Source organism: Gobius niger (genome assembly GCF_951799975.1).
Source record: "Gobius niger genome assembly, chromosome: 8".
Taxonomy (NCBI): domain Eukaryota; kingdom Metazoa; phylum Chordata; class Actinopteri; order Gobiiformes; family Gobiidae; genus Gobius; species Gobius niger.
The window spans coordinates 11,425,795-11,569,973 of NC_136859.1; the positions used below are offsets into that span (position 1 = coordinate 11,425,795).

Here is a 144,179-nt window from a genome sequence, read left to right on the forward strand (position 1 = left end):
AGGTCTGCAGAGGCGCATATATCTTTTCACAGAGTAGTCATCTGGTCTTCATTGTTTCAAATGAATTTAAATATTGTATTTTTATGTATTTATCTCACAATTTTCTTTCTTTGTTAAACCCCTTTCTCGGTCTTTCTTACATGTCTGTAACTAAAGACATTTTTGCTCAGTGATCAAGAAAAGCAGCGTTTAACAATTAGGACTTTCTTTTGCTAATCTACTGCAAGACGAGCCATTTCATTCAGTTTTATTTATGCTAAACTTCAAACCCTGAAGGTCCATCAAATGTCAATAATAAGCAAGAAAAACAACTTTAAAACAACAGAAATATGTAAAGTATACACAAACGGTCTGCTACAAAAGGACATTTCAAAGCCGGTTAATTCAATAAAAGTTGTACAAATGTGTGTTTACAGTAATTCTCTTTATAGTCCTCCCATAGACACCGTGACCCTTTTCTCCTTTTAGTAGTGTTTCTTTTCCCCCTTTAGAAGTGTTTCTGTTCCTCCTTTGGTAAAATGAATCTACATATTATATTCTGACCTCTCCATGGCCGTTTCCCAATCTTTCCTTTCAGTGGGACAGTTGTGTTTCTTGATACGTCAGCGTGTGTCTTTGAGGCCAGAGGAGGCGCTGTTCTTCTTTGTCAACAACTCCCTGCCTCCCTCCAGCTCTCCCCTGTCTGCAGTATATGAGGTAACACACCCGTCCTCCTCAAAAAGCTTACATGAGAATCAAATAGATAATGGGTACATTTGCGAAAGCAGCAATTATGTGATAAGTGTTAATAATGATGGAAGTAAATCTTAGTTTGAAACATAAATTGTAAACCAAATTTGTATCTACATTAGGTATTAAAAAATGATTCCCGCTTTAATCTTTAATCATCACATCATATTATTTTGACCTCACTCTTGTATCTTGTAGTGAAGGCCAAAAAACTTGCCACTCCGGAGCTTGTATCGCTCTTCCTGAAGCAGATTGCTTCGAAACACTGCGTCGGAGCCTCTTTCAGTAACACCTGGTCATGTAACTGTCTCGAAAACTGCTTCATTCTGTAAGTTGCGTATCGTGTCTCAAAGCGGGTCATCTGCTCCGAGCGTCTCACTGTGCTGCCTTTAGCGGCGAGGCGCTAAACAGCGGAGGTTTCCTCGTCCATATAGTGATGTAAGTCATTAGTCATAGATAAATAAATGTCCTGTATTTCCCCCATTTCCCATTTTACTGCGTTCATGTGGCGAAAGTGGCCATGGGCCGGCCAGAATACATTTAGTGTTTTCTTATTCTTTACAAAGTCCTGCTTTTGAACAGTTACAAAAGCAGGCGTGGGGCTGATCCGGCGAGGGAAACGTAAGGAGCGTCATCTACTGAAAATAGTGCCAAAATTAGCTCTGACTGAATGAAGTAAAAAGATCGCGCATTGATGTCCTGCCTTTGAGCTCCGTGAAGCACAGACCCACGTTACAAAGAAAATGACTCTTTTTTATCAGCCTATGACTGATTTGATCATTCAAACATCGATATCAGGCTGCAAATAATAAAACTGCCACATGTCTGTTTGAAACTTCTCTTCCACATGATTGTGTTGGTGCCTCAGTCGTGTTTATGAGAAGTCACGATAATGAAGTTTGCTTACTCTGCTCAGAGTTGTTCCTTGTGTGTTGTAGGAGCACCATGAAGACGACTTATTCCTCTACATGACCTACAGCAACGAGAGCGTCTACGGCTGAAGGTTCAGACTAAGAACGAGGCTTGGCATAGACCTATCTGCTCCCTGGCCGCTTTTGCTAATAGGATTCAAAATCACACAACACTACAATCAACGATATTTTACCCACACAATTGATGTTAAAATTACGTCTTCTGTGTATGATAAGCTATAACTTTATATATAATTCCTTTTTGTTAATTTAGTTTTTTTTAGTTTGATTCCCTTAAGGTCCTTTCTGAGTTAGCATGTTCACCCTTGGTACTCTGGGACCCAAAAACATGCACAATAGGCTCATGCTTCAACAAGGATATTACTGCATGCTAAGCTTTTACTAAATTATTCATTATTTTGCTTTTTTTAATACATTGGCAGGACGTTTACAACCACAGCACTTAAAATCAGCTTACTTAAAAGCTAAGAGCTTTCTGAAAGTTAAATGTAACTGCATCTGGCCAGTATGTGGATAGTGTTGATGCCAAGTCTGAAGAGGAAGAGAAGACGAGAGACAGAAGGAGCGATGTGACTGTGTGGAGCTCTTTGCAACGCTAAACACCTTTATTATTTTCTATATTAATCCCTATACGTTACTTCATTAAAGATGGCTAAATGGTTGGGTTTACATGTGTCAGTATTTCTGGGGTGGAGCATGATTTGTGTTAGTACTATTTTTGTTGTTGTTGATTTCTTATTAACAGAGGTGGGTCGAGGAGCCAACATATTTACTGAAGTACCAGTAAAAAAGTACAATGAGTGTAAAAATGCGATTCATGTTTCAGTAGTTTTTTCAGTAGTGACATAAATGGATGAAAAACAAAACTAAAATCAAGTAAGAGTACAGATACTTTATTTTAATATTACTCAAGTAGAAGTAAAGAGTACTGGATGAAAAAACAACTTACAGTACAGTTAGTTGAAAAAGCTACTTGAGTATATGTACTTGAGTAAATATATCAGAGTACTACCCACCTCTGCTTATTAATAATAAAAATGGACGCACATAATGCAAGACAAGCACAGTAAAAGTTATCAAAAATGTTATGGATAAAAAACAGCTCTCGTCTTTCTCAGTCGTCTGTATTTAATGCACAAAGTATTTTTTTGTAAATTATTGTAAACATTTGTTGAAAATAAACATGAAAATGTCAAATACAGTGTTTTTCATTTTGCAGATAACATTACAACAACAATCTTACTTTTCACTGATATGGGGAAATCTAAACTAGTAGACAGATTTATTAGAAATTCAAACACAGCAAAAAGTAATCTAGAAATATGTAGAATTTTCTTTTGCTAATCTACTGCAAGACGAGCCATTTCATTCAGTTTTATTTATGCTAAACATCAAACCCTGAAGGTCCATCAAATGTCAATAACAAGCAAGAAAAACAACTTCAAAACAACAGAAATATGTAAAGTATACATAAACGGTCTGCTACAAAAGGACATTTCAAAGCCGGTTAATTCAATAAAAGTTGTACAAATGTGTGTTTGCAGTAATTCTCTTTATAGTCCTCCCATAGACACCGTGACCCTTTTCTCCTTTTAGTAGTGTTTCTGTTCCCCCTTTAGTAGTGTTTCTGTTCCTCCTTTGGTAAAATGAATCTACATATTATATTCTGACCTCTCCATGGCCGTTTCCCAATCTTTCCTTTCAGTGGGACAGTTGTGTTTCTTGATACGTCAGCGTGTGTCTTTGAGGCCAGAGGAGGCGCTGCTCTTCTTTGTCAACAACTCCCTGCCTCCCTCCAGCTCTCCCCTGTCTGCAGTATATGAGGTAACACACCCGTCCTCCTCAAAAAGCTTACATGAGAATCAAATAGATAATGGGTTAGTTGTTAGTTAGTTGAAAACGTTACTTGAGTATATGTACTTGAGTAAATATATCAGAGTACTACCCACCTCTGCTTATTAATAATAAAAATGGACGCACATAATGCAAGACAAGCACAGTAAAAGTTATCAAAAATGTTATGGATAAAAAACAGCTCTCGTCTTTCTCAGTCATCTGTATTTAATGCACAAAGTATTTTTTTGTAAATTATTGTAAACATTTGTTGAAAATAAACATGAAAATGTCAAATACAGCGTTTTTCATTTTGCAGATAACATTACAACAACAATCTTACTTTTGACTGATATGGGGAAATCTAAACTAGTAGACAGATTTATTAGAAATTCAAACACAGCAAAAAGTAATCTAGAAATATGTAGAATTTTCTTGAAATAAGACAAATTGTCCTTTAGATGACATGATAACAATCTTACTTTTGATAGATATGGGACAAGACCAAATAGTTGGTTGAATAAAGCAGGATAAGAGACGTTAGGTGAAGATACAGGAGCAAAAACAACTTGGACAACTTAAAGCGCTGCTTCATCGTCACTGATGTTGTTCCTCATAGGAAGGTTCACGCTCTCCAGTTCCAGTTCTGTTGGAGGGCAGAAAATAATATCATGAATAGAATAAACACTGCGTAATATAAAATGATTCAACTGTTTTAGGTGCATCAAACCTTGGGAGGTCACAAGGGTCACAAGGGTGATTTGGAGTCAAACATGCATGTATTTTGTGGCATAGGCACACACTGAGCTGCATATGACAAGGGTTCCATAGGTTTTTCTTTCATTAATTGTGAACCATAGTTTTACACCAGTGAAATGGCAGTTTTTAATCAAGAAAAGTTCAAATATTCACGTTCAACACCAGTGGCTCTCAACAGGTACAGCACAATCACCCTGGGCTGGCAAGCTGCTTAAAATATAATGTAAAATATTGTCTTTTCCGGAAAAAAAATGTTGAAATAAGCCAAAGAAGCTGATGATAAAAACAAACTAACAAATTACTAACTAACTGTTACCATGCAATCACACTGTAGGCCTACTAATGGGCCATGATTCATGTCTCATTAGGTGTGTTCGAGATGAGCCAGACGGACGCAGTTTTGACATCCGACTGCAGACGCACGGTGCATGCCGGTTAGATTTCTGTCCGACTTGCTCCAGACGGGCTCTGCTGTCACGGGCATGTGGGGCACGGAAAGATCGTGAGACCCCAACGAGAGCAGCCGACTTGATCAGCCGCTGCATCTCTCCAGAGGCAACTGCAGCGGCTCCACGGCCCCGTGCATGACGGGAAAACGCCCACCTGTCCGCGGCTCACGCTCAGGTGATTGGATACGAGTCTGCTGTGATCACAAACGTGCTCCTCGCCCCCTCCCCTCTCCTCTTTAGATCTGAACAAATAAACTATGACTGAAACTATTAAAGTTATGCATCGCCCCCTAAAATAGAGCTCATGTTTGATGCTCTTACAGAACAACTAATGATTTAAAAGGACGTGTTTTATCTCACAAACTTGAACAAACAAACAAATGGGAAAGTTTTCTCTGATGAAGAATGATGTCTCTGGAGTAAAGGAAACAGAGCAGGAGGTGAATGACTTTTATTTAAGATAAACTTTAAATGAACGCGATATCTGAACGAGACGCTGCGTGATCTGAGGCCACTCTCGTTGTTCTCTGCATGTGGAGCGGTCGGATGGGCTTCAGACTTTTTTCTCCGCCCCCGTTGCGCCGGCTACTCTCGCCGATCATCCAGGCGAGCCGCAACGGCATCTTAAACACACCTATCATCAGTACAGTACAGTACGTATCACCTGGCCTGGAGGCGTCGCTACTGGGTCAAGGGTGTGACCTCTGCCTATTGACACCGCGCTCAGACCTAGAGCCGCGAGCTTCCATTCACTCCCTGTGCTGCCTGGCGACCGGAAAGAAGCCTCCGGAAATCCACAGGAGAGCAGCGACATACGGGCGGCTGGAGCGGAGCCTAGCGTTAAAAAAATTTCAACGCTATCAAATATAGAGCCATTTCCGGCGGCGGCCACCAACCACAGAACAAGATCTGACAAACACCTGTGAGTAATTGGCTCTTGCGCAAAAGCTGCGTCTCAAACCCACCTCCACGCGCTCCTGCACAAGGGGGGCTGGTGAAGGAAGTAGACTAGAGCAGGCTTCCGCTTGGTGTGAGCCCGGTGTCAAGAAGGTAATCAGGGCGGGATGTGCCGCACCAGTGAGGAGAAACAGCTACATAAAGACTTAAAGGAATAGGCCACCGTTTTTACATACTGAGATATGTTGTTACCTTAGCTTTGACGAGTTCTTTAGGACCTGTCTGGTCTTCACCTGTGCCTTCAATCACGTAAACACAGCGCACGGCGTTAGCAATTAGCCTCTCCCTCTCTCCACTATAGTTCCAAAACACGTTTTCCCTATTTAAATATGGTTACGTGAAGTGTTCCACTACAAACTATAATTACACAAAATTTAACAATGTGGATTTTCTAAGCGGATAAAAGGGGGAACTATATTGTAAGGCGTAATAATACCAGGAGTAGTTCGAAATCTGCGCAGTAATCTTCACTTTACTGTGCGGATGCCAAACTACTCCTGGTATTCCTACGCCTTACGTTATAGTTGTATGTAAAAAGTATGTAAAAACGGTGGCCTATTCCTTTAAAGGATCTGTATCATGCTATTTTAGCCATTCCAAAGTTAAGTATAGGCATTTATAATAATACATAATAATAATAAATTTTATTTGTAATGCACTTTTCATTCAGAGAATCTCAGAGTGCAACAAGATAACACACACATTAAAAACATCAACAATTATAAGCTCTCTTAAAAAGGAAAGTTTTCAATTTAGCTTTAAAAAAAGTCCAGGTTTTTTGTTTCTCTCAGCTCCACGGGGAGGCTGTTCCAAAGCCTTGGGGCAGCAGAACAAAAGGCTCTGTCCCCCATGGTTCGGCGTTTGGTTGGAGGAACATGGAGGTGGAGGCTACTGGATGACCTGACGGTGCGGTTGGAGGGTTCCCGTGATATGAGTTCTTGCAGGTATTGTGGAGCGTGACCAGTGATGCATTATGCATTATGCATATGCATCCTCTACTGCTATTGAGCACTCATTTTTGTGATAAATATAAGTGTTTTCTGGAGGTATTTTTCAAACCCGGAAGACACAACTCTTCGATTCAGTTAACTCCGCCCCCTCTCTCCGCACATACAACTTTACCGCAATATAAATAGCAATAAGTGAAGTTACTTCGCGATGCAGTTTATAAGGAGTTGTTTATGTGATGGGATTCGTGTTGGTTACAAAAGTTAATCCACGTTGATTCTGGCGAAGGTTCACCAAACATCCATCAGAGACAGTCACAGAAAAACACTATTTTGGTGATAGTCGCTGACAAGTGGCCTCTTCTTTAGGAAGGTTGAATAACTCACGTCCTCGTTGCCAAACGCGCTTCTTTTTCTCCGTGACATTATCGTTAGGTAAGAAAAAAGAACAGGTGTGTCCAGAGTAGGTTATAACAAGCTCCATCTTCACAGCTGCAGCGCAAACATGACATCTGAACATCTGTTCAGACGCTCAGGGGATGTGTTTGTTTACAGTCTATGGTTTTGGCCCCAGCTGACCTGGAAGCACCTCGGGCACATCCTTTTTTTCTTTTTTTTTCCTCTTTGTTTCTTTCTTACGACAGAAATAATTAAAACGCTGTTTTACAAATTCAAATCAGGCTGTAAGGCACTACATTACAGACGTCGAGCACTTCCGTTCCGCTGTGACGACACAACTGAGCAACTCAGTCGTTCACCAGGAGAGGGCTGCGCAGCTGCTCAGAGAGCAGGATTCAGGAGGATTGCTGAGAACTGCGTGAATGAAGCCAAAAACTATTCTGGGGGTGTTTTTGATAAGGAAATAGCATAACAACATGGCTAAAAGCTGCTCGATTTTGCATGAAATAGGACCTTTAATGTCTTTATGTAGCTGTTAGCTTGACCTACAACATGTGTGCCACATTCATTATTTTTTATGAAACCAAATATCACCGTAGAACATTTACGCGGTATTACATTGCACTTTCTATAGGCTATAGTTATATATCAAAATTATTCTCCCAACTATCTTTATTTTAGTCATCAAATTACACCAGTATAGTAATATTTTATGTAAAGAAAATAACTCACGTTTGGGTCCGAAGCTGGAAAGAGCGGCAGAGGGCTGCGCAGAAGCGCTAAGAAGTGCAACTCGACAAAATAGTTTAGCCCCAACCGAGGTGATGCGTGCGATTATACACAAAATGAGGAGCTCGGTAGGGTTGAACACGACAAAGTTGAGCTGTGCGATGAAGAGGACGGCCACTACCTCGTACACCGCAGTGCCGTTCTTGTTGGTGCCGAGGGGGAGGATCATGCGGCTCACGGCCTTGTTGATGTGGAGGCCACTCTCACACAGCTGCATAGTGACGGGAAGTGTGGCCGAGCAGGAGGAGATGAACAGAGCAGTAAACAGAGCAGGAGAGAGCAAAGAGAGCAGATTTTGCTTAGTTTTAAACCAGAATATCAGCAACAGCAGAGAGGTCTGGAGAATGAGCCCAAGGATGACAGTCAGAACGAAAGGCCCTAGCTTGGCAAAGCTCCCCGAGTCTGTGATATCGAGAACGCTCGAGGCAATCAGGGACACCACCCCGATAAGCAGGTACCACAAAATGAGGTCCACCAGGTCCTGAGTTTGGCATTTAAATATTTGAACAGGTTGATTATCGCATCTCCAGCGGGGCCGACCTCCCTCAGAGCGACGCCACAAAATGAAGGCCCACACAATGAGGCCCAGGGCGTTGGGGCCGTTCACTTCGGTGCATTCTCCTTCACTGTTTCATGTCCATGTTCATCAATGTAAACACGGACTGTTTGAAACATGTAAAAGAAGTCGGCTACTAGGACTTAAGGAAACAGGGAAGCAACAAAGTCGAAAAGAAAGTCAAAAACATCTACAGAAGTGGATGCAGTTTCCTCAGAGACTCGTGCAAAAGCTGCTCCCGGCTGAATGAGGAGAGACAGGAACAAACCAATAATGATGGAGGTAACGGTGGTCAAAAAGAAAAACACCACGGCACGACGAGTCTTCGTCATGGACAACTTCAGGGGTTGACCAGCCACACTGATTATGATGCTGCTGATGATAAGGGGCACACCAACACACTGCAGCATATTCATGAGTAGTTGTCCCGGATCTCCAGGAGCATTTTGTCTCGCTCCCGAAGCGTCGCAGTGTTGAGGATCACCCCAACACTCACACCGATCAACACACTGCAGCATATTCATGAGTAGTTGTCCTGGATCTCCAGGAGCATTTTGTCTAGCTCCCGAAGCGTTGCAGTGTTGATCAGGGTTGCCAGGTCTGGGCAGCCAAACCCGCCCAAAAATATCTAAAAACCGTGGAAAACCCGCAGACATACGGCACGGCTGAAATTTTCAATATTGTTTACTATTTAACAGAGCCCATGTGCTCCTGCGATGATGAGAAACCGCCCCTACCTCCCTTATTGAAAAAGCAGCTTATAGAGCCTTGGATTTGCCTTCGAAATAGTGATTTTGATCAAAAATAAGATGGAAGTAGACAATTTGACATTGATTACAGTGTAATGGCCGGTGGGGCAGTTTTACTTATTGGTTCAATCAAGTCACTTCCGAACAACGCCACCCTGGAGTAGACTAGTGCCAGGGACACTAATATAAATAAGGCTCGCGCAGATAAGAGAGAGAGTGGACCAGTAGACCAACATATAGAAAATATACAGTTTATTTTGTAAATGTTAAAACAGGAGACAAACAAAATAATGCAAACAGGTAAAATTCAGTAGACTACTTTTTCGTTTTCAATTAAAATTACCAGGTGAACACATTACCAAGTGAACACGAGTTATTGCACAGATTCCCTCAACCGAGCAGCCCCAAAGTGTTCTTATGCCCGGAGGCCCTACCCGTGATGCGCGTGGGTCCACGGGCGCAGTTTCAGCACAGCCTTTTGCGGCCGCGGTCCAGCCGACGGCGGCGTCAGTGGACAGCGACAGTTTTTGTTGTTGTTGTTGTTGTGCGTAACGAACTAAAACACTGCAGGAAAGTCTCAAATGGGCAACGGAGGAAACGATGGGGGAGGAGGAGGGAGGAGCGGAGAGAAGAGACCCGCGAGTATCCCAATCCTAGAGATAAAATTTGGGGAATTAATATCCTGTAAGAATGTCCATAACCATACGTAGCACGAGAGGCCAAACACCAAAAAAATACCTGCCAAGCGTACGCAGCGCGCCGCGCGCAGCCTATAGATGGCAATCCAAGACGTGGCCGTATCCAATATGCCACGCTACAAAAAAATACAAAAATGAGCTAATGTAATCTACAAATTTCGTTTCGTTTTGAGGGTTAGGATGCTTACCAGAAGTTTCTTTCGAACGAGGCACCGCACAAGAGGGGAATTACCCTGCTTCGACTTGTGCGTAAAAGCCGCTTGACGCCACCACTAAAGACAGCGGGAGGTTAGAAGATGTTGACCTTAAATCAATGTTTATTTGGAAACGAGGTGGCTTACCGAAGCTTTCGACTATGCCGAGCATGTAGCACGGGCCGTGAGTGTAAAGGTGGAGCGGAGCCTTGTGCGCGTGCGATGCGCCCCGGCAACGCAGATTTAGTCGGCACGCACTCCGGATCCCAGTGTCCAAGAAGGAGTTTAGTTGTTATACGTTTTAATGTTAAGAGGATCAATCTCGTAGGACAAGGCTCCACTCCTCGTGCTCCGTGCTCAGCTCCCAAACGGCGGGTGACGTCAGAGGCGACCAAGGGGGCCGGCAGGTGAGGATACCTCCTCTTAAAGGTTCAGGTGGCACGTAATAGGCTGCCGGTGGATGTGAGGGCCCACTGCCACAACAGCAAGGCAAAAAACCGTGATGGTGGACAAAAATATAATGAAAAATCTAACAAGAACGTATTAAATTTGATCCTGTCATGCTAATATACAAATGTTTTACTTGGAGAATGGCTTATGTTGTTCCAAAGTTAACGGTATTATGCAAGCTTTTTTCTGACCAAAGACATACTAAATAAATGAAGGCCCATAGATCATGTGGCCGGCAGCTGTTTACGGCACTGTGGCTAACGCTAGCATCCCAAGAAGCTAGACTGTGAAGACTCTACACACTGATAATAACAGAACAAGCACTCATGTTACCTTCATTTAGTCTTTAGAGTGGAAGCAAGTATGTCAGGAGGAGAGGACATATTGCGCGGGGTAGCTGAACTTTGATTATTTTGATATGCGTTTGTTTCGGTTGCATGTTTTGTTTTTTCTTATTGGGACTGGAAGTGTAGTTAACCCATAAGGACGCCTTCCCTTGCACAGGATTGAGGCATCCCTCACTTGTCTCAAACAAGCGTGTTGGTACTCCACCCTTGACCTCGCCAGCGGCTATTGGCAGGTAGAAATGGACCCAAAGGATAGGTAGAAAACCGCTTTCACCAAAACACTAGGCTTATATGAATTTGACAGAATGCCATTTGGCATAGTCCAAGCATAGTCCACGGATTGTTCATCTGTGGCAACGTCCTGTGATTCGGACTCTAGTAAGAAGCTCAAGCTCATTGTTTATAGGGTCAACACATATGCCTTGAATTTTAATAACTAACTAATTAACTAATCTAACTAAACTAGATTACATTACTACAGTCTTGGGTGGACCAAGCATAGTCCACGGATTGTTCATCTGTGGCAACATCCTATAATTCGGACTTTGGAGGGTCGACCGTTGCCATATCTGGTGCTTCAGACTCTGAAATGAAATGCATACAAACTGAGAAACAATTTCAATACTTTTTTTCACCTTTATGTGATATAGAAAATACGTTTTCATCAACTTATTATACAGTCTTGGGTGGACCAAGCATAGTCCACGGATTGTTCATCTGTGTAAACGTCCTGTGATTCGGACTCTGGATCCCAACCTGGGCCTCGCCACAGGGGCGCCTGTGATTGCCCAACTGCGCAGGGAAACTGTACTCATTAGGGTAGCTATAAATGACTTCTTACCTCTACTTGAGTAATATTACAAGATTCTTGTGTTATCTTATTTTATTTGACCTTTATTTAACCAGGAAAGTCCCCCTGAGATTAAAAATCTCTTTTACTGAGGAGTCCTAGCCCTAGAGGAGAACCTATTGTACATATTTTTAGTGGTGGGGAAAGCGGAGTTCCCTGGGAGAACATGCAAACTCCACACAGAAAGGAAAAGAGTCTGAGCGTTAGAGGCACACGGTGATTGCGAGACCAGAGTGAGCGTGTGGCAGGGGCGAGAGCGAGAGTGAAGCTATGGTGAGACCGAGGCCGGGGCGAGGGCAAGCTGGGGCGCTCGCTATAGGGAGGGAGTTGGGCGCCGGGGCGAGGGCCTGTATTGCCTTTTGTGGCTTTAATTTTCTTTATTATTTGCTTACATGTTAATGTTTGCTTTGCATTCTCATTGTTTATTTTTTTTCCTTTTTTTTTAATTACCTCTATTTACTATTAACTGTTTGCAATCCCTGAGTGTTTTTCTTGAGAGTTGAATGTAAACAAGTGAATTTCTCCATTGTGAGATCAATAAGGGATTATCTTATCTTTGATTTGCAGTTCTCTTTTTGTTTTGCATTATTTGCTGTGCTGTGTCTAATCCCTATCGCGAGCGCCCCAGCTTGCCCTCGCCCCGGCCTCGGTCTCACCATAGCTTCGCTCTCGCCCCTGCCACACGCTCACTCTGGTGTCATAATATTGAAATAGCAAATGCAAATTACCACTCGTTGTACGGGAATAATATTTTAATGTCAATAAATGTCTTATCTATTCCTTTTATAGGCCTATTATGTTTTAAGACAATTGTGATAATAAAAATAAAGTTAACTGTTGTACTTTTTGTTAATCTTGAATCACGTCTTACTTTATGTCCAGACTTAAAGGTCACAGTTGATTTGGTCCTGGGGCCATCTCTCCAGGCGGTGCTGCCCCATCACTGCTGTCCAAAGTCAACTTTGGTTCTTTAAGTCTATACAGTTGACCAGTTGCCGGTGTTGTCTATAAGCAACAATACTACGTTCCAAGGAAAGCTGGACTGGTCTGCCCTCACTAAGGAAGACCGTATGTCCTATTTCATTCAAACTGATATACTATTGAGCAGAATTAATTTACCTTACGATGCAATCAGATGTACTGATCCAAACTGTGTTGACGTGAATCACAGGAGGGACATTTGTGCATTCTATAATGGAATAGTAAGTGCTCTTGTTGAAAGTGGTAAACCCTACTGTAAACGGATGAAAAACAATAATGTTAAACGGCCTGGGTGGAATAGGTACGTAGCTGGGTACCATGAACTGGCCCGTGAAGCTACAAGGGAGTGGGCACAGGCTGGAAAACCTCGACAAGGTCCTGTGTTTGAAAACAAAAAGTTCACTAATGCTAGATACAAGTACGCCATTAGGTTCATCACAAAGAATGAGCAAAGCATAAGATCAGATTCATTGGCTGGGAAGCTCTTGACAAACAATGTTATGGAGTTCTGGAAAGAAATACGCTCCCTTAACTGCAACAAGACAACTTTGCCCTGTACTGTGGATGGCATTTCTGGTCCAGACAACATAGTAGAGCATTGGAAACAGCATTACGATGCTCTCTTCAACTGTATACACACTGAACAATTTAATGTAGAGGCTATCGATATGGTCGAATGTATGAGTGTCACGGCTCATGATGTGTATCAAGCCATAAAAAAGCTGACAGACAATAAAACCTGTGGTGCTGATGCTATTTTTGCTGAACATCTGAAAAATGCCAGCAATAGACTATCTCCCCTTCTGGCAATTTGCTTCACCAGCTGTATGACCCATGGGATTCTGCCTGATGCACTCCTCTCTATCACCCTGGTCCCAGTCATAAAGGACAAAGCGGGTAGAATGGGAAGCTCGGACAACTATAGGCCCATTGCCCTTGCCAGCATTGTATCAAAGGTCCTTGAGAAAGTACTGTTGTGTAGATTACAAGATGTGATATACTCTGCAGATAACCAATTTGGTTTCAAGGCAAAGCATGGCACAGACTTATGCATATTTGCTTTAAAGGAAATTATCAGAAAGTATAAGAGTAAAAACTCCTCTATGCTCATATGCTTCATTGATGCATCCAAGGCATTTGACCGTGTGAACCATGTAAAGTTATTTATCAAGCTGCGTCAGCGAGGAGTACCTAAGTATATATTGAGAATCTTGGCCTACTGGTACGCCCACCAGGTGATGCAGGTGAGATGGGGCAGTAGTGTGTCGGCTCCATTTGGTGTTACCAATGGAGTGAGACAAGGTGGAATCCTCTCTCCTGTACTGTTTAGTTTGTATATGGATGAATTGTCACAACTGTTAAATGTGTGCAGGACCGGCTGTATGATTGGGTCTACTCTTGTAAATCATCTCATGTACGCCGATGATGTTGTTGTTTTTAGTCCAAGCAGTGCTGGGATGCAGGAACTTTTAAACGTGTGTTCCAAATATGGTGTGGACTATGACATCAAATATAATGCAAACAAGAGTGTCATAATGATTTGCAGAACAAGAGACGATAAGGTTTTGAACTTTCCGTCATTTAATTTGTGCGGGAATAATCTGACCTTGTGCAGCAAATACAAATATTTGGGACATTTTATCTCTGATGATTTGGCAGACGATGATGACGTGCTCCGACAGTGCCGCATGATGTATGTGCAGGCTAATATTCTTGTGCGCAGGTTTGGTGCGTGTACAAATGTAGTGAAAAGGACACTGTTTAATGCCTATTGTACCCCACTTTATACAGCACACCTGTGGTCAAACTATAAACGTTCGAGCATACGGAAACTTAACGTGGCATATAACGACTGTCTAAGAATTTTGCTGAAAAGACCTCGATGGGAGAGTGCCAGCCACTTATTTGTTTCTGCTGGCATCCGAACTTTTCATGCTGTTTTGAGAAATTTAATGTACAGATTTATATGTCGGCTCAACAACTGTGCCAATATGATTATTATGAGCTTGACAAACATCAAAGTCAGTGCCACGCGCTACCAGTCTGAACTGTGGCAGCATTGGTACAGTTGTCTGCTCTAAATGTTGTTGTGTGTTTGTTTTTTCGTTTTTAACTGGACCTCGAGTCTGCAATAAAGGTTGATGAATATACACTCATGCCACATCATCTCAATATTCAATTAACAAAGACACTTACAGTAAACACAGAACGTTTAGGGGAAGGACACTTTTTAAAGGGGAAGTGTCTTCACCATTTGGTCACAATCTAAGTTTTGGTGTTACACCCCTGCTTCTTCTTTTTTACACCTAAATTGTGCTTCGTGACAGATGCAATGTTGCATAACACTCAGGGTCAGCTGGTCAGGCTACTTGAAAAGACAAAACTGAAAGCTTCTGTCCAAAAGGAGAAGGAGTCATGGAGATGGAGGAGATCACCAAAGCAGCTGAGACGAACGTGGCCAAGGATGAAGGAGCAAGTGCGGCTAAGAGTGAAGGTACAAGAAAGCATTATTAACTACAGGAAAAGAGCATTTGTTAAAAGTATTTTGTTTGCTTTCTGGACTTTCTTAGCAGTGTAAAGGTCGTGTTGTTTCAAAATTGGGTCATTTTGGAAACAGGATTATTCGTGCTGTGGATCAGCGCTACTTGACACATTGTTTAGTTCTAGAGATCCAGTGTCGTCCTTAATTGACATGATTTTAATTCGATAAATTTGTGAGTGTATAGAGAATACTATTTTCTGTCAGTTTCACACACCTACTTTTGCTTTTGGTTCAGAGGAAACAGACCTTTACTCCAAACTTGATAGCCCCACAGAAGACCTATACGAGGAGACAAAGTTTGTCACAGGACCTTCAAAGGCAAAAGCTGGTATTTACCCTGTGTTATATATGTTTTTGGTCATTACCTCATTTCAAAGGTGCATTGTTCTAACACTGCTTATACTCTGTAGGATACTTTCAGGACATCAGGCTGTGGAGGTGTGTGAGTGCCTGCGTTGGAGTGATCTGTCTAATCCTGATCCTTGTCATTGCAATACTTGCCATCAAGCGTGAGTTTTATCCTGAAAAACTTATTTTCCCCCAAAACCCAGTAAATACTGTACCTGAAATTGTGGCGTGTGAAGTGTAGGTCTCTACTTGAAAACATAAAATAATAAGGACTTTTTGTCCCCACAAACTCCTTGGTAGTCATTGTATACAAGATGCCACTATTTACTATTTAAGTAATAATTTTCACATTTCCTGTCTATTGCCCACAGAGCTGAATGTAATGAGTACATTTCTCCATTGTGAGATCAATAAATGCTTATCTTATCTTATCTTATCTTACAAGGGGGTGAAGGGAAATTCAGGAAATTGTCTGAGCTGTAGCAGTAAAACTCATGTCCTGCTGCACAGACAAAAATAAATATTTTGAGGTCAAATGTTCTGCATGAAATAAGGAAATCTAAACTAGTAGAAAGATTTATTAAGAGAAGTTCACATGCAGCAATAAGTAATCTAGAAATATGTAGGATTTTCTTGAAATTAGACAAATTGTCTTTTTGATTTTGGGTAACTAATTTTAAGAAATCTGTCAAACTTAAGATTATTAAAATTATTATATTTTTAATGAAAGTAAGTATTTTTGTTTGCTCACATTCAAAGCATCACTGCATATAAGATCCAAATCATTGCAACCAAAAAAGGGTTGGGCAGAAGCAAAGGCCCCCCCCATGCATACTATGTCAAGAAACCAGTGTTCATTTTGACAACATATTTTATTTTAGTTTTAGTGTTAGTGACGAAAATGGATGGTTTAGTCAAAAAAATATCTTCAATATTAGTCTAGTTTTTCTCGACTAAAATTGCAAGTAAATTTAGTCGACTAAATTAAAGACAAATTTAGTCGACTTTGCACTTATAATATTTATTATAATTATATTTAATCAAGGTCCTGCTTCATGGAGCTGCTCCCACATGAACAAAGCTCAGAGCATGATATGATGTGAGGCTCTTTCAGACTGACAATAGAATAGTTATTTAATAGTTTGGATGATTTTAGTCTCTTCTTTTCATTTTTATTTAGTCTTATTTTAGTCGACAAAAATATCTGGACATTTTAGTCATAGTTTTAGTCTCATGAAAAAAGTTTTAATTTAGTTTTAGTCCAATTTTAGTCGTCAAAAATGTCACTTTGACTAAAATTAAGACAAAATAACGCTGAACTCAACAACCTGAAAACAAACTTTTTACATCAAATTCACATTCTATAACAATATCACTGTTATGCGATGCTCAATTTAACAAGTTCAGTACATGTTTTTCCTAAAATAGCTACATTCCGACAACTGGAACACATCTTTGTTTGGCACTAGTTCTTATTATTCTAACCAAAGCAAACCTCTTAAATTATAATGTCCTCTTCTTAAATCTTCTTAAACTGAAAGAGGATTGAATGCTTGTGCTTGTTTTAATATACTTTTGAGTCTGATGAGATCTTTATTTGTTGTTTGTTGTTGTATTGTGCTTATCGAATGGTACTGGATGTTTAGATTTAACATCATTATTTGAAACATTACCGCACAGTATGTGGTAACTGAATGTTACCTCTGCCTTCTCCTGTGGAATATTGTGAAACAGCTGCTCAAAGAAAGAAGATGAATTATTTCATGAATTAACCTCTTACCCCCCTCCTTAACCGGGCGCATTTTCTCCAGTTCAGCTTTATCCAAATCTAAAAGCCTATAGACCAGTGTAACACCTCATGTGAAAGCTAAGACCTACAAAACTAACGTAACTTTGTTGTGTTTTTGTCATATTTTTGTTTTGTTTCTGTTGCTTTTCAGGTACATTTTTGTTGCTTTTTTGTGGCATCACTTTTTCATCATGTTTTTGTTGCTTTTTTTTGTCACTCTTTTTGTTGCGTTTTCTTCTCATTTTCGTTGCCATTTTGACAATCAAGAAACTTTTAGATTTGGGGAAAGTGTGCTCGGTTCAGGTGGGGGTTAAGAGGTTAAAGACAAAGAAAAAGGAAGCCTCTAAATGAAAATAAAAACCCATGTATAGTGCCTTGACATTTTGCAGCACATGTTTGTTTTTCAGTCCAAAATGCCTCCTCGGGTGCCGTCTACGGAGATCAACTACAGCATCGCTTCCTGGAACCAGCGTCTGCAGTTTTGTGCAAACGTAAGCAGCACCCACAGCATCAACGATAAAACATCCACTTCTCAGAAACGAATCCAGTCAGAAAAATATAAAAATAGAAATATGTCACATTATCTACACCTATGATTATCTAAATCAGTTGAATATACTCAAAACAATAATGTGTTCTGAATTTGCACTATATTTTAATATCCGTGTTTCAATGTATTTGGTGTCTGTTAGGTCGCCAGTCGCCTCAGTGCGCCCCTGGCTGGTTGCAGTTTGGCGAGTCATGCTTTTTCTTGGCGTCTTTGAGAAAGACTTGGGATGAGGCTCAGGCAAACTGCACAAGCATGAGAGGAGCCCTGGCTGTCATCAGCAGCTACAGTGTGCAGGTCTGTGTCTTCATGACTGTGCATATTACCCAGAGTTTTTCACACCGCGGTCAAAAGCAACAAGTATTTGTGACACACGATCTAAAGTGAGATTTGCCTTTTGTCCACTTCCACAAACAAAGAAGAAGAAACTTTTTTTTATACAGCACATTTCACAGATAAAATCACCAAGTGCTTCACAGGGGCACAAAAAATAACAACGATTACAGAAAAATGTACATTGAAACAATCACAGCCTTCTCAACTAAAAGCTCATCCAAACAGCCATGTCTTCAGCTGTTTTTTAAAGAAATCGACAGAGGAAGGTCATTCCACAATTTGGGAGCAAAAGCTTTAAAGGACAGATCACCTCTGGTTTTAAAGTGGGTCCTTTGGACAGTGAGGAGGTTCTGGCCCGAGGACCTAAGGGTGCGAACGGAGGAGTAGGGGCACAGCAGGTCAGACATATATTTGGGAGCCTGACCATGCAACGCTCTAAAATTCAATTTGAAGTTTGATGGGGAGCCAGTGCAGAGAGGATAAAATGGGAGTAATGTGTGACCGACCGTCTTCTAGAGCCTGTTAAAAGCCGTGCTGCAGCGTTTGCAGATTTGTTAAAACAAGTAAAAAGGGAGTTATAATAATCTACACGAGACGAGGCAAAAGCAGGAATCATCAATTCTAGATCAGAGTTGGATACAATTGGCCTCAACTTGGCAATGTTTCTCAATTGGAAAAAACAGTTTGGCTGTCAAAAAACAGAGACAGGTCAAACCAAATGCCAAGATTTCTGACGCTCGACTGAACCGAGGAGCAATTATCAAAGTCACGACTTTACAATTGAAAGACAATCCATTAACTCCGACAGTCTGTGCATCTCTGACTCCTTAAACGAAAAGTACAGTTGAATATCATCAGCATAGATCTGGTAAGAGACATTTTTAAAACAGCTGATGATTTTTCTAAGAGGGCTGATGTGCAACAAAAACAAAACCGGCCCCAAGGTGGATCCCTGAGGGACCCCATGCAACAAAGGAGTAGCTTCAGACATAATGTTATTTATACACACAGAGAATGTTCTGTTGGTCAAGTAGGACGATAACCAGGACTATTCCAGAAATAACAAAGTCAGTATTAAGTCTCTGTAGCAGTAATTTATGATTTATGATCAAAAGCACAACTGGCTGAATGTGTAGAATATATATAATAAAATAATAATAATATAATAAAACTACTTGTTTCTTTCATTAGAAATTTCTGACTGAGAGTGGACGCCTGACGTACTGGATTGGTCTGCGAGGCAACACTTGGGTCAATGGCGATAAACTGAATCCGAGTCTAAGGTGCCGTGCTTATATTCTTTGAATATTTCACTTTTATGGTACTTTCAATCATCTATCTATCTATCTATCTATCTATCTATCTATCTATCTATCTATCTATCTATCTATCTATCTATCTATCTATCTATCTATCTATCTATCTATCTATCTATCTATCTATCTATCTATCTATCTATCTATCTATCTATCTATCTATCTATCTATCTATCTATCTATCTATCTAATCGAGTTAACAGATTTTGCAAAAACATTACCAGCTTTCATTAGTTTGACCATTTTTGTGATTGAGCCCTGACTGGAAGTGACAGAGGCAAATATAGAGGCAATTTTAAACCGTTGCCATGCCAACCATGTTGTAGAAATAGGAAATGAGTCAAACTGCTTTTGAATTTACCTTTATCTATGTCACTTCCTGTTAATAACTTACAAATTCAGATAAAAATAAATTTTCCTCCCAACATTTCTTCATTAAATTGCTGCTTCACTGGAAAAAAAAATTGTATTACTTACAACAGATGTTACTTAAATAAGTCCTATTTTCAAAAGCATTAAAACCTGTCATATGCACCTCCTCTTCCCTCTCGATTCATCATTAATATTTTCTAACTCAAATATTTCAAATTTATTATTGTTTTTACATCATAAAATTTCCCTCTATGGATGATATCTACCATGTGCATGATTCCATAAACTACACGAAAACATGTCAAACAATAAGAAAAATATAAACAAAAAACCAAGGCACTCCTCCCACATCATAATTCTCTATTTACATTTTAAAAGCCTTTTTTATGCTGGGCTGATGAAACTTTTTTTGTAACTTTCTTTTTATTGTTTTTAAGTTTCGAACAATACAAACATGGGACACTTGGGATATTAAAAGTAAAACTTTACCGTGAAAATGGTTTTAACAATGTGACGCTGGAGTGAAAATTGTCCATTTCTCCCATTTTTCTTGACACTGCTCTTCTTCAGTCCTCAGTCTATGGGTCAAAATGTCCATCTCCAAAATTCCTTACACAATTTGTAGCCAGTCTTTAGTTGTTGGTGGTTCCATTCTGTACCATTTGTTGGTAATAGTCTTTTTACAAGCTGCTAACAGTATTTTCAGTAAATATTTATCATTTTTTTCCCAAATTACCCCCCATGAAATAACCAAAATATAACAGCAAACATGTTTTAGGAATTATACAGCCCAATATCTTCACAATTGTTGAATATACAAGGGCTGATGAATCTTAAAAACTTTTTAAAACATAATGCTGGTTTTCTTCGAGTTAGTTCTCTCCTGTAATATAAGAAAAATATTCAAACCATTTCAACAAGCTGTAGAACCTTCTTTTGCCTTTGTAATAATCATGAACACTGTTTATTTTCAGCTACTGGTCTGACACTTCACCCAAAGGGTACTGTGTGATGCTGCAGGGTAACATGGACATCGACAAAAGCTGGTACAAAAGCTCCTGCACGCGCCCGATTTACTACATCTGTGAACGTCCAGTTTCCAAAAACTGACTTTAGAGCTGAAGTAGATGCAAATTAGAAACGCTTAGATAACTGTCTATTTACAGAAGAAGGAGAAGTTTGGTAATTTCATTTTTACACCATAATATTTTTGTTGTCATAGTTCCACATTTAATGAGATAAAAAGGGTGCGTACTCTACAAAGCGGAAGTTATAAGTTAAACTAGAACCAGTGTTAATTTTGTCGACTAAAATATTTAGTCTTAATTTTACTCAGAGACATTTTTGACGACTGAAATTGGACTAAAACTAAACTAAAGTTATTCATTAGACTAAAACTATGACTAAATGTCCAGATATTTTAGTCAACTAAAATAAGACTAAATAAAAATGAAAAGAAGAGACTCAAATCAAACACTATTCTATTGACAGTCTGAAAGAGCCTCATATCATGTAAATTCACTGCCAAAGGATCAGCTCTGAGCTTTGTTCATGTGGAGCAGCTCCATGAAGCAGAGGAACAAGATTAAATATGATTATAATGAATATTATAAATGCAAAGTCGACTAAATTTGTCTTAAATTTAGTTGACTAAATTTACTTGCAATTTTAGTCGACTAAAACTAGACTAAAATTGAAGATTATTTTTTACTAAATCTCGACTAAAACTGAATTACATTTTCGTCAAAAGAGTAAGACTAAAACTAAATTAAAATATGTTCTCAAAATTAACACTGACTACAACAAAGTAAAGTCTAAACTAGAACTACAGAACTAGGTCGAGTGCTTAGTCCAGGTTTAGTCCTCGCAAAATCCTGGTTTTCTTCCTGCTTAGAAATTACAATTTGACAATTCATCTCATTTATTGTGGTACTTGTGGATCTTTTTACTTTGTGTACTCATAAAACATTTCCTGAACATTTATGTAGTTTGAAGTAGTAGTTTGCTTGGGATCGCAATGGATGAGATTTAAACTCATAATTACGCATCATAGTTCATTTAAACATATAACCATGCTAGCTTGCAGCTGAAATGATCAACACATTTATATCATTCTTTTATTCTTAAATAAAAATGTCCATGACACCAACCCGCATGTTCTGTTTCTGTACATATATTATGTCCTTTAAAGCATATATAATATAGCTACATATGTTTCTACAAAAATAGCACATTCTTCTCTATAACATAATACTGCTGTAGTAATGGCACCCTTGAAGGAGCCAGAAAGGGGAGAACCTTTAAATATCTCAATTCTTTAGACAAACTTAATGTCCTCGTCTTCCAGCTCGTACTGGTCCATGTCCAGCCCTAAGGCACTGTTCCGGATGATCTGCCACCCCGACACCGGCCGCCCCCGTCTGCCCTCTCTGTGTTTGGGCCGGAGTCGGGGAGTGTCATCCTTCGTCGGGTCGCTCTTCTCCTGTCCCTCCTTCTCCTCCTGGAAAGCCTTGATGTAGCGACGCATCTTCTGCAGCATGGGGTCGTTTCGGTCTTCAACCCTGTGCAGAATGAGGGTTTAATATGCTTTATTTTAGCTCAGGGTTCCATACATTGTTCACCACCATCTTGTATTGATGATGGGAGAGTGAGATCACAGCGTAAAGCCTTCTCCAGCACATCCCAAAGATCATCGCTGGGGTTGAGATCTAGACTTAACACTCTGCTCAAAAGGAGTGGGCCGAAGCAAGAGTTTATAAGCACCCACCCCCAAAATCCATACAATAAAATAATACAAAGGAACATAGTACAAAAGGGACAGAGTGCCAAATGGAAAAAACAACTGCAAAAAAAAAAAAAAAAAGGATTATACATACAGTACAGGCCAAAAAGCTTTTTTTTATGTATTCATTTTTCCTTTAATTTCAAAACTGATGAGTGAACACATCTGGAATTGTGTTTTAAACAAAAAAATGCTTTACACTTTTAACATTTGCTCAGTGAGCTTCACGATGTCGGCACAGAAATGGTTTGGACTCAAACATGTTTAAAACTATCTCCGAAGACGACCTTATGAAGCTCATGGAGAAAATGCCAAGAATTAAGGGCGGAAATTTTATTATTTCCTTCATAATCTCATGTGTTCATTCATAGTTTAACGCCCTCAATGAGAATCGTAGTGTGTTAATAATGTTGAAAATAAGAAAAGCCAAGACATAAAAAGTGTGTCCAAACTTTTGGCCTTTACATAAGTCATTACATGAGAATGTATACTGCTGAGTAACACTGATAACGAAACAATAATGCTACATATGAAACCGCATCAGTTACACGCACGACCCCTGCAGCATGCACACATACACACAACATGCATGTTTATGAATTAACCTTATCCTATTGTACTTACATTATCAATCATACAATTAGCAGCATCATATTTTGATTTGATTTGCCTCATTAGCAAAAGAGACAGAGAAATTAGACATCGATATTTTTACATTTTCAAAGTAATTTGGAGAAAATTTTAGATTTAAAGGGACTATACGGAGTTTAAAAATGTTAAAATGATGTATTTTCCTCCACCTACATGTTCCACCCATGTCCTAATGTGTAGAATGTGCCCAGACCTGTTCACCACAACTGCCTCTAAAATCCTGCACTGTCACTCAAAAAGGTGTCAATTCGGGTCCAAATTGCTGTCATGCACGAGCTAATTATAGAAGGTGCAGTTACACGTATGGCTTGAGGTGGCAGTAGTGAGTATAAAATGGCAAACTTGCATCCAGCCCCTTTAAAGGAGCTATACCTGATTTTTTTTATTTTCTGTATGGAATAAAATGTGTTTTGTCCTTTAGTATATGGTAAAAGCAGACATTTATCCAAAAAACACTGGTTTTAAAGCCTTTTAACCAGTCATAAAATGTCAGGCTAGTAGGCATATTTTACAGTGACGTGACAGTTTTCCTCCCTGAAAGTTGTGAAACCTCGTTTAAACTCAGTCTCTGTGACAAATGTTGATGTTGTAAATGCATTAGGAAAGTTTGAGATGAGTTTGGACCAGAAAATAGCAACTTGAAATTTGAGTGACCCTGTTTCTTTCCAAGGTATAGCTCCTTTAATTCATACCTTTTTTTTTTAGAAAAGGTCTAATAATAAAATACAGAAAAAAATGTCAAAGAAAGTGCACTAATAACAAACAGAGAGAGTAATGCTCGTGGCCGCCGCCCATAGACACTTAAATCAGAGTGAGGTCACTGACTCTGAGCAACAAGTGGAATTTTAAAAACAGTAACAAAGGATTTCACTGATGTCACTGTCACAAATATATCACAGGTTTTCACACAGAGTATTATCTCACCGTAGATACCAGCGCTCCATCAGCCCGAAGCTCTGCCCGCACACTCCGAGCCGAGGCCAGAGGCAGCGCGGCAGCCTCCTCTCCAACATCAGAGTCGTAGCCACCACCTGTGCAAGAACACAAAACATCAACCCCCATTCACTCTTCAAGCCTAATGACGTATAATCTCCAAAACAAATACCAAAATCCTGCGCAGACCTTCGAGTCTATGCTGTACCTGAGTTCTCCACAGCTCGTCCCTCTCCTGGGCCACCCTCCAGTGTGTGTCGCTCATCATGGCGATCAGCAGGTTCAGCAGCAGGATGTAGGAGACCACGGAGAAGGTGCAGTGAAGAACGTGGACAATGGGGGGAGTGAAGAAGGTGTGGTCCACAGGTAAATCGATGAGCCCCACGCTGAGCTCAAACTGAGAGAACAGAGTGATGGGGAACGAGCGGTAGGCAGGGATGGCATCCGGCTCCTGCGTCATGTACACCACCCACAGAGCTGGAGGAGAGAGCCAGAGTTAGGCACAGGGTGAAAGAAAAGTTATATATATTTATCTGCTGTTGTGTTTCACGCTTTTACTTGATTATTCTGGGGTGGCACTAGGAACCGCCCATGTCTTTAAGAAGGCATTATTAAAGCTGGGGTACCTGATTTTTCCTATTCAAACCCTGGCTTGTTTCTTACTCTCACAATCCCTAAAGCATGTCCGAAGTGTTTACGCATATTCATTTTATGCACGTTTCAGTTTTAAATTTACACAACAACAAAACGTCAAGCACCCCAGATTTAAGAGTTATCTTCTTCCAGCTCCCTTTCAGGTAGAAATAGATCGTCATGTTTACATACTGTATATTCCTTTTTTGCACAAATAACTTAACTATATTTTGTCTACCTTGTACTTTCTGTGCGGTGAAACGTTTACACAAAAATGTCATGATATTATGTCACATGCAAGACTAAGGAAAATAAATTGAATGAGCAGATTGCTAGATATTAAATAATAATAATAAGTGCAACAGTAACACTAACAGTTGAGGCTCAGTCCTGGTGCCGGATGTAGAAAATCCTACTCAAAATAGACTTCTTGAAAAATATCAACTGATATCAAGGGTTTAATAGAATAACAGGTAAGTGGTAACTCATGGGCATTTGAATTGAATATTTGTCCAAAGTTAATAAAAGCATTTTGCAGCATTTTCAAGAACTCTATTCAACTTATTCAGGAAGTCACTATAGGTCGGCGCTGCCATCTTGTGTTCACTCTTCACTGTTCATGGCCAATCTGCAGGTCCGTCTTGAGCTGGCACTGGCTTTGATTTGTTTCTGAAGTAACATTTGCAACATACATTTGGTTTTCTGCTTATTCTTATTTTATTTTCGTCACTCTCCGTCACGGGAAATCCCCCTGTGAGTGGGGATTCCAGGAGTGGCTCGTGATCGCCCTTGCCACCCTCAGACACGTCACTGTTTCTCATTTCTCAAAGTGGCCTTCCATTACATTATTCGCTTTCACGCCCGGTGGTCAGGTAAAGCCACAGCTGCCCTGGGGCTGACTGCTACTCACAAGTGGAGAATCCAAGGAGCACGATGAGGCTCAGCCACATGAACTTGGTCAGGTCTCCGAATATAATCTACAGGAAAAGACAAAATAATCAACCTCCAATCAACGAATAGTAGTGAAAGTGCAGGAGACGGCGATGAGTCCTACTTTTTGGATCATGATGACATAAGGGCCGAGCATTTCGAATCCTCTGGCGAAAAACATGACATTGCACCATCCCAGAACCAAGCACACGGCCATCAGCTCTGCCTCGCCGTTCAGCTGGCAAACCCGAAACACGCACAGCAGCACCACGAGGCAGGCGTAGCTGATCCTACACACAAGGACGAGAGGAACAACGTAAGAAAATGATGGATCTATTGGGGTGCAATATTTGACGCCACATTTAAAGTGATAGTCTGTAAGTTTGCAAAGTGAAGACAGAAAGAGAGTGAAATTTGAAAGTAAATAATCAAACTCCTTCCCTCTTTAACCAGAAAGTCATTTTTGGTTAGTTTTTTTTCTAAAGTAAACAGTCAAGCTCCCTCCCCTTCCCCTCCTGATTGGACCTGACAGGAAAAGCTTGTCTCATTGGTCGACGCGGGAGGATACTAGACTCTGATTAGTTGCTGAGATCCGGGAAGGAAGGACTTTACAAAAAAAAATATATAGATATACTGTAGGCCTATATGTTATTAATTACTTTACATCATAATGCAATACCTGGTGGTTGATTTTGCACACTTTATAAAATGTGTAAATCATTTATACTTCCAGACTATCACTTTAAAGCACATTGAATGAAAGTGAGCATCTCATCTTTACCTTTAACTCTCATACACCCTCAGTTTGTTCTATATCACATATTTAGTATTGAAAAAATGTTTGGTAAAGAGGGAAGTGGTACATACAGGATAACATGGAAAGGCCCTCCGAGTGCGGTCTGACCAAAGTAACGCTTCGCACCGACCCTTATGATGTCCGGAATCTGTGAAACAACACAGAAGCTTAATGGTACATAGATTCCTCCTCCAGGGCCGTTGACAGGGTAGCCAGATAAGGCCCTGATCCAACACACGTCACAACATCAATTACTGTACCTCTAATAACAGAATGACCAAAGCACCTAGCACACTGAAGACCTCCCCCACCAGACGCAGATTGTCTTTGTATGTCACGTAGCTCTCCTATGGCACAAAATCCACAGATTCATGATTTTACATTGTCAAAGAACCAATCAAATAAACAAGGCCGACTTAAGAAGGATTTGTTTTCAGAGACTGATCAACCGAATCCTTATATAAAGTAGCTTAAAGTAGTCTTAGATCTTTAAGGAGTCATACTTTTAATGTCTTTTGTACACGTATGGTTTTGTCCATGTCTGACTGGCTGTAGTTCTCCGGAGCGTCCTTCAGGGGGCGATATGAGCAACACAATGTGAAGGTGCCAATGTAAAGCAAGTACAGCAGCAGTAGCAGTCTGGAAATAAAGCAGCAGAGAGCGCGTGGTGAGTTCATGATCAGGAAATAAGTGCACGTGCTTTACTCAGAAATGTGTTCAAATCTACCTGAAGTAATGTTTTCCATAAAGGTTCCACTTGAGACTGACCAGCTGCCTGACAGGGGTCACCTCCAGGATCCTTCTGGCCTGACAACATATGTTATTTCTTTGGTTTAATCCTCACATTATGTAAAAAATACTTGTGCAAACCTGCGTACAGCCATGTTTTACTTTGTATTTTCTATGAGGATACTTAAAAAAAAATATATATCATAATTGTGTTACTGTACTTCTCTCTGGTGGCTTCCGACAATGAGCTCCATCACGGACATGTCGTCTGCCCAGGAGTCGATCTCAGTCAGGTCATACAGGTTAGACGTCAGAGGGCCCAGGCTCCACTGGACGATCCTCCTTTTGTTCACCAGGTGCTGAAAGGCCTGAAGCAAGCGGTGGTTAGATAGATTAGATTATTGGGATTTCTCATATAGGTTACAATCACCTCATATTGTGCCATCATAAAGAAACCATTTCTTAACATATTAACCCTCACCTTAACTGAGTATATTTTCTCCAGTTTGGCATTACCCAAATCTAAAAGATTCTGAACTGGAGAGCTTACAGCCTACAGGCCAGTGTAACGCCTCATTTGAAAGCTAAGACCTTCAAAACTGATCTAAACGTTTTTCTTGCCGTGTTTATGTCACGTTTTTGTTGTTTTTTTTGCTTTTATATTGCTTTTAGTTACTTGTAGTCACTTTTTTGTAGATTTTTTTTTTTTTTACATTTTTGTTTACAGCCTGTAGGCTAATTTGAAAGCTAAGACCATGTAGTTTCTGAAAATATGTGTAAGATTTGTGTGAGTAATACACAACTTACAGGTGGTGGATGGCAGGTAACTGGTTGAAATGTATGTGGAACTTGCTGTTAACCTGTTACTTGCCCACCCTCCTGGTCAGGATTACGGTTATGACTAGGAACGGTAAATGTCATGCAAGTTGTGTTTCACTCACACAGATCTAGGACCGTTAATTTGTTTTTGATACCGGTACTTTAACGAAACTTGGTTTTCGATACAGATACCTGAACGATGCATTTTTCGATACCTATACTACATTTTTTGTCATATAGAACAACAAAACAGTAATTAATCATATTAATTTATTCCTTTTCCTTCCATTTAATTTCTTGCATTTGTATCATTTGTTTGAGGTGAAACAACTAAGATTTTAATGTAATACAAAATGAACTATTTGTAACCAATTATTCAAGTTCTTTCCCCAGATTGTCCATAGTTTTTCCAAATGTTTTCCCCAATTCCCCCAAAATGTGTTTGCCCAACCCTACACAGATCACAGATACACAACATGTATTATTTCTAGAAACTAGAAATGCTTGGCTTTCAAATGAGGTATCACACTGGCATATAGACTGTAAGCTCTCCTGTCAATACACTTTGAGATTTGGATATGCATAACTGGAGAAAACAACTCTAACCCTAACACTAACCCTAAAATGTAAGATTATCGTACGCTCACCACTAAGTTGCCTTCTTTAGCTGCCAGCTTGAAGGGCGTGAGTCCGCGGTAGTTGGGCACCATGTCAAGGGGCACAGGCTGGTCCAGCTCAGCGTCGCGTGCCAGAATCAGGTCAATGGCCTGGCACGCGATCGTCTTACCCGGCTGCAGGACCAGTATATGAAGCACAGTGTTGCCTGAAGGAAACAAATGGGGGGAACAAATGTTGACAGATGCATCACAAATTTCGATATGGCACGAAAATTCACACAACCACTTTACCAAAAAAAACACAAACAACAACAGTTCGACTCCTTGAACATAATTATGGTAATGTAGAAAAATGCATGATTCATATTTTCGCTTTCTAACTCGTCTTAGAGCTTTGCTGAGGGCTGTTTTAGTCACACGTGTTGGACTTTCTTGTACCTCGATAATCCTGGACCCGGGTGCTGGCCCCGGCATCTATCACCATGGAGATGATGTCCTCGTTCCCCGCGCAGGCAGCGAATGACAGGATGTGCTCACCTGAACAAAACAAAACTTATTTATCATTAAGTAGGAATTAGGTGGTATCAGTGAGTGCTCCACTATATAACTTATGACAGTAACTCAGGGGTGTCCAAAGTGGGGCCCGCCGGCCAAATTTGGCCCGCCGACACAATTCTGTTGGCCCGCCAGAGAGTGACCTACTGCGTGTGGTTAATACTAACTCTCTTCCATTCATTCTCAATGGTAAATATGGATGCAGTACACTTTTTGACCATGTGAGTCAAATTGGGGGCACTATTTCACTTCTTTCGCAAAGTTAAGGAATTACTGTTGTGGTGTCTTGGTATTTATCAACTACAGAGCGTTGTAGTATCAACTTTCACAGTTTTCCAACTTTTATTGCAAAGGTTGTTGACATCAACATCAGTATATGTTAAAAATTGGCTTATAAAAGAATTGATGCTGAACTGACATATCAAAATAATCTAATGTCGCATTTTCTTTGAGTGAACGAATGAGGTAAAGTTACTGTAGGTGCTGTAGATACAGGTGTTGTTTTTTTTGCACTAAATTGCTACAATTGTTGATTTTATTCTACTAAAATTAGGCTTTTGCCATAGTTACCATTCGTTTTGATATAGCATGTTATTTGTATATAGAAACAAATGCAAATTTAGGCTATCGAAAACATAAAATTTAAGTAAAATAAAGTAACTTTATAATTTGCAGTTATATGTGTTTTTCGTGCTTGACATCGCCGTGTTTGTCCCGCGACTCACAGGCACTTTTTCATTTTGGCCCTCGGAGACAAAAAGTTTGAGCAGCCCTGCAGTAACTGCATTTACATATTGTATCTTACATTACATGAGACAAGCTCCCCTTCCACTCATACATTTTATATTGCAAGCCTCGTTGCAGCTTATCTCACCATAGTAAATAAGTCCTCCGATCCGTTTTCTGAAGTAGAGGCCGGTGACCTTGGGCGTGGCCACGTCTCCTCCTCGGCTGATCAGATGATGCACGAGGTTTATGTTCTGGTTTACGACAGCGATGTGCAGCGGAGTCACCCCTGAGTCAAAGCAACAACACAATCAGATCATTTTGCACGTCCTCATTTTCCCCTCCATAATCCGCTCTTGCATGCTGTCTTATTGTGCCATGACAGAAGCATAATTTGATCAGCTTTTGATTGTCATCCCCTGAGCAAATCCCATCTTAATCTTGTGTGGGACTTTTGCTTCATCTGTATCTGTGTGGACTATGGAAAATGAAGGTTATGTAAAGTAGGTTGATTTCGAAGGTAGGTGGAAAATATCATCAATTGATAATCTCCAACCCTTTTCCCTAAGAAACAAAAATAGTAAAAAAAAAATGTTTTGATTGTGGAATAATCATAGAGGAAATAGCTGGTGCAGAGAGTGCCTATGAATTTGTCTGGATACAAATACAAAACAGCTGAAGGCGCGTTGAGTTGCCTTGTGTACGAAATGCGCGGTATAAATAAAGTTGCCTTGCCTTGCCTTGAAGTAGAATTAATCAAGGCTTAGAAAGGGCAGGAGACCACCTGGTAGCCCAGCCTTTGAGCTACAGGTTAGTGGCTCTTGACCAAGTTAGTACCTTAATATAGATTTTTTTTTGTAATCCCACTGAGTGCTGGGTGCGTGTGTGTTTGAACCTTGGAAGAGTTCAGAGGTCATGGGTTCGTTGATGAGCTCAGGAGCTCCGTCCATCAGAGCCACAGCAGAGTCCAGATTATCGTTCATCACAGCCACATGAAGAGCTGTCTCTCCCAACGCCCCTGAGAATAACACAATATTTACTCTGTTTTATTCAGTAGAGGTGTATGTACTGTCTGCTGGTGCAGATGTGTGCAGCTGCACGTCTGCCTGTCCATCACAAGGACAACTAGTGCTACATATGTAGCTAACTACCGCTGTCTACAGTATGTTTATGTCTATCATCTGTGATAATGCATAAGCAATAGTTGGAGCTTGGATTGATCTTCCAACCTTCAGATTGATGGACTGAGAGGCAACATAAACAAACTCACCTCTCTCAAAGATGTTGGTCGAGGAGGAGCTCAGCAGCTTCTTAATGCAGCCCACACTGTTGGTCTTTGCCGCATAGAAAAGAGGGATATCGTTTATGCTGAAAGACAGAGCGAGAAATTTAGAACAATGAAAGTAATTTAGTTTTCACTTTTCACATACAAACCATTTATTTATTCATTGTGTACATGCAAACTAATTTTATTTACAATTGAATTTTAGTTTATTTTGGCTTTGCTCCAACACCTGTTTTTTTTTCTACAAAAAACTTAAATAAGTAAATACAAAAATGTATCTTAGCATTTTACAACATCTTTCCCTCGAGCTTTTTACATGACAACCACCACATACAATCGGTAATTTAATTAGACATTTAGGCTACATTATGGCCTACAGTTTTCTATTAAAGACACATTGACTAATAAGGCTTTGGTCTCTTAACTTTAATTTTAAATACTTTCTAAAACATACTTCTTACTCTGTAAAGGACTCTGAATTACTTTTGTCTACGAAGTGTGTTCTTTGCCTTGCATAGATATCTATTTATATACTATTTTTACAACTATAGTCTCCTCACAGGGCTTTACGTTGTGGTGGCGTTTTGGAAGAGGCCAGATCTGACACCAGTGCTCGTTATTAATAGCCCGTCGGTACCTACAACCACAATGCTCTTTTCGTAATGTTTAAACTGGGACTATAATTTAGGTGAACATCCCCACTTATATATAGTAGCTATATCTTATGTAATGGCCCTTTCTTTGTCTATTGTATGTCGCCTCAAACAAAAATGGAGGTGGACTGTGACAGAAATACATCAACCACAAGAAGCTTTCCAAAACCTGTCAACCAGAGATGAGACTGCACTAGTGTCATGACCACAGAAGTGATAAAAATACTATTCATTCACTACTATAGGCCTGTTACTGTACCACCACTACTACTTCTACTACTACAAACACACTTTTATAGATTTAAAAAATAAACATACTTTTTGGTGTGAAAGAGGAAAGTCTCATCCAACATCTCATTCCATCCTTTTTTGTTTTGAAGGCGAAACCGGAGCTGACTCCACCAGTGGTTCAGCTCGCTCGGAGCCGATCGGGCCAAGGACGGAGACATGGACACTTTGTACACGACTGGGAAGGGAGCATACGTGTGAGAATGATGAACAGACCAAAAAGAAACTGTGTATTCTTTCATGTAATCTAGTGTCGCCGGCCATACACTCCAAAAATAACTCCACCCGACGTTTTTTATGTGAGTTGTAAATGATAAAAAGATCAAGTAGATTCTATAAAAGCTTTGAAGTGACATAAAACAATTAAGTGCAATAAGTTGGCATTACCTTTTTTTGAGTGTTGCTGCTTGTCTATCAAAAACTTACCGTTTGATCAAGAAATGGCAATTCTCAACCTCTGCTCATTTTGGCTCCTTTACAGCTTGGTAGAGTCTAAAACAGCATTTAAACAGGGATGTCCTTGAGGAGAAGTAGAGTCTGTCATTCTCGAGGATTTTATATGGAGGAGCCTGGAGGGAGGAGACCTGTGGAGGCGGAGAGTGCACGGAGTGGACAGGTAAGACAGAGAAAGTGGCCGGGTCACACTTTCACCACTAAGTCAGCAAAAGAAGATGTGTCTCAGGTTAAAGTAATTTCCCTTATTTTTTCTGGTGATGCATTTGTATCGTTTCATATAAAAGTACCATGTTAGTATAATATGACTCATCACTGTCAGAAATAAGACATAAATAAAATGATTGCACTCCCACCATTTGCACTAGATCACACTGCCTGACAATAAATACATAAATAACTGTTTTTCGCGAGTAGATGTTTTTGCCACCTCAATTTAACAAACTGTTCTGATCTGGGGTCGCTGCAGTTGGTCCAGTTTGGGTTCAGCAACACTACCTGAACATCCTGAATGACCAGGTTATTCCATCAATGGATTTCTTCTTCCCTGATGGCACGGGCATATTCCAAGATAACAATGCCAGGATTCATTGGGCTCACATTGTGAAAGAATGGCTCATGGAGCATGAGACATCATTGTCACACATGGATTGGCCGCCACAGAGTCCAGATCATTGAGAATCTTTGGAATGTGCTGGAGAAGGCTTTCAGCAGTGGTCACACTCTCCCATCATCTACACAAGATCTTGGTGAAAAATTAATGCACTGAAAACTTTAAACACCTGATCTTTTGACATGGCAGAAGCTCACTGAATGTATGTGTGCTGTAATCAAAGCTAAAGGCGGTCCAATGAAATATTAGAGTGCTTTTTTGGTTTGCCAGTATATTTTGGTAGTTGATTCCACCCATACATGTCCCTTTATGCAGCCATATTCACTTAAAAGCATTTTATTTCATTTTTGGAAATTCTGAATAATAGAATCTACTTTAGAAACAACATATGATTCGAACAAGAAACTGCCTTATCGCGCTCATCTCAAATAATGCACTGCACATCGTCACCTCGTGTCTATCTGTGCACAGATCACTAGCCCCGTCTGCATTCCTCAAACCTGCATGGCCACTATCCAGATTCAGCTGCATCATGACATTGTTTCTGTGTAAAAAGCCTGAAGAAACCAGCTTAGAAATGTCAAGCGTCTCCATCCGAGCACCTGCTCTGTAAAAGCAAAGTGTTTGAAGGTTTACAGTAGGCCGACATGATTTAAGTTAGATTTTCTATGGGAGCAATACTGCCATGTCATCCGTACTGTGAGCCTTGTGAAACATATGGAATTGTGAGGGACCCTGTTATTATTACACAAAGCGCATCTTACTGGAAAAACATGCTTGAACTCTATGAAACTTGGCTTATGTTTTGTTCTTTTAATAGGCACCTGCCAAAACAACGCTCCGTGTGATGTAAACGCTTGAGTGTAAAAATGAGTGTTCGATTTTGGATATGTTTCGGCTTGTGCTAAAGTCATTCACAGTGTTTTCACTCTGTTGAGCTTTCGGCCGTGTGTCAGCAGGATCACTGTAATCACCGCATTACAAAGACCGTCATTTAGAGACTGCAGCGTCACGTCCGATGAGCCTGTGTCACTTTCCCTCGGCACCTAAAAACAAAAGTCCAAAATATAATTATCAATCGAGACAGGTGCATACAATTTACATTTGAATAGTCTGTCATTTGCATTTGAGACAAAAATATTCTCAAAATCATTATTCAGTCAAGCCAATAATGTAAAACAGGAATATATGTTAACTTGAATTCAAATTTAGCTGAAGATTTGAGTAGATTTGATTAGTTAGATACAGTATTTGGTAATAAATGCATCGATTTTTTAGTTTAACTTAATTCAAGCACAATTATCATCAACATAGTTACACTAGTGCCACAGGGATTTATTTCTTTGTGAAGTGTCTATGTAGGTTTCATCTGGGTGCTGCTTCCCCTACCACCAAAAACATATACAATAGGGTTCCCCTGGCTAAGACTCCCCTCAGTCGGGCTATACTGTTACACAAAGGTCAAACAAACACATCATGGGTTAAAATGTTTTTACAGAAGATGATTGGACAAAGAAAAGCATTTATAGAAACATTGAATTAGCAAAAACGTATTGACCTTATTAAACTTGTTATTGAGATTAGAAAAAGAGAATAATTCAAGTGATTTGTTCTATGGAGCTAGCTCATCCATCTTTGCTGGTAAAGCGCATATTTAGTATTTGTCTGTGCCAATTATAGATCATGACTACAGGCCAATGACCACAGGATAAACAGGATTTGACCAGTCACTATCAGAGGCCCTGCTCATTCGGCACAGCGGAGATAATAGCTGTTTACCGGTTAACCAGTCCCGCCTTTAAGCGGCGTCATAAAGCCCAGTGGCTTTTTATCTGTCCGTGTCTTTATGAGGAAACAATAACAGCACAAAAACATGATTTTGTGGTCAGCGCGCCCCACTGTTTTAGACAGGTGTCCGCCGTGTCTTTCACAACATTGTGTCACTGTTCGTTGGCGGGACAACTGAAAACAAGCATTAACACACACCTGCGGTCTAGCCAGGAAAGTGGACAGCTATTCTTATTCAGTGACTTTACATTTACCGCTGTGGTCAGAAGTGTGGGAGAGATCGATAGACATTAGTATCTTGAAATGTATTTATTATCCTGATACTAGTGATAATCAAATACTGAGGTCCTGACAGGTTAACCCAGTGGCTTTTAGGTATGGGTCAAATGTGAATGACCTCACTAACAAACAGTGTGGAGGGTAACAATATATACAACGTTTTCAGTGGCTGCGGAATATAAAATACAGTAATATATTAGTCATTGCAATTTAAGTGCATTTAAATGGTTTGTGTTGATGTACAAATGAAAAAATGCCAAACTCGCCCCAAATAAAATGCAACATACCAAATCAAGGTGCATGTACAGTAGCTAACGCCAGAACAAACCACGAAATGGGGATAGAGAAGAACATTTTAGTGCACTTTTGCTTGGTGGTATTGTTACTGTTTTCAAAAGTAACTCAAAAGTAGTGTAGCTCAGTTACATTTTTGAAACACTAATATGTAATACAAACATTTTACATTTTTAAAGCTGTAACTAATATAGAATATATTACAATTTTAAAGTAACTTGCCAAACACTACTCACTAATCACATTTTCACAGGCAAGTTGAGTAAAGTGTCTTGGCCGAGGTCAATGATGTTATTCACAGGTTAGAACAGGATTTGAACTGCCTGACGTCTGGTTATAAGATGACCATCATGGGACCAGTCTGGGTTTCTTTGTATCTCAAAGACAGGCTGCAAAACAAAAGCACTGCATGATTATTTCATACCATGTGGAATCGTTTTTTCTGTGGATCACGTGACAACGCCACCCTGCGCCATATTGGATTATTTTGATGCAAATAATGTTAAACTAAACCTGAAGTTACAAAGCTTCTCGTGTGTGCTGTTTTTCTCACTGTTTTACTGCCACAGAGAGCTACCAAAAGGAATGATCACTATGGTACAGCACAAACTCTAGTGTCATCTGAAAACGTAAAAAAATAGCAACAGTATATTACCAAGTACTTAGCCTAAAATGCTAATGATTAGCATCTGTGATTAGCTTATAGGTCTAACAATACAAAAAGTCTTCTGGCTTCTGAAAGATGCCGTGTAAATGTTTGAAACTTATGGAAGTGCTGCTAGCCAAAAAGCATATCAAACGTTTAGAGATCGATATTAGATATTGACTTTAAGTTCATGAAGATGTTCTCCACCAATCTGTGTTACCATCTGCACTTCTTAACAACTTTTAACGTAACTTTTTGGTTGATTTCTAAATTCCTTACATACTTCATATTCTAACTTATTAACTGTATTACAAATTCTGCTTGGATGTACTTGAAAAAACTTTTTTTCAATTAAGGCCCCTATGTCTGAATGTCTCTCTTTAGGACGTGTAAGCACTCGCGTTATCGGGACAGATCTGACAGATATCTGCAGCAATGACTTGTGGGAAACAGTCTTTTGCTGATCACAGCAGATGTCACGCTGTGATTTCTCCCTAAAGTGCTGACCAGATAAAATCATGACCTTAACGTTGACTTTTTTAACAAGGTGACACAAGTACAACGTGATCATTTTTTACAATGAATTAGACGGTGAGCAACAATAGTTTTGATACAACAAACGTCTCTGACTCTCTTATCTGACTTGCCTCCTAGTAAAAAACAAAAAACTTCACCTTCACCTGTGCCTCTCAGTATTACTCCTCTGGAGCAGGGAGAGACATTCAGCAAATTATCGGGGACCCATATGGACAGAACAGTTTCTGCCATTTTATCTGCAGCCACTAGGCCAGGGGTAGGTAACATCAGGCCCGGGGGCCAAATCCGGCCCTCCAGCACAGCACCTCTGGCCCTGGAGATGATTTTGAGAAACATTATTAGACACATCAAAGAGTACTTTTAACATTATTAGAGCTAAATAGGAGAAAAAAAAGGTAGACATACTGTCAATACACCCAATTGGGTCATATATTGCGTACAACACTGGCATCTGAAAGAAGTGCACTGGAAAAAGAATAATCGTTTTAAGGAAGATATGACATAAATCTACTTGAATTAACAGATTAAATCAAAGGTTTGAGTAGATTTGGTCTGGTCTTAGATGAGATAAAACCTTTAGTAATAGTTTTTCTCTTAATTCAGATAATTTTGTGTCATTTCAAGTGAAAAACAATTATTTGTCTGATTTCAAGTGGGTTTTATTCTTGTTCCATCGGCGCTAGCATTTGTATCTTGGATTAGTTCAAACCAACTCAAATTCAACTTAGAAGAACTTTAATTCAAGCAATTTTAAGTCATTTATCTCATTTAAGATGGTCATTTTCCCAGTGTTGTGTTTTACTTTGGGCTAACAATCATTGGCTTCGGCCATCGGTCTATTTACAATAAAGAAAATCGTCCCTCCGCCAACAAAACTTGCCTAACCCTGCACTAGGTCATCAGCCACACACTCTCTGGACAGGATTTATTTCAGTTATCAGAGGGAGTATCTGTAGTCTTGGATCTATTCCAATTGGGAAAAGTTTTTTTGTCACTGAAATGCAACAGTACATAAATGTTCTAAAATTAGACGGTTAGAAGAAAGTTGCAAAAATAAAATCAAACAAAACATTTCTTAAATAAATTCTTATTTATTTTACAAATTTGCACAGTTATGGAACACTGGTGAACATGTAAACACATCTAACATTGTGTGTAGCCCGACACACTTCAGTCATCACAGCATCATTACATCTGAACATCAGACACTCAAACATACAAAGTATTTAGCCTTTTCCTTTAAGTGTAATAGATCTATTTTTTGTCACCCTCCAAACACACATTCACAATGCTTCAATGACAGTGACTTAACTTCAGACAGAACATCATGTGAAATGTACAGCGGTGCTGCAGTCTTCAGGGACACTGCAGCTGAAGTCCTGCTGGTGCTCAGTCCTGACACAGCTGCTCTCTGTGCCAGAATTAACAAAGAAAACAAATACTTTTGTTCTGCACCTTCCAATACAGTGTGGCAGTAAGTAGTACGTCAGGAATTTGGCATTTTTTAGGTAAAAAAAAAAAAAGTCTTTAGAAATATATCGGCATTGATTGTCTGTACGCAGTTCTCAGTGTGGACACATCTCCATTACATTTAGTACACAAACATGTGGGCGCGGGTGGCACAGCTGCAGCAGTGAGACGTGAATGAGGAGTAGGACTGCAGAAGAGTGAGGATGGACCAAGGCAAACAAAGTGAAGTTTAGTGACAAACATGGAAGAACTGCAGTCCTCTCTCATCTTTAAAAAGCTCTGGTCCTCTGCTCCACAGAGCATCTCCTTCACAGAAAAACAGACGGGACCAGTCCATTTTCACCTCTTCTGTTAAAGTGCCCAGTTTATCAGAGACAGCACTGTCCAGTGGCATGAACATGCTCCATGTGATGTTTATAAACCTATAAAACATGTAGAAGGCGTCCTCACACCTCCACTTGTCCCTGAGCCAAGTAGGTCCTGAGCTGCTGCGCTGCGCTCACGATCTTCCTCTGGTGTCCGATCAGGTTCACGCCGAGGCCCTGCACTTCACTGAGGACACATCAACACAGAGGCTGGGTTTAATTCAGGTCAGGTCATAAACAGGGCTCTAGAGAAACATTATGATCTCATTTCTCGCTGTAGCCAAATTAAAGAAGTGGGCACTTACTCCATGGTGATGCGGCTGACTCGATCTAATGAGTCCATGTGTGCGCGGTCAAAAGCGTCCTGGTACCTCTCCAGCCTCAGCGCCTTTAACCAGTCACTGACTGTTGCCACGGACGACAAGTCTGTGGGGGTGGGGCTGAGCAGCGGCTGCGAACAGCTTCTGTAACAGCAAATTAATGTATGAACACCCAACATAAATACAACACAGTGTCCTCAGTCCAAGGCAGGAGCATGAACGGACCTCGTTGGCTCTGCTTTGAGGGAGGCCGGGTGCCTGATGAGACGGTCCAAGGAGGAGAGCAGCACGTCGAACCCAGGCCGGTCACCACGGTCAGACTGCCAGCACTGCAGCATCAGAGAGTGCAGCGCCGCGGGGCAGGAGTGCGGCGCGGGAAGGCGGAACTGGTCAGCCACCGCCTTCATCACCTGAACACACAGGTTTACATGAGAGACCACAACGAGACCATAGTTTAAAAGATACTCGGTTCATGATTAATATCTCTGTCATTGCTGGGTTAATCCACATGAAACAAAAACTGTCATAAAGTTTACAATGTTAAAAAAATTCATAAAGTGACAAATGTATGAAAAGGAGTAGGGAGAGAAGAGCAATCAGTGCATTGTTTTGTATAAGGCCGTTAGATACAAATAAACAAATTGAAACCGTTGTATTATACATTTAGTCCCATATTAACTGCATTTATGACTGTGAATCAGATGTATTATATCTCCACTTACAAGAACCACCAGCCTAATTTTCACTTGCATGCTTGTCGTTAATATTTTAGAATTAGACGTTAATAAAGCACAAGGTGTGAAGAGCATGTCTCACAGCACAGCGCGTAAAGGTCACCTACACTTCAGCCGTGAGAGTGTGTGAGAAACCGCATTATGCAAATTCCTGCTAAATGATTACTTATATTAAACACGGCGGCGAAACGACGGACTCCACTGACCTCCTGGTTGCTCATGTCCCAGTACGGACGCTCCCCGTAAGACATCACCTCCCACATCAAAACGCCGAAGCTCCAGACGTCACTGGCCGAGCTGAACTTCCGGTGCTGAAAGGCCTCGGGCGCAGTCCACCTCACGGGGATCTTACTTCCCTGTTCAACAACCAGGTGATGCCCATGAGTGAAGCGATTAACACCTAAAACCCACTCAAAATCCCATTCATTTTTCCCATAGACTTAAACAAATGTATATTAAGAGTTTAAGGCGAGACAGTGCAGGTGAATAGGGGAAAAAAGTATACTGACAGATATCAATTTGAAACATTTGCTATGTTTTCATATAAAAACAAGCCATTTTATGCATAATGAATATAATAATTTTGGATATCTAGATGTTAGGGGAGAAAACTATAGCTTAAAATCTCAACATTGACAAAATCGATGCTTCCACCTTTCGTGTCTCGCCTTAAAATATGAATGGAGGCTAACCAGTGAGGCTGTGTATGTCGGAATATTGTGGTCCAGGCCCCTCATGAGCCGCGACAGGCCGAAGTCGGACACTTTACAGACCAAGTTGGAGTTCACCAGGACGTTTCGAGCGGCCAAGTCACGATGGACGAAGTTTCTTTCGGCCAGGTAACGCATCCCTGCCCCGACGCCTCGGAGCATCCCAACCAGCTGCAGGACGCTGAACTGCCCCTCGTTCTCCTGTGCGGAAAACAACAGTGTGTGATCATTATAAGTCGATGGACAGTGTCTGTGTGTTGTATTCATGGGATAACAATCTAAAGATGGAGAACAAGGGAATTCTTGGGTAAAATCTAATAACTGTGGCTATGAAAACACAATCCCAAAAGTTCTCCTGACCCTGAGGAAGGCGTCTAGCGGTCCGTTCTCCATGAACTCTGTGACGATCCTCTCTGGAGTGGTGCGAGTGACCACCCCCTCCAGCTTCAGCACGTTCGGGTGGTCGAACTGTCCCATGACGCCTGCTTCACTGAGGAACATGCCCCGCTCCCGGTCAGACGCCCCCCAACGCAGTGTCTTCACGGCCACCAGCACCTCCCTGCGGCCCATGGGACGGTATCGGCCCCGGGACACCTCCCCGAACTGAGCTGAGAAGAGAAACATAGACATCGCGTTGACCTTCTTGAAAGCAGTTTTTCCTAATTATCACAGAGCAATAACACAAAAGAATTGAAACACTTACCTGCACCAATGACCTCCTCGATTTTCAGGTGAGTTGGGTCGATCTCTCGGGCGAATTCTTTGACAGCCTCACTCGGGTCCTCATATGTTGAAGGATCCACGTAATATTTGACTCCACCTAAAACAAAAGATATTTTCACACAGAAGTTGGCGTTTCCTACTTTGAAACATTGAGCAGATTCAGGTTCATCACCGACCTTTGTTGCCCATGTATCTCTGCAGTCTGTCGCTGTAGGGACTTTCTCTTCTCTTTCTGCAGATTTGTATAAAATAAAAATACATTATTTTTATTGGATAACATGGTAATGGGAAATCTCAGTTGTATGAGCTCTTATGATACAACTCATGTGCAACTATGTGACTTTCATAAGCGACTAGGGCTATCTGCTTCTTCTGATTTCACACTTTTGCTTGAAATAACTACATTTGTCCTTAATTTGAATGACTCATTTCAAGAAATCTGTCCATGGGGAATGTTTTATATACTTAACCTCTTACCCCCTTAAGCCTTAACCGAGCACATTTTCTCCAGTTCGGCTTTATCTGAATCTTAAAGGGGGGGGTATTATGCAAAATTGACTTTTTCAAGCTTTACATCATGTTATTATGTCATTCCCTAATTAAAAACATGCCTGAAGTGTTGCCTTGGCACATTCACGTATTTTTGAGTAATCTGTAAAAACTCTGATGGCAGCCATCTTAGGGATAGGTTTGCCTGAGTCCTCCTAGGAACGCCCCCACCTCCTGGAGACGCCTCCGAGCTTTCGTCACCAGCCAAGTAACCAACCACTGCTCCTCAGCAGGACCCCCTCCCCACTGATGCCACAGACAGCGTGTGGAGGGGGCGTGTCGGAAAGGGTCAGAGGTTCTTAAAGAAACAGAGGCCTATTTCAAGACATTCACTACAGCCTTTTTGAGAGAGCAATTTTATACAAGGCAGTTATTCTAATTTACTGCTACTATCTACTACTAGAGGAGCATCAGACTGAGCTTAGTCCAGGGTTGGTCAATGCAGTGATGACGCCTCATTTGAAAGTTAAGGCCTACAAAGGTGATCGTAACTTTTTTGTCGTGTTGTTGCCCCTTTGTTGTCACATTTTTTAAGCGTTTTTGTTGTGAGTTCATAGTTTTTTTGTTGTGTTATTTTCACTGTTCTGACGCTTTTCAGGCACGTTTTTGTTGCTCTGTTGTTTCTTCTTTGTTGCACTTATTGTCGCTTTTTCATCACTTTTTAGTCACTTTTTAGTTTGAGTTTTCATCCTTGTTTTCGTCACTATTTTGACAATTTTTTTAAAGAATATTTTTGAGTTGGGTAAAGCCAAACTGGATAAAATGTGCTCGGTTCAAGTGGGGGTTAAGAGATAAAATTCAGAAAAAACTATCTTGTTTCAGGTAAAAAAGTGTTCTAATTTCAGTATAAAAGCACACATTTTGAAGGCAGTTACTCAAATCAAGGACAAATTAACTTATGTCAGAGAATGAAGAGAAGAAAATGTTTTTAGATGACTTTTTGCTGAATGGGGGAATGGAAAAGTAAGAACTAAAAAAAGATTTAAAAAGTGCATTATGGAACTTTTTACATCAATTCTCAACTAGGACTAAAATATGGGCAAAACCAAGTCTAAAGCAGGACTAGCCCCACAAACACTGTTTTTGACGCACCTGCGAAACACCAGCACCACAATGATGGCGATGATCACGAGCAGGAAGGCGGCTCCTCCCATCACTGAGCCCACCAGCAGGGGGAGCCGGTGCTGGATCTGCTGGGAATGCTCCTCTGCAACAAAGTGTAAGAAACGCAGCTCACCTCACTGCATAAAACATCACCCGCGACTCAAAAATAAACCCTTACGCATTCGAAACTTTAATGAGTTCTGCTTATTAACGAGTCTTAAAAAGCTTCCCATGCATTATGTACCACAGTGGCATTACCCAGGGGCAGGGTGGTGAAGTAGATGGTGTTGCTGTAGGGCCCGAAGCCTCGCTCGTTCCTGGCGCGGATCTGGAAGGCGTAGATGGAGCCGGGCAGCAGGGCGCTGACGCTGACGGTGTTGGTCTCACTGAACACGCTGTGAGCACTGTCCACGTCTGAACCCTGAGAGGCAGAGGGAAAAGGTCACTCTGACTAGTTTAGCCTTTTCATGCAACATTTTGAATCATTTGTCAATTCGAATTATTTGTATTTTAACTGTAATCTTCGGTACTTTCTTCTGTAAAGCCAACTGAATTGCTTTGTGTGTGAATAAAATGTCCAGGCCTCGTCTTGCCTACTTTTTGAAACCTTTTGCTACAATGGAAAACTCCTGGACGACTCAGGTCTTACACAAAACATGTCATTGGTGAGGCTTTTGACGTCTGTGTAGAGCGGGCTGATATCTGCAGCAATGGAAATCTCCTTTCGTCAACTACCGCTCTGTCTGTAATCTGATGAAGAGAATGAAAGGTTCAAAGCTGACATTAGGCCTCATCTCCATATAACACGCAGGCAGTGCAGTTTCGTGGAAAGGTCGTGTTTAATAGGTGTATTTGCATAGCTACACATACTTGTATGTCTCACTTTTTCTTCACACAGACATACAGGCTTTCATTCTTCTTAATTTGTTGAGCCAGAATTGGTGATAATTTAACAAGATTTAGTCATTGGAAAAGAGAATAATCCCATACTTTCATAATAACTGTCCACATTTTAAACATTTATTTGTCCGGCAGACATGGCTGAACTACGGTGACCTACAGACTGTGGTCAGAGCTAAAAGAGGGGAATGCGGTGTGACGTGGGGCAGCTCTGTTTACAAACATTCTCTGAGCGCCTTCAGACAGTGCACGTGCCCCGGCTCACATCCGCACCCAGCAGTAACAAAGTGCACATACTCTTACAATAATGGAACTCATTCTTTAGCAAGAAATACAGTGTTGCTTGTGTAGTATCTCTGACTGGAATGTTTTTTTCATTTTTCATCATTACATTTTTTTTGGGATCAGTCAAGTTATGAGAAAGTCTATCAACTGAAACCAGCTGCATTACTGTGTAGTTTGGTCTCACTCTGAAAGAAAAGAAGAACAAAGTTGTTCACTCAGCCAACAGGACCGTTGGCTGCTCCTGGAGGCTACATATAAAGCTACACTCTTCAATCGAGCTTTACAAATTGTTAATGATGCCTCAGGCCACCCTGCTAGGGCCATTTTGAGATGCTTCCTTTAAGGTATCGCTCTCTGAAATGTTCTACTGATCGCCATTCAAACACTTTAAACAGAGCACTTTAATGTTATGTACGGACTTTTTATTGTTCAGTATTTTACCCTTAAGTTTCTTATGTTCTTCTATACATTGACAGTGCACTTTGAGCTCATTGCAGACTTTTTTTTATACTGCAAATGGCTAATAAACTGAACTGAACTGAACGTAAAGAAACCCTTACTTGAGGAATGACCTGACCAAAAATAAGTTCCTGCAAAAAAGTTCACACACTCTAATATTTCGTTGGACTGCCTTTAGCTTTGAGTACAGCACGTATTCACTGTGGCATTGTTTCATTTACAGACAGTGTCGCATGCTTTATGGACAGGCCAACATGCAGATCCGCAGGTTTGGAATGTGCTCAACACCTGTTAAAATCAGACTCTTTAAGGCGTATTGCACGGCCATGTGTACAGCCCACCTCTGGAGGCGCTACAAAAAGAGTAGTATGCAAAAGCTAACTGCGGCTGTAATGATGCCATGCGGATGCTACTGAGGGTCCCATGATGGAACAGTGCAAGCCAAATGTTTGTAAATGCGTGTGTGCCAAACTGCATGTGCATGTGCAGGCTTTCGAACTCAGTGAACATTATCATCACTGCATTGACTAACCCTGGACTAAGCTCAGTGCGATATTCTTCTTGTATATGGACTCATTGGCTGCTGTGCCTGTACAGGAGATAAATGTATTGATTTTATGTGTGTCTTTTCTTTTAATATGGACCATCATTCTAGTGTGTGGAATAATCAATAATAATTAAGCTTCTGTGATGCCAAAAGCCTTAATTTTTCACTAAGATCTTGTATTGACGATTGCAGAGAGTGACCACTATGTCTCTTACTCCCTGAACTAATGTGAGACTGCTGAATCCTGGCATTGTCATCTTGGAATATGCCCGTGCCATCAGGGAAGAAGAATAACCTGGTCATTCAGGATGTTCAGCTGATCTCTTTGGGCTCATAGTGTTACTGAACCTAAACATGACCAACTGCAGAAACCCCAGATCGTGACAGTTAGTTAAATCCAGGTAACGGCTTATTTTTTGGTGTGAGTGTAATATTTTAAAGTCTACATCTTTGCCTGCCTCCCTCCTCTGTCTCACCTTGTCAAAGTACCGGAGCTGGTACTCCAGGATGTCTCCGTTGGGCCGGTCAGGTTGAGGCCAGGACAGAGTGATAGAGTCTGGGGCGCGGCTCAGCTGGTGCATCATGGGAACTATACTGGGCACTGTGAGAGAAACAGGAAGATGATGCAGAGCTTTGACACAAGCAGAAACCAGATGTTGTATACAGAATGCTGAAAACTGCATGTAATGTGTCAAAACTGTGAAACACTCTTGTTCTTCTTGTTGCTAACAGCAGTAAAGAGGAACAGCTTTGAAGAGAACTTGCAGTGTCTAAGTGTCCACATGGGGGCAGTGTTACAGAGCTCCAGGGAATAATAATTAGAGCATAAATAACATTGGAGTTTGACAAAGCTCTTTACAGAAATCATTTAGACACTGTCTGGCTGCAAATGAGCAAAGTACAATAACATTAATGTAATGAATGAACGGGTGCTTTACTGAGACACATTTAGTTAAGAAAAAAAGACATGAAGAAGAATGAAATACATTTTAGTATGAATATTTAAAGGATACTTAAATAATCTTTGTGAGTGAAACTACAAACTGCATAAAAACATTAGTTTCCCGATGACATGTAACTCAATACACATTTTTATTTCAAATCCTTGCTTTTCACAGCCCTCTCTGTTGTCCCAGTCTCTCATTTGTCCCATTTTTTTCCCCAGACAGTCATGGAAGCTGACAGGACAGAGTGGCCTGCAGTGACCCCATGTCCAGGAAGCAAAGACAATAAAGACGAAGCAGAGAAACGGAAAGACAGATTCATAGTTAAAATCAAATCTTTGTTGTCTGCAGTTTCAAATAATCTACATGTATTTTCCCTGAAGTTGGAGATTGATTTGTTTAGTGTTATTATTTTCTTATTTCAAGTGAATTTATCTTAAGGTGTGGACTCTGGAGTGACCAATCAATGTGTCCAGAATCCAGACAGCTGACCTTTTCACTGTGTATTAAGAGCTGCCATTTCTCCACTGTGAGATCAATGACACCAAATGATCTGAATTCTCGTGTTTTCAGCTCATGTATTAAATCCTCTTTTTCGCCTTGTACATTGTTCTGCACCTCCCACGTCTCTGATCTCTCCCTCTGTCTGTCCCAGTGCACTCACCTGACTGACTGGTGGTGAAATTGATGCTGTTGTATCGTGCCGGGAAGGGGCTCAGCGCCGACACCTCATTCATGGCCTGCACCTGTCCATAAACAAACACACAGGCTTTGATTTTTATTTACTTTAATATCAGCCGCAGTGTTTGAAGAGCAGGCACATGTAAGGCATTTTCTCTGTCAATACAACCAAACGGGGGGAAAAAAAATCAGGCCTTTATAAATAATATATTGGGTGTGATATTGCATGTTATGGTCCGGGGCCACAGGGGATTGAAAGACGCCTTGTGACCCATTGCTACCACAACAAGTAATTCAATAAAGTATCACAAAATGCAAGGATTCAAAAATACCTCAAAACAACACCAAAGTATGCGAGTCAGAAGGAATTGTTGTTGAGACTTTATTTTGAAAGTGAAACGAGGCAGCTGTGGCTTACTGTGTGAACAACGATGCTGAGAGCTTTGAATAAATACAACATTTTGGACATTTGTTCAGTGGAACGGTAGGTAGGACTTCCACTGTCTGTTTGTGACAACAGGGCCGTGGGACGTGAGCACGGCTGCAAGGAGACAGTTTCTTAAAGCACGGCTCCACGGCGCCAGGGGAGAGAGAAAAGCGCGGCGTCTGAGAGTGACAAAGTAGTCAGTCACGCCCCATCACACACATTTCTGATGGATTGCAAAGACCACCAACATTTAGATACTTGTGAGACCAGATTACCTTGCACAAACAGAATAGAAAACTCTGGCAAGAAGTATATCCAGTATATCCAGAATATTGTCCCAAAGTAAGTACTTGTTGAAGGTTATTGTCAAGTCAGATAACATTGATCGTCTTTAGAAACCTGATGCTTCAAAACTCCGGGTGTGCCTGTTAAAATGTGGATGTTTAGAACAACTGAGCTATCTCCCCATTGCATCCTCCTGTGAATATGGAGGTCAAAGTGCTTCATGTGGCATAATAACATCTGTGTTTGAGAACTCAGTGAATACCGTACCCAAGCTCAAAGGTCGAAGGTTAAAGCCCAGTTAATGGTGCGTAGTAATTGTTTTAATTCAGTATTTAACTCAAATACAAACAGCTCTTAGATCACTAAAGAAAGAGACAATCCAAGGCACTCTGACTTAGTAAGAAAAATATTTTACAGATGGGCATCACAGACTGCTGACACGTTTCCAGTGAATCTTGTCATGAGAGTGTGGTCACATCACCACCCACAAAAAATATACAGAGGAAAGGGCTTTATTTGTCACATGGTCACGAAATTCTTTATGGGACAATTTACATTCCACACATGGTGATGGACATGTACGCACGTAGCCACAGCTGCCCTTTGGGACAGACTGACAGAAGTCCGGCTGCACACGTTTGTGCCAATGGGTCATCTAATCACCACCATTCATTCACTCACACATCATTCATCCAGGCCTATTGGACATGTTCTTAGCCGGAGATTGAGCCCGGGACCTTCTTGCTGTGAAGCCCGAGTGCTAACCGCTGTGCCACCACGCCGCCCAAATCACTGCATATCATCATGCACAGGGTAATAACGGCAAATGACCACACTCGCATGACATGATTCACGATTAAGGCCAGCTGTTGGCACTTTTGAATTTGAATGTGTGCCACGTTCGAGGTCAAAGATGCTCTCATCGTTCTTTATCTTTGTGCTTTATCTTTCTCTAAGGATAAGGGTGAAGAGCAGGGAGAGGGACCTTCAGCAAATAATCAGAGCCAGAACACAAACCCACAACGCTGAGAATGGAATAACTTCTGCAAATGTGTGCAGCCTTAACCACTCACTGCACTTTCTCTTTAAACTAATTTGGGAGTTATTACGTGTTATTACCTGTGATTTCCTTTATTCATCAATAAAAACATTACTTTGCCTGTTTGCTGTATTTTCCTGGTTGGCATTAGCCTGGCTAACACCAGACTAAAATCACAAGTGATATTTAGTCTGGGGACCACCAATTCATTTTCTCGTAGGAGAGGTGTGGTTTACGATCGTCCATACTCGTTTATTGGGCGATACGAAAAAAAAAAAAAAAGTCTATCATGCGTCTGCACGTAGCCAATGGCCATGGCCAATCGTATCATTGTATGAGATGACGTATGACGTACCCGCTGTAAACTTTTGAGCTAAATTATTTAGAACAAGGTCTAAAGCTTGATCAAAAAATACCATCGTGTCTGCTGCTGTCACGTTGGATCCGTAAATAAACTTTTTTTTTATTATCCGTAAATAATCTACAAGCTTCCGTATATATCGAATAGCGCGTCATCGTCTTGCCGTCCCTCCTCGCTCTGTGATTGGTTCCCAAATCCACCGGAGATTTCGGCCATGGTCCCCAGGCTGTTGTGCAGTTCGAAATAATTCGAGCGCACACAGCAGCATGGCGTTAGCCAGGTTAGGTTGGCATATGTGCAAGTGTGAAAGAATCAATTACATCTTAACAGATAAAGTGGTCGGACCAAGATCAGATTTTTGTCCATATTAAACCATTGTTTCCTGGTAATATTGTAATGAGGCGTATTTATGTCCTATCACCACACTGTTATTATTTGATTGACTGCGGAATTCTTCCGCAGTCAATTATTGGTTTTCATGTTCTTTATTATTATTCCTCTTCCATCTTTTTCCCGATTTTCTAGAGCTTTCAGCACCTTCATGCTTTGTGCAATTTATGCAAGTTATGCATCAAAATGTTCCGCATGTTGAGGAGAAGGGTGCTATTACTTTTGGGACTTCTGCAACTTACGGTTTTTCCGCAATCGGCCAAAATGTCGGAGATTTTTCCCATTGACTTATAATGGGGCTGCTGCAAATCCATGCTTTTCTGCACTTTTTTCTGCATTTTCTGCAATTTCTGCACTTTGTGCAGGTTCAGCTTCTGCAACTTGTGGGTTTTGAGAAAAAATTGGCCTTCTGCAGTTTTCCAGTTTTTTTATACGGGAGTTTGAAATTGTTGCATTAGTGTGTATGTGGACCTGTCGCATTAGTGTGTATGGGGAAATCCAGCCAATGGGGAGACTTCAGGACTTTCAGCCATTTGTGCAGCTTCTGCCAATCAAGCACTGAGGCCATTTCAACAGTTTGACCAGTTTATGGAATATAAAAAGTTTATGCAATATTAACAATTTATGCAAAGTAACCACTTTATGGGATTTAACCAGTTTATGCAACTTAAGAGTTTATGCCATTTAGTATTTATGAATTTTAAAGAGTTTATGCAATTTACATAATTTATGCAAATTAACCCATTCATGCATTTTACCACTTTATACAGTTTATACAGTTTATGCAACATGACATTTTATGCATTTTACCAGTTTATGCAAATTAGATTATGCAAATTAAGCCATATTTATGCAATTTGAACAGTTTATGCAATTTCTGCAATCGCTTCCCGCAATTCCGCAGTCAATCGCAATGGCGCAGCCATTGCATTTCTAGTTATTAATGTTACTGTTCGCTAAAGTAATGCAAACCTGTCAACCAACTAAATATATTCAGAAGCTTCTAGAATTGACCATGTATCTCTTTTCAGCTCAGTAATAACAAGACAAGAAATAAATAGCACTGCAGTGGATAATGTGTTTTTAGTCCTGTTTTCATTCATTCAATACAAAGACATCACAAAGAACGTTTTTTTTATCATACTACCATGAAACAAAGTAGGTGAGTCTTGTTGTAATGATCAAATTATCATGAAGTATTGCCATATGATTATTGTGATGTGAACGCGCAGCACATTATCCCCAACGCTTCTTAATGAAGAAGAGTTATGTTTCCTGGTATTATTTTTGGTTATGACTGTGGGTAACCATATTTCCATGAAGCAAAGATGGTGTGTGTTCTCTTGTTGTGTAAAACAAAATGGCCATGTTATTATACTTTTAGTTAAATGCTATTTACACCTTATTGCCATGTTGTTACTGTGCTGTAAACTAAAGTGCTGCCTCTTTTTAGGTACGTTGCTATTATATAACATCGTACCTAAAAGTGTAACAACATTGCTGTAGTCAGGCCTGATGTAGTTGCCTGTTGTCCAAAATGGCTGGTCTTAGCGATAATGGCTTAATTGTTATATCCGTATTTAACTTTGCAGGCTTCACATGACCTCCGCTTACACGACCTCTCTACTTTCTTATGGGCTGCACTTTCATACGTTTTTGCAGCTTCTTCTCTCGTTTAAAACTCATCCTTTGGCAGTTGTTTTTCGTGGCAATAAGACGACATCTGCGAGATCACAGTCTGGGATTTTTAGATTTGTTAATTTTCCTTTCCTTTCTGCCATGATACATTCAAAATCGTCCTGTCGCCTCTTGAAGACAGTTATTGATGTCTTGCAAGGCTGTTATTGTTGACCTGAGATGTGCCTTCTCTCTTTCAGAAACCTCATTTGTCTTCCTTTGGATCCCCAGCTCATGCTCCAGGCTAGAAATGGTATTGTCATGAATAATTTTAACATCTCGAAGTGCGGTGTTGTCTGATTTGAGCCTGGCAACCTCTTAAGCATAGTCCCGGATTCTTGTTTGCTAAGCGGCTACTTTCTCGTCCTGTTCGGCCTGAACAGTCATCGCTTCATTTTCAAAAGTCAAGATCTTTTCCTGTAGGTTGTGCAATGCAGTTTTCATTTGTAAAAGCTTTGCTGTGTTTCTCGCCTGATCAGCTTCCTCCTCAAAAATAAGTTCATGCTGAGAGAGATTCTGCTTCAGCTTGTTTTTGTTGCAAAACCGACCTCTTTCTCTCGAGCAGTTTTGGCCACGTTGATTTGTAGATTTTAGGGTGGAAATCTCTGCGTCAATTTTCTCTTTCTGAATCCTTAGTGTGTCTTCCAGATACTTGACGGTTCTCATGTCCTTTTCTATTCGCTGCGGCTGCAGTGGTTCAGTCGGCAGTATTCCCGTGTTGCCACTCAAAACTATAAGTTAGCATTAGCGTAAAGCTAACATGAGCAGAATGGTTAGCATTCACATTTGGGTTGTTGAACCACTTTGTTCCTTTCTCCGTGTCTCTGAATCTATACCAAAAATATATTTATCATTCAGCATTTTGTGGTGGAGTAATGGATCAAAGCAAAGTTTTTCCCCTCCGGATGCATGGGCAATTCCGGAAGTGCTGTCTGTATCTATCGGTCAAAAGAAAAACACGTTGCCTATGCGGGGCTTAAAAATAAGTGCTATATAAGTTGAGACCATTTACCAAAAATTGCTAACGCTAGCTGCTTACCTTTAGCTTGAGCTGTTTAATCATTGATAACTTTCCCTTAGCAGAAATACATTATTAATGAAGATTAGCAAACTTTAGTGCACTGGCGATTCGGATACACCGCTCAGTACTTTCTCCATGCCGCAGTACACGTGATAACCCAAACATGATCTGGAGCAAGGAAAAACAGAATAAGTGCACTATATACAGTATTAGGACTACACGATTTTGACAACAAACTAAACTGAGATTTTTGTTTGTTTGTTTGTTTGTATACTTTATTGTCCCCGTAGGGAAATTTGTCCTCTGCATTTAACCCATCCTTCGATGCTGCTCTGGCAACCCGTAAGGAGCAGTGGTCGATGGCAGTGCCGCGCCCGCCCGGGGACCCATCTCCATGATGTGGAGCCAGGCTGATGGTCAGAATCACCTGGCTGGAGGATTCACCTATTGCACATGTTTTTTTCAGACAGATATTGCAATTGCGATTTTTATATTTTGTATATATAGCCTATGATTTATTTTTCATGCACTTGAGCATTGAGCTGCGTACATGCTTTTAACTGCTGTTACACATCATGGCACTCATTTATTACATTACTACAGCTACTAGAAAATGGAGGTGCCTTAAAATAACTTAAAAGAGGGGCAAAAAAATCGTTGCTCAATCGAATTTTGAGGTGATAAAGGTTAATCGTGCAACCCTAGTCTACTATATTCACCTTATTCCGCCCACTTTTGCCTCTTTTTGCCATGGCTCGGCACGTCCATTGTATTGGCACTTCCGGTAAGACAATGGGGTGTTTCCACTGGCAGGCCCCACCCAGCCCTGTGCCTGGTCAATCTGTTTAGGCTTAGTCCTGCCCAGGCCAGGACTAATTCGGCATAAATTTTGGGACGTGGCCAAAGTGCACCGAACCGAGACTAACGTGACCCGAGACTCAAATTGGCAAACGAGAGAGGACAGCCCTCACTATTAACATTCAGGTCATACAGATTTAATAAAGGTGATTTTGTGGATGTTAGCACAACTTTAGCACGTAGCTTACCTTCATAGTTGACTTTTAGCTGCTTCTTTCCTCTAGTATTTGCCTTGGCACCTCTGAATAATTACATAAACCCCACCAAAAGGCAGCATTTGTCAAAATTGTTCTCATCGTGGCTCCCAAAATCTTTTTTATCGCTGTTCTGTTTCAGCGTGTGTGGGTAGAGTAGGTACGTGACAAGGCGAGTATTTAGACCGAGGCGTGCGGGATACAAGTGCGTTATGTGGAAGCGCACCTTTTGTGGAGAATGAGGGAAAATGTTTGCCGCTAAAATATGATGCACAGTCGATTCTGTAAAATGTCCGATATTCATTTGCACCAACAAGTTAACACTGCCCGGTTTCTCTGCACGGCCTAAAAACCATAAAAATTTCCACAACAGTTCATCGTCTGTGTTGCTCACCTGTATGAGATAGGTGACCCGGGTCAGCAGGTTGTTGAGGGTGACCTTGGTCTGTTTGAGGTTGGTCTGAGAGGGGCTGAACGTGACCCCCTCTCCGCACCACGAGCACAGGCCGGAGTTGGTGACTGTGGGCGAGGGGCAGATTCGACAGACCACGCCGTACCACACCTCGCTGCGGCCGCCCATGTCCAGCGGGGGGCGCCACCTTAGGGACACGCCTCCGTCACCGCTCTCATACTCCCAGGTAAGAGCCACCGGGCCGGAGGGAGGCGCTGCGGGGCAAAGATAGTAAAATAATTATGAAGAAGACCAGTGTATTTAGTGCTTAGATGAAAGATAAGCAATATATTATTGGGCTGAATATCATTGTCTGTAAATGTATTTGCATTTTTTCCCTCATATTTCTATGTAATATGTAATTCAACCTGGATAGACTCAAACAGACAAAAGCAGAAGAGGTTCAGATGGGGCAGGGGTGGGTCTCAGCGCAGCTGGGAATCGAACGATCCATGTTTGCTGGAGGCTTAAAAGCGGGACCCAGGGCGATGATTGGCTACTACAGAGGTGTGGCTTTTACGCTGATGGGCTGAGGTGGAGGTGTGACCCTAACGCAAACGATCATTGGCTGGAGATAGGTGATGCTGAAATTAGTCTCCCATGAATTAATGCCTAGGACGAATTTTTCAGTGTGTAAAAAATGTGGTTAGGAACATCTAGAACTTGACGCATACTGTTATTGTTATGCTTTAAAATCCTCAATAATATCATTTATCAAGATATTTTCTTGCCTTAAAGGGACTATACAGAGTTTTAAGTGTAGAATGAGCCCAGACGTGTTCACCACAACTGCCTCTAAAATCCTGCACTGTCACTCAAAGGGGTGTTAATTCGAGTCCGAAGTGCCGTCATGCACGAACTTAATATGTGCAGTTACGCATGCAAGACCAGACGTGGCAGTAGTGAGTATAAAATGACTAACTTGCATTTAGCCCCTTTAATTGACACATTGTGCCTAACTTCAAATCATAACAACGCCGCCCAAGAAGTGACTTCCTGTTTCAATCCAGCGCACCAAAATAAAAGCACCATCTTATTCATTAGTTCAACAGTTCATTAGTTCAACTTTCTTTCTGCCTAACAATCAACAACGACAAAACACTTAAAATGTGTGTATTTAATTATATTCTTGTAATGTTGCAAGTACCTGCTGAACTAACCAATGAGACGAGCTGTGTGCTTTTATTTTGGCGTGCTGGTCACTTTTTGGGCGGCGTCGTTGTGATTTGAGTCAATTGAGCTTCATTTTTGTTATCGTGACAGGCTGATCCATAGTTAAGTCCATTTCCTAGTTTTTCATTGGTTTGTATTGGTTCAGCCCAGTTAAATTCTTGTTTAGGCCCTGGTTTAGTCATTCACAAAATACAACAAGAAAGAAAATAGGTTTGGGTGAGTTTGGGACCGCAGGGACCTCTTTGATGTTCAGTCGTTGCTGCCGAGCGCCAAATGAAATGAGCAGTGGGACATCCATAATGCATGTGGAACTCACTTAGATGAAAGCCTCTGCTAAAAAGTTTAACACGGCTCTGAGCTGGCAACGTAATCGACTAAGAGAGGAAACTTTGGAATGCAAGCAAGCAGTTTAAGTAGTGCTCGCTCAGAAACTAAACACTGTGCCTCGTAACTGAAGCGAGACTCAAATCAACTTTTGTACTGCAATATAACCGTGTGTCAACATTAGAGGATGGAATAGGTCAGGTCAGGTGAGGGCCTTTCAACCTTTGACAAAACTGTTTCCACTAAAATGTAGCTCGCAGTGCACTTTTTAACCATAAACAAAAGAGCAAAATGAGCTCTAGACCCAGTACAGCTGGTTTAATACATAATTGGACCTCACAGGATATCAGCTCTCAGCAGAGGATAATGCACTACCTTTGTGCGGCCACCATCTGCTGGAGGGGGTGCCGAATCGCACTTACATTCTTTAACACTCCGAGATCCATTTCGCTTACAATCTACGATATTAATGGCTTTCGGACATAACTTTGGAACGTTACAGGCCATATACCTGATATCTTTATTGCAACTTGCAGGGTCACTTTTCAGGGTCACCTTCACAAAAATGCTCGAAAAATAGCCTGAAAGTTCAAATTCATACAAATGTTTTATAATTAGATGTGTTTTTTCCCCACACATATTTGAGTTGACAACGCAAAAGGAGGACAAAACAAATTCCGTTTCATTTCGAGAAATAAAGCCAGGTATAGTGCCTGTAAGTGATGGAGACTTACGGTCTTTTGTGTTTGAAACTAACAATTTCAAGCTTTCAAACTTTCCTCCTACACGTTCGGGGAGCTGTGTAATGTCGCAGTGAAGATTTTTAAATTTACAGCAGACGTTGAGGCTCTTCCTTATAATAAACTGTTGCAATGATTGCACGTGTTCTGGATTAAAAAATAGATAAATAGATAATAATAATAACAATCATAATCATTATTATAAAGAAATAAAGCTCCAAAGTGAGTCCAAAAGCAGGGGTCACCAAACTTTTCAGGCCACGGCCCCCAAAAACAACTCAACAAACAACTCAGGACCCCTCTCTGTAAAATGTGATTAGCATTTATAGTTATTTAAGTTAACTATAAATAACTTAAGTTAAGTTGCTGGTTCAATTATGTTAGTTTGGATACTGTATTTTGATAATTGTCTTAATTTTAAAAAACACATCAAATTCAATGTCAGAAATGTAAGAAATCGTGTCTCAAAATCATCTTGCGACCCCCACTTCCGTGTCCCATGACCCCCCTGGAGGTCCTGACCACCACTTTAGGAACCACTGTCCAAAAGGACTGGTATAGCCAAAAAACACAGCCAAAAAATCTGTGAAAAATATGCAATGCCATTTGGGCCAAGACATGTCAGTATAAATGCTTCCAGTAAAACAGCATAACTGATCATTTATTAATGAATATAAATTAATAATTGCCTGGGGAACCAAACTGGTGAGGGCTGGCCCTTCCTTAGTGATATGCTAAATGCAACCACACAAATTGTGATTCGATTGCGATTCGTTTTCCAGCCGTGCTTTCCACCGTGTGACTCACTCGTGCAGGCAGAGGAGTTGACGTCGTTGGCTGATCGGTAGAAGCTGCTCCGACACTCGCACACGCTGGCCCCGTCCTGACTGGTCCTGCTGTTGGCGGGACACAGCGAACAGGGCGCAGACCCGGGCACCGGCTTGAAGTACCCGCTCGGACAGGCTGTGGACATATAAAGAAAGAGACACAGGCTTTAGACATGGTTTTGTCCTGGTTTAGACCAAATCGCTCACATGAAAGATGAGATGTAAGAATGCATATTACGACACATGCTTACAATGGTCTTTAGGCATTATGGCATTAGAAGGTAAAGTTATACACTGCAGCTGTTTATCACCCAGAGGATTAACACTTCCACATGTGCCACTTCAGTAGCTTTAACAATAGACCCACACAGCAATAAAAAAAATCTCACACAGCTGTTAAGGCAAGAGTTCTTATATAAAGTGGAAAATAAAATAAAGTTATTGCATGTATTTTCTGTCACAGTATATTTCTCTATTTTGGATTGAGACCTCAAACTGAACCTTAAGTTATGTCTGTTACCGTCTACTGTGTAATTGGTTTGTCAAACAGCGGTAATTTGCTTCTGTTTATATAGGAAGCAGATCTTAAATATCCAGACATCTGACCGGTCAAACAAACATGACTCTGACTGCTGTCCTTGGACTTGACCACTTCTCCTCTTCGTCTGCGTGATCCCCGAAACAATGTGCAGGGTAATTGGTGCTTTACGGGTTTTACGGGCCCGTATTTTGCAAAAAGGACTTATTTAACATTTTATAATGTTGTTAAAGATATCTGGAGTTGTGTTTTGTTTAAGCACGTTTGGCTAATCCTGCATGAATTCCAAACGCTTGTCCTTCACTTGCTGATGTCATGAGGAGGTGCTCGTCTGTGTTTTAAAAATCCACACAGCTTCATCAGACCTGCTTGACTGTACAGTTTGACCCACGGATAGTACGATTTTACAGCTTGACCCAGTATGATAAATAGCGATATAATGTTATCCTCTAACACTGCTCTGATCATTTCAGCGCTAAAATTGACCTCACTACAAATCACTTTCTGCATTTAAAGAGGGAGTATTGTGCATTTTCAGGTTTTTGGAATTATCTCTAACACATCTTTATCTTACTCTTTAACAAAAATATTGAGTAGTTTCACTTCCTGATATTCACACGGAATCCCCATAAGCCCCTCCCACATAACCTGCTCTTGCTCTGGCTGATCCATCACGACCGTCACAGAGAAATGACAAAGGTTACGTCACTCGCTGCCACCATTATGCTATTAGTTCAATCAACATTAACATTAGCCAAAACTAATGATGGATGAAATAGTCGAGGATTTTGCCTCCACGTTCTCAACGTGAGTTTATATTCAGTTCATATTTTGTGAGTTGGACTACAGCTGTTGTCATGTCCGCTAATTGGTTTATTTCACTCAAACTGCTCCAATTGCTCCATGACCAGACTAATTCACTGCGTGGAATGGACAGGGAGTAGTACGGCAGAGCCAGGCAATATAAAGCCTGCACGTTTAGCAACAGTCAAACCTGCAGAAGTGGTAATGGAAGAATCCTTTATAATCTCAAAGAATTCGAGTCCTACGTGCACATTTTCAGCTTCACACATGTGACAAAGCCATTATAGGATTGTGACGGTTTTACTGTGGAAACTGCAAATCGTGCCAGTTCTTAATGTCACTACTGGGACAGCTGAGGTCAGGGGTCAAGGTAACACACACACAGGGCGTCCCGAGTTCGTCCTGACGGGACAGAGAAAGCACTGCCTCCGGGTAGGATGCCATTTTTACACTGCATGCTCCCAGCTGTGTCAAACAGAGGTTGCAGTGTACTTTGAAAAGAGGGTTTTCAAGTCACGATGGGCCCGACTGAGTTCATGTATAGGCTGTAAATGTCCTCTAGCCTTAGAAAGTGAGCTGTATACAATAGTGGTGTGGCTCAAAGAAGAGCTCCGGCAAAGTAAACAAGAGGCGATATTCATGAAACTGTTTAAATCTGAGAGTGCGGGGGCTGGTGCTGGTGCCGGACAGTGCCTACAGTGATGCGGCGGAACAGAAAACACAAGGAACCAAGTGGGAAAGGGGGGGAAATAAACAGGTAAAAGGCTTTCTGTGTTCGCGCCTGTCTAAAGGAGAGGCTTTCAAACAGGTGCAAAGAGGAGACGTGGGAGGGAGTGAGTTTGAAGAAGCTGAACTCGAAACAGCGGTAAAAATGGCCAAATGAGAAGGGACCGTTTCTATAAATGTCCAGTGCATTATCGGGCGTGTTCTCTGACACATGTGACATTTAAAGACGCAGTTCCTCCTGAGCAAAAGACCTCAGCGACCCCCGTTGGTCCCTATTACAATACAGTTTGAGCACAGCCTTTACCCCTTCACTCAGTCTTTTATCGTAAACATTCCTGTATTCCTAACATGTGCAAGTTAAATGACGATCCTAAAGATATCAATGAAATGCTGATTTAATTTTGGTGTGAAAAACATTTTACGAGATGCAGGCGGTATTTAAGTTAACATCTTTGTTTTGGTTCTCAAGTCAACCCACGGCCAACTGTCCAGCCATAAAGCCCATGCTTTTGAGTTGCCATTTCCTCAGGCTCAAACCAGCTGGCAATTTCCAAAAAACAACCCCCAGGAAAAAAAAAAGCTTTCTATAATTTAACTGCCCACAAAAAAAACACATAAAAGGTGCAGAAGAGAAAAATCAAGCATTTGTTTTGGGATCTGCAAGAGAAACTTTACTGTTTCAACATTTTTAGTACTTCAGGCTTTGACGTTGGACAAATGTTCTTTTTCCAGAAGAGGAAGAAAAAAGCAAAGCAATTCAAGTATAATTACATTGAAACCCCTTGCGAATGGTTCATAATTGAAAAGTAGTTTTGTTTAAAGTTTAAGAGTAAAATGAAAGGGGGATAAAAAAAAATGGAGGATACAAACAAAATACAGTCATTACTTGATCGTGTGATGAATTAATGGGAGGCGAAGTGCACGAACAGGCAAAGGAAAACACTGGTGAGTAATTTGACGTTAACATAATACTTGGCCATGTACATTGCTGACCCACTTTCTTTTTTCTATTGCTCTCCCTGTTCATGCACTCATTCCCTCTTTTGGCTTCCAGCGTAATCTCTCTCTCCCCCTCCTCCCCCCTCACTCTCCTCTCTCTCTCTTTTCTTTCCTGCACCTTCCTCGCTCGCTTCCTCTCTCTCCCCATAAGCTCAGGCACAGATTGCACATCAGACTCTGTGGTAAACATGCTGCTAACTGTACGTCCTCCATCCGTCAGACGCTGTTATTGTCAGGACACTGATGCTATGAGCTCATAATAACCCCTCTGTGTCTCTATGTGCTCCTATAGCAGCCATATGCACAGGCCTTAATCCTCTGTCTGTAATTACATCATAAAGACGCTTGTTATAATACAGCAGACGAGACACTGTTAACAAAGAAAGAGCAGGGCTGGAAAATAGAGGATATTTCAAAACTGACTACAACTTTTTTGTTGCTTTGTATGGGACAACTTTAACAAATGTGCTGGTCTGTTGTTGATGTAAAAGTGTGGAGTTCTCCAAAGAAGGATCACAAAAATACATCAAAAATATTCTGGAAGAAACAATTTACATCATACTAAGTAGATTTTTGATTGGATGTGTTCATTGTAAATGTGCTTACATGATGTTGGAGCACGGGTTTTATGTTTTGAGTTTGAACAAAGGGGTCAGATATACAAATTATTATTCTTCCATCTGCTCCTTTCTGATCATGGAAATGTCTCAAACATTGAAAGTGTGTAAAATATATGTGGCTCGTATAAATATGCGGTTTTATGAAAGGAATACAAATAAAATGAATGAAACAAGTTTGAAGAACGTTTCCTTTGTCGAAAATGAGCCCTGATGAGACACTTAAGTTGCTGTTAATGTGAGTCCAGTTGTTGGGAATGCGAGTTTCACCAAATTGACAAAAAGGTCAGTTAGCATAATCAACCCTTAATTTTGTGAAATGGTGTATACAAAATCCTGCACGCCTTTGTCTTCAGTAACAGCACTCTGTTACATTTTGCCACTGTCACTCAAAAAGATGTTAATTTGGGTCCGAAGCACCGTCATATAGAACCCGCAGTTACGCATAAGACCTGAGGTGGCAGTAGTGAGTATAAAAATGAAAAACTTGCATCTAGTCCCTTTAATGCACTTTTTAATCTTAAAAGGCTAGATGCAAGTTAGCCATTTTATACTCACTACTGCCACCTCAGGTTACATGTGTAACTGCAGCTTCTATATTAAGCTCGTGCATGACGGCAATTCAGACCCGAAGTAAAACTTTTTGAGTGACAGTGCAGGATTTTAGAGGCAGTTGTGGTGAACAGGTCTGGGCTCATTCTACACATTAGGACATGGCTGGAACATGTAGGGGGAGGAAAATACATAATTTTAACATTTTTAAACACTGTATAGTCCCTTTAACTAAAAGTTTCTAAACTTTGGACACATGACAAGTTTTCTTTCTCCACATTTTAAGATGAACATATTATGTATCTTAATTACTTACTGCAATACGCAGTAGTGTATTGTCCCAGCCCTACAGGCCTACACAGTAATTATCTTACATTTAGGTCAGTGAATATGGGGTGCACTGATGTAATGTTCTAAGCCAGAGACATGACAGGGTGTCACCAAATCACTCGACTTTATTGGCATCTGCGCCTAAATTCAGCTAGTTTAATCATGAAAAAAACTGAGCACATACTACACATACTGTCCCGGGGTGCGGCATTTAACCCCCGTTGCCCAACCACAGTAAACATTTACCAAATCACCACGCAACTGGTTCGCTTTGGCAACAACAGACCACTGTTGATCTGAGCTGCTTTTGTTTTTTTCAAATATTGTTTTCACCAAATCTGGATTTATTTTAAATATTGTGTTTTCTTTGTGTGTGCCCTATAAATAAATGTGCCTTGCTCTCGCTGCGTGTCAGACGGTGTCAACAGGTTCATTATCGTCACTGTGAGTCCAACACAAGTCAATACTGACACCCATTGATCCCAATCAGCTGTGATAGCCTGCTAAACCTCATTATTAAGGGCGTTACACTGACAGGAAAAAGCTGCATAACGAAACATGAAAAGGAAATTGAAAAGGGGAAGACATGGGGCACGGAGGCTTCATATTTCCCCTGGACAAATGTTCTTGTTTTGGCAGGATAACATGCCGGGGGTCTGGATGAGGGAGTGTCTGAGCTCTGACTGAGCGTTCTGGATGACAAACAGGGACACGCTGACATCTTAAATATTTCACCGTCATCGCAAAGTCGCACGCAACAAGAAGTGTCCGCACTGGTTCAAATGAACTAACCACTAATCCCTGCCCCAAATCCTCGACAGTGATTGCATATCCGTGACTGGGCCGCTTTTGGCAAACTGTCTAACTGGGATTTTGCTTTATTTGAAAGTCAAGATTCACAGCACATTTAAATGAAGTATGGAGGAGAAGCTGAAGTGATACAATGCATGCAAAAACATCCCCATGAATACAGGGACGTGTTGTTAATTAAGGACATCACGTTGCCAAACTAACTGCGGAGATTTGATAAATGATTTGGTTTCGATTGTGAACCATTATGCAGCCCTTGTCATGTACTGTTTCATGTGTGAATGAGCAGGTGTAATTGTGTCTCATGCCCGGTCTGCGCCGCTCACGGCTTCCTCTCTATCCCGTGGGATGCAAATGTCAAAGTAGGGAACGGCCTTCTGCTGTCAGACAGAAAAAAAAGAGAATAACAGGAGACAGCTGCCGTGCGTCGTCTGCCTCTGTCCTTATCATTTCGCAAACCACTGAACACGGGTTTTGCCCAAAACAAGACGCAAATGTCAGTGTGTTCTTTCAGACTTTGTACAAACACGTTCATTAATAATACAAGATTCCCCTTTAATTTGACAACACTGTCATTGTATCACAGAAGAAAGGTTTATGTAATACAAATGTCTGCCCAGTGCAATGTGCTTCACTCTTTAGTAACTTTTCTATTTTAGTGACTGATAAGGATTGATACTGTTTTTATTCATAGTTTATATGGGATTCAATACAAGCTAGGGGACTGAGGTCTGAACATCTGGAGATGAATTCCCGGGTGGTCACACTCAGATTTTTCACACGGCATTGGTGGAATAGACGGGTCAAACGTGAAGTTCCCTGTATATGGTATACAATACAGATTAAAAAATCATATGGTTTTAGATGTTTTTTTGTTTTAGTTGTAAGAATAATTGTGCACTGAACATACAAATACACATTAGAAAACCCTCTAAACCCACTGGCAATCTCTGCAACGTCTCTGTAACTCGGATTGATTGCGCTCATACAGTACAAAGAGACTAGAGTCACCGCTGGTCACGGAGATGTCTCCGAGACATCCCCTGGCAATAAGGCGAGTCTCCAGGTAGTCTCAGTGAAAGGGACAGGTTCGATTTCAGCGCATGTCTCCGAGAAGTCTCAAGGTCTCAAGAAGTCGCGGGGTCTCAAGCAGCTGTGGCAATCTTGCAAACACTATTTGTTGTCCTAACACTAGGGCTGAACGATATGGACAAAAATTCATATCTCGATATTCATGCTAGATATCTCGATATCGATACGATAAGATATAACTATGGATAAGACGAAAACTAAGCATTTTTCAGGAAAATATAATCATAATACAAAAGAGTGTAGTTTTACAGATGAAAATCTATATCGCTTATATCTTGCTTTTTCGATTTTAATATTTTGAATGTTCATATCTTGATATCAATACGATAACGATATATCTTTCAGCCCTACCTAACACCTGTGAGATGTTTCTATGACGTCCCTGCAATGTCTCAGAGCTCTGTCAGATACCAAGAAGATCTCAAAGAGTCGTATAGAGTCTCCGTGACCTGTGGGAAACTCAAGTCTCCAACTAGTCTCCAGACCGAAGGGAGAGGCCCTTAACTCTATCTCCATTTACTTTGGAACTAGGAAAGCAGCTCATTGAAACTACTGTATGCGCGGAGAGAGTAGGTGCTATTTTTACTTGTCCTTGGTCCTTAATTTAAAGGAACAAAAGGTAGAAGTTATTAATGATAAAGCTGGATGCTCTAGTTTCTGTAAGCAGCTGTGGCTTCTATTAATAATTCGGCACCAATGCACGGACAGTGGACCATCTGCCTATTGCTCTGTGTTATATAGACCACACAATATGTATGCCACAAGTGTAGTAGTAGTGTAGTAGAAAATACTTGTCAAGTTCAGCCAAAACTGCAACTGAAAATGTTTTAGACCATAATTGTGGTATTTTTCCTGAACTTGTACAGTAAAATACTTGAGCAATGTCATAATTTTCCAAGAAATGTAGATTCAATGCCAGTATGCAATGCTTTTGGATAACATTTAAGGCCTTGAATCAATTTAATGACCTGTGGAAACCCGGTATTACAATCAGTATAGAAAAAAAAAAAGTTTCGAAAGCAGATACGGAGAAAAAAAAAACGTATCTCTTTTTTTTTTTTTTACACTTTTTTTTTTCTAATTTTTGCTCCAATTTCTTTTCCAGTTTTCAAAAATGTTTTGCTCATTATTTATTACTAATATTTCCCCCCGTTTTAACCCAACTTATTCCCCATTTGTCTTCTATTTTTGCCCCATTTCCCCCCAAATTTATTTTACTCACTTTTATCTTATTTTTGGCACAACTTCTCCCAATTTCCCCCAAATGATTCTCCGTTTTTCACCTTGATGAACCAATAACAGTTTTATATTTCAGCTGCTGGCCTGGACGGAGCTACAGCTTCTAGATCGAGATACGAAACACAAACTACAGTGTAAAACAGACATGGGAGCTGGTTCGGTGCAGTGACAGGCCTCCGTCAGTGGAAGTCTGGGGCTCCACGGCCCACGCAGTCCGAAGGCCTCAAGTGTCAGCAAATATCAATCGAACGAGGCCAAACAAAAGTGGCGGACAGCGCACACTCCAACCCACGGAGGCATGAACGCATCACACAGACGAGTTGGCATCATTAAAGAATTAACTGTGGGACAAAGATGAGGGCCGGCACAATCGCATGCTCGTTTTAGACGTGGGGAAGCGACCAGTCGACCAAAAACAAGTAGGTCAACCGAACTTTCGCATTTCAGTCGACGAAACAATGTCAGAAATGTTAGCCGGCTCCTATGTCATTAAGTTGCATCCTTTTCAACACACTCCCCCTCTTTCCTCCTCTCTCCCCAGCTCTGCTCCTCCGCGCTCTCTCTCCCTGCGGTTTCTGTCACTTGTTCACAGACGAGTGGCCATTACATCGTCATGACCTAAATGTGTCAGGGCCCGCTCTACTCTCTCCATCTATCCGTCCTGTGCGTCTGGGTTCAACACACAACATTCCCCTTTGTCACCCTCGTGTCCACTTACACCACCTCTAGTCGTTTTGCCCACTTTGCATTATATTATTGGTTATGCTCCCGTTGCTTACAGGTGAAGCGGACTGCAGCCTTTGCCATTTGCTGCGTACAAACTATAATAAAATCAATTTCAATTCAGTTTACAATTCATCTTTAACCCAAATACACAGCAATGTAATTTCCTGCTGTTACAAACAATGCACTGTACATGCTCTGTCCTGATCTGGTTCGTACGTGAGCGGAGTGCACTCACTGCCCCCAAGTCTCTTCATCAAACCGAGCTGCGCATCAAAGTGACAGTGCTTCCTTTTATTATTGATCCAGTCCCAGATGAACGTATCTACGAGCGGCCGGACACGACATTTAATCATTACCCGTCTTGTGCATTGGGACTCGCTGAGGCATATTTCACCAAAACATATATAAATAAAAATATCCTGTCATGCTTTGGGGGCTGTATCAGAAATGTAAGGTTAGTATTCTATTACAGTGATGTATTATTTTGGTTGGTATTGGATGAGAAAAGAGAGTATTTATTAGACAGGGGTAAAAGAAACATAATTGTGTAGGTTTTTGCATTCTTCTAAGAGCCAGAATTAGAACTTATAGTTTCCCATGATCACTAACTAAACATGGCTGTATTAACCCTTTCACATTTTTCATCCCCAGCACAGAACACATGACATGAGCATGTTGTTGTAGAGTCCGTGAGAATTTGTGCTTCTGTTATCCCCGACCAAAGTAGTAGACTTCAAGTACATTTAGTAAAACTCTCAACCCGCAAGTCTGACTGAGCGCATTTTCTCCAGTTCAGTTTTACCCAAATCTAATTTCTGGAGTGGAGCTCACAGCCTACAGGCCAGTGTGATGCCTCATTTGAAAGCTAAGAACTTATATGTCACGCTGCCGCTGCTTTTTTGTTGCATTTCTCAAGTGTTTTTGGCGTGTTTTTTGTTTGGTTTGTTTGTCGTGCTTTGGTCACCTTTTCGTTGCATTTTTTCACCACTTTTTGGTTGTGTTTTTGTCACTTTTTTGTTGTGTTTTTGTTGCTATTCCAGCACTTTCTTGTCCCGTTTTGAAAATGATTTTTCTTCAATTTTTTTGTGGTGTGTTTTTGTTGCTCAGTTTTGTAACTTGTCTCTTGCTGCTTTTTTAAATTGTGCTTTGGTTGCTCTTATGACACTTTTTTGCTTTTATATTTGGGTCGGAGAAAATGTGCTTGGTTCATGTGGGGGTTAAGAGGTTAAGTACTGTATATTTCCTTCAGTCTCTTGCGTACACCTTTTTATCTTTTACAATTATTTTATTTTCTACAAATTCAGTATGAACTTGAGCAGAAATCCAAGCTCACCACTCAGGTCTACAGAAGGGGTCCCCGGTTGGCGGACCTGGGTCCAGATCCGAAGCTCAAGAGGCTTTAGTCCGGACCCCAAAGCGTTTTCATCATCTCAGTATACTTTATAAGGCTGAATTAACAATGAAATAAACAATATACAAGCAACACATTGAATAGAAATGGGAAATCAGTTAATTCACTGATCAGCTTTGCTTTGTTGGAAATTTTAAAGGCAGGTTGAGCTTAAAATCCAACAAGAAAAGGCCAAATAGCATATTGAAAAATCAGGTATTCCATCTGACTGAAATTGACACTTTTATTTGGTCAACACAGCCTAAAACAGAATGGCCAACTCTAATTAAAATGGGCTTAAGTTCAGTGCTCTTCTTGATGTTTCCTCATTTAGATTGTAGCCTTTCATGTTTAAGAACTTTCTGTGTTGAACTGCATATATCGTTATCATAACATTCAGACTATTATGAAAAATTGCAATGTTTTCATTTTCATATTTTGCAGCCCAAGTTGCTTAAGTGAAAATCCTGCAGCCTTTGACCTGGGCTTCACCGACCTCCCTAACACTCGCTACATGAGCGTTTCCTCAGACTTACCGAGGCAGGCCGATCCGTTATGGTTGGGCTCGTGGCCTTCATCGCAGATACAGCCTCCCACGGGCACCATCCACTCGCCCTCCGCGTTGCAGTGCATCCGCGGGGGCCCACCTTGGGCTTTACTGTTGGGGACGCAGGTGCCCCCCACAGGCACTAGGGCAGTCGGCTCCGCCCCGGACGGCGTGGCGGGGTACGATGCCAGGTGCAGGCTGGTGGCGGGACAACGGCGGTAAAAAATGGAGACGCCCATAAGAGACACGCAGGCTCCACTGTCAACAATGGCCAGAACAAATCTAGAAAAACAAAACAGCAAAGAATGAAGTATTAAAGTCTAATTTTGTCCAAAATCATCCAAAGAACAAGCTGGATTTTATTATGAACAAATAAAGATTGAGACTGTTTGTTACCCGTTGCGTGTGAGCGGCGCAAAGCTGCGGGTCTTGACGTTGATGCGGCTGTATCTGTTGGGCTGATACTGGTGAGGGGAACTGGGCTCCACTTTGGAGAAGCTTTTGTCGGCTGCAATAGTGTCAATCTTCACCCAGCCCTCCCGGGTCTCCCGTTCCCCACTGGAAGGCTGCACAAAGGAGAGAAGTGAGTTCTTTATTCAGGTGTTATACAATAAACAAAGACATAATGATATAACATCTGACCCTGTGACACTCCAATCAGGAGAGATTGTCACATTGCATTTCTTTTCAACGCAGCTCTACGCTCATACGCAGACACACACATAGCCCCACTTTTCCTTCTTTCTTTCTATTGGTCAGCCTGCTTGATGTTCTGCGATGGCTTTAACCAATCACAGTGAACCGTGAACTCTCAGAAGAAGCTGACTACTACTTTAGTTACCTGATTGTGTATTATAAAGCTTTTAACTGTACAAAGTAAAGCTGTGATGAAGCTGAACTTGTAATCTAGATTCTGGTCATATCACCCCCTAATCTGTATATTGAATACAAAGCAGTACTAAAGTAAAAGAAGGAAAGATGAATGTAGGTCTGTGTTTATCTCCAGTGGATTCATCAGAAGAATCTGATTGAGAAAGTAAACACGCAGCAGCACAGACTTGAATCCATGCGGCCCACTGGGGTTTTGTGTGAGCTTCCTGCTCCGCCACTGCAGCTCTGATTCCTCATCAGGTTTATTTGCATCTTTAAAAGCATCTTAGCTCCCTCAGGATAAACGCATTTATGTGCTGTATACAAGGCTGAATGCTTCACCACAGCACACGCAGTAATTTACCGTCAGTCGGCTTTCAAAGCAGAGACTGTGTTGTTTACCATTAAAATCGCTTCAGTTTTTGTCAAAGCTTTAGTTGGTTTCCTGTAATCAGCATAAAGTGGACACAGTTGTTTATTTTTATGTTTAAATGTGTCATTAGTGCTAGTTAAGTGACATTGCCGATGGCCATAGTGACACACAGTTATTTTCTGTAAATCATAAACATGTGTTTCACACCAGCGCTGCCTCAGGAAGATACAGATCTCCACAGTTTTGACACAAGTGGCACAAGATGAGGAATTATGGGTCGCCATGAAAAGGTTATTTGATGCTTTGTGTAACAAGCACGGAATAAAATATAATGTTTTCGTCAAGAAATCAGTCATTAGTCAAATTGCACATCGTTCGTTCCTTGAAAAGAGCAGTTAAAAAGTGCAACATGAGTGAAGTGATGGTCAAATTTATTTTGGTTTATACATTTTCTTAGATTTGAAAATATACTGGATGCGAGTTAGCCATTTTATACTCACTACTGCCACCTCAGGTCACATGTGTAACTGAACCTTCTATATTAAGCTTGTGCATGACGGCACTTCGGACCCCAAGTAAAACTTTTTGAGTGACAGTGCAGGATTTTAGAGGCAGTTGTGGTGAACAGGTCTGGGCTCATTCTACACATTAGGACATTGCTGGAACATGTAGGGGGAGGAAAATACTTAATTTTTAAATTTTTCAACCTCTGTATAGTCCCTTTAAACCAAAACTAAAATCCGAATTTGTCACTAGAAACGCCCTCTAAGCTTGTTCAAGGTTTGGACATGTCCACGACGGCGTGTCACGGAAATGGCTGTGCTGATGTAAACCAGCAGAAATGAGCTGCTCGGGGCTTTGGCTCAGTGGAGGAACTTCTTTCCGTCTTGTTTCATATGACATCAGAAAGTATTGATCCAAAGAAGATGAATAATTCATTGGCAGCTCTTCCACTGATTATATGTTACCTCTGCGGCCCAGGTCCTCTCCAGCTCCCTCTGCGAGTCGGCCTGTTTGTAGTACAGCGTGAGCGTCTCTCGGCAGGACGGCGAGGGCGACCGGAGGCTGGCGCAGTCACGCACAGAGAACCGGAGCGTAACGAAGACCCGCGGAGCCGAGCGCCTGAGCAGGAACGGCGTGGCCAGCCAATTGTCCTGCGGCCGCGCATTCTGGTTCACGTTACACACCTCGAAGGTCCGAATCAGCTTCCCTTTGTCGTCCAGCACACTCACCTCATCCCACTGAAACAGAGGAGCAGGGAAGGCCTTAGTTACACACTGTAGTTTACAGTTTTTTACTTACAGTTAGCAGTACAGTATCTGGGTTCAAGTATATAAAAAACTGCTAATGAGAGTCTCAAAAACCAGTAAATACGTTTTTCCACAGTCGTTACGCCCTGCACAAAAAGTTTCAAAGAACGCAATCCTGAATACCAAGCAGTAAATTCAAAATGCGACGCGGATACTTTCTCCCCCAGTCTGACAGTGAATTACAGTTTGGAGAAGCATTTCCATAAAAAGGTACAACATGGAATTGAACTTTGAAAAAAAAAAAGAAGAAGTATGAAAGTATTTTGGGGGAATTGCGGAGTCTCTCGGTAAGTAGAGCACGGTTTTACCCCCAGGCGGCTGAGTCATATGGTGTGAGTGGAGTCTGCATGTCCTCTGTGTTACTGTGGTTTAAGTCCAGGTTTTCATCCTTCCACTGCCCACAGACAAACAACACGTGAGTAGGTGTACGGTTTCCAATAAACGCCCGTAGAGTCTGTCTGTGTGTATTTAAATGTCAGTTCTGAAAAACATTTTAAAATCCGTGTTTGCTTTTGTTTTGTACACTTAATTGTGTTCTGCATTTGACCCATCGCTCTACCAGGCCCTGTCAGGAAGGAAGTGGGCGACCAAGACTGTGATGAAATTGTCATGGTCTGTAGTGCAGTGCAGTTTCAGGAGTACGGTTTAATGATATTTTGCAATAAAATGTATGGATTCGACAGTCTTTTAGCCTCGTTTTGAAAAGAACACGCTGGACGTTTCTCGATTCAACCACTTTGGAAGAATCCACATCATCAAACCGCCACCATGTGCTGCTTCACCAAGGATGCATGCAATTGTGGATCTTCAGCTCTGTTGGAAAGCTGAATATTACCCAAAATGCATTGCACTTTTGTTTTTTTTCTTCTTCTGGTCTTACTCAAGCTTACTCAATGTTTTCATCGCTTTTTTAATGCGTTTTCGTAGGTTTTTTTGTCTGTTTTTTGTTGCCTTTTCATAGTTTTTGTTGCTTCTCTGTCGCTTTTTTGGAATTTTTTTTCTTAACTATTTTGTTAAACTTTCGTCACTCTTTTGTCACTTTTGTATTGCGTTTTCGTTGTTGTTTCAACACTTTTTTTCCATGAAGCTTTAAGATTTGGGTAAAGCCAAATTAGAAAAAATGGTTTGGTTCAGGTGGGGGTTAAAAGATTAATGTAAGTTTGCATTTTTATTAGCTGGGCCTGCTAAACATAGCTCTATTTAATTTTTAAATGAAATTCCTTTCAAATCTTTCAATGTTCACACAGGAAGACGGCCAACCAAAACCAGTTCATGAACAGCTTTCTTTTATTCATAAAACATTTGTAGTAGTTGGTGCAGCATTGGCTCGGCTCCTCCCACTGAAGTGAACCAAGTGGACTACGAAGGAAGACACCCATCAACATCACCATCATCTTCTAAATACTTGGCAGAAGTCTCAACACAGGGGCGGGGTTCCAGACTAACATTTCAGGTTGGTTGCACCGGTGTGTCCAAGTTTTTCAATTTAGGCACACCACTTTATAAACATCTCAAGATTTCCTACAAATAGGATTCACATGCCAGTATGTATCTTTTAGCCTCTTAAACCCCGCCTTAAAGCAGAACTAAGCCCCTAGAGGCCATAAACGCCACTGAAGGTGTCGTAGCATAAATAAATACTAAAGTATATACTGCTAAAGTGGCGCTAGCCCACAGCTAGCTTTGCCCGTTAGCCTGTTAGCTTCTTTGTAAACAAGTTACTTAGTACTGCTTTAACCAAGTGCATTTTCTCCAGTTCGGCATTATCCAAATCTAAAAAGCTTCTTGACTGGAGAGCAGCTGTGTAACGCCTCATTTGAAAGAAAACTGATGGTAGGTTTTTTGTTGTTATTGTCTATTCTGGCACGCTTTTGTTGCTGCTTTGTTGCTTTCTTTGTCATATTTTCATCACGTTTTTGTTATGCTTTCATCCTTGTTTTCGTTGACATCTATTGTTCTTCTTCCACAGTCATAGATGTTAAATAATAATAGAAATAAAATATTATAGGGACAGTTTTCGCTTTAACATCACACAGTTCTGCATATGGATAGGCAAAACAATAAAGGCTGGGATTCAGTAGCTGGATGATAAGCTTATTGATGAGGGAAATTCATCCAGACACGAGGCGAGAATGTAAACTCCACGTAGAGAGGCCCCATAGGTTCGGTAACTGAACTGAGGACTTCTTGCTGTGAAGCGAGATTGTTTTCCACTCAGCCTCCGCGCATCTAGCTCAATACATAGAAAGAAAATCACATAAAGTTGTGACAAAATCCTCATTTTCTTGCCGAGCTGTGGCATTCGCTTCTGTTGACAGGAGGCTTCTGTGTCTCATTTGGGGAGTGTGCTGCATAATGAACACATTTCATCAGGCGCACGGAGGCTTTGAGTAATACAGACACATTACCTTGGGGCTGAAACACCTTTCTGTGAACGAACCGCGTATCAGAAGTGTAAATGTGGACAGCACATGTTTTAGCTCCAATTACGGAGTACAGCTGCGGCAAAGATGAAAAGACTTTGATTTCAGGCAGCGTCGCCCCGAGTGACAAGCAGCGCCTTTTCCGTCGTATCACACAGGAATTATGTATTAGCCCTCATCATCATTATTCTCCCCGCGACAATGGCAGCGGGACAAAAGGTCCTGGCTCCCCCGTCGGGCTGCATTCACTGGACCGGGCTGTTTGTGTGGCTGCGTCGCCCCATGCCCACGGCGACCGCTGCGGATGCTCTGACAGCAGATATGAACAGGAACCTTTGTGGCATCACACATGACGGAGCGCATTCACGTCCAGCCCAATTGGAGGGATGATAAGATCCGTGAGCAGATAGAGGGGTCCCGGGCCCTGTCACTGTAACGGGCTGAAAGGACGGCTCTGCTCTTTCAGCCCGTGATTCATTGGCTGTCAGACGCACAAATGAAGGATGGAAGGGGCATGTCAGAGGCCTGTGGAGCGGGCGAACATTTGTGGGAGCTATAGGGCTGCGACTAAAGATTGTTTTAGTCCATTAGTCACTTTTGATAAGAAGACGAGTCAAACTAATTTACAAAAAAACAAAAAGACTGATTGGCTCTTTTGAACGGCTCCTTAAGGTGAATGGTTTGAACCAGATCTTCTTTTTTTGGGTCAATTTTACCCAGAACTCCCGCGAATGAATGGAAAGAATCAACCCAATGACACAAGTGAAAGCTTTTTGCACTAAGGTCAAGGCTAAAAGCACTAAAAATGAATTGTCAGACAGCTGCAGCCTCTTTTTATGAGTTGTGGCGTGAGATTTTATTCACAAAGACGTTTAATCAAAGCGTAAATTGTGATGTTAGATTATTGAAATTAAAGCAATACTAAGTAACTTGTTAATCTTAATAAATCCTTTTCGTAGTCCCTGTGGGGGTAATACAAGTGTGGATGATTGGAGGGTCTTTCATCAACCCCTGGTGTCTCTGGCCAGAAAACCACAATTGCAACTTGATCGCCACCGGACCGGAGTCACCAATACACACTAATCGAATCACGAAGAAGAAGCTAACTGCGGGCTAACGTCACTTAAACAGTACAACCAAATTTAAGTGAAAAAAATTCCATTGTGTAATTGGATGTACAATATCCCTCTCTCCCTTCGCCTTTTCTGTCAGCGTAGTATTTACTCTCACGGACAATTAATAAGTTAAAAAAACGTAACTTGCTACGACACCTGCAGTTGCGCTTATGGCCTCTAGGGGCAAGAGTTACTTTACTTTAATCTTTATTTGGGACAATGTAGAGACATTAAGATCATAGAAACAGCACCAGATTATAGCTAAATAGCTAGTTTGCGTCTGTAGTCAATGGACAAAAAAAAAAAAGCCAAGATTAAAAAAAGCCAGCGTTTTCAAAGGATGCCGAAGACTTTATCACTAAGTCACTTCATAAACTGCAAAAACAGGATGTATTCTGGAAGTTGGGTGTCACCTAGATTTTAATTTGATCATAAAACGGATTGTATTGTGGAAAAGCTTGAGCTCTGAAAAGACTGCACTTCTGCCATTAACCTCCTTATAGTTCAAGATCTCATTAGCATAGTTGTTGCCTTATGAAATGTAGAATAAAACATTCATATCAAAACTCTTTCAGTAGTTTATTACTGTTATCTGAAATCCCTGACCCCAAACGCGCAGTCCCCCCTTAAACCCCTCATAATGAGCGCTTTTGTTTTGCTTTTTTCCCTCTGCCGATAAAGGCCACATTGGGGAGGAGGGGCGGCTCGAACGTTGGAACAAGGAAGAAAAAGGACAAATAGGGACAACTCATATTTGTGATTTGATTTGAACCGAAATACCAGAGCCGTGCGATCGCTCTGAGGCCGGGAGGAAGCCCTGGATGCAAACACTACAGGACATATGCAAACGCACAACGCAAACAACAGAAAAACTAGTGGTAAGTGTAAAGTAAGACAGACAGAGTGGAGTCTAAGATAACACTTGTGCAGTAGAATAAAATATAGCAACACAAGTAAAAACTGAAGTGGTTCACAGCTTCAGCTCGGTGCGATAAACACACTTTAAGCGTAGAAAGTCTCAGAACTAGGGCTGAACGATATTAGTAGAAGTAACTTGCTATGTGTAATAAAATTGAAATTGATTAAAATTGTAATCGTCCAAACTGAGTAAAAAAATCGTCCATATCGCCCAGACTTAAAAAATACTAGGACCAAAACAAGACATGTTTAACTAAAACTGAACTCTCACATGGCTAAGTTTGCAAAAAGAATGTGTCGTCTCGGTCAGATGAAGACTTAGTTATAGTGATGTTGCAGTATATTGTGGTATTGCATCACCTAATATCACGATACAACATTTTTTTGCGATTTAATGTGCAGCCCGACTGAGATCTGATATAAAGATGGATTATGAGGCGTGACACTGGCCTATAGGCTGTAGGCTCCAGTCCAGAAACTTTTGGATTAAGGGAAAGCCAAACTGGAGAAAATGCACTCCGTTAAAGCAGGTGGTAAGAGGCTAAACATTTCCTAATTTAGTTCAATTTCATCCTTGTTTTGATCCGGATTTTATGTTTAAGTAACACATCGTATTGAAATAATACCTTAATTCTGTTTACTAGTTTGTTTAAGACTGTCAACTTACTCCTTTTGAATGTCTGATGTTATGTTGGAAAGTTAACAAAAACACGTGCTGTAAGTTTAAAAAAACAAGGGTAGGCAAAATAAGCATTAGCTTCAGCCTATACCTTTTCGGTCATTTTGTATGTTATGTTATGAAGAAGTATACTTAACTGAATGTAAATCTTTTGTTATAATTTTGACCGAATAAACTGAAAAAATAAAATAAAATAAAAATAGTTGTATCGCATATCTCAAGTTACTCAATATCATGCAGCCCTGATAGGATTTTCTATTTAAATATTTGAAAGTATATTGTAAAAATATCTCTGAATACATGTAACTCACTAGTAGCCATCTTTGACAATCAGCTGAGGCATGATGACGGCTGGATGATAAAGTTGAAAGAATACTAGGATGAAACTAGGAGAAAAAAGACCCCAAATGCCTTGAGCGAGAGAAAGGATGTTTTATGAAGGGAATCATGAGCGCAGGGTTAAAAAGACGACCGTCCCCTCTCTCTTTCCCCCTTCTCTGTCTCTATTCCTCACCCTCTTTCTCCCATTCCTCGCTGGTCTGCTCTTCTACTTCTCTCAGCTCAGTGCCCCAGGTCAAATAACCATATCTCAGAAGCACTTCCCATCCCAGGGACTGTAAAAAAAAAAAAAAAAAAAAAGAAAACCTCCCATGCAAATGCCCATCTCTCCCTGTCACGCACACACACATGAGCAGGGTAAATAAAAAGCGTCCTTCCTCTGTGCGGCTGTCATCACGGTTCACCAAAACATGAACCTCTAATTAATCAAGCCTCATGTACAATTACGGGGCAGCAGCGAGGGTCACACAGGCGGGGGCGAGAATGGCAGCAGCTCTGGTGTGAGGCCAGATGAAAGGCTGGCCAGATGTTGTACTACTGTGTTTGCTTTGGAGCTTTGAAGAAGTTTGTGGTCGAGGCCTCCAGCGTTTGGATTTCCAATATCTAAATCTGGAAGAGGAAAAGTTAAATGTGCAAAGTTTTGTGTTTTCTGTTCGACATCTTTGAGGAAAACGAAGGGATTTATTAATGACAAAGTTATTACATCGGATCTTCAACAACCTGTGGTGAACTCTTCTCGATTTAAGGCCAGGGACTCATGATTTGTTTTGAAAATTATAACTAAAACATTATTAACCTCTAAACCAAGTACATTTTCTCCAGTTCAGCTTTACCCAAATCTAAAAGCTTACATCATAGGCCAGTGTAATGCCTCATTTGAAAGCTAAGACCTACAAAACTCATTTAAACATACCTTTTTCCTTGTGTTTTTGTGTCATTTGTTTTTACATTGCTCTTCATTGCTTCATCTTCATCTTCTGAGGGTTTTTTGTCATGTTTTCATCACATATTTGTCACATCTTCATTGCTTTTTTAAAAAAAATGTTATTCGTTGTTTGCTTCTTTTCCCCCCCGCATTTTTCTCACTTTTTTGATGCGTTTTCATCCTCGTCTTCATCCAATTTTTGTCACTATTATGTCACTAGTTTTTTCAAGAAGCTTTTAGATTTGGGTAAAGCCAAACTGAAAATGTGCTTGGTTCAGGTGGGGGTTAAGAGATTAAACCAAATCAGTGGTTCTCAAACTGAGAGTCATTTGTCATTTTAGACTTTATTCCTCAAACAACACATGATTTACCTCTAGTTTAGTCATAATGTAATTTAGGTCTATTTTAGATCCTTTTTAGACCTGGTTCAGTCCTGATCTGATCTTGATCAAGGCCTGGTTTTACTGCGAAGGTCAAACATTTTAGGAAGTTTGAGAATCACTGAACAAGATTGATCGTTTCAACAATCTATTAGTCACATTAGGAAGATACACAGTATAATTTCAGGAACCTGTGATGAATAATTCTAACTTTGGGCCAGAGATTACACTGACCAAAAATGTTTATTTATGGAATATTTTTAGCTTTGCCGTATAATTTCGAAGGCTGTATGGAAAGTCGCAGACGGCTCTGTATCTCTGAGCGCGGCCTCTGGGCTCTCGCTAAAGCACAGCTACATGAACGCCGCGTGGTTTAGCTTTGATTTTCGCACGGCAACTCAACAGCCTTTACTGCCGTGATGTTTCCAATACTTGGATAATCCATGGACGGAAAGAGCGAAGGAGGCGTGGTGCACCATGAAGGTAAGACCGAGCGCGAGGAGTGCAGGGCTTCAAAGACGAACGATTGCTCAATATTGCCCCTTTCGCTAACTGTGTTTCACTAAGTTAAAACCAATGCTAACAATCAACAACATTAGACAAGGAACACATACTTCTACTCGAGCAATTTCAAATCTTTTCCCACTGATGAAGTTGCCAGAGGCCTTTGCTGCTTTGCCTGCATTCTCAGATGTACTTTAAATATTTTATAGAGTGCATGAATGTGACAATGACTGCGATGTACAAGTGTAATTAGGAGCCATATTAGGTCTCAGCCACAATCACTCACAGACCAATGATTTTAACTGACCCGAGAGTTGACCCTGGCACTGTCACGCAACCGCACACACACACACACACCCACACACCGAGAGCCTGCTGAGCCGAAGGGGGAACGCAAGACTGCAACGAGGAAACTCAAGAATCTGCAGCTTAACAGTGGCGCAGAGGAGACCGGGAGAGAACTGCCCAGAGCTATTTAGCACCTCAGCACTCTGGCTCCGCAGAAGAAAATAACTGACTTTTATTCACCTTCTAAAGCTCATCTTTTACACGGATCTGTAAGATGTGACTGTGGTGTGGGATGGTTCACTCGAGTCTGAAGCATGTCTGAATCAATGCTGACAGCTATTTTACACAGCATCATACGAGCCATTTCAAGTGGGTCTGTAGCTTTTATGTAGAAATTTAAAAAATTGATGTAAAATCTACTTTTTTGTGCTTTTTAGCCACTTTACATTATTGCACCCTTTAAAACACACTTGGAGTTGTGTTAGAGCCACTCACACATCTTTGAATTATCTGCAGCAGTGTTGGGCAAGTTCAAAATTGTAATATATTTTATATTATTGATTACAGCTTTAAAAATGTAATAAATTTGTATTACATATTACTGTATCAAAAATATAGCTGAGTTACACTGAGTTACTTTTGAGTTACTTTTGGCAAAATGTAAACTGAAAATAGTAAAAATGCCACGAGCAAAAGTGCAGTAGGAGTTTTCTTTTTCCTTCGCTTTCCCCCATTCTCTTGTGTTTTGTAAATGCAGATCTAATGCAGCAGTGTCCAACTTGATTTGGCATGTTGCATGTTATTTGAGGGGAGTTTGGCATTTTTTCATTCATACATTAAAATGTCCTTGTAACTTGAGTTACTTGAAAATTGTAATGACTAATATATTACCCCCAACACTGATCTGCAGTGACTATTCACAGTTCTAGCACAGCCTATCCCACTAACGCAACGCACTGACAGGCAAAAACCTCGACCCTACGCTTGAATTTCGCCCCCTACGCTGCGTTTCAATCAAAATAGGGGAGGATTTTCTGTTGTTTTTTCCTTTTTGAATCGATACCATCGTAATAATACCTGATTTAAATTTGAAAAAAGGAAAATTTGGCCCTCAAAATGCAGGAAATAATGTTTTATTGCTTTATGGACGTAAAAAAAGCTCGCCTGGCCCTACGTTGTGACAAAATCCTGGCAGATGGACATCACCGATGTCCAACAGTACACTACATCCACGGAACTGAGGCAGGGGTTTGTTTATGGACATTTTCTAACACACAAATGTTAGATTAACTTGTCCTCAGCGCTCACTCTTGTAAACATGTTGTTTGAAATGATCACGTGTACAAAGCATGATACCTTTAAAGAATCATAATCGCTCTCTTCTATTTTCGACTGAGGGATTACAAAACACAAAGACTCTGTAAAACCTCTAAACTTTGATATTCTGTTGGTCAGAAAGGCATTCAACAGAAAATGGCGTTCCCCACTATTATGTTAAGCTAATCATAAGGGATAATGAGGAAAGTATATTTGAACAGCGATTCAAAATTGTTATTATTTTTGAGAAATCATTGTTTCCTTAAAAAGTACACAATAAAATTAACACCAACAGCTTTGACTTTCTAACAGGATGAAGCGATAACCAAACTTCACAAGTCCTGTTACTGTTAATTCCTTAAATGTCCTGCAGTGGCCTGACGTGCTTCGCTTTCGCACTCAAAGTTTGGTAACATGTGCGTAACACATTTGATTGGCCTCTTTTCCGTCCCCACAGCTGGAGAGAGCATTACGGTGGCGACAGAGCTTACCCCAGTGTCCGGATACGTGGTCCAGCCCAGCTCCGAGGTCGACTCTGTAGTGTCCAGCAGCATCACTGTCAAAAGAACAGACAGACTGATTATCCTAATATCCATTATGAAATTATGGGCAATGTGTTCACTTAGCACTTTGGTTTCACCCTCAGCGCAAACACCAAAGATGTGCTCGGGCTGCGTGCCTCTGTCAGAACCAGTAAGTGCTTTGCAGCCGTGATGCATTGAGGCGTCATGTTGGAGTGTGTAAAAACGAGTCTGATTGACCTGATGGGGCGCTCCGATTAAAGGTCGTGTCTTCTGACGCTAAAGCCTTAACAGCTTCTGTCGCCTCGTGTTGTGAAGGACTGAGAGAGGCTTTTGTGGTGGCGAGGTCTTCAGCTGAGAGCATTGATTTGATCCGTGCTTTATAAGTTCTTAAGGTTTCAAGGTCACTATGAGTGTAACTTCTTACCCCCTGCCTTAACCCAGCACATTTTCCCCCGTTTGGCTTTACCCAAATCTAAAAGCTTCTTCTTTGCGCCAAAGTAGCGGCAAAAGCAAAAATGAATGCGAAACAAAAGTTCAAAACTATCACCAAAGGAGCAACAAAAACATGACAAAAAAAGTAGGGATGCACTGATATCAGTATCGGTTATCGGGCCGATACCACACTCTTGTACCATAGAATGAAATTACTTTTACTCATACTTATTCATGAGGTCCCGATACCAGAAACCGATACCACTTGACGTGTGGCCGGTGCTCCCACGAGACGCAGCTGAGGAGAGAAAATAGCAACAAACTGGAGAATTCAGTGGAAATACAATATCCCACATAGAGCTGACTTTATTACAGACTACACTCCCTAAATCAGAGTTTGTGCTGGATTTAATGTTGAGCTTGTTGATGATGTTGAGCTGCTGAGCTTAATGTTGTTAGTGCTGCAGTGTGGAGTCTGCAATGTTAAAGAGGGGGTATTATGCTTTTTTCAGCCACATAGCACCAGTCTATAGGACACTACAATGATGACGAAACCTTCTGTTGGTCTGTAAATGCAGTAAATTAGAATAACTGCCTTGTATAAAATTGCTCTTTCAAAATGGCGTTAGCAAATGACTTGAAATAGGCCTCTGTCTCTTTAAAAACCTCTGACCCTTTCCGACACGCCCCCTCCACACGCTGTCTGTGGCATCACAACAACACTCCGCTCGTTGTCTCAAGTATTGAAACTACGATCGGTGCATTTTATTTTTTATTGTTGGAAAGGACCTACTGTTTATCACTTTGTGAACAATGGCCACACAGGATATTATTTGGAGACGAACCTTCCACACCGGACGCTTGGAAGGGGCTCTTGCCTGAAAAATAACCGCTGTTTGGAGGCTATCTCTTTGCATCTGCCATGCCCTATGGATCTCTAACTATACCCCCATGGACGACACCAGGATCTGCAGGAGCCCATACGATTCAAAGACGGACATTATCTGTGCAAGTGGACAATGGTTTTTCGAGGTTACCCGTTAGCTTGTTATAATCGACTACAGCTCATTGTTGATGAAAAGTCTGTAATAAACCACAAATGTGTAAAGCCAGGCTCATTGTGTGATCATCGTAAAGGCTGCTTCGAGTAGTTGCCGGCTTTATTGACGTTATTTGTGCATAATATGCTGCCTGTTTTCAATGAATGTTGTGAAGGTGAAGGTTGTTAGCTTGTCGCGGCTAATAGTGCCTTAGCTCCGAGAGAAACCACTCGGCTACGACTCACTGTAGATGAAATGTGAGCAATAAACTACACAATCAACAAGCCAGGCTCCGTGTGTGATCATCATAAAGGCTGCTTCAAGCAGTTGCCTGTTTTAGTGACGTTTTCAATGCATAATATGCTTGTATTCAGTGAATTTTCCCGTTAGCTTGTCGCGGCTAGCTTGTTAGCTCCGGGAGAAAACCACTCGGCTATGACCCATTGTAGATGAAATGTGAGCAATAAACTTCCAAATCAACAAGCCTGGCTCCGTGTGTGATCATTGTTAAACGGTTCTTTATGTGTGTGGTGGTTTTATTGACTTTATGTGTGCATATCTCTCGTTTTCACGTGATGACTCGAGGTTTAGCTTAGCATTAGCTTTCTCCGGAGGCTCTGTGCATCATCAAGGCCCAGCGCAGAACCAGACACTGAAATAAGCGTTCTTGTCACCGGTTTTAATCCTGGGTGTTTCGGTAACAGAAACACTGATGTGTGTCTTTGTAAAAGTCTGCTGTGGCTCCGGTTCACAACACATGAAGCTAATCATCCATGATGACTCTGTTTACATCTTAGGGCTAGACACTGCGGGGAGGGGGTTCTGCTGAGGAGCAGTGGTTGGTTACTCGCTGGTGACGAAAGGTCGGAGGCGTATCCTGGAGGTCGAGGGCGTTTCCTGAAGGAATCAGGCGTTTTATCCCTAAAATGGCTGCCATCAGAGTTTCTACAGATTACTCGAAAATACGTGAATGTGCCAAGGCAACACTTCAGGCATGGTTTTAATGAGGGAATGACTTAATAACATGATGTAAAGCTTGAAAAAGTCGATTTTGCATAATAGGCCCCCTTTAACAAGATACAAGCTAATGTTGCTAACTAGCCGCTAACTCGCGGCTAACAGCTCTGGCGATTCTTCTGTTTAATGTCCTGGGGCTTATTCATCTGAAAAACTAACCCAGTGACTAAAAAGTACTCAGAAAATCGAAATTAAAGACATATTGTATTGAGCGAAAATGAGCTGCAGCAAAACAATCAAAATGCTGTAGCTACTGGCTAAGTTGCTATAAAAGGAAAATCCACACGAAGCAGTAGTAAAGGCGAAAAGAGATCATTTAGCTGCAGTAATAAGTAACCATCTCAATACTATTGTTAAATACAAATACATAAATGAATAAAGCACAAGCATTGAGGAGCTTTTGAACATGGGCTGCTCTGTCTATGATGAACAGTGCAATAAAAAATGTAAAGTAATATTGAATAAAAAATTAAAGATCTGTTCAATTCTGATATAACTTCTCTTGAAAGTGTAGCCTACTTTACTCAAGGAAATGTAAATGAGTAAATTAACTAATTACAAAGCAATCTGCTGTGAAAAAGTCTATAAACCACTTCAAAAAGTATGTTGAAGAAAATGCCTTGTACTCGTATCGGTAAGTACTGAAATCAAAATATTCGGATCGGTTTTAGAAAAAGGGGTATCGGTGCATCCCTAAAAAAAGCGATGACAGAGTGACAAAAACGTGGCAAAGACACAACAGAAAGCCACAAAAAGCTACAAAAAAATGCTGTAAAAGTGGCAAAAATGTGACAAAGATCCGACAAGTGAGACATAAAGCAATGAAAAAAAAAATTGTATCAAAAAGTGACGACGGCAACACAAGGAAACAGATCCATTTATATCAGCCTTTCAAAATCAGTCTATAGGCTGTGAACTCTCCAGGCAAGAAGCTTTTAGATTTGGGTAAAGTGGAACTGGAGAAAATGTGCTTGGTTAAGGTGGGTGGAAAGATGTTAAATTCATATTTTTTCACATCTTAGGGAAATCAGTGTCAACTTTTAACCAATTGAAAATAAATTCCTAAAACTGCTACATAATAAAATAGTTCTAAACCCACTGTATTCACTTCAGATTCTCTTCGACTTCTCATTTGAAGCGAGTCCAGAAATAGCATTACAGTTCTGCGTTTGCGAGTGCATTTTGACATAATTTGCTTTTACGTTTAAGTGCTTTAAAAAGCTAAAGCACGACGGAGATCTCGGACGCAGACGGCGACTCTGATCTCAGATGCAGCGACTCTCGTGGTGCGTGCAGACACACGGAGTCTCTCACAGAGCCTTGAGTTTTCCATTAGTATTCCAAATCCAAACCGCTTCAGTCTGGCACCGTCTGTGCCGCTCGGCCGTGGAGACGCCGACTGAATGCCCGCCAAAGTTTGTCATGTTCGCAGAGGTGGCAGAAACATCAGGCTTCGGTTTGAGAGGAAAGAACAGATGGAGGTAATGGGCAAAAAGTGCTCTGCGTCTACATTCATTAGGAACAACACTAATCACCTAAAGAGCCCAGCTTCCTCACCAGAGCTAATATTGACAGGTTTGTGTTCCTTTTTCGTCAAATAAGCAAATGCCTTTTTAATTTGGGTCAGCAAAATGTTTGACTGAACTTACTGAAGGGAAATCAGAATCAACATGTCACAAAATATAGATTAAACTGTCCCATTGGAAACTTACCCTTGTTCTTTTTATTTAGTTTGTATTAGTCCAGAACAGATCTAGAGCAGGGGTAGGCAACGTCAGGCCCGGGGGCCAAATCCGGCCCTTCAGCATAGAACTTCCAATAATAATAATAATAATAATAATGCATCGGTATATATATCGGTTTAAATAGTGCTTTTCTGGACACTCTAAGACGTTTTACATTGCACTATTCATTCACTCCATACTCGGTGGTGGTAAGCTACTATTGTAGCCACAGATGCCCTGGGGTAGACTCACGGAAGCAAGGCAACCAGTCAGTGCCATTGGCCCCTCCGACCACCACCAGTCACTCACTCACGCAATACATTCGCTAGGCTTCCTGGTGTTCCCAAACGGTCTCCCATCCAAGTCCTGCCAGGCCCTTCCCTGCTTGGCTTCCATACCGCCTTTGCTCCGCCTTTGGGCAGAGCAAAGGCGGTATGGCCACCAACTTCTGGCCTTCAAGATGAATTTGATAAATATTATTAAGCAAATAAGACATCAAATATTTGCTGAAGTCGGGGGGAGTGGGGGAAGATGAACCCCTTTTGGCTTTCGTGTGTAAAAACAGTATAATATAAATACAAAATGCTACTATTCATAAACATTTTGGATTCAAAAATCGCCTGGAGTATGTTTTTAACCTCTTAACCCCCGCCTGAACCGAGTACATTTTCTCCAGTTTGGCTTTACCCAAATCTAAAAAGCTTCTTGAAAAAAAGCGTTAAAATGCCGTTGAAAATGACAACACCGTGACGAACACAAGAGCAACAAAGAGCGAGAATAAAGTCATGAGAAAACAGGACAAAAAAATGTGACAAAAAAGTTACAGTTTTGAAGGCCTTGGCTTTCAAATGAAACGTTACACTGTTGCTCTGCAGTCAAGAAGTTTTTAGATTTGGGTAAAGCTGAACTGGAAAATGCATTCTGGGGGTCAGAGGTTTTAAAAAAGAAATCCTGGCAGAACATCCCATTACATCATGTATAATGTAAAACAATGGCAGTTGCAGAAAATGTTTCTTTGGGCTTCAATGGTTCGGAACTCGGTGATCAATTCAACTTTTTATTAGCGTTGGTTTTAGTCAGAAAACGAAATGCATTTTCAGAACAGGCTGCCACTGTTTACAAACAAACAATTCCTCTCATTTGTGCTTTATGCGGCTTTCATGCACTTATTCTGTCTTGTCACTCAATCGCTTTCCACAAAAAAGACCTTTTATTCTCGACGAGCAGACAAAGAGCGGTCGTAAACTGTAAAAGAAGAAAAGGATAAAACCTAAACAATAATGACCTCACTGTCACTCTCTCCCAGATTTAAGTGCAACAATTTGTAACTAACACTGCGAGATAGCGTTTCCATCTCTGAACATAAACACTCATCGTTCTAACCGTCTCTAAAACTCCCTTTTACGATCGAACCCACAGATGGATGTCAAATCTGTCATTCTGTCCTTCCTCAGCCCCCCTCCTCCTCCTCCTCCTCCACGGCTGCACCCACGAGACGCTTCTTATGTCAATCTTTCTGAAGTCGCACATTTTTTTCCATGGACGGCCTCCAGGACTTCGACTGATATCAATTGTGTTGAGAAAAGAATACCAACGAACTTACAACGACGGCTCAGACTCTGCCACAGACATCACGAGAAACAGGTTTGAGTTTCTTTGAGCAGCTTGAAAGTCAGCCCAGAGTCACTGCAATGATGGAAAAAAAAAAAAAGACTTAAAGGGGCCACATCAGGCTAAGGGCTAACAATGCCAGTATGGTATTGACATTTTGTTCTAGGTACAACTGGTATCAAAAAAATAAAATAAAAGTATCAGGTACCGAAAAAAAATATTCTATCTTTATAGACCACGTTTTGACCTCTTAACCCCCGCCTTAACCGAGCGCATTTTCTCCAGTGCGGTTTTATCCAAATCTAAAAGCTCCTCGACTGGAGAAGTTACAGCTAAAGGCCAGTGTAACGCCTCATTTGAAAGCTAAGACCTACAAATCTGATTGTGTCATTGTTGCTTTTCCTGCACGTTTTTGTCGCTCTTTTGTTGTGTCTTTGGGGCTTTTCCATCACTTTTTACTTGAGTTTTTGTCACTTGTTTATTATGTTACTTTTGCTTTTTTCCGGCACGTTCTCATCCTCGTTTTCGTTGCTTTTTTTCAAGAAGCTTTTACATTTGGGTAAAGCCAAACTGAAGAAAATGCTTCAGGTTAAAGGAAGTGACTTGGTTGTTTTAGATCAAATAAATGATACACATTTAAAGGAAATAGTCTTTTTATGGAATAAATTAGGGCTGGGACAAAATATCGCATTGTATTACAACATTATTTGCTGCAATACCAAGCATTGATACTTTATCAAGTATTGCAATACTTTCAATACTTGTGTTTGGAGCATTTTTATCCCACACTCCTTAGTTTTCCAGTAACAGTTACAGCACTTTGTAATATTTCGTGTTAATCCACTTTTCAATATTAACACTTCCATAAATGGAAATCGCCTTTGGTTTTTAAACTTTGGATACATGACGGGTTTCTTTTTAAATCATGTTAAGGTAAACATATTACTTATCATACTGTATCGCGTATCGGTTCGGCCCCTGAGTATCAGGATACGTATCAGATCGTGACAAAAATGTATCGTCCCAGCCCTAGAATTAATGAATATTATTGCTCTGTTTTCTGGTTCTCGATGGCAAAATTTTAGTATAGGTATCATAAAAGTATCATTCAGGTATCAGTATCGTAAACCGAGGGCTGGATGTAACGGTATCCAGCCCTAGCCTTGCCTTATTTAAACTGTTTCACTCATGTCCAAGCACCTTATGTTCCACACGATATGAATTACAACAAAATAACAATAACAGGACCTTTAAGCGAGGTAAATGCATGTGTCTTGTATCAGTTCAGCCGTTCACATGTCAGTCTTATATCTAAATTTTAATGCTCCTTGATGCGCAATATTCCCAATACTTGCAAGAAAAATCGCAGAGGTATTTTATTTTTAGCCAAACTGGACAGTATTGACAGTAGCATGGAAACTGTCAGCTGATTTGTTTCCACGCCGCTCGTTTTCACGTTGCCCACATAACTAAATATCATTAGATAACATGTCAAGGATGAAACGCTGGCTCTCTAATCATGGCCTCAATAAACAGTTCCCATTTACATCAGATGTCACGACGCGAACGTGTCATCCAAATTCAATTAACCCTTCGCTCCGGGGCAGAGTTGTGTCTAAATAAAATATGCCCGACTATTTAAACATGAATATTTATGCTAGTTATCCTCCCTCTTACTGGGGCTTGGGGACTTTGGCTGCTCTCTCTCTCTCTCTCTTGAGTGAAGTACGTACAGCCTATATCCTGATTATTTAGAGAGTAAAATAATAAAAAGAATATAGTTTATTACAGGGTTTCTACGGGTGCCAGCAAGTCAAACTGAATTCCATTTTAATGCCTAAATACTATACTTTAAATGCTACAAATGTAAAAAAAAAAAAAAAGCTTGGCATAATTTATTTTGTAGGATTCATAAACATTCATTCAAACGGGGGAAGCAGAGGAGATTCTGATATTCAAAACCAAATTGGACTTTTCAGAAAAATGCTGTTGTGACAGCAGCTGATTTTATTTTAGACCCTGTTTTTTGTATTTTGTGATGAGAGGATGCTGTAACAAAAATAGTAGAGCAATGTCATTGAATGGGTTCTGTCTCAGGAAAAAAAATATTTTCTAAGAACAGGCCACCGTTCTTCCATACTGTGATATGTTCTTACCTGAGCTTAGACGAGTTGCTACGTACCTGTCTGGTCTTTGTGCCCGTGGAAGAGCGTGGTCGCTTCTAACTTCACCCCCCTTTTGGAGCTATAGGAATATACTGGGAGAGGCCAAAAGCTAACAACATCTTTGGTCGTTTTGCGTGACTGAGGGCACGTACAAAGACCAGACAGATACGCATCAACTCGTCTAAGCTCAGGCAAGAACATATCTCAGTATGGGCATTGGGCAATGTCCTAATATGTAGAATGAGCCCAGACCTATTCACCACAACTGCTACGAAAATCCTGTACGGTCACTCAAAAAGTTATATATAATATAATAATAATATAGAAACTGCAGTTACGCGTAAGACCTGAGGTGGCAGTAGCGAGTATAACAATGTCAACTCTCACCCTTCTCTTTAATGCCAGTGTTGAATCAATTTAATGCTTTCTCATCACTTTTATGTTTTCAATTTTGGCATAATTCATTAAATATCTTTTAAAATGCCCTGCAGAAACCCTGTATTAGTGAGACTGAGGACAGGTTAGATTTGTATGGTAGAAGGGGTGGGCCAAATCGTATCGCATATCATTAACGCGATATAGTTTTTTGATATCGTAATTTTTTTAAACCGTTGTGGACACGATATTATTGATGTTACGCTCAGCTCCATCAGAGCAGCATAAACACTCACTGTAGAACACGGGGACGGGTGCTTAAAAAGTAAAATGAAATGAAGGCTGTAAACTGCTTGAGTAGATCATATTTGCGAGGAAATAAGCATGCTGTATAAAAAAAAAGAATAAAATATCACTGAATTAATCTTCTCAATAGGCATGAGGCTGGGATTTTGAATTAATTTGTCCATTGTCAATTATATCGTCAATATATTGTTATTGTGATATTTGTTTTTTATATCGTGATAGAGATTTTAGGCCATAATGCCCTGCCCTATATGGTAGAATCAGCTGTTTTAGTTTGTCAAAATGCAGAATAAATGGTTAAAGAAGATCTCTGTTTTTGCAGGGCTTATGCACATGAAACAATAGGTTCAACACTGCAACATCACTCATGTGGTCAAAACAGTATTTTTTTTATTGATCCAAAAAGTGGTATATCTTTAATTACTGAGCCTTTGTAAGCTCCTGCGTGTTGCCGTTAAGCCATCTGACACTGACATCAAGAACATGAACAAACGTCCTGTGTCATCACGCGCATACTACTAGGGGTTTGTGTCAGCTCAAAAATAGAGGCGCATTTTCCAGCAGTGAAAGCCCTTTTTAAAGACTTAGTGGCTGTCTCCGGCTCCCGCTGCAGCCCACAGTGGGGACTTTCAAACTTGGGACAGCTCTGACTTGTGCTGAGTTTGCGATCTGGACCTGAGTGCCACGTTAATGCACGGCTCTCCCTGTCCGCTCCTCTGTCCCGCTGCAGCCACACAAAGCCACTCCGTCCCGTGTCACTCTGCTGCACGTGTCCATTATTCATCCATAAAGTGACATCTCTGTACCTTCGCCCGTGGACGTACAACGGCGCTCCATTATTGATGCTGTTTCTGTTGTCCGTGTTTGGGGAAGCTTTGTACAAACCGAGAGGGAGAGGGGAAGAGCAGACGATCGAATGCAGAAAGATTATACGAGAATCGGCAGAAGAGGAGGCTGATGGGTTTGTGTTGGTGCATATAAATGTGTTCTTTTTCTGTGTGTCTTTGTTCTCTGTGGGTGTGAAGGCCTTTTCGCTGCTTTTTAGAGGTGACCTGCATTAGCCGCTGGAGTGTTCTCTTCAGCTGAGTGACCCTCTTGGCTCCACTCAGTGTGGCCATGCATACATCCACACTCCACTCATGCCGCTCGTGTCGCGCCTCTCCGGTGCTAGTCGGGGCTACTTCTGCGCACATTTTTCAGGCAATGTTCAGCCTCTCAGCCCGTCCCACGGAGGCTTTGAGTGTTAATATTAACACAAGGGCCTGAGAGTGGAAGCGTGTAATATGCTTTAACAGCAGCCGGTGGGAAGGAGCCTAACTGCACTTACAAAGAGTACAACAAGTTACGCACATGTAAGCGCTCTCACATGAGCGGTCAAAATCCCTGTAGCGGTCAGGCTGTTTTGTCTTTGGTCCACTTATTCCCATCGTTTCTGCGTTTGTTCCACTTCTCCCGCCCACACCCAGTGAAGGGCAGGCGGTTTACAAAGCCGCTCGTGTACACACACAGCCACAGCGATGCGCAAAGACGTGGAGGAGGCAGGGGACGGAGGGGATTAACGCGATTCCACAAATAAACAAGCGCATGTCAAAGGGAGTTACCAAAAAGTCTCCACTGAATAAAAGTCTGCTGCTACAAACAGCACTAAAGTCAGGCAAGACAACAAGGCAGCAGCACTGATACATAACTCAAGAAGCTAAATCAGAAGCAGATCAGAGGTTTCTTCAAGATCGGCCTGACAACAGTGATGTAATTTATTCATATAACATTTGTTTAACTACGAAAATCCCATTGTGATTCAGAAACTTGTCCAGACACAGGGAGAGCAAGTAAACTCCACTAGGAAAGACGCCTGGTTTGGGAGTTGAACCCAAGACCTTCTCCGTAAGGGCTGTCAAAATATTGTAATTCTAAAATACATAGCGGGGACGTGACATCAAAAGGCAGAAAGAACTGCACTTAATACTAATCCTGTGTCATTCAGGCTAAGCTCTCAGGTTTTATTTGTGAGCTGTGAACACAAGCTGCCGCTTCACTAAGAAACGGAAAAATGTAAAGCGGTGATTTTTAAACGTTTCACTTCACAATGCACTCTTTAGTGCCAGCAGGAGTCCAGGACGTACAGCCAGGTCTGAATGTGGACTAAAACAGACTAAACCAGTTCTGTAAAGCACACTAAAAAACTCGGATGGAGTGCAGGGGTAATACCTGTATGGGCTCTGTGCAACTGAACAAAAGACCAAAACAAAAAACCCATCAATGTAAAACCTAAGTTTTTTGTTCCATCTGTGCTGGAACTAAGAAGACATTGAACTTATCAATGTTTATTTTTATTTACATGGTTCCATTACTGGGGCTGGGAAGATACACTTTTGTCATGATCCAACATCACGATTCTGAGGACCAGATACATATATGGCGATAGTATCAAATTTATGCTTTTTTTAACAAACAAACTGTGATATTTTACCCAAATGAATCTGGATTTAACAAAACTATGTTTAAGTCAAACACATTTGAGGCCATTTTTTGTTGTTGTTGCTATAACTGAGTTGAGTATCAAAAGCATTGTGATACATGGTTCTCAATGCGATAAACGTATCACAACAAAGACCAGTGTTGGGGGTAACGTATTACAAAAGCAACGAGTTACACAAATATGTTACTTTTTTCAGTAACTAAGGAATATAACATATTAGCCATCACTTTATTTTACATTATCTTGATACATTGTACCTAACTAAATTTAGTATAATATTAAGTGCTCTGAAACAATCTGTAATAACTTGTACCTATGGTTTAGACACACAATGGAATAACTTGTATTAGTACTTCGTAGGTACTTAATGTAATAGGACACGAGCCCCTTAGGGTTAGGGCTTAAGGCAAGGGTTGGGGTTAGAGTTATGTCTTATTACATTATGTACCTACAAACTACAAATACATGTTATTCCATCATATATGTAGCACTTAGGTACAAGTTATTACAGATTGTTACAGAGAACAATACATTGTACAAAATTTAGTTATGTACAATTTAAAATAAAGTGTTACCACATATTATTTACAGAACATACGGGAATATATTAGTTATTACATTTCAAGTAAGAGTTACAACAGCATTTAAATGTATGAATGAATAAAATGCAGCAGCCAGATCAAGTTGGACACTGGTGTATAAGATCTGCAGTTGCGTGAAGTGAATGTCCTCAAAACAAAACACAAGAGAATGGGGGAAGTTTATATTTTGCCAAAATGTAACTCAAAGTAACTCAAAGTAGTGTAACTCAACTACATTTTCTGAAACAGCAACATTTTTAGAGCTGTAATCACTAATAAAGAATATATTACAATTTTTAAGTAACTTGCCAAACACTGACAAAGACTTATTGGGATATATTGCAGAATTATATTTTGTCCCAGCCCTGGTAATTACAGATATACCAACCATTAACTAGATCAACAGTTTAAAGGCAACTTCTACCACAGAATTCACAGCCGGCCTCCACCTCAGTATCAATAAGAGTTCTTCTGAATGTTATAATCTAATGTGACCGCAGTCTATTAGAATGAAATAAACCCTTGAACTCCAAATTCCCCTGAGTACAACCAAGAAGAAACCAGCGCACCACAGTTTAGAAGCCACTGCTGTACAGGACATACCAGAGCCCTCACCGCGCTGCACACTCATCTGGGAGTTGATTTGGCTGCAGTTTGTAGCCGGTTCGTCCTCACAGGCGTTTTGTCAGTGATGCTCTCAGCCACCACTGACTCAGAGGAGAGAGCCTTGCCTCGGGCCGACCTCTCGCAACACAAATGGCACACGTGTGATTCATCTGAGGGAAAGCGGCCTAATGTCAGCACAGCACAGGGAAGCAACAGCTGCAGAAAATAAGGCTGCTGTAAAAGTGACAAGCTGAGCACTGTTAGGAAGTCTCACTTATGTTTATGAAGCTTCCAGTGGTGGCAAGTAGTCAAATAGTTAGTTCGGTATCATAAAGAGTTAAGGTACTTGTGCTGTACTTCTTCCACCACTGGAAACCTTACTTTTTTAGTTGTAGTGCCTACTGGACAGGAAACAACATTCACAAAGCCTATTTATGTTACACTGTTGGGTGCTAAAATGTAAAGATATCAATTAGAATCTCTTGTTGTAGGCATAAATATGAGAAAAAATACATAGAAGTATTGCAGATTTTCAGTCATTTTATGTTTTCATATAAAGATAAGGCGTTGTATGCCTAAAAATGCCCGAAATGTCCAATATTTTTGCCGACATAATCTGATCAACAGATTGAGCCAGATTCAAATTTGTGGTTTTACTTTGTTGACATAATAGTTACAAAGACTCTTTCAAAGGGGCTCTTGTTTAATTTCAAAATTAGTTTATTAGTAGAAAAATCTGTAAAAATTGAAATTTCGCCTCGCTTTTAGAAATTAAAAACGTAATAAATCAGGCCAGGAGTGAGATATTAAAAAATCCCTCTGAAAAAATCATCAAAATATTCTTCAGTCCAAGGCTGGAAAATTTGAAGTCTGATATTGTCGCCATAATGTGAGAAAAATGCATTTTGAAATTGCAATTTTCTACATAAATCTATGAGTGAATGAATGAATCTAATCAGTGCAATTTTTAAACTTGTTACTGTGATTAATAGGTATATTCTTTGTTTCCAGGTGAAAGCTTATGCTCAGAGACAAACTTGGCCCAAAGGTGAGTTTTGCCTGTAGTGTCTCAGCTTAATAGAGTTTGGTTGAGTTGCCATGGAGATCCGCCATTTTTGCAGCTGTTAGCATACATTCCCATTGACTAACATTAGCTAAAACAGTATAAAAAGTGGAGAAAAAAGGCAGTGGAACAACTCTGTTAGCTGCTGAGTTACTGCTGGTAAATACGTCTAACACACCTTGGTGTTCAAGTGTTAATGTGAACAACAACTCCAGTATTTTAACATTTAAAATCTCCATTAGGACAGCATATTCATGGGTATATCTGTCTGGCTCTTCAAAAATAAGATTCTACAATTATTAGCATTGTGCTAGCCTTTTTCCTTTTTGTTTGTTTCTAAACCCGGAGATGCTAGTACAAATGTGTCTTTTCTTGTGTAATTAAGCAAAGAAAAGTGGTGTGTTTATTATATACAATTTGACTGCATGCATAGGCTAACTACAACTTACCGACAAATCCAGCCATGTTCAGCTTCGTTTATTTCCGGGTTAGCTACGGACGCACGTGGCACGGTAAGCGATGCTAAATGTTAGCTTAATGTCATTTCTTTGTCTGAAGACTGAATCTAACCAATTGTTATAATTTTCACGTAGATCCCAGCACTGTAGTGTTTCTGCAAATAAAATCCACGGACAGAGAACAGCCACTGTTGCCAAATGTAAGTGCTATTCCTCTGAGAAACCTTAAAGTCAGACAGAAAGCAGCTTGGAGAAACACTGGCCATCAAGCACTTGACTTTCTTCTGCTGCTGAACAAACTTTATGAATAATTAATGCTGTTTCATCTGTGTTTTTCCCATGGTATTGTGGAATATCCCTATACGGTTTCTCTATACAGTCAACAGCGAGTGGAACTGTTTAATTTATTTATTTTTTCAGAATTAAATCATAATAATTAATTAATTAATTTGATAAAACTCTTAACTTTAGCTTTGCTTGACATGATATTTTATACTACATTTTATGTATATTTCATTATTGCTTTATTTGCTTATGAATTCTACAGGTAAAACTCAAAAAATTAGGATATTGTTAAAAAGTTCATTCATTTCTGTAATATGCAAATAGAGATATGTAGCCTTTATTTGTTATAATTTTGTTTTTATGGCTCAGGTTGTAAAAAACCCAAATTAATAATCTCAGAAAATAACCATAATCATCAAAATCATAACAAATAAAGGCTTGGCATATGTCACTTTGGATGTATTGAGTCTATATCATATTAGTTTCACATTTTAAATTGAATTACAGAAATACATGGACTTTTGCACTATATTCTAATTTTCCGAGTTTAACTTGTAAGTAGCCACTTTAAAGGATTATTCATTGAAAGCTTGTGTCCAGATGACTACATTTGTTTAGCACAATTATATAGATAGATAGATAGATGTATTTGACCAGAGCTGTCCTTGCACCATTGGATACATGGTGTATAGTATATAGACCTATTCCGTATTTTCCATCGGCCTCCCTTTACACAGGGCGAGGGCCTATTTGTCCCGACCATTGAGGTTAGGTTTCACTAATGAAAGGAGGTTAATTTGTGATGTGCTTAGCTGAGTGAGCATCCGAGCAGCTCCATTGAGCCGTGAGCACAGTGCTGTGGGGCATCAGGTGTGCCTCCTCCTGTGCTCCCTTCAGCATGCGCCTAATCTAATGTGAACACGCAATCCCATAGAGCAATCCTTCATGTCTTACCAGGGGTGAATGATATCATGTGGCAAGACATTTATTAAAGTAAAGGTCGCTATTTCAGTTATAACACAACTCATGCTACGTATTGCCTATTGATCATAAAAACCCATGAAGCCATCTTATCTTAAAAAAAAAGTTACAAGTCAAGTTGGTAACACTTTAGATTACAGGGAACAAATAATTACACATGAGAAAGTCCAGGTTATTACACATTACAGTAGAAAGTGTAACAACTGTTCATATGGTGTAACAAAAGTGTATAACGTGTAGTTGCAGGTGCCATCTTTATAAAGGGTGCAAATACACCGTACCTAATGAGATAAGATATTGATCTCACAATGGAGAAATTCACTTTCTCATTCAGCTCTCAGAAGCACTCAGGGTGTGCAGAATAGACAGGAAATGTACAAATAATTAAATAGTAAATAGAGGTATTTTATATACAATGACTACCAAAAACCCACGAGCTCTGGCTGTAATCTAAAGCAGTGTTTCCCAACCAGGGGTACGGGGGTACTGGAATTATATCAGATTAAGAAAAAAAGTGAAACTGAGTGAAACTTCAATATTAATTTCAAGGAAAGTTATTTTTAATCATCTTTTTTCTGTTAATGGTTTCATTTTGAGATTAATTTAGCTTCATTTTGAACACAACCCACTATTTAATACAGAATAATCTTAGTTTTATTGGTCACTTTGCAGTAATATTGGCCAGATCTTGAGGTAGGGAGTACTCGGAGTATAAATGAACGACTCAAGTACGCCAGACAAAAAAGGTTGAGAACCCTGATCTAAAATGAGACGCTATGCACCTCTTTATTACCCCTTTGTTACGCGTGCACCTACATGTTGTACACCTGTATTAATCTTGCACTTAAACAATTACCTGTACTTATATGTGTGATAATGAACTTGTTACCTGTACCTACACATGGAATGTACGGGCTGTAATCTAAAGGGTTGCGTCAAGTTCTCTCACACTTGGAAGTGAGCCGGATATTTATGGACTGGTTGTGTTGGGTGAAAGCTGCTTGTGCTTTTAACAAATGAACTAGTTGTCTGACAGATATAAAGCACTTAAAAGGCTGCTAGACAGACTCGACTAATGTGACAGTAAATACATTACCACCCAGCGGACATTTACTGCGACGGCAGCTGAGGCAGAGGCCAAATCCCCTCCCCTCTGCTCCGTGCCATAACGAGATGCCTCAATTTATGTGGATTTATATCGCGGACCTTCATGCTACTGGGTTAATACTGTATTAAGCTCTATTTCAATTACGCACTGGGAGTCAGGAGGACAGCGACGTGGCAGCCATCGCTCTCTGTCATTCTGTCTCATCTCTGTCCGGGCCATCTGTCACAAAGCCGGTCAAATCTGTGACATGCAAGTTAACTTACTGCTTCTTACGGGCCATTATACAGGAGGTACGGAAAGTCTCAGATCCTTTTTATCTTATCAGGCAGCGGACTGATACTAAAATCATCTGTATTTGAAAGAAAGAAGTATTGAGACCCCATAAAACAACTGCTGTTCCATGAGAGAGAAAGGTACAACCTGTCGAGTATTTTCTTTTAACGTAGGTCAACAGCATATGACGAGGGCTGTCACGATAATTACTATATCAACTTATTGTTCAATAAATAACATATAAACCATACATTTTTGGGCTCAATATTATCGTATTTTTACCCTAATTTTTCCAATTTAGTACTGTATTTAATACTCAAAGTATTTCATGTTTGCTGTAGGATATTTCAAGAGAAAGTACTTTTCAAACAAAGCTTTTTCGGTCATTTTTAACCTTTTGACCGAGCACATTTTCAACAAGCATCTGGACTGGAGCTTACAGCCTATAGGCCAGTGTCACCCCTCATTTGAAAGTTAAGACCTACAAAAGTAACTTTTTTGTCACATTTTTTAAGTGTTTGGTGTTTTCATAGTTTTTATGTCGCGTTTTGGTCACTTTTTCATCACATTTTTGTCACCTCTTTGTAGCTCTCGTGGCTTTCTTGTTGATTTTTTGTTGCTTTTTCATCACTCTTTAAACAATCCATCAATCAAAGTTTGGCCAGGACACAGGAAAAAGACATTTTTTATCTCATTGAGTTTTTTCCTGGATAAATAAAGGACGAATGTGTTGTTACTTTACAACAACACATTGGCAGACTAAAGTGCTTTACGTAAAAACACAGAGAAAAAAAAACATTCAGCAGAAAATGACATAAAATATAAAAACATAAAATAGATCAGTACTAGGTGTTCTGGAAGGCATGTCTTTAGTCGTGTTTTTGTCGCTTTTTTTTTCCGTGTTTTTGCCACTTTTTTCATTGCTTTTTTGTTTTGTTTTCATCACTTTTTCATCCTATTTTTGTCACGTTTTTGTCACTTTTTTGTTGCCTTTTCATCACCCTTTAGTCATGTCTTGGTCGCTTTTTTGCTAGAAAAAGTGCTTGCTTCATGTTTGGGTTTTAAGCTTCAGAGCTTGTTTCTGAGGCATAAAGGATTTGTCAATAATATCATTCATCGCAATATATTCCTGCCTCGATACATTAAACTTCAGATTGTGTTATCGTGACGGGCCTGAACACAATAACACAATAACACAATAACATTGTGAGCCCACTCCATTCTCCCAAACACACCTTACAACAAACTATGGCCCAGGGAAGGAACAGGTGCCATTTCCAACGTGCTTCCAGGGCCTTTCACAGTAATTGCGTGCTGACTGCAAACCTCTCAAGTGTTATATGTGTGTGAGGGAAAGCTATGTATAGGCTGACGTTTATAAAAGCATGCACCAATAAAAAGACACACTTAGTGAAGGACCAGCGGACGCACAGCAGCTCGAGTGGTTTAATTACTACGATGTTTCTCAGGCTTAAGTTACACACAGTGACTTTATGGAGAAACAGGAGAAGGGTGTGTGAATTATTATTGCATTTTTTATTGATTAAATAACATTAAACCATTAACAGTAAACCGGCCTCATGTCACTCTAAACTACATTCATCGTAATGATCACAAACCACAATAAAGATAAGTTGTAACAGAATAAACCTAACATTGTAAAAGGTATTTGCCCTCACTCTCTAGCAAATCATGGCTGTGTGATATTTTTTAACCTCTTAACCCCCGCCTTGAAAAAAAGCGACAAAAATGAGAAGAAAACTAGGATGTAAAAGCAACAAAAGGGCGTCAAAATGAACCGATGAAAGTGCTACAAAAAAGTGATGAAAAAGCCACAAATAAAGCAGCAAAAAAGTGAGAAAAACTCACCAAATAAAGTGAGAAAACTCACCAAATAAAGTGAGAAAAACTCAACAAATAAAGTGAGAAAAACTCAACAAATAAAGCAGCAATAATGTGGCAAGAATCCAACAAGAAAGTGACAACAAAAGCGATGAAAGTGCAACAAAACCGTGGCAAAAATGAGATTAAAAAAGAACGTGAAATAAAGTAACAACAACACGGCAACCAAGCGAGGAAAAATATCCCTTTAGATCCATTTTGTAGGTCTTAGCTTTCAACCGAGTCATTCCACTGGCCTATAGGCTGTGAGCTTTTAGATTTGGGTCAAGCCAAACAGGACAAAACGCACTCGTGGTTTTAGTTGTCACTATACGCAAATCTCAAAGGCTGCAATTATTGGGTTAATTTATATAATGTTGTTATGAATATCTTGCCTCCATTTCAGATTCAATTTATTCAGACATTTTTATATTTTCCTTGTAAAGCGAGGAGTAATGGAATAGGCAGAAGTGAAAGCTTATTGCGCCTTTCCCAGTGAGGTTTTACTGTGTGTGAACCTGCTAACGCTGCAGTTCAGGCCTCGGAACATGCTCTGAGACGCATGTGGTTCTGGTGTTGGTTTAAGCAGGTCATATTTGCTCTCTTTGCTTTCAATGTTTCGAGAGCAGCTGAAAATATACATTATGAATCCTGACTTTAAATTGTAAATCTTAACCGCGAAACTTGTCAGAAAAATTGGATTTGTATATATTTCCAAAGATCATTCCGCCACCATTCTATGTGAACATTCTTAACCCCCGCACATTTTTTCCAGTTCAGCTTTATCTAAATCTAAAAGTGTCTCGACTCACAGCCTATAGGCCAGTGTAGTGACTCATTTGAAAGCTAAGACCTACCAAACTGATCATGACTGTTTTGTTGCGTTGCCGCCGCGTTTGTGTCACGTCTTTTGCAGTTTTTTTTGTCTTGTTTTAGTCATTTTTCGTTCCTTTCTTCATCGCGGTTTTCCTTGCTTTTTGGCGCTTTTTTTGTTGCTTTTTTTATTGTGTTTTTGTTGCTCTTTTGTTGCATTATTTGTGGCTCTTTTTTGTTGCTTTTTCGTCACTTTTTAATCATGTTTTTGCCGCTCTTTTATTGCTTTTTTTTGCCACCTTTTTGCACTTTCATCCTCGTTTTCAGCACTATTTTCACGCTTTTTTTCCAAGAAGCTTATAGATTTGGGTGAATCCAAACTGGAGAAAATGTGTTCAGTTCAGAGTGAGGGTTAAGGGGTTCAAAAATGCTAAAAGAAGCAGCATCACACTCTCAAATAGCCGATGTCCAAAGGTATTTATTTATCAAAAGAGAACATTTCGGTATAGCCTTCTTCAGATCATTCTTCCTTTTTTCTTTTTTCAGCTCAGTGCAAGTTAAGGGTTAGAGGGCTAAGAGGTTATATTTCATTTTTTCAGTAATACATTTAAGTTTGGTGTTTTTCCCTGGTTTAAATTAATGGTTTACTCCCAGTTTAAACTATTGTACATGATTTGATGGTTTGCCTGGGTCACACCTGAAGAAGCAAATGTTTTACAAGCTGGAACTTGGAGTGAAAAGTTTCCCTGATCTAAAGCATCAGAATTTCCTCTTTATATCACTCCATAAAAGCTTTCCGTTTGTGTTGCAGGCGGCATCCAAACAGAGAAAATCAACATTCACTGAGCGCACGGATGATGACGGCCCTGAACGAGGTCAGGGGTCCCCCCGCCTGACACATCTGTGAGGACAGCGCTGCACAAAAACAGGTTACGCAACTTATTGTTCATTTTCTTCATGTAATATTTCAGTAATCCTTTATTCTATGAGTTTGATATGTCCTGACACGCTCCTTCTGTTCAAATACACACGCACATGCACACAGCGAAAGACGGAAGAGGGAAAAGTTGTGCTTGTTCGAGACGCACAAAAAGATGTATCTATGCTATCAAAGAAATCTCCGTGATATATATTTCCATACAACTTTTCACAGCACTATTGTTCATGGTCCATACATCGTTTGCCGACTGGGACAACCGCACGAGCACCTTTTACTGCGAGACTTTACGGCCCGAGACCAAACAGAGCTCTAGGTTTGGAGGAAAAAGTTGGTTTCTTACCTTCCTCAGCTGAAATAGGCTGGAAAACCACACAGATAACCAGAAAGACACTCCACATCTCCACAACTCAATGACACTGACAGAGACAGAGCGAGAGGGAGGGAGAGAGAAGGAGCGTGTGAGGGGTGAGGGAGGGGGAGGAGTCTGTTCGCTGCTCCCTTTATCACAGCAGAGAGAGAGAGAGAGAGAGAGATTCGGGGGGGGGGGGGGGTTTGATGAATGGACAGACGAGGGAATAAGTAGGGAAATATTTACCAAGAGAAAAGAGCCTGCGCATTTTAAACCGACTTGGGAGTCAATGAAACAAAGATGAGAGAAGGATCGCAGACGAGAGCTGCACAGTTACTGATCGCGATAGAATCTAAATTGCAAAGCGCCCTGCTGTATCCTTGTTTTGTCAAATCTGCTGACCTTGTAGCGCAGACCTTTAGAAATGTGCTCGTGGTTCATACTGTTAATCTCAATCTCAAAAATCGGGATTTTAAAAACATAAATTGCCAAACTATAGGTGTTTTCTTTTTCAAAATGATGCAGCCGTCTCACAGATGGAGGAAGAATGTATTATTAAAAGAGCAGCGGACAAGGACAAAAAGCGTTGAGCGCATTAATAACACGTTTATTCAGCTCTTCACACCACTATTGTCTAGACTTGTCTAATGCCAGTCCTCCTTCACATTTTCACACATGTATTTGTGAAAAGCTGGTCAACTGTCTGGCATTATTAACTAAACATAATACTGTGTTTTGCCTACAAGTCTTTAGTTAAAGGAATAGGCCACCGTTTTTGAATACTGAGGTATGGTCTTACCTTAGCTTAGACGAGTTGATGCGTAGCTGTCTGGTCTTTACGCGTGCCCTCAGTCACGTAAACAGCACAGACGGCGTTAGCATATAGACTCTCCTCTGTGAAGTTAGAAGCGACCAAGCTCTTCTACGTTTTCCCTATTTAAATATGGTTACATGAGCCTTTACACGATCCAAGTATAGTCGCACAAAATTAAACATGTCGATTTTATAAGCGGATAAAAGGGGTACTATATTGCAAGGCGTAGTAATATTACTACGTCTGTGCTCTGTGTACGTGACTGAGGGCACGCGTAAAGACCAGACAGCTACATATATCAAATCGTCTAAGCTAAGGTAAGAACATATCTCAGTATTTAAAAAACGGTGGCCTATTCCTTTAAAGCAAATTAAGCACCTTATACTTTCACACTAACATCTAAACCTCTCTCCCCAGGGCTACTACAGCAAATCCCAAAAGGTGCAATTATAGGTAATACAGTGGGATCACTTAAAACTGGCTAACCCTGTAGTTTAGACCTCTATGAACTAGAAATATGTACTGTCATTTTTCTTTTACTTTTGCACTCAAGACTTCCTCCTTCTCTCTGTTCATGCCTCTCGATGACCTTGTGCACCAACTATAACGTTAACACTTCTAAAAACAATCTCAATTCTACATTTCTATCCACTATCTCTGATCTCAGCTTCTTCAGACAAGGACCCGTCCTAGACACAAACAAGGCTGAGCCCCTCCTCCCCCTCACTGGCCCTCCCACGCCCCCCGCTGGTCGCATTGTGCCAGTGCAGCCCATTGTCGGCCTTTCATGCTCCAGTTCACTGCAGTGAGGAAGACTTCTGTAGACTCTCATGGGGAGATGCTTCCCATTGGCACGACACAGTTTCGTGGCCCCATTCCCAGCCAGCCGGGGGGCCCTGGGCTTTGTGCTCCAAAATGGCTGGGGCACAGAAGTTAAAAGAAGGACCATTTTTAGACAATTTAAACCTAATACGCCCCGGCAATTGTCCCTGTTACATAACGTCACCTTTAACCTTAAACTGCAGTTGATACCTCCCCAAGACAACAAATCAATTGAAAGGATTTTTTGGGTAACTTCTGTTTTGAGAAGCAAGTCATAGTTACACTAACCATTTAGGACAACCAACTGTGTGTGTCTCTGTGCATTAAGGAAGCCCAACTGCTCGAACACGCACACGAGTAAATCTGAAAAACTGTTTCAAAGATGGAGCCTTTTATTTCTTACAAAACATGCATCATTCTCATTGTCAAAATTGGAAAGCGTGTTATTGACAGTCAGAAAGATCCAGTCGTTTCTGTCGCTCACCTCCTCTGGCCTTTGTTTTCTCAACAGAAAACGCAAAGGGCAAAATATACATATCAACAGTACACACGCATCGGGCCACAACAAAGCAGCACCCAGACATTTGTAACAGTAGAAATAGTATTTCTGAGTGCATTATTAGAGGTTTAATACCTTAGTAGCATTACAAACAGTTCAATCATGATTCTCAAGTGCAACTGTAACCAGCCATACACTGGGCTCCCATTCAACACAGTCAAACTGTGCAAATTGACCTTTCTTTACAAAATTCACAACAACTTAATCTTTTTAACATTACTTCACACAATTACAGCAGATGAGACATGCTTTGTGCATTAACATTGCAATAAATACAGTGCATTACATCATTTTAGTGTGTCTTGACTGACCCTTACATTCAGCCAAAAGGAGTTTCTTTACATTCCTCAACAATGATTAAACTTAGATTAAAGGCACTTAACAGTATAGAAATACACTTATCACATGTTTATGAATTACAGTCTTATAGAGATATGATCTTCCTGTGCTCTGGCTAATGTAAAGAACAAATAAAACATGAGGCGGTGCTTCTGGAGCAAAACGCCCTCAAGTCATTATTTACCAATCTGATCTAATTTTTACTATTTAATGTGTTGACTTGTGAAGTAAATTGTATTAATGTTAAAAATGTTAAGTAAAAATGTGATCATAAAGTAGATGAAATAAGTGTAGCTTTCTCATCAAGTCTCATCAAGACAACATTGCTCTTCCTCTGGCTCATCAGTCTGACATGACATGTCTTTTTGGGTCAAGCTGCACGTTCCAAAACCAGCTTTTCAAGCTTGACCTCAATACATTAAACCCCAAATCCTACAGCTTTTTAACACTGGGGGTAGTTAGTCCCAGGTCTCACTGTGAGCATATGTCGATCCTCTTATGGCAATAGCACAGAGCGACCATTTGAAACATCAACACAGAAAAAGCAGTAGGTTAAGTTTGTATAAAAAGTTTTAGGCGCATGATACATAATAAACACATCGTCGTATTCTAAACTTACCCTGTGCTTGAAGCTGCTCGATTGTTCTTAACTATAACTTAATTACGCGTTTTTACCTGGCACATATGCATCACTGCTTTCCCAGATCGACCATGGGCACTTTTTCATTGGGGGACATGGGAGCAGGGTCTTTGCTCTGGGACCCCCCCACCACTACCGCCTCTGGCGGAGCGGGGCCAGCAGACTTTCCCCCAGCCCTCGACGCGAAACCCTGGGCGATTTCGTCAAAAGTCCGTCCTTTGGTCTCAGGGACGCGCAGGAATGTGAAGATGAAGAAGAAGATGAGGAGCACCATGAAGATGAGGAAAACATAAGCGTCGCACACTTCCTACAAAGGGGACATGAGGAGGAAAGTGAATTCATGTTGAGTTATATGAAATTAATTAGAATGAATATAGGCTACAGGTAGTGGATCATAAAACTCTTTAGTAAGTCATATTCATTGAAAGATTTCCACACACAGGACATCCACAAATGTTCAAACATACTCATATTTTGTCGCAAATTGAACCTTGAGGCGATGAGAGTGATTTTCCATTTTTGATAATGAGTTTGCTTCTATCTTCAGAAGCTTCCTCTCACTCTTGGACTCAATTATAACTCCGGTAATTCACAGAACTCTAAGCTTTGGATTCACCTGAGGAGTGAGGACTTTCATAACCACATCTTTATACCAAGACGCAGAATCTCTACTACAATGGAAAATTCTTGAGGCAATAATTTAATATCAACAATACATATATTTGTTTAGCCCCCCATATATTTTGTTTATAGTGAAAACTTACTTGCTACATTTGTGCTGAACTTTGTGGCAGTTTTTGTGTAGGGTCATAATTAACCAACATTAATGCGTGATGTGGTTGGTATATTAGAAAAGTTCATACCGCCAGTTTAGGGAATCCCAGTCCAACCAGGAAGTTGGCCGTCCAGTTGGAAAAGCCGGCCACAGCCATAGCCGCCGGTCGCGGGCCTTGGGAGAAGAGCTCGGCCACAATGAACCACGGAATCGGACCTGGGCCCATCTCAAAACTCGCCACAAAACCGAACACCGCCACGATGGCCAGATAGCTCAGAGACTGGTAGGTCTTCTACTCGAGGAAAAAAAACAGAATTATAGCAATCTACAAAATAATTAACAGTGGTCTGGATACATTCTGGATTGGCCGCTTACCACCAGAGCGAGAGAAATGGTCATGAGGAGAGCACACGCAGCCATTCCACCTAATCCAATCAGGTGCAACGTCCTGCGTCCAGCCCTCTCAACCAGGAAGAGCTTCATGGAATAAATCAGCAGTCACTCAACAATTGATGCGTCACAGATTTAAAGATGATTCGTGTGTTGTGTTTGTGGAGCTTACAGAGACAACAGTGAACACAGTGTTGACCACTCCAGCTCCGATCGTGGCGTATATGGGTTGGGTCACACCAGCGGTCATAAATATGCTAGTGGAATAGTAAAACACCTGAGGAGAACAAGTGGATAATGTTTAGTTTCAAAATGAAAGTCAACATTGAACAATGTTGCCAGCCTTAGAAGGCTCCACACATTCAGTGAAAAAAAAAAATAGCTTCAGGTATGATGAGAAAACCCCATCTAAAGTAATCCACTTCTGTAATTCGATTACTGTAATGTAACAGGATTACAATTGCAAAACTGGTAATTAGATTATAATTACTTTATCAAGTAACTCTTGACAGCTGAATATATCTTATTATCAATGGGAGAGGAAAAGTCCTTCTCTTTGGTCCTCATGGCGTGGAGTCGACATGCTGTAATACCACCCCCTGGTGGCCAGGGGCGACTCCTAAAGGCACTTGGTAAACAGGATTCTACTGGTGACTTTACACCTCCCAAGCACTGCTTAAAAGTACATCCGCACTAAAAAGTGGAAGCCTTAATCTATGCTTGACAGGCTCTGGAGCTCCGTGGAGGCTCCGCCCCTGCCCCGCGAGGGTGGGGTTTCCCGCCTTTTTGCCCTTTTAAGGAACAGGCTTTGTAGGAGGAGATTGATCAGCCATGTTAACTTCAAGTTTACTTTGTTTATGAATGTTTGCTTTGCATGTTAATGCTCATGTCTTAGTACAACGTTTGTAGCTTCGAGCCTCAGGCCTGTGCTGGATTATGGCAATACTCAGTTCAGACTAAAAACACTTTCAGGGAGCTTGGTGATATAACCGTCTTAACGTAATCCAGTGGTTCAGGGACCCGATGGTGTTTTGTGGGATCCACTGCAGTTCATGTCTGTGTGTACAGTGGGGGAAAAGTATTTGGCCAAAATCCAATAGAAAGTCTATGGGGAACTGACCAAATACTTTTTTTTCCCCACTGTAATTTCATTCAACTTTATTCATGTCTTTATTCTCCTTTACTCTCCTAAGTCCTGATTCAGAACTACTTTGCAAAACCTGAAATTATAATGCAGAGTAAGTAGTTGTCTCCATGTTTTTTTTTTATGTCTAAATATACTCAAGCTCTTTTGTTCAGACTTCTCCTACATTTATCTTTTGAACAACAATCCTTTGCCACTTGCTTTACTCCCAAGGGGCCTGACACTTACTGCGTTGATGCCCGAAAGCTGCTGGGAGAGCTGCAGGACGATCGCGATGATTATGGGCTGTCGATAGAGTGGAGATCGGAACAGCTCGAGGATTGTCACTTTCTTTTCCATTGACATCTTTAGGCCTTCTTCTTTCATCTCCTGGACATCATCGTTGATGTCTTCATGGCCACGCAAACGCACCAAGGCTACAGGAAAGAGATCACAGGCCATGCTCCAGTAAGGTCATTATAAATAGGTTGCACTCGCATTCTTGATGTGTAAAGGTAAGATGGAGGACAAGGCTCTGGCCAAGTAATTAGGTTTCTCTCTATCATATTTGCTGTGTGGCTGTTGAAACGACAAATTTAATCCTTGAATTCTGACATTTGTATTTATCTCAATTTAAACATCCATTGTTTTCAAATCATGTCAAATTTGGACTTGCCCTGACAAATACAGTATATCTGTTCAGTCTCCTGAATGTTCACAGTCCCTGCACAATCCTTAATGTCTTAAGCCCCGCCTTAACCGAGCGCATTTTCTCCAGTTTGGCCTTACCCAAATCTAAAAACATCTCCACTGGAGCTTACTGCTGACTTGAAAGCTAAAATCTACAAAACTGAATTAAGATTTTTCCTTGCGTTGCTGCCGTGTTGTCACTTTTTCGTTTTAACGTTTTACTTTTTTAAGCTTTTTTGTTGCTTTAATGTCACGTTTTTCAAACTGAGGTCATTTGTAATTTTAGACTTTATTCATCAAACAACAACACATGATTTACCTCCAGGTTAGTCATAAAGTAATTTAGGTCTATTTTAGATCCTTTTTTACCTGGTTTAATCCTGATCTGATCTTGATCACGGTCTGGTTTTACTGCTAAGGTCAAATGTTTCATGAGGTGATACTTGAGAATCACTGAACTAGATTGATCGTTTCCAACAATCTATTAGTCACATAAGGAAGATACACAGCGTAATTTCATGAATAATTCTAACTTTGGGACAGTTTTTGTCAGTTTTTTGTCACTTGTTACTTTCTTTAATAGTTTTTGTCACCTTTTGTAGCTTTTTTTTCACTTTCCTGACAAGTTTTTGTCATTTTTTTGTCACTTTTTCGTCCATTTTTTGTAATTTTTTTGTCTTTTTTGTCTTTTTTTTTGCTTTTTTGTCGGGGTTTTTTGTCAGTTTTTTGTCAATTTTGTGTCCATTTTGTGTCATATTTTTGTCATTTTTTTTTTTTACTTTTTTGTCACTTTTGTCCATTTTTTTTCATATTTTTGTCCATTTTTTTGTCATTTTTTTGTCACTTTTTTGTTGCTTTTTTGTTGCATTTTTCAAGAAGCTAAAGGGAGAAAATGTGCTCGGTTCAAAGGGAGAAAATGTGCTCGGTTCAGGCGGGGGTGAAGAGCCCAGTACACTGTAGATGTATTTACTGGCCTTCATGAAAAACACTGTATAGTCTCTACTGTATAAAGGCTGACCTTTCCGCGCCTCCTCCTCCTTGTTGAGGCTGATGAGGAGGTACCGTGGACTCTCGGGGCAGAAAGGCAGCAAGATGCTCTGCACGACGGCGGGCACGATGGTCAGCGCCAGCAGCAGAGGCCAAAGGAGGTCAGAGCCCAACAGGAACTCCAGGCCAAAGATCTGAAACAAAGACTTTCACGTCAGAGAGGCCGTAATCGAAGCAAGAACAATTTAGATTTAGATTTGCAAAATTCTTTCTCAATTTGGTATTATCTCACTTCTCCCTCAACAGAGCCAAATTTTTGTTCGACAGGACAGTTCAGGGTGGAAGGGAGTGAAAAGCGCGTAGAAACATTCAGCAAATTGTTGAGGGTTGAATCCCAGACGCTGAGACTGTACATCGCAGCAGCCTCAACCACTCGACCACGAGCTGCACTGTGAAATGCTTGTGATTCTTTCATTGATTTTAGAAGTTCATATTGCTATACTCTTGAAACTCTTGAATGTGCTTAAAATGTGCATTGTGTATAATAAGCATTTTGTAGGAAAAGTTATTCTTTATTGACAGGTTTGTATGTATCGTATTTGTAAATGTAAATAAATCTACTTGCTTCAAGATGGGAAATATTTTGTCGATATTTGTTTTGCAGGACTCTTAACCTCCACCTGAACCAAGCACATTTTCTCCAGTTCGGCTTTACCCAAATCTTAAAGCTTCTTAACCTCGCATAGCCTATAGGCCAGAGTAAAGCCTCATTTGAAGGCTAAGACCTACAAAACTGCGCTAAGTCAATTTTTAGTCATTTTTGTCATGTTTTCTTTGCTTTTTATAGGGTTTTTGCCACATTTTCTTCATGTTTTAGTTGTTTTGTTGAAGCTTAGATGAGTTTTGTTGGCCTTAAGTTTCCAATTTGGCACTACAACTATAGGCTGTGAGCTCTCAGGTCAAGAAGCTTTTAGATTTGAGTCAAACTGGAAAAAATGAGATCGGTTAAGGCGGGTCTGTGAGTAATACGTTTGTTTTATTCTTACCTGTGCAATCAAGATGCCTATGACCACACCCAGCTGATGCAGAGTGCCAAATGCTCCTCGGACGGCAGTCGGCGAGATCTCTCCTATGTACATCGGCGTGAGCCCAGTGCACAGACCACAGAACACTCCGATGACCAAGCGGCCAATGATAACCATCTCAAAGGACCTGCTCAGACCGGACAGTCCCATCAGCCCTCCTCCCAAAAGGGCCAGGATGTTGGCAAGCAGCATGGACTTCCGCCTGTGGTCGTCAAAGTGAGACAAGAAACAATATTACCGTGTCTTAAATTGAATTCAGGCAATAAATCTAGTTTTTTCACCTGCCAAATTTGTCAACCAATACGCCCACGGAGAAAGAGCCGGCCATGCCTCCGACACTGAAGATGGCCACAGCAAAACTCCAGACCATTGTGTTGCCCCCTTGAGTGAACGGCTCCCCATAACGCTCGATGGACACGTTTTGAAAGAATAGGCGCAGTTTCTATCAAAGCACAAAATGGATTAGGATTAGTGTTCCCTACATCAGTATTTATTCGTTTTTGGTGCAGTTTCCACACGAGGGCAGTATTTAGCAATTGTTATATTCATACTTTGGGTTGGATTACCACAACAGTATATTAAATTTATGTACAAATGGCCTTCAAATTTAATCTATGGCTGTTTTAAGTTGCTTTTTTGGTCTGTCCATAGTCACACCTGCTCCGGCGCATTGATGACACCTGTGTTGTAGCCAAACTGTAGTGATCCAATGACGGCCGTGGAAACACAGAACAGAAGGTAAGGCGTGATCTTCTTCTTTGGCTGGAAAAAAGAGAACATTGTGGTTAAGTTATCTTCACTGACGACGAATTTAAACTGATGACGAATTGATGTAAAATGTTGGTGGGTCTATAACTTCATTGTATTTCATTTCAGTTAGTTTTTATGACATTAAAAGGCCTTCATTAATATAATTTATCGCAATGTTTTTGTGGCTCAATTATTTGGTTAATTCTGTTATCGTGACAGGCCTATCTATAACGGCTTTCGAACTTGTTAAAGCCATATGGTGGAACGTTTCCTCCAATAAACAGAATGAAATACAAGCATTTATTTCAATACGGCTGTTTTAATGATGAACATTACCTCATAAAGAAACCTTAAGAAGGACCCAAGAAGATGAGCTGGCTGTTAAGCACAGCTAGTGGGAAGCCTATAATAAACTAAACTGTGAGCAGCTCGCCTCTCCTCAAACTGACTTGTAACTTTCCCGGGAGAGGGACATCACCAACCTGTCTCCATTTAGATGTTGTGGTTAAATACTATAATAACCCACGGTGAGCTTTGCCTGGTTCTTCAAAATATACTGTCAATGGTCTAGCCGAGCATTTTTTTAAGTTGAGTGGCTGTTGTGACGCAGCAACATAAAACCTGGAATATTCCACAGCCAGACTTTAATAATAATGATCTGTTAAAAAATCGGCTACTTCTTTCTATTTCCTCACGGCATCTATCCACTCACACAGCAAACTAGTGATGGGATTTACGGCTCTGTACTCTGTTCATTTCTGTTCATTGTGGCCATACCGCCTTTGCTATGCCCAATCCCGTCAGACCTTGGAAGCTAAGCAGGGAAGGGCCTGGTCGGTACTTGGATGGGAGACCGTTTGGTAACACCAGGAAGCCTAGCGAATGTAGTGAGTGAGTGAGTGGTTGGTGGTGATCGGAGGGGCCGATGGCGCAGAATGGTTGCCTCGCTTCCGTCTACCCCAGGGCAGCTGTGGCTACAATAGTAGCTTACCACCACCGAGTATGGAGTGAACGAATAGTGCAATGTAAAGCGTCTTTGAGTGTCCAGAAAAGCGCTATATAAAACCAATGCATTATTATTATTATTATTATTATTATTTCAAAGAACCACTCACCTGGCTCTTTTTTACATTACTAATAACACTAAGACAGAACTCACAATATTTTAAGAGCCTGGAGATTGGCTGTAGACTTGTGTTGCCGCTGGTCACGGAGAGTCTCTAAGGTGAGTCTCCAGGTAGTCTCGGTGAAAACTAACATGTTTGATTTCAGCGGAGACTTGCATGGAGACTTGAAATAGTCTCCATGCAAGTCTCACTGAGCGCGCGGCCTCAAGCAGATGTGTCGCAAATACTCTGCTGTCCTCAACTTATGAGACGTGTCAGATAAGATTAGATAAGATAGTCTTTGTTGATCTCACAATGGAGATATTTACTTGCTAAATTCAGCTCTTAGAACTCAGGCTGTGCAAATAGGCAGGAAATGTGAAAAAAATGATGAAATAGTAAATGGTGGTATCTTATATACAATGACTACCAAGGACTTTATGGAGACAAAAGGTATAAACAGAACAATAATAAAGTAAACAGACTATAACAAAAAATGTTATAGTCATTGTTAGCAGTGCAGGTTTACATCATGGTGCAAGTGTTTGTTTAAGTGACACACATAAGTGATGTAAATACAGGGATTATTGCATGTATTTCTGGAAAGGGGTTATTGCACATGTTACTTCACAGTCTTGTTGTCTGACAGCAGTGAGGATGAAGGCCCTGCGATCGCGCACCTTCTTGCAGCCCAGGATGGAGCTGGCCCTCCCGACCAGCTTGTTCAGTCTGGTCTTGTCCCGCTCTGTGCTGCCCGGGGCCCAGCACACGGCCACTTAGTGGATAGGAGATCTCAAAGAGACTCCGTCTCGGAGACATTGCAGGAACATCACAGAAACGTCTCACAGGTTGAGGACTGCAAATAGTGTTCGCAACATTGCCACAGCTGATTGAGACCGCTTGGAGACTCCGCTGAAATTGAACATGTTCGTTTTCACTGAGACTTCCTGGAGACTCACCTTATCTCCAGAGGAGATAAAGATGTCTTGGAGACATCTTTGTGACCAGCGGCAACTCGAGTCTCCAACTAGTCTCCAGGCCTGTGAAATAGGCCCTATGCATGCGCGCACTCAGTCCAAGTTGCGATGCTGAGACTGCCAGTCGCAGCAGTCTCCGCAACTCTCCTCCGGTGAGACAGGGACACTTTTTTGATTCAAATAATCTAACTCTCACTTTGAATAAAACCTTCGAAAGGGCCGGTCGGTCCTGAACGTCACATCTCCACAGTGAACATTGTGCCAAGACTGTGTGTGTGTTTATTTGCCCAAAATAACGTGTGCCCCCACACTACTAAATATGGTCATTGTCCAATAAAATAAAATACAAAGAATATTTGAGAGAAAACACAACAGTGGACGTGCCTGTGCCCAATCTCTCCATCTGTATGAATGGCCTGTTCCCCCCTTTACTCACAAAGCCTCTGTTGTTTACGCTCAGGCCATTAATTAGACACAATGAGCCTTTCTCCGCCCGCTATCCATTGATTACAGCTTTGCGCGCTGGCTACCGCCGTCCTGTTACAACATCGTGGTCCTCTAGGTTTGCAGCTCCGGTTGTTTTCTCAGAAACCCCAGAGTTAATTACATCGAATCCTATTGTGAATATTTCCCCTCTGGTTTCAGAATTAGAGGTGGGTTTAACTCATAGCTGTTAAGCCCTTACTGTGCATCTACTTGACTTCACATGACTTGTATTCATAATTTTTGTCTTTTTTTGAGTAATATTCTCTGGATATTTCTGAATATTTAGCACCTTGATTATTTTATTCAGGTCGTGAGCTTAAGGTAATTTAGGCCTTTGTCTGATATGCAAACTAATCATAGTCAAACCCACTCGAATTAGGATTATTATTCATTATTATTATTCAAATCAACTAATATAGTATATATCTTAGCTTTTCTTATACAGCTATCGTTATGGCAAAGTTAGTGATTGTAAATGTCCTGATGTTCATTTTCAGACATAAAAGGGAAGCGCTGGATTGACTCACAACAAAGTTTCCACCTTTAGATGTTGTTATCAAGCTGTGACTTGCCACTAAAAGAACTATCTGTCCATAAAAGTGTTTCAGACAAATAGAGCGTTGTAAAAGGGCCACTGGAACAAGTTATTTGTTCTGATATACAGTGTCCTATCTCTGTGAATATATCCTGAGATGACATTCATTCTCTGAGATTACGAAAGTTACTATATTGGGTGGAGACTGTCTGTCTGTTCAGATGCTGAAATATCATTGCTATCACAGAGATGATGATGTTGAGTAATATCTATGAATTATTATAAAATCAACCTATTGAATAAAGGTGTGGTCCGTGAGTCAAAACTGCGCAACACACTATAGTTGCATGGGCACGTCTTTAGACACGTGTCGCAATCACATGCACTATCATGTTTTATAGTGAATATTTTAGTGCCGTACTGACGATGCAGGGATGTGTTTGTGTTAAAATGGAAGTATCATGAAATATGATATTGTTTTGACTAAAACAATTAAAAATCAGCATGTAATCCAATGCATTCAGACTGGTTGGACATGACTAGTTTGTGACACTACGGTTTGTAAAACTTAACTTTTTAGTAAAAAGTTGTATTTATATGCAATACATAACATAATTATTTAAATACAGTCTGCAGTAAATGTGTATTTACTGCCTGTATATGTTGCTCGTTTAGAAAATAGTTTCATAGTTTAATGAATAATTAAAGGCTGATGATTGTGGTTGTGTGGATGTTTGGGCAATAGGCCGGATGTAAATCCAAATGTTAAGCAGCTGCAGTACGTTTCAAAACTAAAGCCACAGAGACTGTGCAACTTCTGCGGCAGCACAAATACATGCAGGAAACTCCACAATCTGGTGAACTGTGCTATGTGCAATATGTGAGGATATGCCTGTTGTACTGAAATATAGGTGATTTTATTTGTTAAAGCCTTGTTTTTCTGTGTGTCTTAAATATTAAGCGTTGGGGTTTTTTTGGATAAGAATCAACGTCAGATTCTTGAACACAGGTTGCTACATGCCCCCTGCCCACTGTTGTTGCCTTGACCTGACTAAACTCATCATTGCTAAAGAGGAAACGTACTGCTCTGCCTGTCTCCTTGTGTGACTATATGTGACTCTCTTTCATTACAAATGTTTATAAACAAGTATTATTGCTGACACAAATAGAATAAACCTAGAACAGAGTGAAACCAATATGGTCTGCCACAAATACTTTCTTTACCAGTACTGATGTATTTGTTTGATATGGTTAGTGTTGAAATATAAACAAGGTGTCACCTTACCTTCTCATCCTCCATGCGCTGCATCTTGTGGCTTTTTCAAGTGACTTCAGAGATAAAACTGTCAAACTGTTGCCTGTGACAAGAGCTGTCTTCAGTCCTGACGAACACACGCCTCGAGAGCAGCAGCAAAACCTGAACAAAGCAAACAGACACGTGTATTTAGTGTGTAACACTGTACACAGTCCGTCCTTATGCTGAAGTCTACAAACCTGCTGGAGATGGGCACAAGTGAAAGAGTTTGTGAACTCACCTCCGTCATCTCTGTAAACTCCTCCCCCAGCATCCTCCTCCACGAGCCACACATACGCTAACATGCTTTGCAACACATTGTGTCATCTACCATTACAGGAGAGCAGAGGTTGTGTAAGCTTTCAGTCATCCAGGCACGCTCCATAGTAGCTTACGTTTTTATTAAAAGTTGTCATCTGGTCTAAAAAATAATAAATCAAAGATACTCCAGCATTTGCCACCATTAAAACACACCTGTGACTAAAGGGACAGGACACATTAGCCACTGTTTTTCTGTTTGTAAATTCAATTCAGCATTCTCAATTATTTGCTACTTATTATATACAGAGCAATATCAAATACATGTACGTCAAGATGTTCATGCACTGTCCCCATGAAACATACCAATAAACAAAAACTACATAAAACAAGTTCAAATTATTACTTATGTTTAACTTTTGGACTGTAGATGTCATTATATACATGGAAAAATATAATATAATAAAATAATAATACAGATAAAATAGTCAGAGAAGTAAACCTGGCTTTGTTTACATTTGTTGAACTGTCCCGGGATAAGTGTCAGACTGTAGTGTTTGTTTTGGTCATGGCTGTCCTGCACATGTATGAGGGGGGCGGGCTCAAAGGATAAAGGATGCTGACACACCGCCCACGTGTTTCTGCGTGCGTGCAGTGGATTGCGGGACGGGGTAGGCCAGAGCAGGACAAGGCCCTGCTGAAAGGGGGCTCTGTGCCTCCCTGTCGTCCTAGTGGCCCGCTGCAGTCAGCCGGGTGCTCAACGGGGGCGCGAACAAAGCCCGGTCATGCACAAATCATAAGACCAGCTCAGTGGGTGGCAAACAAATGGGGAGCCTTCCTAATTCTTCATCTACTCGTTCTAATCTTCACAGCCCACTTAAAACCGTCAGGAATTTACAGTTTGGCAGAAAAGGAAAAGCTGTAGCGATTTAAATGGACCTCTGGCTTTCCCTGTAGCTGTCATTTAAAGTGTAGCCTGCAGCAGAGGCAAGCAACGTCGGGCCCGGGGGCCAAATCCGGGCCTCAAGCCGATATCTTCTGGCCCTAAGAGGATTTTGAAAAATAATATTACACCAAAGAGTGAAAACTTGTTAAAGTACTTAAGTAAATACAACATTGGTAATGCCATGAATACAAACGAAAATACATAATTTTGACATTTTTAAACTCCGTATAGTCTCCTTTATGGACAGGGCATGACATACTGTAGGAAGTGGTAGAATTTTATTTTCTGTTGCTATATGGGCCATGAGTAAGTCTCACTTCTATCTTTGTAATAAAGAACTTTCCCTCGCCCCAGATCACTTTTATAACATTCAATTGACACTTTTTACAACTTTTCTTCATTCAGTTGCTCACAACAGACTTTATTCAAATTGTGTTGACTTGTGTGCAAAATGTGCAGTATAAAGAAAGTTGCCATGCCTTTATTCCAACAAGCGAAGTAATACTGGGAATAAAATGGAAATCTTCCATATGAAGGTCAAGTACAGGAGCAGCATGTATTTCTTCATGTACACTTATAGACCACTGTGCAGCCTCAATGAACTTACTGGAAACTACCAACAGTGACATCTGTTCTGAGCTTTATGATGCAGTTGTTGGGGATCGGTTTTGTTTTCTGCTCCCCCTCCCTATTTCTGTTTTGTGCAGGGCGTGTGTGACGGGGGCGTGGCTGGCTCCTCCAGGGGAATGAGGCACACCTGAATCAACTCCACATTCAGTTCAGTGTGAAGAAAACTGTGAAAACTATTTTTTGGAATCTAGTATTTTTTTCCCTGTGCTCAGGTGCCTCTCCTGGAGTGACTTTTCTAACCAACCTATCGGCCAGCCAGCCCCCTGTCTCCACTGCCCATCCTGCCAGCCTCCTGTTTGGAAATACATTTTTGAACTTTGTTTTGTCTCCGGATCTGCTTTGGGGTTCCTTAACAGCAGTCTTTGCATTTTTTCATAATCTAGACACGCGTAGCAGGAAGACTCTCTACGCACAAGAGTAAACAGGAAAGATAATGTGTGTCTGAGATATAAATGAACAAACCACATGTGTCAGTCACAGCACACACTCCTCTTACATGACACACTGCACTCTGATATCTAATAAGCACTGTCTCTACTTGTACAGGGGCAAGTAGAGAGTGTCTGTTTAGCAGTGGTGGAAAGTAACAAAGTAAAAAGTAGAAGTAAAATGTACAAATTATAGGTACTTTTACTTTACTTAAGTACATTTTATGATGAATACTTTTTACTTTTACTTCACTACATTGTAGAGCCTGTATCTGTACTTTCTACTCCACTACGTTTTTAAATTGGGTTAAAAGTAAAAGTATATCATTGTCAAAGTGACAGCTCTACGACGAACTGGTGTAGTCCCAGTTTAGACTTGGATTAGTGGTTTACTCCTTTAGACCTGGTTTAGCTCTGGTTTCGTTCCTGCTTTTGACCTGAGTTAGTGTTTACTCATTTAGACCTGGTTTAATTCAAATGTAAGAATATTAAGTACTTCTTCCACCACTGCTGTTCACTAAACTGTGCTTTTTTTTGGGTGTAAGTGTAAACTAACCTGTAAATCATATCACAAATATGATTGTGACACCCTTTGAATCAGACACAGTGAATCCATGAAGTAATATCTATATATGTATTTGTGTCGTTGCATCAGTGCGTTGATCAAACATCCAGGAAGAGACCAGTATTTTTGTAAATGTAAGGTGATTTTGTAAGGCGTGGAAACACAGAGGGTTGGACAGCACTACACTGCCCTCTAGTGTCTTTCAACCGGATTGACACGGCCTTTTATATTTGCACATGATTCAGATAGATCTACCTGGATGATTGAGATACATTTTTGTCCTCTCCTTACACCATTTTCTGTTGCTGGTCATTAGGAGCATGTTTTGTATTGCTGGCAACAGTGTAATCCCAGATGTTACACAGTGTGCCTTTAAACAAATGCAGTTGTGAGGTTAAAGTTTAGTTGAGGGCAGTTTTTGGCAGCAGGGTTTGAGAAGAATGCAATTTTGATTTTCCTATACATGAGGTAGGGCTGCGCGATATGGACCAAAAGTCATATCCCGATATATTTAGGTTGAATATCGATATACGATATGTATCCCGATAGTTTTTCTGAGTGAGAGCTGTGAAAAAAATTAATGAAAACTCACTATAAATTGTAAACAAACCAATTTTGCTCATTTTTATGCTCACTACTGCCACCACAGGTCTTTCACGTAACTGCAGTTTCTATATTAAGCTTGTGCATGACGGCACTTCGGACCAAAATTAACAACTTTTTGAGTGACAGTGCAGGATTTTAGAGGCAGTTGTGATGAACAGTTCTGGGCTCATTCTACACATAACATTACTGGAACATGAAAATACAGTTTTAACATTTTTAAACTCTGTATAGTCCTTTTAAGGCACTCCATAACAGAGCTCCCTCATACCCGTCTGACTAGCTTCGCCCTTGCACTGTGTACGGTTCCCGCTGCTCATCCTCTGCTGGTCTCCTCTCCATCCCAACAGTACGAATGGTGACTATGTGGCCCAGAGCATTCAGCTACTCTGCCCCAAAGTTCTGGAATACTTTACCAAATCAATTGGACTCTCTGGCTTCTTTCAAATCCCAATTCAGGACCTACCTTCTCAAATCTGCGTATGCACCTTAATGTAAGGTGTGCTTGGGTGACATGAAAGGCGCCATCAAATAAAAATGATTAATCCAGGCTATTTGGCCGTGTAGGAGGAAAGAGAAGGCAGTAAAATTGAGTCAAAACCAGCTTTATTTATCAGTATGAGTCTAACAAAACATTTATAAGACCATTTTACTGGATGTGGAGTAATTGATTTCATGAATAGAATTATATAACAAAGGACTGGGAAAACCCCTTTTTTTTTATACGGTAAAAGTTGTGCGTGGTTTTAACTTCCAGGTAACAGCAACAGTTGTAATGTCAATGTTGACGTTTGTCGATGTCCGTAGGCACGATCCAGAGGTTAGGGTGTTATAATCTTGCAGTGGACTGTCCAGATAAGAAATTGGATGCATTTAAACTCTTCCAGCAAAATTGCCATTCTCAACACCTTCATCCCAGTTAGTGACCTAACAAAGAAACAAAAAGTTAACAGCCAGCAATATAAAATAATAATAAAAAATAAATAAAAATCAGTAATGGAAACAGCTCCAGCACCACAAACTGAGACGTACCCAGGTTGTGGGACAGATGCTTCTGTACACCCTCTGATACCAATCACAGGGAGTCACGTCCATGTCTTTCGCCGACAGGGCTTTATTACACCTGTGAAAATCTGCCACATCACAAAAAAAAAACATCACATAAGATTAGAACTGACAACATATTACCTGATCCACTTATTGTAAAATGATACTGCAACCATGTTGATATTTGAAGCAAGTACAAACACTTGCCAAGATCGTATCCTTGTGTGACACTGGGCTCTTACCAAGGTAGTTTTGAAAACAGTTGCGGGCCTGGTTTGTGTTGGGGAACCTGGAGTCAAATGGGGCCGTCCTGTAGTTCTTGATCTTTTCATCAATAGCGTCAGCCATAATGACGATTTTTGTAATGTATCTGGAAGAACAACATTGGTTTTCAACATTATTTAGCAAAGACGGCAGCAGAAGAACCATGCGATACAAACATTCCAGCAAAGGACACATAAAGCCGACCGCAAAAGACAAAAAACCTTTATAATAAGCATCATTGCACCGATAAGGCTGTAAATACAGTGTTTAAATAGTTCACACGATCTACAATTAATCTACTGAGGCGTTTGGCAACTACGCTAACGCTAACAGTTAGCATAGCTTTAGCTCAGCGCAAAAATCTTAGACACGATACATAAGATACATGCAGGAGGAATTGCTCCACTAACCACAGAAATGGAAACAGCAACATTAACTTAAAGGCGTTACGAAAAACGACAAATATAACTATCGAAGGCATTGAAAACTCCCAAAACTCACATTGACGCGAAGCGTTGCTGCTCTTCTTTGCCCTCTGATGTCCTTTCTGAGTTCCGCACAGGAGACAGGAAATTGCGTCATCGACTCTTATAACAACACATACAAATTAATAGTAATTTTAATTATATTAAAAACAGTAACAATAATAATAATAATAATAATAATAATAATAATAATAATAATAATAATAATAATAATAATAATAATAATAATAATGATAATAATAGGACTGTAGCCTTAGCTTTAACAATCAAATGCCCGTGTATTCAGAGGAAATATGAGCTGTTTGGATATGATGACCGCAGTGGTACAGATGGTAGAGCATGTCGTCTCATGATAGGAAAGTCAGGGGTTTGAATCCTGGCTCCTGCATGTGTCACTGTTGTTGTGTCCTTGGGCAAGACACTTCATCACCCACATTGCCTCCAGTGTCTGTGTGCATTGGTGTGTGAATGGGTGAGTGGTTCCTTGCTGTAAAGCGCTTTGAGTGCCTATGTACAGTAGGTGGGAAAGTTGACCCCATTTATCTAACTATGTTTTTTGTTGAATTTGTAAACCTTGCCTCAATTTTTTTCCTTGGTTTCGTCTCTCCCACTTGGCTGTCAATGTCCATGCTGACAGACCAACCATGTGGCTGTATGTTGTATTAAAGGAAACTCTTTTTGTAAAAGCTATATTGAATAATGATAATACTGATAATACTGATCACATCCACACTGCATTCAATATTATGGTGGGTGGAAGGTCCAAAACTGGATCCAGGGACAAGGGGTGGTCCAATATAAAAACACTTTTCAGAGCTATATTTCATAAATGAACAATAGTAATATTTTCTTATCTTCTTCTTATCTTACTGATCACAAACTATTGGAAATGATAAACATATGAATAGTACTTCAGTTTGTTTGTTTTATTTCTGCCCAGGTCACAGACTTCACAGTACTTGGAGAGTCACCCATAAATGGAAGTAATCTGTTTTTCCTCTCCCAGCCCCTACCTTAAGGACTGTGACGTACTCAGTGTAGAAATGTCGCTTACCCTGGTTCTATTCCCCGATGTGGGACACAGGAGGTCCTTTCTCTGTATCTTCCTGTCAAGGACAATGTCAAAGATCACAGGTGTCGCTCCCCTGGAGTTTCCTGCCTCACAGTGCGCTTCCTACATTCTCTTTCCTGCAAAATTTCCAGACTTTTAGGCCCTTACAGTGTCATTTCAATAGGATTTTAGGACTGGAATTCAATGATATATATGCCTTTTTTCTCACCAGTAAACAGCAATCAACAATCTACTGTAAATAGATGATATAAACAAAGATGGTAGCATTTTTGACTTGATTTAGGAATATAAATAAAGGTGGAGCTTATAAAGAGTCCTTTAGCATATTTTAAGACCATGTTAATGTGGCATTAAACAAATTATCCCTCCCTCTCTCTCTTTCTCAGCCAGGATATAGGTGTTGTCCACTACAAAGGAAGGAAATTCTGTCACTTAGAACAATGGGCCTGTTTCTCTATCTATAGACGCAGAGAAGCCGAAAGCCAGGGAAAGCGAGTGGGAACAGACCTCATTCAGTTTAGAGAGAAAGATATTTTGCTTTATTTTGCGACAGAGCAACATAAAATGGATTATAACAATGGGCAACAGGAGACATGCCCTGTACAGGAATTAATTTAGGTGCATTTGTTTTTTGTCTGGATACGGATTATATTAAAAATCTATACACATCATAAGAAAAGACTGGGTAAGTATAACATTGAGTAACATCCCAGTACATTTTAGCTAGAATTTGTGTCTTTTATGGTGGCCGAGTCCCCGATTTGATTTCTGGGTGGGGCCTAGTGTAGTTTTTTGCATGTTCTCCAGGGTCTGGGTGGTTTTCCGTCATGTACTCTGGTTTCTATCGACCTTAAATATGAATATTAGGCTAATCCTTCAACCAGGCACTCCCGACTAAAAGACTTTTTAACTGCTGTGCTGTGCTGTCCCCTGCTCCTGACAGAGGACAGTTTTCCCTATTGAGTATATAACGTTTGTCTCAGTAGGCCCATCTTTCTCTTTAGAACTAAAACGCAGGGTTGTATCTTGCACACTTTGATCGGTGTAATGTAATATGGTGGGAGTAATTGTTATTATTAAATCGTTTTCAAAGTAGGAACAACTGCAACATTATAGTTTTTGTGTGTGTGTGCAAGACTTGTCCAGGCAAAGGCAGGGGTATTTCCATGTCAATACAACAGCAGGACCTGATGCTTCCTGTTTGAAAACTTGAGGGAAAATTACAATATATTTTTAGGATTTGGCTACTCTCTGTTTGCTTCAATGATGACAACCTGTTTCCTGTTGACATCATTCTATTGTTATATTGTTTCAACCATAACATTTTTGCATTATGAGAAAGCAGTGTCTACATAGTTTTTTTTTTTTTTTAATCAGTTTTTGCTCTTTCATCTCAGATGGAGGGGTCCAGTAGTCCTCGTGCCAGAAAGCTCCATTTCCCTGTTGGTTTGTGGATCAACTCGCCCAGAAAACATTTTGCTAAGCTTGGACGTCGCTGGCCAAGTGCTGTGTCTGTCAAGTGAGTCTAAATATTTAAAATGTGTGTTTTATGTTAGATAAAGATCAGTCTCATGCCAAAGTGAGCACTGATGTCATTACTTCCACTGGTGCACATTTCCTGCAAATCCCAATTCCTGTTTTATTTTAGACTTTGTTGTTTGTGGTGTTTGGACAGTCATAACTCACAGCTGACTGGTCCTTCCTCTCTCTCTCTCTTTCTTAGGTCGACCACAAGCTCTGACGCAGCCTCACTCCATGAAGCCCCCTCTGCACCTTCCTCTTCCCTCTCAAACTCCACCCCTTCTCTGGCCTCCCCTGTCCCATCACCATCTCCATCTCCGGCCTTCCTCCGGCCTCGTCCGACTGGACATCAGTCCCGCGCAAAGCGCCTGTCCCACCTCTTCCTGCGGGGTCGCTCCAACAGTGACCGGGATAAGGCAGTGGGGGAAAGAGACAGGGAGGTCTGGGCCCACTCGGCTGCCCCTTCATCACACCACTACCTGCCCCCCGGCACCTCCTCTGCTCCAGGCCTCATCAAGATATATGGGGATGCACTTTCCAGTGGAGCCAACTACCGCTCTCTGCTGGCCAGTGTGCACTCTACAGCCAGGCAGCTCATCTGTCAGGTCATCACTCGCTACACAGAAAGAGAGCGGGAGGAGACTGAAGACACAGGTGTGAAGAGAACCTTTATTTTCTTTTACACATTACACTCAAAATCTTAAACCACTGAAATCAATAGTAACACATAGAACATAAACAGTGTTGTTATGGAAAAGTGATCACGCTCTCCTTTTCCTCTCCTGTTCTCTGGAAGTTCTTCAAAAATACAGCCCAGAGGACTTCCTGTTGTGTGATGTCATTGGAAAGCCCATGCAGCAGCCAGATGGAGCGATCAAGTGGGAGACAGAGAGCCGAAGAAGTGTGGCCCAATGGGAATGTCCCCTGCTGCTAGTGGACATGTGGCGGCCCAAAGAGGGATTTGAACGGCGCTTTGAAATACACAGAAGAGACGACTATGAGAGAGAAGAGAGAGAGCGAGAAAGAGAGAGGGAGAGAGAAGGAGACAATTGTCAGGGTCCGATTAAGACAACAATTATTGATTAATTAACATGTGGTCAATTATTCCTTTACCTTGTATATAATTTGTGTCTCAGGCGTGCGCTGGCGCCGCAACAGAATGGCCTCAGGAGGAGGTTCAGAGGAGAGTGAGCGCGGACACCGCGGCCGAAACACTGAGCTCAGGAGGAGCATCAGTGACATGAACCTCAGCTTGAGACGCCGCCAAGGAAACCATGTCAGCAATGACCAGAAAGCCACCAACAACCGGGGGACCAACAATAACACAGGGGTGCAAGATAGAAAGAATATAGTGAGCATGATCAGCCCACAGCCGGGAGAGGTAGAGGACCTCAGTCAGAAATATTAACAAGAAGGAAGAGTTTTAAATGTGTTTTATTGATAATTTCAGATCAGGACCCGACCTGAGGCCAAAGTGGGATGGATGCACCAGACAGCAGAAGAAGAGAAGGACTACTCCAGCTGTGACCTGGAAGTGATGTCACAGAGTCTGATTCTTCCTCCAACAGACCGGCCGTACTTCCTGTTGCTTCAGGGCTATGACCAGAACAAGGTACCACCCTGTGGATGGGCACCTCTAATTCTCATTGTAGCACATGTAGTGTAGCTGCAGTAGCATCAGTTGTTTAAAATAGTTTCTCAGGGTGAAGTTGCAGCCTAAATAAGGACTGGGTTCAAACAGAAAAAAGAAACATATGGAAATCATTGAGCTGTGCTCACACATACAGTAGCATTTAATGTATCATAGTCAGTTAGTTTGAGCCGATTTGTGCGGCGGTCCACACACCCTGAATGACATCAGACCTGCATGTCTGTAATCGCAGCATACCATCAGCGTTTCCATCCCTCTGCAAACCTCTCCCATTCGGCATCCCGCATAAACATCTTCATAGCGACATAAAGCCTCAACAACCTGCCTCTACATAACACTAGTCTGACGGTGTGCTCCTCGCACAATGACATCACACAGCTCTATTGTTGCGAACTGTGGCACACTTCATACCTTATCATCTGCCTTGTGTTTGACGTATCATCTTCAAGATGAAAGATTAATGTCAACCATAACACTTCAGTGAAGATAACAGACCTCCCTGTCTTCACTGCAGTCTCCATCTCATTTTGTCCAGGATTTTGTTTTGTACATCATGACGGGACACATGCATGTCTTTGGAAGAAAACCAACAATGAAGGAGAGGGAGAAAGACCGAGAGAGGGAGAAGAAGGGAAAGCGGCCTCTGAAAGTGGACACTTTTCTGTCGGCTCCTGATCTTTTGGCCAGACACTTGTTGATCCGGAGAGACTCTGCTGTCCCCGAAGCTCCTTCTGGACAAGGTGCAAACATGCAGCACAAAGATGCATCACTTGTATGTATCAGACTGTAAAACATAAACTAATGTTCTTTCCATCCCAGCTCTGATGAGGCCCTTCAGAGGAGGAGCCGTCACACACAATGGTGTGTGCGTGTACAGGGAGACTGTCCTGAAGCCTGGAGATGTCCTTGGTCTTGGAGATCACTTTCTCTTCTTATACCGTGACCCGCGTGTGTCTCCAGCGCCACCACTGGCTCTGACTCTGCCATGGCAGACAGACGCCTCCACCGCCTGCTGCCCTTCAGGCCTCGTGGATCGACAGGAGGCCCTCAGGCAGTATCTGGGGTCTAGTGAGGCCATTTTGAAGTTCCATCATCGTCATGCAGATGCTCTGTTACAAGTAAAACTAATGCATCACAGTATAATTCATTTAATTTTTTGAAACCACCATAAATGTTTCTTTTTATTTCAGGAGATAATCCACAAAAACTCTTCTCCTGATTCTGGGGGTGGGCCTTTAGCTCCTGCGTATCTGCTGTCAATCATGATTGATCATGCATCCAAACACCTCGACCCTGCCCTTACCCCTCAGATACTTCTGAAAGCAGCTAATCTGATTAAAGAAATTGTGTGGGTAAGTGAGAATACATGCTGAGAATATAAAATTCAGCCACACTGGTCTGGATTATGTTTTCGGATAATTGAAGGCAGATATATTAAGATCTCCAGGACCAGTCAGACAGAGAGAAAAACAAACAGTCACATGCCCTTCATTGTGGCCTACAGTGTTGTAGACAGCAGCGAGGATGAGTTGATGTCACTTCCCTGCTGCTGGAAAATGTGCTGTAATTGTCCTGGCTGCAGGGTGAGACTGCTCCCCTCCACCCCCTCAACCCTCTCTTCTGTGTCCAACTCTCTTCACAGGATAACATCAAGGAATTTGGGGATAAGCATCCCACGCAAAAGTAAGAACATTTTTTATTCATTACAATGCTGTGTGATCATTGCATTTCAATGTGAAAAAGTAACTGGATAATGGCCACATTATGCCTCACCAAACTGCATAAGGGCTGCACAATATGAAAACATTGCGATATTCTTGAATATTACAATGAACAAACTTGAATGCCCCATTTGACTTTCCATTAAGATTGAAGACTTGTCTTCACTTGTCAACCTGTTGTGTAGTTGTTGTAATTTTTTACTGCTTTGCCCAGTTCCACGGAGCAGGATGTTGAGCTCAGCATGCCCAGTGTCCAGGCACTCTCCTCTGACCTGCGACCGCTCATGTTCTGGATGTCCAACGCCACAGAGCTCCTCAACTTCTTTCAGGTCAAAGTGGAAGCAATGGACAAGGAGTGGGAGTTTGAAGGTTAGAGTTGGAGCAACATTTCTCTCAGTACATTTCTCTCTAAAGGTGCTATTTGCTCAGGTGTTTTTTTTGCCAAACATTGGTGACAACTCATATAAATCACAAACGTTAAGCAATCAAACCAAAGATGTCGATAATGTGTTTTAGTTGTACAGTAATATTGCAAAATGTACTCAGGAAAAAGCTCTGGCAACATGAAGAGAAGGCTGTGCAAAAAGACACAGAAAGCGACACTAAAAACTATCTGCATTCAGAAAGCATTTGAGAGCTCTGTTGCAGGAAGGGTAATGATGATTTAAAGACCAACAGACCCAGTTATACAATGTAAATGGCAAACGGTCTCAACTTATATACAGCGCGTTTCCACCGGCATTAGGCCCTCAAAGCACTTTACAGTAAGGAACCACTCACCCATTCATACACCAATGTACGCAGACACTGGAGGCAAGGTGGGCGAAGTGTCTTGCCCAAGGACACAACAACAGTGTGCACCTTCAGGAGGCAGGATTCGAACCACCAACCTTTCGATCATAAGACGACCCGCTTTACCAACTGGGCCACCGGTTCCCCCATAGTATTACACTATTACACATAAAATAATTCAAGGAAATCTCTGAGTTGATTTGTTAACATTTGTGAATTACTTAAGTTGTCCCCAATGTCTGATGAAATATGTTTTGCAATATATTTGCTGCGAAAAATACGAATGATGCCTATACTTTCTCTATATTGTATGACAAAGTGGAGGTTCAGAGAATTAGGACCAATCAAATTGCTGTTTCAAGTGCGATTAGTTAAGATCTGTTAGAATATAATAAATCAAAACTTGCTGACTGAAGAAAAAAAACATCACCTTTCCCTTGTGATCTATGTAATACAGAACTACAGCCAACATAAGAATTAAAGCGCGCGCTGAGTCTTTAATTTGTGTTAATGGGTGTTCTGTGCAGCCCCCGGGGACCCTGTTTTGACGGCTGACATGGACACCTGCTCTGAGGCGCTGGCACAGCTGGATGATGTCATAATGCACACCTTTCAGCAGTGTGTGTATCATCTCACTAAGGTGCAAACACGCTCAAAATAGAAACAAAAACGGGAGCGACCACAAGCGTCAAGTGACTTCACAATATTCTCTCTTGATTTGAAAAGAGGAAAAAAATATCAATAACAACAGCAAGACAAAACCCTCCTGTGAACAAAATATTCTGAATTTAATGAATTGTAACTCCAAAGTGATTTCTTTTTTCTCTCTACTCCGCACAAAGACACTGTACTCTCTGCTCCCGGCTCTTCTGGACACCAACCCCTTCTCCAGTGACGACAAGGAGAAAGCCCAGGACGGAGCGGCGGGAGCAGACGGGGAGGACAAGAGAGACGTAGACGATGTGTCCGCTTTACCTCCGAAAGTGGCCGGGCTGGTGGACGTGTACCGCTGCTCCCTGATGCTCTCGCGAGAGGCCTGTCTCTCCCCTCCGCTCACGTCGCAAACCTTCGGCTACCTCTTCTTCTTCACCAACACCTCACTGCTCAACACGCTGCTAGAGAGAGGTAAGACAGCACACACAATAATTAATAAATAAATAAGTGTCAACCATGCAAAAAAGCTGAATTGACTCAATCCTTTGTAAAAAGCAGTTGTTCGATATCATTACTTGAGTAAAAGTACAGAAACTACCAGTCAAATATCACTCCACCACAAGTAAAAATTGCACAGTCAAATTTTAGATTAAAGTACTTAAGTATTTGCTGTATTCAAAGTAGAAAGTACAAATCAGTGATATCTAATGTTCTGCAGTTGTGCATCATAGGGCTTACTTTGGACAAAATATGTTTTGTGTTGTTTGTTTGTTTTGTTTATAGAAAAGCGGTGGAGTAGAAAGCGTTATATATGCTGTATTTTTCAAACATAGAGGATTAAAGTGATACGTTTTCAACAGAAACACTACTCAAGTAAAGTACAGGTGCTCAAAAACTCTACCAAAGTACAGTACTTAAGTAAATTTAGAAAGATGGATTGAATCTCCAGCTCCACCTGCTGAACCTCCGTCAGTACCACTGTCAGGAGCAGTGAGCACCATGATCCGACTCCTGATCCAGGCTTATAGAGTTTTACTCCAGTCCGTGTGGCCTCTGCTGACAACACTGCTGCTGTTTTGGGATGAATTATACCATATTACTTGTTTTCTATTGTGCAAGCGTAAGTTATAAGGAGGATGTGTGTCTTTTAAAGCTGCACCATCCATTTTCTCCTTCTATCAAGCTGTGGAAGACAGAAGTTGAGCATAAACCAATAGCTCTTGTCTCGACTCGGCTTTACCTCTCACAATCCCTCCCGTGCATATCAATTCTTCAAGATGCACATTTTAGGTGTGAGTACAGCTTTGTCAGGCAACATGAATGAGTGCGGACCACCATGGAAATACATTTGCGTTGATGTAGACTCTAATGATAGATAGAAATGTGCTATATTTTAGTTGTAGGAGCTGCATTGCCAACTTTACCTTAATAGTCTATGATGGCAAAAATAAATTGGTTACTCAAACTCTAAAACTTTGTATATAACTTGACTTGTTCCTGTTTCTCTCTTTATTTTCAGACGGTCTCTTCTCTTGGTCGCGGGCCGTTCAGATCCGCACAAACCTGGACCTGGTGTTGGACTGGCTCCAGGGAGCAGGATTAGGAGATATTGCCTCTGAGTTCATGAAGAAATTGTCTGTCATAGTCAACTTCCTGTGCATTCCCAAGACCAGACTCATCCAGGTTTGTGTTTGTGCAGCATTACTCATGTCTCTCGTTTATGATCACGGATTTAACATCATATTTTTCCACAGTCGTCCTGGAGCAGTCTGCAGGAGGACCATGTCTTGTTAAGTCCGGCTCAGCTGCATCACCTTCTCACCCACTACAAGCTGGGTCCAACTCGGGCCCCGCCATCGTCCTGGGCCCCTCTCCCAGGCACTGATCTGAGTGGAGGTAACACACATATTAGACAAATAAAGTGAATGTATCTTAGTTATCTTATTTTGCATAATCATGACTCGTAAAGTTTCTCCAGTTCTTGGAACGTTCCTCCAGTTCTCAAACAACAATCGCAGGAGGAAATGAGTGTAAAGTGAGCTCATCAAGCATCACTGTGGTGTATCACTCTCACTCACCACTGAGTTTTGATGTTTTGTCATTTAACTTAATGTCAGAGTATAGACAATTCATGAGTAATGACTGCTCTAATGCACATCTCGTATCTTGCTTAGAGTGCCCTCTACTGGCAGATAAGGGAATTATACATAGTAAAAACAAAGTATCTACAAGCCATCATTTTGAGCCTGCTAACCAATCAATGGGGCTGTAATAAATGCAGTTTGAGTGCAAAACTGCTCAAAAATGGTATGTGATGCTTTACAGTAGTAGAGGAAATGTCCAAAGTCCAAGATATTACTCTACTTCGTCACTCAACTTAAAGGTGCCTTATGCAACTTTTTATGCGAAATTTACTCACTACTGCCATCTCAGGTCATACGTGTAACTGCACCTTCTATATGAAGCTCGCACATGACGGCACTTCGGCCCCCGAACTTTTTGAGTGACAGTGCAATATTGTAGAGGCAGTTGTGGTGAACAGGTCTGGACTCATTCTACACCTTAGGAAATGGCTGGAACATGTAGGGGGAGGAAAATACATCATTTTAATATTTTTAAACTCCGTTTGGTCCCTTTAAGGAACTTGAGCAGTGATCTTTTAGTTTTAGTTTAATAGTGGATTTTATTTTTCAGCTTACACCCGCTATTTATCACCTTCCTTGATAAATGACCCCTATGTTTGTTTTAAAAGAAACTTCTAACATGGTTAAACTGTTGCCATGAACTCAAAAACTCTTTCACAAGACAACATTCCTCACATTTAAGTTTTTGCAAGTTTCAGACAATGTTTATCATTGTAACAAATTGTAGCACAACTACACATTCTTCAGGGTTCACGATTGATTAAAATGATTCAATAAGATGCAAATACCTAACCTGGCTAACGCCAGACTGCTGTGTGCGCTCAAATCATTTCGAACTGCACAGCAGCCTGGGGACCATGGCCAAGATTTTCTCATGGATTTGGGAACCAATCACAGAACGAGGAGGGACGGATCAAACATGACAGTAGCAGACGCGACACTATTTTTCGATCAAGCTTTAGACCTTGTTCTAAATAGTTTAGCTCGAAAGTTTACAGCGGGTACGTCATACGTCATCGGATACGATGATACGATTGGCTGTGGCTACTTGTAGATGCATGATAGACATTTGTAGCGCCAATAAACAGCTATGGACGATCGTAAACCACACCTCTCCTTCGAGAAAATGAATTGGTGGTCCCCAGACTAAATATCACTTGTGATTTTAGTCTGGCGTTAGCCAGGCTAGCAAATACCACCAAATTATTGCAAAATTTTCCACTTTTATAATATACTTTATGGAGGTACAGTACTCTACTACACGAAGTTGTAAGTCAGAAGCTTTAAAAAGTTTAATATTATGTGAATTACAAATATATATCTTTTGTTTTCGTGGGTTAGGGTTTTGACCAGCACCTGTTGGTTTTTTTAGCTCTGGATTAAATAATATTCACAATTCAACTCACTTTACCTAAAGCCTGGGCTTTATCTGTCGGTGCAGATCAAACGAGCCACGTTCACAAATGACTTCATTGTGTCTATTCTCACTTTCAGACATCTTCGAGAGCTTCCTGGACCACCCTCCATTAATCCTCCCAAACGAGACTCCGCGGCTGGATCTGTCCCAGCCAATCCCGAGCCCCGAGCTGCAAAAGGAAGTGACACGTCTCCGCACCTTCTTGTGGGGACTTGACCAGGACGAGCTCCCTGCCAATCAGAGAACCCGCCTTTGAGAAACTAGCACAAAGGAGCTATGTATGAGAGCAGTTCAGTGTTGGGGGAATATGAATTGGGTGACCTTCTCAAATAGTAGAAAATGTTTTGCAATTCAGTGGGACATGGAGGGTCGAACCTTAGAAAGTAAACATTTTTAATGTATAAATTATGGGCTGTTTATCCAGAACACACACTCTGAACTGCAGTGTTGATGAGACATGGGATCTCACGTCAGCCAGAAGCCAACTCTGTTTATTATTATTTATACCATGGTCTGGGTGAATACTCGATTCTGATTGGCTGGAGGGTGTCCGTTAAAAAGTGATATGTGGACTGGGGAGCTCGATTTCCCAAGATGTGACGTCATTGTCCCGAGTTGGTTTGTGTTCATGTGGTTTTTCTGTGGGAAAGAGGGGATTTTTAAGTCATCAACTAAAAACAGTCTTTTATCATTGATTAGCGCTTAGCTCAGCTAGTCATTTAAGTGCGTTGTTAGCATCTCAAAAGCTAACAAAGTAACTGACAAACGTTAGTTATTTCTGATAATGGACACCTCGTCGTGCAGTATCCCTTACTTAATACAAGTAATAATGCTTTTTGTAGTTAAACCTTTTCTATAACTCCATGGATGGATTTATATTAGCACCCTTTTGAGGACATTTCACCATTCAAACACATAGAAATCATAGAAATGCATTCAGCTTTCTGATCCTGTTACTACAAATACGTGCCTTTTTTAGCCAATGGCTTCCCGGAAGAAAAAAAAATGGGGGGGGGTTTACATATTTGGGTAAATTTGGGAAAAAACACATTGAAGAGGAAAAAAATTAAAAACAAATGCAAAAGAAATGAAATGGAAGGAAAAAGAATAAAATAACATTATTAATCTGTTTTATGGTTCCATATGATAAATAATTTAGCATAGGTATTGAAAAAATCATATTGTTAAAGTGCCGGTATAGAAAAAACATTAATGGTACCCAGCACTACTTTGACATCACCTCTATGTGATGGGTTGGCAACAGCTGAAAACATGTGGATCGTTCATGATTTGCGATGTTTGGCTAAAGGCAAACTGCAATAGAAAAATATACATTGAACAGGCTAAAGAACTCTGAAAAGTTCCCCGGACTAGCTGACTTGCTAACTTTACGCAAACGTTAGGATTGAATTCCTCCTTTTTGTTTCTTTGTCCATTTTAGTTACTATGGCAACAGTTCTCATCAGTTCATCACTCTGGACCCTTAACTATTTATCTAAACAGCAAAGTTCGGGTGATAAAACTTTTTGAGAAAAAAAAACAGAGCTTATACCAACACTTTTTTTTACTGAAATAGTGGGACACCCTCTTAAACAGAAGTGTCTATAGAGAGACATGTGGAAACCCTCGAGAGTCGTGGAGTTTTGCATATCATTTAGTTTATATTAAGATATTACAAAATCGAAGTATACGGGGTCTGCTATTCCCCCCCCAGATATTACTTGAGTGAAGCCAGTCTATTTGACTATGTTGTGTAATGCTTTACGTGCCTGTTTGACTTGGCTTCTGTGCATGGTTTTAACAGCTTGTTTTTAATAAAGTTTCAATGTAAAAGACCAAGAGTTTCCGTGTAATGTTTGACAAGCCTATATTTCCCACAGTCGGGCCCCTGGGGTTTGGCACGGGCCTCCATTGGATCACTAACGCTCCACAAGATGGCAATGCAGCTCTCACTCGGACTGAAGTGATTTAACAACCATTTAAAAGATATGTATGAAGATTTATACATGTGTTTTATCTGTTTAAAGAAGACAGCATGAAACTCATTGTTGGATACATTGTAGTTAGTATCATCCAAATAACAACTTCTTTTTCAGCCTTTCAAAATAAATGTATGTCAATATAACACCTTTAAATATGACAGGCCACAGCTGCTGTACAATATGTTTAGTGTAAAAATCTACAAAGCGTCAAAACAGCGGCAATAACAGCACCACAAAAGTGACAAAAAAGCAACAAAAGATCGACAAAAACACAACATGATTGACTAGCGATAAACACACGATTAAAAACTGATGACAAGGCAAAAAAAAAGAGCCTCAAAAGAGTGACAAAAACACAATAATAAAAAAGTAACAAAAGCACGACTAAAGAGTGAAAAAAGCGATGAAGAAAGCAACAAAAAACTACAAAAACAAGACAACAAAGAGATAAAAAAAAACATGACAAATGCTTAAAAAATGTGGCAAATCTATGGCAACAACGCAACAAAAAATCTTAAGTTTTGTAGGTCTTAGCTTTCAAATTACACTGGCCATTAGGGTAAAGCTGGACTGAAGAAAATGTGCTTGGTTAAAGAGACTATGTGGAGATTAAAAATGTTAAAATTATGTATTTTCATCCCCCTACATGTTCCAGCAATGTCCTAATGTGAAGAATGAGCCCAGACCTTTTCACCACAACTGCCTCCAAAATCCTGCACTGTCACTCAAAAAGTTGTTACTTTGGGTCCGAAGTGCCGTCATGCATGATCTTAATATAGAAGGTGCAGTTACACGTATGACCTGAGGTGGCAGTGGTGAGTATAAAATGGCTAACTTGCATCTAGCCCCTTTAAGGCGAGGGGATAAAGGGTAGTAGTCACACGTATGTATCTCGCTTGTGTAATAAATAAGATTGACTTTTTCTTTTTGTTTAGCCACGTGATCTGGCAACCCAAACCGGTAGGTGACGGGACAAATGGCTGTGCGCGGACTTAAAAGCCAAAGCAAAAAAGGTAAGCATAAAGAACTTTTACACCATGGGTTTAACTGTGAATAAATCAACATAAATTTTTTTTTAAAAAACACTCCTCCCCTTTGAAGTTTGGGTCATGAACGTCACTCCTCTCTGAGTCTGCAGGTGACTTGTCTAAAGGCACAATCACACAACTGCACATGCTCATTTCCTGCAATAATGGCCGGTCTTTAAAAGGTTAATGACTCAGGCACAAATGAGACACTGACGACCACACACAACGCTCACCTTCACCACTGAGGGAAGCTAATGCAAATGTCAATGCTGGTTAGTTAAGTGCCTGGGAAATTTTAATTTCCCCTTGAGTGGAAGTGACACTCTCAATTGCTCAGCCAGGTTGAATTTCCGATTTTATTCCAACAAAGCAATCGGTCACGTTCCATGCGATGTCATAACATTGTAATGAGTCTATAGTTTCAAAGGAGGTGCAGGGAAAGAAAAAATATAAGGTGGAATAAGGTGTTTTGACCTTGTTCATGGTTAAAATCCACGGGTCAGGATGTCGAAACATTTTAAAAGCTGTCGAGACACTTCTAACACATTGTAGTGTCGAAATGCTTTTAAGTAAATGATTACTCCAGTATTATCTATATTAAATAGTTCAAATACAACTTTATTAAACCATACATTTATCAAGGAAAGTTTGTGGTTTAAAAAAAAAGTGAATTAACATTTGATTTACTTTCCTTCTATGGCATCAACCCAGATCTGTCATCACGACAAACTCATAAATAAATTGTACCAATGAACATCTCATATTGGCAGCTCATAACAAGACACATTTGCATATACAGTAGTCTCCTATTACATCTGCAATAGGAAGTTTGATCAGAACACACCTTCTATCAAAAGAGCTAAATGCATTATCTTTGTTCAAATATGAACTACATGCATACACATAATATAGCCTATTTAAGAGAATTTACAAAGAACAGGAAAAAGTTGTCTATGACATGTTTGATATTTGTAAATCTTATCATTTCCCGTCCCTTTTAGTTTGTTAAGGAATACAATGGTTCCATTCAAAGGAAACATAAGAACACAATATTATTATTTATTATTGCAAATGATGTCAAAATCTCGTCTTGTTCTTGTGAACCTAATCTCATGGGATTTGGTTCTCGGTCCACCCTTATTCTCCAGTGTTGGTGGGATTACTCCAAAGTAATCTAACTACAGATTACTGATTACTTCTACTTCTTTGATGACTTTATTTAAGATAAGCCTTTATTGATCTCACAATGGAGAAATTCACTTGTTAGATTCAGCTCTCAGAAACACTCAGGGTGTGCAGGATAGACAGGAAATGTGCATTCAATTAAATAGTAAATAGAGGAATCTGATATACAATGACTCCCAAAAACTTTAAAGGAACAGGCCAGTGTTCTTCCATACTGAGATATGTTCTTACCTGAGCTTAGACAAGTTGATGTGTACCTGTTTGGTCTTTGTGTGAGCGCTCAGTCACGCAAAAAGACCAAAGATGTTGTGAGCATGTGGCCTCTCCCAGTATATTTCTATGGCTCCAAACGGGGTGAAGTAAGAAGCAACCACGCTCTTCCACTGGTACAAACAAAGACCAGACAGGTACGTACAACTCGTCTAAGCTCAGGAGAACATATCTCCGTATGGAAGAACTGTGGCCTGTTCCTTTAAGGGAGCAAAAAGTATAAACAGTAAAAAATAAAATAAACAGACTATAATAAAAACGAAATGCAGGTTTACAGTCATAGTGCAAGTGGTTGATTATTTCTTTTAAAAATAAAGTAATCTGATTCCTGATTACTAGTTACTTCAGTTTATAAAAAGGATCACACAAGTCTGTTTAGGTCTGTCCCAAAAAAATGAGTTAGACATGGAGTTTTCCACAGTTAAGAAGTCATGTTTCTTGCACATAACCAACAACGGATACTCTTTGTTTTAGATGAGATGCAATTATGTCCGTATTCCCAGCCAGACTTTGACATTCTATAAATATATGACCTTTTTTCAGCTGTAAAAATACAACAAAAATGATCTATTTTTCAGTCGTGGATTTACTCGCCAACACTGATACCACCGGTGCGGCAACATCAGAGGCATAACCCGCCTCACTCACTGTCTGGCCACTCAGACCATTTTGATTAGAACAACTCACCACAACCTTTGCTTTCAGAAGCTCCGTGACGTCTTTGCAAACTCAAAGATCAGGCTTCTCCTCTGGCTGCCGGCCAAGCGGCTTCCTTTCTTCCGGTCACTTTCCCAGACAATTTCTTTTTACGGTAAAAGCTCAAAAAAAAAAATAAACTGAGTGAGTTCCATGTTAAACCAGTGCTTACATCACCCCTGTTGTCTGCACTTCTGTCGACACAATATCTTACATGACGCTTAAAACATGCAATTCTGTTTATAGCCTGTGATTCACATGAAGTGGTCACGTTTATCAATTAAGGGATTGTTATCGTTCTCATCAACAATTCAGTGCGGTATATGAGTGAGAGTGTTTGTGCGCTAATTTCATCTTTCCAGTAAAGGCTGTGCAGATGTAGCCTATGGCCTGGATCATTAAAAACAGATGGGGTCCAGACTGGAGCAGGGTCATGTTGTTGTCTGTCTATCAAACAGCGAGTGACCAGTGTCTGAGCACATGTAAGCTTTAGTAAGACAGTGACACATAAAGGCACTGCTCTCTGTGATCTCACTCTGAAGGTCATGTTCTGCACTTTCACCAGAATTACACAATCGGCAGCAGTCTGGTATCGAGAGGAACAAACGGTTAGAATGTGTTGAACCGGTGGATTTACGCCATTGATTGTGTGAAGAAGCTATAGATTCATATTGAGAGGCAGGACAGGCCATCGAGCTAGAACTTTAACATATTACAGATGTTTTGACCTCTAGAAATTAGTATTATAGCCCTTCAGATGCTCAAAGATACTTTACAATATTGTGCAACCTTCATTCACTCCCAAAACTTGGTGATAGTAACCAAGGTCCATAAGTATTTATAAAGAGTGTTATATGATTGGTATGGGCTTAAAGTGCAGTCTTTATTTTGAAGGTATTCACATAGAAAGGGTTCAGGAAATACAGCTCTTTTTCAGGAGTTCATAATTGGACATAAGCTCAACAGAAACAACAACTTTTCTTCTTATTGTTTCAACTTGTTTTATTACATTACATTACATATTGGCTAAATGGGTCCAAAATCCAATATTGAAAAGTCTGTATTGGCTCGTCTTGATCACAGAATTGCAGAAGAGATAAAAAATAAATAAACAGAATCTTAAAATAAAATAATAAAGAATCACGATTTTTTAAACTAAAAGCTGAAAATTTATTGTCCAAAAGATGCATTTGGATTCATATTGTTTTCGACAATTGTAGTGTCCTCCATATTTTAAATTGTCTTCTTCTTATATTTTTTTTACACTTATTAATTATCCTTAAACAATGGCATATTTTAAATCATAATTCAAGCTAAAATCTTATAAATTAGTCAGAAATGTATGTACCAAGATTACCAGTACCATCCCAGCTCCGTCCAGCACAGAGTGACCTCCGCAAATCGTAGTCAAAGTGGGACAAGTCGTGTGAAGCGGCGGGACTTCGATTACATGAAGATCAGCATCTTTTCAACAAAGATTGACCTCAAGCATCCAGGTTGATACAACACAGAAGACTTGTTCCACTGGACATTTTTGTGGTGTTTTGACCTGGATGATTGAGGTAAATCTTTGTTGGAATTTAATAGAGTTTGTCAAGTTTTGCCGGGTGACTGTGTGATCTACAACACCTGTTGCTCTGAGTATGTCACTGCCCAATCTAACGTCTGATGGGACTTAAAGGAACAGGCCACTGTTTTTCCATACTGAGATATGTTCTTACCTGAGCTTAGACGAGTTGATGTGTACCTGTCTGGTCTTTGTGTGTGCGCTCAGTCACACAAAAAGACACGTTAAATGTTTTTAGCATTTAGCCTCTCCTCCTCTCCTCTACGGGGCCAAGCGGAGGTGAAGTTAGAAGCGACCAAGCTCTTCCACATTTCCCCTATTTAAATACTGTTACGTGAGTAGTTACACGATACAAGTAGTTACACAAAATTAAGCATGTCGATGTTTTCTAAGCGGATAAAAAGGGGAACTATATTGTGAGGCGTAATAACACCTTAGGAGCACCTCGACGTCTGCGCAGTAAAGAGATGTATTACTGTGTGGGTTTTTCCTTTAACCGCTTTGGTCCTCGAAGAGAATAGAGTTCGGGAATGTGATGTCATATCGCTAAGCATCATGGGATTAGCAGCAATCGTAAACTAATGGAGATTTTAAAAGTTGAAATACAGGAGTTATTGTTCACATTGAAGCACTTGGACACCACAGTGAGTTACATGTATTTACCAGCAGTAACTCAGCAGCTAACAGAGTTGTTCCACGGCTTTTTTATCCACTTTCTATACTGTTTTTAGCTAATGTTAGTCTATGGAAATGTATGCTAACAGCTGCAAAGATGGCGGATCTCCATGGTAACTGTGGAATTTCCTGAACTCTACAGATGATTCTCAAAACGTCGGCATCTACGTATTAAAAATGTCCAGTTGAATGAGCCTCCTTTGCTATTTTAGCCCAAAATCACACGTACTGATAGAATTAAAGGAATGTAGATTTAATTCCTACTTGAAACAACTGTAATGTTTTTTCAGTGGTATTGAAGGAGGACAGGTGGTCACTCTACCTGCACACAGAGTTGTTGTGCCTTCGAGCAGGACACTTCTCCCACCTTTCCCGTGTGAGTGGCATTATTGAATGACTGCTGGTGACTGAAGACGCAAATTGGCGGTGACCACATTCCCAGGGGCTGCCGTTCGTACCTATATAAGGCCGAATCCCGCCAGTCTGATGCAACAGTGGGCTCACGCTGTAGGCTTGTGTCCCAGGTGCGCGCTGCCACACCTGCCGCGCTGGCCCTCTGTAATTACACCGACACAATTACCACTACAGCGAGGAGAGTGCAGGACAATGGGCCACTTCTTCTCCCCCCCTGTCATCTCTCGCTGCCGCTGTTGAGTAATGAAAGATTCTTCCTTCTTCAAAGAGACGGAGTTTCCTTCAAAAACAGCTGAGTCAGAGCAGAAAGGGAGCGAGGGATGAAAAGAAAAGCAGAACAGTAGGAAGGGAAGAGGCGGAGGGGTAACACAGCGCTACCGGGGCGAGACCACAGCGATAGACGGGGGTGGGGGTGTAGACAAAAACGACTGAAAATTAAGACTATTCACTCAAGTGTTTGGTTGAAATAAAAAATACCCGACTATTGTAATCAGATAAAATATATATAATGTACATATCATGTTATTTAAAAGAATAGACCTTAAATATGACACATATACAGTACAGTAATATGTTTCGAATGATGTAGAAAAATCACACATGGAGATAACATAAAGACATGAGATCATTTTTCAGATTGATGTTGAAGTGAGATAGAAACGCCATTTAACCTCTAAACCCCCGCCTTATCCAGATTTACTCAAATCTAAAAGGCCAGTGTAATGCCTCATTTGAAAGCTAAGACCTACAAAAGTCATCTAAACAGATTTTTCGTCACAGTTTTTTCCACATTTCCACATCGCTCTTTGTCACTTTTCTGTCACTCTTTTGCTGCATTTTTGACATTTTTTGGGTCACGTTTTGTTGTTGCTATTTTGACATTTTTTCAAGAAGCTTTTCGATTAGAGAAAATGTGCTCTGTTCAGGTGGGGGTTAAGAGGTTAAATGGACAATAATGAACTGATCCAGTTTAATTTAATGCCAGTTTGAGCTTATAAAAACGTCTTCACAGGCATTTGAAAAGTGGTGATAGAGGGAGTTTTAAAGCTGTGGAGGTGGCAGAGCGGTGCAGCACACAGTCCGGGGGTCGAACCACAGAGGGGGCTGAAAAAAGTCGAGGAAAGGTCAGAGGAATACCCAGAGAATGAGCGTACACAGACAGCAGTGTGCGCATGAGGTCGCCGTGGGGAGACTCTCTGACCGAGTGGACAGCAAAGCCTCAGTGAGGTGAGCTAAAGGCTAAGAGAAAAGTCTCCACGTCTGTCTCGAGGGGCAGATTTGTTTTTCCCTGGTTACGTCATCCCAAATGTAAAATGCACACAGACACACAGAGTGTCCCAACACACAGATGCAGAGGCAGGATATAAAGGGAGCCCTGTGAGGTCAGCTCCCGCGGCCTCGGGCTGTGGGACAGGCTGAACTGCCCAGTCTACTGCAGCAGAGGCACTGACTCCTGCCACCGCCGAACTCTGCAGCTCTGCAGGAACTGTCCCGGGCTGGGCCTTGAGCATTTGCATTTCACTTACAAATACTTTTTAAATCTCAACCAGTGTTTCCAATCTGGGAAAAATCACTCACCCTCTTAAAAACCTTGCTGTGAATCTTTTTCTTGAGGCCCTTCTTCTGGCCTGATATGTTTCTCTCTGGCCAGGGGGCCTTTGGCCTGTGGGCAGGGGCCTTATTCCATCAACCCAGGGCTTCTGTCAAAAGCTTGTTCCATTTTGCGTCATGGTGTTGACTGAGCGGACCCCACACTTAACTCCCATAGAGCGGGGCTGGGCGGCAGGGCGGCCGGCGCAGGCTAACGGCACCGCGTTCAGCGTGGTAATCTGATGGCTATGTTTATTTCATGTAGCTCCCTTTGATGGAGCAGAAAAAGTCTTTGGGCTTTTTGTTTCAGCACTTTCACTGCCAGGTCAGAGGTGCTCGCCGTGGTTACGCTCAGGAAGAATAATATTTGCTCCTATATTCGCTCCAAACAGGCTTTTTTCCATATTAGTGTCAGGGATACTCTTTGGGTTTCTGCCATCCACTGATCCGGCACATTGGAGGTGAAGGGTGCAGGGGCCGCACCTCAAAAGCTCTGCCCCTGAGAGGTTTTAGGGCTGTTTCACAGGTTTCCCCTGGGGCCTGTTCCTGTACCCCTGAGTGAACCTCATCCCAGTAAGGGACAGCTCTGCAGCCCCTATATACTATAAGTCCCAGTGGTGAAGGAAAACATGCACATAAACACATGAAAACACTCCCTCTGCCCCGGGCTCCACCTCGACCAAACTTCCAGGTTCCTTCCACCGAAGTCACCCAAAAAAACAGAGTTACCTCTCTTTGTTTGCACCTCAAAACTCACACACCCATCTGCTTTGTGTCAGCTTTTTATGCACTGGTCAAAAAGTCAGCGAGCCGCACAGAAGCCTCTTTATGAGAAGTATTTGTTATCAAAGGGATATAAAAGTGTCTGTGGATATCCTGTACAACCACAGCATACAAGTACAAATAAATCTCCTCCAATGCATTTTATTCTGCGCTCTGAACCCGGCGTAGTCCTGAGAAAACACGCTTGAATTAAATGCCTTTTCTACTCAGTATTGCTTTCCTAATTGGCAGCGGTTTGTGCTGAGATTGCAACACTAAAGGAGTGAATTACAGTCACTCACTCAGGAAGACTCGGGGGAGTTTAAATAGATCACGTTTCATTTCTGTCTCGATAATTCATTATTTATGATGTGAATGGAGAAAGAAAGAGTGGATTTGTTGCGCCAGATGAAGAATACACTCATGCACACACACAGGGGCGCACAAGCAGAAACTAGATCGCTATAAATTGCCACCTCCAGCTCGTATCTGCCCCAAGGAGGACAATCTGCACAGGAGCACCGGCTAACACTTCCTGCCCTCCTCCATATCTCCCATTATGAAAAAAAAGAAAGAAAAAGTCTCCTTGAGATCAATTGCATAACTTTTCACACAAAAAATAAAGTAAAACATTAAAGGCAAGACACTGCAGGAGAATAGGGAAACATTTAGAGTTATCAATTTGAAACTTTTGCTGTAGATTACTGACATAAATATGTGGTAAAAAATGTGTTGCAAGTTTCCTTTATGTAAAAAATAAGGAATTTTGTGCCTAAAAATGCCCAAAATTACCCATATTTTTGGCAACGGATTTTGAATAATGGATCAGGCCAGGTTCAAATTTATGGTTTTATTTTGTAGAGACTTTTTCAAAGTTTTTTTTTGCATATCTTTTTTTTTTTATTCCAAGCTCAATAAATCAGGTTAGGAACTAGACATTTTAAAAATAATAATAACCTTCAAATAATTCCAAGGCTGGAAAATGTAAAGTCTGGAGCCGTTTCTTGCGTAGAGATATTGTCGCCAAAATGTGAGAAAAATCCATTTGGAGAAAATAGCCGTTGAAATTACAATTTCCCAAATAAATCTATGGGGAAACTTTCAATCAGTGCAATAATTAAACATTGTGAAGGTTTTATTGTTTCCAGGTGAAAGTTTATATGTTAACCTCTTACCCCCCACCTGGACTGAGCGCATTATCTCCAGTTCGGCTTTACCCAAATCTAAAAGCTTCCCAACTGGAGAACAACAGTGTGACGCCTCATTTGAAAGCTAAGACTTACAAAAGTGTGACAAGTTACATTGCTTTCCAATTAGGAAAGCAATGTAACTTGTCACATTTTTTGTTACCTTTTTGTCAATTTTTTGGGTGTTTTCATCCTCGTTTTTGCTGTTATTTTGCTGCTTTGTCCTTTTTTTCAAAGGAATAGTTCACAGTTTTTCCATACAGAGATATGTTGTAGATGTGTACCTGTCTGGTCTTTGTGCGTGCCCTCAGTCACGCAAAAAGACCAAAGATGTTGTTAGCATTTGGCCTCTCCCAGTATATTCCTGTAGCTCCAAACAGGGTGAAGTTGGAAGCGACCATGCTCTTCCATGGGGACAAAGACCAGACAGGTATGTATCAACTCATCTAAGCTCAGGTAAGAACATATCTCAGTATGGAAAAACTGTCAACTATTCCTTTAAGTTTTTAGATTTGGATTAAGCCAAACCGAGAAGATTCAGTTGGGAGGGAGGAGGTCTGTCTCAAAACCTTTAAAAAAAAGTTCTACCTTCCCTTAGTCATGGGTGCTGTGAATAACCTAGTCCTGGTGACTATTTTATGGAAATCTTTATCACAATGAGTCAGTGTAAAGTCGAATAATACAGCATTTAAATGAGTCGAAACCGCTCAAATTCAGATTAACATTCTGGATTATTCCGTCTGTGCACTCCCCTGTGACTGTGAGGTATGTGCTTACTCACTGACGAAGGCGCTCTGATGTAACGCAGGAGAGATGAGGCGCAGGGGTGAGGGACGCGGGAAACTCCGGTGGACGTAGGCACTGGAGTGTAGTGTAATCCAATCCCGGATGGTACAATTTAGCAGCTCCGAACAATTACCCAACGGCTGCTCAGAAATCACGGCCTTAAGCCAGAAGCCTGTTACGAGGCTGAGGTAAGGGTTTGGACATTAGCCTAAACTACACTACATTACACTACATTATACACACTACACGACACAACACTACACTACACTACATTACACTACACTACATTACACTACACTAAACTACATTACACTACACACACTAAAGTTCAATCTACATATTATAATGTTGTATTTCCACTGCACAAAAAATTGAAATGTTGACATGACTTGAATTTACAGTATACATCAGTAATCCTCTTCTGCCTATATTTGTTGATTGAAAGTGATAACTTTATTTATTCAATAAATCATTTGAAACGTGTTATTTACCATTAACATAAATCACAGGTGAATGATTTTATTTATTTGTGTGTCGCTAGATGTATTGTTGGTAGGTTCGCTTATTATGGTTTTGATTTGGGGATAAGAAAATTGCAAATAAAGTTAATCTAGTCCACAGATAATTGAAGACAAAACTGACCGACCAATATTAATAAATCATTTTATAGCTTCAAAGTTGGTTGATTTGATCCCAGCTTTGACACAACCAGGGGCGGATCTACAGGGGTGGCACTGGGTGGCAGGTGCCACCCCTAGTAAAGGTGTCATTGATGTCATGTAATGTCTTACATCTGCTCTAGAAGCTATTTGGGTGCTTACTGAGGCTCACTCTCTTTATTGACAGGACAAAAAACTACAACAACTTAACAGCTAAATAAGGAGCCAGGTGCCAACTCCCGTGGCCCCCAAGATGATGATTTTCTTTCTTCTTTTTTTTTAACAAAAGTTGAAGAAGAAGAAGCTCTTTATTTAGTCAGTCTGCATTCTCTTTAGCATTGTTTCAATAAGCTTCTGCAATGTCTAAAGATCCAGTGTTGCGTTCATTTTTCACCAAGATCTTGTATTGATGATGGGAGAGTGTGACCACGGTGCAAAGCCTTCTCCAGCACATTCAAAAGATCCTCCAAGGGGTTAAGATCTGGACTCTGGATCTGTAAATGACGTCTCATGCTCCCTGAACTACAGTTTCACAATGTGAGCCAGATAGATCCTGGCATTGCCATCTTTTAATACACCGGTGCAATCAGGGAAATAGAAATCCATTGATGGAATAATCTTGTCATTCAGGAAGTTCAGATTGTTTGGGCTCATAGTGTTGCTGAATCTAGACCTGACCAACTGCAGCAGCCCCTGATCATAACAGGTTATTTTGGGGGGGCTAGGCAGTGAATATTGTCAGCCACTTTGCTGTCAGTTTACCCCCAGGCCTCTGTGGCTACAGTTTGTCAAAACCGTTTCTGGGATTAATGGCACATTCCAGAATATGTAATAAACAAATGGAAAGGTAAAATCCTGGAGCTACTCTTTACATAAAATCATTGAAACACTAAGATTTGTTTGACCTATTCAACAATTGTGACACACATGACTGTCTTTGGAGGTTTAGCACTTTACAACAAACATGATACACGATATTGGTCAGAACATCCAATTTATAACATAAAACTATTTAAAGCTAAGGCGTCATCATGAGCTTATCAAAACTACACTACAGTGGAAGCAGGTGGAGAAGGTTAATCTGGATTGGTGTTTGGCAGAGTGTGGTGTTTGATCTGAGCTTAAGGTCCTGCTCTGAGGCGGAGCAGCAGGTTGTATGAGTCACTCCTGCAGCCTTGCCGCCTTTCACACTGTCCCACTGAGAGTTCGATGAAGGGGGTTTGTCTTTCCGGTGTCATCTCTCTATCTAGTTCCTCTCCTTGTTGTCCCCAGCAACACCCTCATATACTGTCTCTTTACCATCATCCCTCTATCAATAGTCGCCTCGCTGTATCTCTTACCGGCATTCCCAGCCCATTCCCATCCTCTTTGTTTGCACTTCTTAAACATGTCACCCCTCTATCTTCGTCACAGCTCGTCGCTTCCTAGCAGTAGCCCTTGTCTGCATGTTTATTGTCTCAAACTGTCCCAGAGACCTAGCGCGTCCACCCAGGCCATTCTGCTCCGTCACCTCCTGGCCTCCTCTGTCGTCATCGCTTTTCACTTCTCCCTGGTGATTGTCAGCCTGCCCTGTTGTTCTTCTTAGGCCCAATCCGTGCCGGGGAATTTCCTTCTTATCGTCGACTGGGCCATTCCTGACATTCCTGGCGTGCTTCCTGGCTCTACACCGAGGGTCCTGCCAAACGCGAGGGTGTCTGAAATACAAGCCAGACAAAAAACATTATTACGTGACCCTGCAAAGAGGTTGTGATGGATTGAACATGCGGAGCCAGGGAGAGAAGGGAGGGGAGAGACATGAAAAGGCCATTCCCAAAGGAGTACTGGCAACTGTGAACTCCGGTGCCAAAAATAGAAACTTTTTGGATTGCTTTCTGTCGTGGGCTCCTGACTCACGGTGTTGTTGGTAAGAGAAGTAACGTGTGAAGCATTTCAATCTGTGCCGAGCGAGCACTTTGAGGCTAATTGGCGACAGGAGGAGGTCAAAGCAACATCAAGTGCGGAAGCCAAAATAGAGGGAGATTTGAATAACTTCCATGTCAATTGTCTTAGTCACTGCACTCCAGCGATACATGATTGATAAATATGACCACATGAATGCACACTCAAGCGCGGTACAACCAAAACAACAATAAAACACATTCAAAGGAAAAGTGAAACTGTGACAAAGTGTGTGTGTTTGTATGCCAGCTTCCTTTTGAGAGGCTATGTGTTTTCAGAGAGATAAGAGGCGGCTGATTCATCAAAATAATGTTTAATCTATAGAACTTGCAAAATATGTCTCTAAAAACGGAAGCAACATTGATAGAATGTAATACCCAAAACAATAGGAGAAAAGATAGAGCTGTGGGACAACACAAGATCGCAATACTTGGCAGTAGTGCTTCACAGCAAGAAGGTCCCGGGTTCGATTCCCACCTGGACGAGGCCTTTCTGTGTGGAGTTTGCATGTCCTCCCTGTACCTGCGTAGGTTTCCTCCGGGTACTCCGGTATGTACTCCTACCACAAAAAACATGTACAATAGGTTAATCCTCCACCCTGGTGTTTCTGGTCA

At 40.9% G+C, this 144,179-nt stretch overlaps 7 protein-coding genes across 9 annotated transcripts in view; 3 read left to right on the top strand and 4 right to left on the bottom strand.

Annotated features, from left to right (window-relative positions):
• LOC306967203 (gamma-aminobutyric acid receptor-associated protein-like 1) overlaps positions 1 to 1,803 on the top strand; it is a 3,793-nt gene extending 1,990 nt beyond the window's left edge. Inside the window, exons 4-5 of the mRNA XM_079562124.1 lie at positions 578 to 696; positions 1,668 to 1,803. Coding sequence (XP_079418250.1) covers positions 578 to 696; positions 1,668 to 1,730 — 182 coding nt within the window. The 3' untranslated portion in view covers positions 1,731 to 1,803. The remainder of the gene's footprint in view (positions 1 to 577; positions 697 to 1,667) is intronic.
• Positions 1,804 to 14,937: 13,134 nt separating this feature from the next.
• Positions 14,938 to 20,979, top strand: LOC306966718 (natural killer cells antigen CD94; the record flags this gene model as incomplete). Its single annotated transcript, XM_079561531.1, has 7 exons — positions 14,938 to 15,113; positions 15,397 to 15,489; positions 15,572 to 15,670; positions 17,706 to 17,789; positions 17,991 to 18,142; positions 19,373 to 19,464; positions 20,844 to 20,979. Exons 1-7 carry the CDS (start codon positions 15,035 to 15,037, stop codon positions 20,977 to 20,979), a joined length of 735 nt encoding a protein of 244 aa, XP_079417657.1. The 5' UTR covers positions 14,938 to 15,034.
• Positions 20,980 to 22,038: 1,059 nt separating this feature from the next.
• On the bottom strand, positions 22,039 to 32,427 carry trpv6 (transient receptor potential cation channel, subfamily V, member 6; the record flags this gene model as incomplete). The annotated part of the gene is made up of 16 exons (XM_079562112.1): positions 22,039 to 22,430; positions 24,227 to 24,333; positions 24,444 to 24,712; positions 25,779 to 25,845; positions 25,923 to 26,088; positions 26,666 to 26,742; positions 26,855 to 26,941; positions 27,098 to 27,233; positions 27,322 to 27,401; positions 27,545 to 27,691; positions 28,790 to 28,965; positions 29,198 to 29,296; positions 30,189 to 30,329; positions 30,936 to 31,058; positions 31,311 to 31,408; positions 32,297 to 32,427. 16 exons carry the CDS (start codon positions 32,425 to 32,427, stop codon positions 22,187 to 22,189), a joined length of 2,148 nt encoding a protein of 715 aa, XP_079418238.1. The 3' UTR covers positions 22,039 to 22,186.
• A 5,561-nt stretch (positions 32,428 to 37,988) lies between these two features.
• On the bottom strand, positions 37,989 to 99,328 carry ephb6 (eph receptor B6). Its single transcript, XM_079562106.1, has 19 exons — positions 99,248 to 99,328; positions 78,737 to 78,801; positions 69,016 to 69,288; positions 67,201 to 67,370; positions 66,794 to 67,086; positions 56,415 to 56,570; positions 53,314 to 53,585; positions 46,651 to 46,732; positions 45,519 to 45,643; positions 43,110 to 43,272; positions 42,840 to 42,954; positions 41,375 to 41,430; positions 41,179 to 41,295; positions 40,836 to 41,083; positions 40,458 to 40,676; positions 39,972 to 40,121; positions 39,257 to 39,441; positions 39,017 to 39,175; positions 37,989 to 38,898 (listed from the first exon to the last, which is right to left on the bottom strand). The coding sequence occupies exons 1-19, from the start codon at positions 99,303 to 99,305 to the stop codon at positions 38,793 to 38,795; spliced, it is 3,012 nt and encodes a 1,003-aa protein (XP_079418232.1). The 5' UTR covers positions 99,306 to 99,328; the 3' UTR covers positions 37,989 to 38,792.
• A 2,063-nt stretch (positions 99,329 to 101,391) lies between these two features.
• Positions 101,392 to 112,811, bottom strand: slc2a3b (solute carrier family 2 member 3b). Its single transcript, XM_079562115.1, has 10 exons — positions 112,620 to 112,811; positions 108,138 to 108,242; positions 107,762 to 107,922; positions 107,442 to 107,682; positions 106,427 to 106,589; positions 104,968 to 105,155; positions 103,768 to 103,872; positions 103,581 to 103,682; positions 103,294 to 103,497; positions 101,392 to 102,737 (listed from the first exon to the last, which is right to left on the bottom strand). The coding sequence occupies exons 1-10, from the start codon at positions 112,641 to 112,643 to the stop codon at positions 102,480 to 102,482; spliced, it is 1,551 nt and encodes a 516-aa protein (XP_079418241.1). The 5' UTR covers positions 112,644 to 112,811; the 3' UTR covers positions 101,392 to 102,479.
• Positions 112,812 to 116,648: 3,837 nt separating this feature from the next.
• cox6b2 (cytochrome c oxidase subunit 6B2) lies at positions 116,649 to 117,941 on the bottom strand. Its single transcript, XM_079562125.1, has 4 exons — positions 117,871 to 117,941; positions 117,348 to 117,475; positions 117,091 to 117,191; positions 116,649 to 116,985 (listed from the first exon to the last, which is right to left on the bottom strand). The coding sequence occupies exons 2-4, from the start codon at positions 117,451 to 117,453 to the stop codon at positions 116,932 to 116,934; spliced, it is 261 nt and encodes an 86-aa protein (XP_079418251.1). The 5' UTR covers positions 117,454 to 117,475; positions 117,871 to 117,941; the 3' UTR covers positions 116,649 to 116,931.
• Positions 117,942 to 119,402: 1,461 nt separating this feature from the next.
• rasip1 (Ras interacting protein 1) lies at positions 119,403 to 129,583 on the top strand. 3 transcript variants are annotated; one of them, XM_079562107.1, is made up of 16 exons: positions 119,403 to 119,611; positions 120,324 to 120,445; positions 120,650 to 121,101; positions 121,244 to 121,504; positions 121,584 to 121,828; positions 121,898 to 122,059; positions 122,634 to 122,838; positions 122,918 to 123,216; positions 123,289 to 123,450; positions 123,741 to 123,781; positions 124,034 to 124,188; positions 125,139 to 125,251; positions 125,454 to 125,736; positions 126,785 to 126,948; positions 127,020 to 127,161; positions 128,904 to 129,583. In XM_079562107.1, exons 2-16 carry the CDS (start codon positions 120,324 to 120,326, stop codon positions 129,080 to 129,082), a joined length of 2,985 nt encoding a protein of 994 aa, XP_079418233.1. In that variant the 5' UTR covers positions 119,403 to 119,611; the 3' UTR covers positions 129,083 to 129,583. The 3 variants fall into 3 exon arrangements, with proteins under 3 accessions (XP_079418233.1, XP_079418235.1, XP_079418234.1); XM_079562109.1 differs by having other exon boundaries at positions 121,584 to 121,798; XM_079562108.1 differs by having other exon boundaries at positions 121,244 to 121,498.
• The last annotated feature ends 14,596 nt before the right edge of the window (positions 129,584 to 144,179 follow it).

What these genes read in the sequence shown, in the direction of transcription:
- ephb6 (XM_079562106.1), bottom strand. Translation starts at nt 99,305, where the DNA reads ATGTGGAGTGTCTTTCTGGTTATCTGTGTGGTTTTCCAGCCTATTTCA. An exon ending in TTTCACCACCAGTCAGTCAG is followed by an intron (nt 45,644 to 46,650) that starts GTGAGTGCACTG and finishes TTTCTCTCACAG; the next exon opens with TGCCCAGTATAGTTCCCATG. An exon ending in CGACATACACAGCCTCACTG is followed by an intron (nt 40,122 to 40,457) that starts GTTAGCCTCCAT and finishes GTTGTTGAACAG; the next exon opens with GGAAGTAAGATCCCCGTGAG.
- rasip1 (XM_079562107.1), top strand. Translation starts at nt 120,324, where the DNA reads ATGGAGGGGTCCAGTAGTCCTCGTGCCAGAAAGCTCCATTTCCCTGTT. An exon ending in AGGGCTATGACCAGAACAAG is followed by an intron (nt 122,060 to 122,633) that starts GTACCACCCTGT and finishes CATTTTGTCCAG; the next exon opens with GATTTTGTTTTGTACATCAT. An exon ending in GATAAGCATCCCACGCAAAA is followed by an intron (nt 123,782 to 124,033) that starts GTAAGAACATTT and finishes TGCTTTGCCCAG; the next exon opens with TTCCACGGAGCAGGATGTTG.
- slc2a3b (XM_079562115.1), bottom strand. Translation starts at nt 112,643, where the DNA reads ATGCAGCGCATGGAGGATGAGAAG. An exon ending in AGCTTTCGGGCATCAACGCA is followed by an intron (nt 103,873 to 104,967) that starts GTAAGTGTCAGG and finishes TGTTCTCCTCAG; the next exon opens with GTGTTTTACTATTCCACTAG. An exon ending in CCATTTCTCTCGCTCTGGTG is followed by an intron (nt 103,498 to 103,580) that starts GTAAGCGGCCAA and finishes TTCCTCGAGTAG; the next exon opens with AAGACCTACCAGTCTCTGAG.
- cox6b2 (XM_079562125.1), bottom strand. Translation starts at nt 117,453, where the DNA reads ATGGCTGACGCTATTGATGAAAAGATCAAGAACTACAGGACGGCCCCA. An exon ending in CTGTTTTCAAAACTACCTTG is followed by an intron (nt 117,192 to 117,347) that starts GTAAGAGCCCAG and finishes GTGATGTGGCAG; the next exon opens with ATTTTCACAGGTGTAATAAA. An exon ending in GCATCTGTCCCACAACCTGG is followed by an intron (nt 116,986 to 117,090) that starts GTACGTCTCAGT and finishes TTTCTTTGTTAG; the next exon opens with GTCACTAACTGGGATGAAGG.